Source organism: Neopsephotus bourkii, unplaced genomic scaffold (genome assembly GCF_033783945.1).
Source record: "Neopsephotus bourkii isolate Nb327-2 ecotype Australia unplaced genomic scaffold, CSIRO-AGI_Nbou_v1 NB_1468, whole genome shotgun sequence".
Lineage (NCBI taxonomy): Eukaryota > Metazoa > Chordata > Aves > Psittaciformes > Psittacidae > Neopsephotus > Neopsephotus bourkii.
This window is the reverse complement of record NW_026901945.1, coordinates 541137-673461: the sequence shown is the minus strand read 5'-3', so window position 1 is coordinate 673461 and position 132325 is coordinate 541137. Positions and strand designations below refer to the sequence as shown.

At 54.7% G+C, this 132325-nt stretch overlaps 10 protein-coding genes across 19 annotated transcripts; 1 reads left to right on the top strand and 9 right to left on the bottom strand.

Moving 5' to 3' along the window:
* Nucleotides 1-14998: 14998 nt before the first annotated feature.
* LOC133220665 (regulator of cell cycle RGCC-like) lies at nt 14999-17804 on the bottom strand. The gene is made up of 5 exons (XM_061368927.1): nt 17717-17804; nt 17332-17487; nt 16764-16844; nt 16227-16289; nt 14999-15186 (listed from the first exon to the last, which is right to left on the bottom strand). Exons 2-5 carry the CDS (start codon nt 17483-17485, stop codon nt 15179-15181), a joined length of 306 nt encoding a protein of 101 aa, XP_061224911.1. The 5' UTR covers nt 17486-17487; nt 17717-17804; the 3' UTR covers nt 14999-15178.
* Nucleotides 17805-19842: 2038 nt separating this feature from the next.
* Nucleotides 19843-33567, bottom strand: ARHGAP36 (Rho GTPase activating protein 36). 4 transcript variants are annotated; one of them, XM_061368974.1, is made up of 12 exons: nt 32374-33567; nt 30070-30225; nt 27711-27773; nt 26410-26654; nt 25608-25803; nt 25081-25136; nt 24487-24637; nt 23208-23356; nt 22616-22786; nt 21667-21764; nt 21204-21352; nt 20532-20671 (listed from the first exon to the last, which is right to left on the bottom strand). In XM_061368974.1, the coding sequence occupies exons 2-11, from the start codon at nt 30182-30184 to the stop codon at nt 21244-21246; spliced, it is 1353 nt and encodes a 450-aa protein (XP_061224958.1). In that variant the 5' UTR covers nt 30185-30225; nt 32374-33567; the 3' UTR covers nt 20532-20671; nt 21204-21243. The 4 variants fall into 4 exon arrangements, with proteins under 4 accessions (XP_061224957.1, XP_061224960.1, XP_061224959.1 ...); XM_061368973.1 differs by lacking the exon at nt 21204-21352 and having other exon boundaries at nt 19843-20671; XM_061368976.1 differs by lacking the exon at nt 21204-21352 and having other exon boundaries at nt 19843-20671; nt 25608-25653.
* A 1570-nt stretch (nt 33568-35137) lies between these two features.
* ENOX2 (ecto-NOX disulfide-thiol exchanger 2) lies at nt 35138-53110 on the bottom strand. Of its 2 annotated transcripts, none has more exons than XM_061368968.1 (14): nt 53008-53110; nt 52273-52404; nt 51184-51339; nt 49549-49755; nt 47878-48111; nt 46851-47063; nt 45230-45336; nt 42843-42957; nt 41640-41821; nt 40719-40826; nt 39809-39865; nt 38491-38599; nt 37660-37745; nt 35138-35732 (listed from the first exon to the last, which is right to left on the bottom strand). In XM_061368968.1, exons 2-14 carry the CDS (start codon nt 52367-52369, stop codon nt 35601-35603), a joined length of 1803 nt encoding a protein of 600 aa, XP_061224952.1. In that variant the 5' UTR covers nt 52370-52404; nt 53008-53110; the 3' UTR covers nt 35138-35600. The 2 variants fall into 2 exon arrangements, with proteins under 2 accessions (XP_061224952.1, XP_061224951.1); XM_061368967.1 differs by having other exon boundaries at nt 52273-52401.
* Nucleotides 53111-62108: 8998 nt separating this feature from the next.
* GPR119 (G protein-coupled receptor 119) lies at nt 62109-64468 on the bottom strand. Its single transcript, XM_061368969.1, has one exon. The coding sequence runs from the start codon at nt 64244-64246 to the stop codon at nt 62699-62701; it is 1548 nt and encodes a 515-aa protein (XP_061224953.1). The 5' UTR covers nt 64247-64468; the 3' UTR covers nt 62109-62698.
* A 1950-nt stretch (nt 64469-66418) lies between these two features.
* On the bottom strand, nt 66419-75863 carry SLC25A14 (solute carrier family 25 member 14). Its single transcript, XM_061368988.1, has 9 exons — nt 75727-75863; nt 75499-75646; nt 74849-74943; nt 71929-72014; nt 71558-71653; nt 69964-70088; nt 68769-68904; nt 68321-68401; nt 66419-67663 (listed from the first exon to the last, which is right to left on the bottom strand). Exons 1-9 carry the CDS (start codon nt 75788-75790, stop codon nt 67622-67624), a joined length of 873 nt encoding a protein of 290 aa, XP_061224972.1. The 5' UTR covers nt 75791-75863; the 3' UTR covers nt 66419-67621.
* Nucleotides 75864-76440: 577 nt separating this feature from the next.
* Nucleotides 76441-78997, bottom strand: RBMX2 (RNA binding motif protein X-linked 2). The gene is made up of 5 exons (XM_061368941.1): nt 78845-78997; nt 78702-78753; nt 78503-78632; nt 78168-78348; nt 76441-77301 (listed from the first exon to the last, which is right to left on the bottom strand). The coding sequence occupies exons 1-5, from the start codon at nt 78978-78980 to the stop codon at nt 76877-76879; spliced, it is 924 nt and encodes a 307-aa protein (XP_061224925.1). The 5' UTR covers nt 78981-78997; the 3' UTR covers nt 76441-76876.
* A 215-nt stretch (nt 78998-79212) lies between these two features.
* Nucleotides 79213-81824, bottom strand: RAB33A (RAB33A, member RAS oncogene family). Its single transcript, XM_061368989.1, has 2 exons — nt 81519-81824; nt 79213-79733 (listed from the first exon to the last, which is right to left on the bottom strand). The coding sequence occupies exons 1-2, from the start codon at nt 81738-81740 to the stop codon at nt 79278-79280; spliced, it is 678 nt and encodes a 225-aa protein (XP_061224973.1). The 5' UTR covers nt 81741-81824; the 3' UTR covers nt 79213-79277.
* Nucleotides 81825-82244: 420 nt separating this feature from the next.
* MARS2 (methionyl-tRNA synthetase 2, mitochondrial) lies at nt 82245-85508 on the bottom strand. Its single transcript, XM_061368985.1, has 3 exons — nt 85286-85508; nt 84800-85134; nt 82245-83488 (listed from the first exon to the last, which is right to left on the bottom strand). Exons 1-3 carry the CDS (start codon nt 85488-85490, stop codon nt 82310-82312), a joined length of 1719 nt encoding a protein of 572 aa, XP_061224969.1. The 5' UTR covers nt 85491-85508; the 3' UTR covers nt 82245-82309.
* Nucleotides 85509-85551: 43 nt separating this feature from the next.
* Nucleotides 85552-103868, top strand: AIFM1 (apoptosis inducing factor mitochondria associated 1). 4 transcript variants are annotated; one of them, XM_061368963.1, is made up of 18 exons: nt 85552-85701; nt 88238-88365; nt 90333-90426; nt 91353-91382; nt 92466-92578; nt 92704-92834; nt 93513-93603; nt 94315-94399; nt 94987-95063; nt 96245-96353; nt 97025-97132; nt 98927-99015; nt 99096-99236; nt 99767-99909; nt 100345-100458; nt 101647-101771; nt 102294-102490; nt 103631-103868. In XM_061368963.1, the coding sequence occupies exons 1-18, from the start codon at nt 85623-85625 to the stop codon at nt 103700-103702; spliced, it is 1926 nt and encodes a 641-aa protein (XP_061224947.1). In that variant the 5' UTR covers nt 85552-85622; the 3' UTR covers nt 103703-103868. The 4 variants fall into 4 exon arrangements, with proteins under 4 accessions (XP_061224947.1, XP_061224946.1, XP_061224950.1 ...); XM_061368962.1 differs by lacking the exon at nt 88238-88365 and adding an exon at nt 87218-87360; XM_061368966.1 differs by lacking the exon at nt 100345-100458.
* Nucleotides 103869-108072: 4204 nt separating this feature from the next.
* BCORL1 (BCL6 corepressor like 1) lies at nt 108073-130732 on the bottom strand. Of its 3 annotated transcripts, none has more exons than XM_061368942.1 (14): nt 130555-130732; nt 123494-123631; nt 120990-121080; nt 118155-120743; nt 117698-117911; nt 117454-117534; nt 116858-117310; nt 114760-114989; nt 114458-114664; nt 114208-114374; nt 113889-114034; nt 112943-113020; nt 109862-110015; nt 108073-108775 (listed from the first exon to the last, which is right to left on the bottom strand). In XM_061368942.1, the coding sequence occupies exons 2-14, from the start codon at nt 123577-123579 to the stop codon at nt 108499-108501; spliced, it is 4773 nt and encodes a 1590-aa protein (XP_061224926.1). In that variant the 5' UTR covers nt 123580-123631; nt 130555-130732; the 3' UTR covers nt 108073-108498. The 3 variants fall into 3 exon arrangements, with proteins under 3 accessions (XP_061224926.1, XP_061224927.1, XP_061224928.1); XM_061368943.1 differs by having other exon boundaries at nt 117698-117863; nt 130555-130730; XM_061368944.1 differs by lacking the exons at nt 123494-123631; nt 130555-130732 and adding an exon at nt 121681-121782.
* Nucleotides 130733-132325: the final 1593 nt, after the last annotated feature.

Genomic DNA, 132325 nt, shown 5'->3' with positions numbered 1-132325 from the left:
ACAGGCTGTCCAGGGCAGTGCTGGAGTTGTCGTTCCTGGAAGAGTTCACATGCTGTGTAGACCAGGCCCTGAGTGCCATGGGTCAGTGGTGACCTTGGCACTGCTGGGGAACACTGGGACTTGATGATCTGAAAGGTCTTCTCCAACCTGGTTGACTCTGACTGCCTGCAGCAGCCCTGGTGTGCCCAGTGGTCACTGACACTATGGTGCCACCATCACAAAGCCTCGCTGGTCACTGTGGAGATGCCACAGTGGTTCTGTGGTGGAACCAGTCACGGGCTTTGTGACACGGTGTTGAGCGTGGGGTAGATGAGGAGCAGAGCCCTGGAGTACCTCAGTGCAGAGGAGCAGCCTCCCTCAGGAGGCAGCAATCCCCTGGAAGCCCCCGGCAGTTCAGCGTCCCAGGACGTGGAAGATGCCCGTGGGTAAAGAGGCGAACGCCCGTTCCCAGCCCGCTGAGGGCAGGCCCAGCGAGCAGAGAAGGCGGCAGGTGAGGGCCGGGGGCAGGAGGGAGAGGCCGGTGGTGGGACGGGGCCGCTCGGAGCTGCCTCGGTGACAGCGCCAGGCTTGCCCGCACTGCACGGGCCGCTGTGCCAAGGCAGCCGCCTCCATCACACACCTTTTCCTCCTCCTCCTGCCCGCAGGTGGCCCACAGGCAGCCCGAGGAAGCACCGCAGGGCAGCCGGAGCCAGGCCTCATCCCGCCATGGGATCACGCTGCCACGGGTGCCCTACCCAGAGCGGTTTCGGCCTGTCGTCAGCCAGCAGGCACAGGTAGGGAGCCCCAGGGAGACGGGGCCAAACGTCTTCCCGACCCCGGGAGATGCTGACGGGCGGGCGGGAGGTGCAGGAGGGAGCAAGCTGAGCCCCCCGTGCGTGCCCCGCAGGCTGCCCGGGCATGCCGGGGGTGCTCTGGGCAGTGACCGTGGGCTGCGGGTGGCCAGCCCTCTCCCGAGCCGGCTCTGGGAGCAGGTGGCAGCTGCCTGCGGGGCTGAGCCCTGCCCTGGGGCTGGCAGGGGAGCCCAACTGCCTGAGCTCAGCCAGCTGGGACACGGGCACAGGGGACACCGTCACACAGCCTCTGCTCGCCTTCTTTTGCAGATGGGCAGCCTGGGGCACCGAGTGGTGCTGCCCAGCACCAGGGGGTCGAGGCAGGAGCAGACCCTCCATCTGTCACCATCGGTGACAATGGCACCCCAGCCGCCACCTCGCTCAGAGAGAGCAGTCGGCAGCTCCTGCAGGCAGCCACCTGTAACAGCAGCAGCCTCTGCAGCTTCTGGCCGTGGGAGCATCTCTTCTGTTGGCAGCACAAGCAGCGACCAACGGCAGCTTCTCAAAACTGCTGCCCAGCTGCGCCGCGTCCCCAGTTACGGCAGCAGAGATGCACGGCCAGAGACCTGTCAGCCTCCTCGACGCAGGTCCTCAGCCTCTGCTCCCGCAGCTAAGAGCTCAGGCAGCACGAGCACAGTGCAGCACAGGTACAGCACTGCGAGCCAGGGACCCCGGCAGCAGCCAGTGGCACGGCAGGACCCAGCACACAGCAGGGCTACAGGGACACAAGCAAGAGCAGCCACTGTCCGTGCAGCCAACAGCAAGGCCCCAGCCACTCAGCACACACTCAGGAGCGCTGGGCGAGTGGCAGAGCACCTGCCAGCAGCAGGCAGCAAGGACAGCCACAAGAGCAAGTTGCCGGTGCTGCACCAGAAGGTGTTTCCTCAGCGTCTGCCCCCGCAGCCCCACATCAAGACTTCAGAGCAGCCAAAGAGCAGTGGCCTGCCCAGAGCTCCTGAGAAGAACCGAGCACCTCACCCTCCTATTGCACCGGCACGAGGTTCCCATCACTCTGGCAAGCAGAAGGCAGCAGCACAGGGACAGAGACAGGCACCTGCCCTGCAGACCACCAAAGCAAAGGATGCAGCTTTGGAGGCCACAGCCATGAGCAAAGAGAGGAAGTCTCTGGCTCTAAATGTGGCTGCAGGCCCAGAAACCAAGAAGAGGCTGGTAAAACAGAAGGGCACAACCAAAGGCCTGCATTTGGCAATTGCAAAGCCTCAGGAAGCGCACAATGGAACCGTTGCCTCCCCAGCAGTGATTGAAGGGGAAGATGCAGCTTCACACAGAGACATCCCTGAGGCAGAGGATGGGACACCGCACCTTGCCCCAGCACCAGACAAAGAAGGAGATGCCACCGCTTCTCCCCCAGCCCAGGTCTCACAGCACCTGATAACAAAGGCACCTGTGGCTGGCACCTTTGATCCTGAGCTGCAGGAGGCAGGTGCCCCCGTAAGGCTGACTGTGGCAGGGAGATTCGTAGTGCTCCCCATGACTGAGCCCCTGAAGGAGGAGGTGAGTGCTAAGGACAGGATGGGACAACACAGGGGCTTGAGTCTCCCTCTGCCTGGGTCCAGCCACTGCGCTGCAGCACACTCATCTCCTGCATCCCGATTGTGTGATTACAGGAGGAAGTGGGGACTGAGAAGAAGGAGGAGAAGGACCAAGAATGGGAAGGGGAGAGAACAAAAGAGCTATCCCAGTTGGAGAACGTCTTCGACTGCAATATCTGGGTCACAGCCATGATCCAGGAAGAGGATGTTTTCACCACGCAGGACATCAGAGTCAACCCATTGGTGCCAGAGCTGCCCCAGGCCCCCAACATGGCTTCCCAGGAGGGGTCCATCTGCCCCAGCAGCGTTGGCATAGATGCGGCAGAAGAGGCAGCCGGAGACCAGGAGAGCGCGTCTCCTGCCCGGGCCAGTCCCACAGACACCGAGCTGGCCGCTCTTATCCCGGCAGGAGCTGTTGAGGAGGAGCAGCACCGCACATCTTCTGCTCCTGTGTTGGAAGACCATCAAGAAGAGGCCACCAATGCCATTGTCTTCCCAGGAGAAGACATGGGTGAAGTGGCAGCTTCACACAGAGACATCCCTGAGGCAGAGGCTGAGACACCACACCTTGCCCCAGGACCAGACAAAGGAGGTGCCGCCGCTTCTCCCCCAGCTATGATATCAGAGCGCCCGATAAACCAGCCTCATGTGCCTGGCACCAGGAATCCTGAGGTGCAGGAGGCAGGTGCCTCTGTACAGCTGACCGTGGCAGGAAGATTGGTGGTGCTCCCTATGACCGAGAACCTGAAGGAGGAGGTGAGTGCTAAGGACAGGATGGGACAGCACAGGGGCTTGAGTCTCCCTCTGCCTGGGTCCAGCCACTGTGCTGCAGCACACTTATATCCTGCATCCCGATTGTGTGATTACAGGAGGAAGTGGGGACTGAGGAAGAGAAGGAGGAGAAGGACCAAGAATGGGAAGGGGAGAGAACAAAAGAGCTATCCCAGTTGGAGGATGTCTTCGACTGCAACATTGACATCAAAGCCCTGGTCCGGGAAGAGGATGCTTTCACCATGCAGGACATCAGGGTCGACCCACTGGTGCCAGAGCTGCCCCAGGCCCCCAACATGGGGTCCCAGGAGGGGTCCATCTGCCCCAGCAGCGTTGACATAGATGCGGCAGAAGAGGCAGCCGGAGACCAGGAGAGCGCGTCTCCTGCCCGGGCCAGTCCCACGGACACCGAGCTGGCCGCTCTTATCCCGGCAGGAGCTGTTGAGGAGGAGCAGCACCGCACATCTTCTGCTCCTGTGTTGGAAGACCATCAAGAAGAAGCCACCAATGCCATTGTCTTCTCTGGAGCAGACAAGGGTGAAGTGGCAGCTTCACACAGAGACATCCCTGAGGCAGAGGCTGAGACACCGCACCTTGCCCCAGGACCAGACAAAGAAGGAGATGCCGCCGCTTCTCCCCCAGCCCAGGTCTCACAGCACCTGATAACCAAGGCACCTGTGGCTGGCACATTCGATACTGAGGTGCGGGACGCAAGTGCCTCTGTAGGGCTGAGCGTGGCAGGGAGATTCGTAGTGCTCCCCATGACCGAGCCCCTGAAGGAGGAGGTGAGTGCTAAGGACAGGATGGGACAGCACAGGGGGATGAGTCTCCCTCTGCCTGGGTCCAGCCACTGTGCTGCAGCACACTCATCTCCTGCATCCCGATTGTGTGATTACAGGAGGAAGTGGGGACTGCGGAAGAGAAGGAGGAGAAGGACCAAGAATGGGAAGGGGAGAGAACAAAAGAGCTATCCCAGTTGGAGAACGTCTTAGACTGCAACATTGGTGTCAAAGCCTTTGTCCAGGAAGAGGACGTTTTCACCATGCAGGACATCAGAGTCAACCCATTGGTGCCAGACCTCTTCCAGGCACCCAACATGGGGTCCCAGGAGGGGTCCATCTGCCCCAGCAACGTGGGCATGCATGAGGCAGGAAAGGCAGCCAGACACCTGCAGAGTGTGTCACCTGCCAGTGTTCAGGACACCAAGGATGAGCCAGGTACATCCCTGAGTCAAGTGGCACCAAGGCTATGCCGGCAGCAGCGTGCACACGAGTTCGGCCCTACCCCGGCCTTCCCTCCCTGGACGAGGGCTGAAAGCCTCCAGTGGAAAGTCCCTGGGGGAAGCCCTTGGTGGTGGGTGGCAGCGGGAGCTTGCCTGGTGCCCGCCCAGCCCCACGCCTACAGCTCTCCTTTCCCCACAGGCATCGCCACCCTCCCGGACAGAGGAGCAGTGCAACAGCGACGACCGTCTCGCTTCAGAAGGGCGCTGAAGGCTCTGCGCAGGGCTTTCCGCGGCTCCTGCGTCAGCCCCAAAGTGGAGGAGTAGAGCCCCACTGCCACCTCCAGACCCCAGGGAGCTGCACTGAGGACGTCGTCCTGCAGCCTGCGCGCGCTGTGGACACTTCCTCAGGCCAATAAACCAGATCTTTATCCCCACAGTGCTCACCTCTGCCTACTCATGCTGTGGCTGTGAAGGCAGAGAGAGAATGCATCCATAGAAGGCCCTACAAGTCGGAAAGGGAAGTCATGGGCAGGGGCCTGGAGCAGCTTCTCTTGACTGACTGCTGTGTCAGTCACCCGCAGAACTGGGCGAGAGAAGCTTCCACAAGTGCAGGAACTGGGGCCAATGAACTGGGGCATGTGTGAGCCCCTGGGGCACTCTCTCCACACCAAACACCCCCATTGGCAGACTGGTGGTCTCTCCCTTTCTCTGCCACCCCACCACCCCACTTTCTCTCTCTCTCTCTTTTGAAAGTTGCTAAGTCACACCAGGCCCACCTCAGAGCTCAGGTGGAGTCTTAACTGTGAGAGGGTGAACACTTACAGAGTATTTGTTCCATTAAAGTTGGTGTTTGTGTAGGGACCTCGGGTGCTGCCTCAGCTGAATCCACACAGAGGGGCTTTTGAGGGAGATTCACATTAAGTCATTAAGCACACGCTCTTCCCTGTGAGGGTGCTGAGGCACTGGCAGAGAGTGCCCAGAGAAGCTGTGGCTGCCCCATCCCTGGCAGTGCTCAAGGCCAGGTTGGACACAGGGGCTTGGAGCAAGCTGCTCTAGTGGAAGGTGTCCCTGCCCGTGGCAGGGCTTGGGACTGGATGACCTTTAAGGTCCCTTCAACCCAAATCATTCCATGGTTCTGTGAAATAGCACCAGTGTCACTACAATGAGTCCGAAAATAGGAGTTACGGTGTTTTCACACCCCTTCACAGCATCCAAACCTTGGCCTTGAATCAAAAGCACTACACAAACACAGGCAACGTGACAGTGACGGGTGGACAGTATCGCAGGAGTCCAAAGCACCCAGTGCGGGAGCTTCTCCTGCCAAGCAGGTGCCCAGGGTTACCTGGGCCAGCAGGGTGCCTGGTGGGTCTCACACATCAGGCTCCCCAGGAGCCCTCATCTGCTGCATCGAGGAGATGGGTGGACTTCCACACTCAAGGGACTCATGTAGAACAAGATCTTCCAAACCTGGTGCTCCCAGTCTTCCAGACACAACTGCACATGAAACTGTGCTGCGTAACCAAGAGGTTGTTGTTATTCCAGAGGGAGTAATTACAGCACGATGCAAGGTGCACGTAACTATCCCAACCCACAGCAGCAGCTCCGCACTTGGCCACTCGGACCTGAATCCAAACTCGCGGATTGCCAACCGTATCTTGGGCTGCATCAAAAGCAGTGTGACCAGCAGGTCGAAGGAGGTGATCCTGCCCCTTTATTCTGCTCTCGTGAGACCTCACTTGGAGTACTGTGTACAGTTCTGGTGTCCTCAACATAAAAAAAGACATGGATCTGTTGGAACAAGTCCAGAGGAGGGCCACGAGAATGATCAGGGGACTGGAGCACCTCCCGTATGAAGATTGGCTGAGAAAGTTGGGGCTGTTCAGCCTGGAGAAGAGAAGGCTGCGTGGAGACCTCATAGCAGCCTTCCAGTATCTGAAGGGGGCATACAGGGATGCTGGGGATGGACTCTTCATTAGGGACTGTAGTGGTAGGACAGGGGGTAATGGGTTAAAACTTAAACAGGGGAAGTTTAGATTGGATATAAGGAGGAAATTCTTTCCTGTTAGGGTGGTAAGGCACTGGAATGGGTTGCCCAGGGAGGTTGTGAATGCTCCATCCCTGGCAGTGTTCAAGGCCAGGTTGGACGAGGCCTTGGGTGATATGGTTTAGAGCGAGGTGTCCCTGCCCATGGCAGGGGGCTTGGAACTTGGTGATCTTAAGGTCCTTTCCAACCCTAACTATTCTATGATTCTATAAACCTGCTGGATGAGTCCAAGACCAGAGGACAGGAATGTCAAACCCAGCTGCACACCCAGCCCGCGGCACCAGCTGCTGGTGCGACTCCAGCTACCCCAGAACACCCAAACCACTTGTGGCATCGTGGGGAGGAACTCCACCCCTGCAAACCTGCTCAAGGTGAGCAATTTCAGGCGGCAGAGCTTTGGAATTTTAGGCCCACAGTGATTTTCTAACTTCTCTCTGGTAGCTGAAGTCAGGAGCTATGAGTCCGCAGGGAGAGTAAAGGGAATTTGCTGTTGTGGTTTCAAGCGCATGCAGCGCATGGGGGGTTTGTAGGTGCTGGTTCAATACAGTTCCATTATAAACCACTTTGGGTTGGGTGCTGCTCCCAGAGTTCTCCAGCTTCTGGAGAACACCTGATAGTGACAACGCCACAAATGCTTGGCCAAACCAAAACCAAATCCAATCTCAACAGGCATTTTGGTGCAGCCAAGGCCATACACCACAGGCCTTCCCCATCTCCAAGCAGAGGGTGGGGGATGTCCCAGAGAGGAGCAGCTCAGCCAGCATCTGAGGCTCCAGCTCAGTGACGCTTCAGCCGCTGCGCCCCAAAGAATCACAAACAATTCCCTATTTAGCACAACCATCGTTCCAGCAGCATGACAAACAAAAACACCCCTGTTCTCTAGCTCTTCTGGGAACAAAGGCGGTCGGAGGCGCAGCAGTGTCTGCCAGGCACGCGTCCCAGTGCTTCCAGTCCTGCCCCAAGACTGCCCCAGCCCCACAGCCACCCCCAAAGCCCCAGGACCAGCTCTCCAGCCCCTCTATGGCCACCAGGAACCCAGGACAGGCCCACCACCACCACACGGACAATCCTGAGGGGTGCCTGTCACAGACACCTGCCCTGCACAAGTATCAGAACCTAAATCATTCCTTTCATTCCAGCTGCAAAAAAAAAAAAAAAAGGGTTATTACCCTTAAGATTAACAAAGGCCTTAAAACTTAGACAAACTCTGCTCACAACAGGCAGATGTTAGTAATACACTGGGCACTGGGAACACAGCGGACACTGTGAACACTGTGCGAAAAAATGCCCAAGATCTGGCTGCCCTATTTCTTGCCTCATCTGTTCCCAGCGGCTCCTTAAGATGGGAACATGCCTCAAGCACCCAAAGGAACTGAATGAGGCCCAGCACTGCCCAACTGTGCTCCAGACGAGGTGGGTGGAGGGAGGAGGTACTGTGTCCCTGTACTCCCCATACCACCTTGTACTCCCCCACATCCCCTTGGGCCCCTTGTACCCCCCATGTCCCGCGGGCCCGCCGCTCCCGGATCCCGGACCCCAGCCCCTGCACGGAGTGTTCCCCCGGGCCCAGAGGCCTCCCCGACCGCGGGGCAAGCGTTCCAGTACCTTGTTCCGAGGCTCGGCGGCCCCTGCCTTCACTCCGCTGCTGCTGGGAGCTGCTGGAAGGGGAAGAGCGGTTGGATCACGGGGACAACTACCTTGGGGGGGGTGGGGGGGGCAGCTCCAGTGCCTAAAGGGGCTGCAGGAAACCTGGAGAGAGGCTTGGGACAGGCCAAGGGGAATGGCTTGAACCTGCCCGAGGGGAGACTGAGCTGAGCTCTTACGCACAAGCTCTTCCCTGTGAGGGTGCTGAGGCGCTGGCACAGGGTGCCCAGAGAAGCTGTGGCTGCCCCATCCCTGGCAGTGTTCAAGGCCAGGTTGGACACAGGGGCTTGGAGCAAGCTGCTCTAGGGGAAGGGGTCCCTGCCCGTGGCAGGGGTTGGAGCTGGAGGAGCTTTAAGGTCCCTTCCAACCCAAAGAGAGGTGGGGTTCCCAGGAATGTGTCCCTAGAACTCTCCAGCAAAAGGCTGCACCCAGTGCCCTGGCACTCTCCCTTGTCCCACCAGACAGTGACACAGGGCTGCCTGTGTGAGCTGGGGAGGAAGCAGAGCCATGATGCCTCAGTTTCTCCTCTGGCTCCCATCAGATGGCTCCCGTTTTCAGGATGTGGGAAGAGGCGCCTTCATTTAACCGTAACAACGACCCCAGAAGACAGCTCCAGCGTTACACCATGCAGGAGAAGATCCTTTCGAAGAGGAAGGCCCTGCCACAAGTCCTAATGAGGGGATCCCTGGCTTCACATGACCTTGTCTGTGATTGCAGCTTGGCTGCGGTTGCACAGGGTGTGCTAAGAACAGAGCACCAGCTCCTCTGGTCTCCAGACACAGGAGATCCTGCCTTGCCCTTAGCACTTCCCACATCCAGCTCCTGCAAGCGCCCCACCATTTGTCCACTGAATAAACTGATTTATTTCCTCCTGGAAAATCAACAGTTATTTTCTCATTGGCGTCCCATGCAAAAGGCCTGGAAGAACAGAAACAACCTGGAAGGGGAGGTCCAGACTCGGAACCCTTGGCAGAAGCCGGACTTTCTGTAAAGCCATGGCATGTGGGAGGGAGGAGCAGGGCTGCAAAGAGAGGGCTGGAGAGGGCTCTGCTCTGCTCCACCGCTGTGCTGCTCATCCCAACAGCGAGCGGCATTGCTGTCAGGGCTGGGCTGCTCCATGGGGAGCTTCAAGAGGAGAAACGCGTACCTGGAGGTTCTTGCAGACGCTCCTCAGGCACAGCTGCAATGAGCAGGAGTGCAGCCCCCAGCGCTGATTTCCTGCCCATTGTCTCTACACCACTTGTCCAGGATCTTCATCCAAATTAAAAAAACCCGATGAAGGCTGCATGTGAGCACCAGAGCCATCACGTGAGGGCGGGACAGCCCCAGGGCCGCCTGCGTGTCCCCAGCTGCTGGGAAGCCGCTTGCTTCAGGCAAACAGGAAGCCCTGAAATAGCCAAAGCTGGAAACGTGTGGCCGGGGGGAGCGGAGCATCCAGCATCCCACCTCCTCCTCTGCAGTCCCTGGTCTGCTGTTGGCATTGTTCTGAGACGCGCCCACTGCCCTTTCCCAGATCCATGTGACCAAGCACATGACCCCATGTGCTGACCCAGAGGGAGCAGAAGGACCCAGATCCTCGTCCATGCTGATCATGCAGAGAGTCACCAGGAAGGACGGGATGCTCCAGACCACATTGACTGCAGGGAGGATGCCGATGCTTCATCCACCTGATATTTGTACCCAGTGGTTACCAGTGGTATCTCCCCAGCATTGTCCTTCCAAGCACTGACAGCCAGCACGCAGCGGGAGCCACACGTAGCAAGGAACACACTCCATAGGAACAAATATCCCAACAAAATGGGAAAAGAGTTGAGCTTTAAGACCTGATCATGGCCTGTAGTGATAGGACAGGCAGGAGACTGGGACTCATGGGACACAGGGATTAAGGGAGCAGGCAGCTGGTGTCAAGCTGCCTGAAGCAGAAAGGTATTTCAGGTCCAGAGATCATTGCGTGAATGCCTTGGTAGCTTCTGGTGCCGCAAATCGGGGCTGATTACATCGAGGAGGGTTATTTGCAGGCTTAGCCCCCGGCATTCCTGCAGAGGAATGGTGCCGCAGGCCTGACCCTCCTGGTATTAGATGAATTAGTTACTATTGAGGTTAATGCCAGCTCAGGCAGCCGGGAGACTAGCCCTGCTCCACTCTGCTCCTCGCTTCTCCCCCAAGCTCCCTCTGGCCTGGGCCATAAAAAACTTTTGGCTGGGACGGAGATGGGGCTCCTGCTGCACAGTCCAGCGCTGCCCAGTACCACCACTGGTGGAGACCGTAGGAGGGCAGCTCCTGAAAAACAGAGGGCAAGACGGCAGGAGAAAGCCATGAGAGACAGGATAAGCTTTCCCCAACAGCATCCCGTGCCCAGCCATGCTCTGCTGCTGAGTGAAACACCACCGAACAGGAGGCGCATGAGGCTTGAGTATTGCTGGTCCCAGGGGACAGCCAAGCAGCAGGCTCCTGTGCCGGCTCCTGTCGAGCAGAGCAGAACAATCCCAGGAAGTGACTGGGGTGAGGGGACAGGATGCAGCGCTGGCTGCCACCCAGCATTGTCTTTCTGGATACCTGGGGAATGAAGTCAGAGCCCACCTCGCTGTGGAGGAGCCTGGAGCAGGGAGCAGCAGCCAGGGAAAGGAAACACAAGCCCCCTGATCACAGGCATCCAGCTCAGTCTCCACCTGAGTGGAGCCCTCAGCGAGGACCTGGAGGAGCTTTTCCCCCACAGGGAAGAGCTTCTGCCTAAGAGCTCATCTCAGTCTTGCCTCTGGCAGGTTAAAGCCGTTCCCCTTGGCCTGTCCATACAGGCCCTTGTCCAAAGCCCCTCTTCAGGTTTCTTGCAGCCCCTTTAGCACTGGGAGCTGCTTGCAGGAGGGCCTGCAAACACAGGGAGGCAGAGGCAACATCTGCCCAGAGGTGATCCCTGTGTGGGGGCTATCAGAGCGGTTTCTGGCTGCACTCCATGCAGTAAGGGAGGGAGGTGCCTGGTTGCTACCCCTGTGTGGTTACAAGCCACCTCCATGCCCCAGCCTGGTCATTTGGGTCCCAGGACAGCAGGAGGTCTCCTCGGCACCCTGGCATTTCAGCTGCGAGGAGGGTGATGGGAGCCACTGCTGGAACAGCACCTACTCCACAAAGCAAAGCACCAGCACGACCCTGGGCAGCTGGGTTTGCAGCTGGGCTAGGAGGGAAGGTGCAAGCAGGAGGCACGAGAGGTTGCTGCGCTTTGGTTAAGCCACTTCCGTGCCCAGCGAGCACTGCTCTGCTGCTCGGGAGGAGAGGTCCCGGCAGGCTGCAGACCTCAGCGTGGTGAACGCATGGCTTGGGGTGGTGGCAGCTCTGCTGGTGGCCCTGTGCAGGTGCTGTGCCCCTGCTCCAGCCCAGCAAGGGCTGGGTTCCTCCTCCGCTGACCATGGTAGCACTGGGGCTGAATCCCAGCCTGCTCCCCAGCCAGCCCGGACCAGCCACTCGCACCTGATGCTCCAGTGTTCCCCAGGAGCACAGCTCAGAGACTGACCGTTCCCAGGTCCTCCAGCTCCCAGTACCCCCAGAGGGTGGGTTCCCACCCTGGCAGGTCCAAATCATCCTCAAGACTCTGTAGAGCCCCACACAAAGTGCGTTCTGACCCTGCTGCTCCTTGGCCCTGGCCCAGCCTCCTCCAAGCTGCTGCTGAAAGAGGGGCCCAGGGGAGGAACTGACGTGCTGCAGACGTGCTTGCTCGTGATTAGTTTTGCGGTCTCTCCACTGCACGTGCCCTCAGGGGCCACCCAGCCCCTTCCCACTGACCACCTCCAGCAGTCTCAGCTCTCCCTGCTCGTGGGCTTCCAGCCACCCCATTACTGTGGTTGGGATACAGTGGTCCTCCTGGGCTGCACAACAGCCCTTGGATAACTGTACCCCGGGGCTGGTGGATGCTGCAGCCCCCATCTGAGTGCCCCAAGTGCTCTGTGCAACCATGAGCACAAGTCCATCCCAGTGGGGCTAGGCTGAGCATCACCACTGCTGCTGCTGTCGGTGCCAGACAGTGCTGGTCTCAGGTCCCGTGTCACCCACACATAGCACCAGCACTATGGGGTGCCTGTTGCCAGCCCAACTGTGCTCCCAAGGAGCTGCCGGCAGCTCCACCACAGGGTACCAAGAGTGCTGGAGAGGATCCTGCACAACATAGTCAGTTCAGCAGCACCCACCCAGCCTGCCCATGGTGAGGAAACCAGGGTGAAGCCCAAACCCTTCTCTTGGCAACCCTCACAACAAACAACCCCTCTGAGCGGCACCGGGTGCTGTTCTGCTGCAGGGGTGTATCAGCCACAGTGGATCTGGGGCTCTACCGTGTCGATACTGCACCTCTCAGCCACATTCCTGCGCTGGGGCGATGGAAAGGGACAACGTGTGGTCCCCCAGCCCAGCACTGAGCATCACCATGACCCAGTGGAGGCAGCAGCGAGGGGTGGACTGGGACTGGCCTGTTAAAAACCTCCTTCCCACAGTGCTGGCGAGGCTTTTGTGATGCCCTGAGGCAGAACGGGACCATGGCGGAATAAACACGCGTCAGAGCAGAGCGTGAGGGCAAACCGCCTGCACCAGTGACTCAGAGGGGAAATAGATCCTGGTGACATGGCGGTGGCTGCCACCACCCATGTGCATGGCAGGGACCGTCCCCACGGCTCCTGCTGCCCTCACCCCCGTGCTGTGGGCTGAGTCTCCCCGGGGGGTGGCGTGCCAGCCCCCATGGCACACCTGAGCATCATGGGCAGATCTCGGAGCATCCCCACCACCCCATGTCCCACCATCCTGCTCTCACCCCCATGTTCTGGCTGCTCAATAGGACCGGGGTTTCTGTCTGGGAGGCAGATTAGAGGCCGCATTATGCAGCGTGGGGAGAGAGACAGTGGAAAGTGTCCGCAAGCGTGACCTGCCCTGCACCTGGCTCCTGCCCTCGCTCTCACCTCCTGACTGTGTGGGATCAGTGCGTGCTCAGCAGATCCCTGATGCAGCACTAAGCCCCAGGCTGGCAGGTGAGGTGACCAATACCTTCCTGATCAGCATGCCAGGAGCCAAGGGGTGAGGGAAGACACTAAAACCGTCTCATTTCCTGCTCAGGCGGTTGCAACAGAGCGATGCGTGGCCCTGCTCCACACAGACATCACAGGGAAGGAAGGGATGAGCAGAGCACCACGTTCCTCCTCTCTCTGAGCTCCTCCCAGTCATCTCAGTGCTCAAGGGGAAGCTTTTAGAGGGGGGAACCTGGAGAGAGCATCCCTCAGAACCACCCCCCTCAGCTGCCCCTGGGTCCGTCTCATGCCTGGGCATTCTCAGCATCTCCTGCCTGCCCCAGAGCCACCCAACTGCAGGGGCACCCAGGATCCAGCCAGGCAAGGGGCTGCAGACCCCCCTCCCCTGGGGACTTGCTCCTGGGGCTGCTTTGAGGGGCAGTAACCAGAGGAAGCATCACCAGGGCACATCCATCAGGAACTGGGACCCTTGGAGCAGCATCACCCACCACAGCCTTTCCCAGCACTCTGGGAACAAACCCACAGCCCGGCTCTGCATGAGGGAGCCCTGTTTGCCTCTTGTTTCTGTAGGTGAACCAAGAAATACTCCCTGTAATGCATCTTTAGGGTAAAGTAGGTGGCTTTTGAGCATCAGCGGGAGCAGAGCAGGTCCCACAGCACCACAAGCACAGGTCCCCAGGGCCAGCAGAGCAAGAGGAGCAGGCAGTGGCTCATCTGCCCTAGCACATGGAGGTAAAAGGGATGGACTGCCCTCCTCTTGCACCTCCACACAGTCCAGGAGCCAAAGCCATGTGATGGGACATCTGAGGAGCTGTCAAGGCTACTTGTCCACCTTACAGCTCCTGATGAGCCTCCAGTGCAAGGCTCCAGCCCTCCCCTCCTGCCCTGCATCCGGGTCCAGGCTGGCTGGGTCCATCCCCATTACAGCAGCCAAGCTTCCTGAGAGCTCCTGGGGCTGCTCCAGGGAAGCACAGGCTCGGGTTTACCCACAGCAAAAGACTGGACACACACAGAAACAAGCAGACGCTTCCAAACCCTTCATACAAACACATCCCCTGTACAGCCACAGCCTTTTTACACTATTTACAGCAGCAGCCGGGGCACGGGCAAGGGCCGGGCTTGAGGCTACTTGTGCAAAGCAAAGGGCCAGCACTGGCTGTTAGTGCCTGTGAGACATCCACCACGGGAAAAGGCTTCTCTGACCCGGGAGGGAACACCAAATTCTTGCTGACGCATTGCACGCTCATCTTCCTCAGAACCAGCCAGGGTTCTCCTCTGGCTTAAACAGTGGCACAGACCCCCCTGACCCCCCAGGTCACAAGAGATGGGCAAAGCCTGCAGTGCTGCATCCAGCTTTGGGGGAACAGTAAGAGAGCGATGTGGAGCCGCTGAGCGAGTCCAGAGGAGGCCATGGAGCTGCTGCGAGGGCTGGAGCAGCTCTGCTCTGGAGCCAGGCTGAGAGAGCTGGGCTGGGGCAGCCTGGAGAAGAGAAGGCTCCTGAAGGGGAGACCTTAGAGCAGCTCCAGTGCCTGTAAGGGGCTGCAGGGAACCTGGAGAGGGGCTTGGGACAAGGGCCTGTAGGGACAGGCCAAGGGGAATGGCTTGAACCTGCCCGAGGGGAGACTGAGCTGAGCTCTTAGGGAGGAAGCTCTTCCCTGTGAGGGTGCTGAGGTGCTGGCACAGGGTGCCCAGAGAAGCTGTGGCTGCCCCATCCCTGGCAGTGCTCAAGGCCAGGTTGGACACAGGGGCTCGGAGCAAGCTGCTCCAGTGGAAGGGGTCCCTGCCCGTGGCAGGGGTTGGAGCTGGAGGAGCTTTAAGGTCCCTCCCAACACTCAGTCTGGAATCCTCTGTGATCCTCCACCAAGAGCTCTCCTCATTTCTTCTTTCCAGAATGGAGGCTAAAGGCACGGTAGCTCTCCTCATTTCTTCACTGGCAGAGTCCTGAAGCAGTGGAGCAGGGTCCCCATAGCTGGGGCAGTCTGTGGTGGCTGGCACAGGGGGTCACCCTGCAGGCAGTGGGGCAGTAGGGGCGCAGAAGCAGAGGGTGTATCAGGAATACACGGGGCTCATCTGCTGCAGGTTCTCGTCTCCAAAGTCACCACCGAAACCACATCTCACATCTCTGCATGACAGTGAAGGGGGGAGAACATTGGTGAGATGGCTCTTGGGGGCAGGAGACTGCTGGTGCTCTGCACCCCTCCAGGCAGCACCAGCAGCAGGATTTGAGCAGAGACCTGCTGGGGAGCTCCTGCTCTCCTAGGAGGGCTCAGCGCCAGCAGCAGCAACACCTCCCACCTGCCACAACCCTATCTTGGGCACTGGGGAAAGGAACAGATTCTGGGAACTGCAACTTGTGGGGCCTGCCTAGAGGGAAATGCTTCATTTGGTTTAAACACAATTCCCTGCTCGGGCTGTCATCCAGGGACCCTCTGGGGAGGGAGCATCGCCTCTGCCTCACCTTCGCCAGCAAGGAAGCTACCGGGGACCAGACCCCCATGGCAGGGCAGAGCTGCTGGGGATGCCAGTGCAGCATCACCACCTGCCCCAGCAGAAGACCAGGGCCTGGCTATGGGCTGGGATTCCCCCTCTACCACCACAGACACCCTCGGGAGCAGTTCCTGCTCCGCACATACATAAGTTTCACTTCCACAGGCACATGTCAAGTGGTGCTTATCGAGTCCAAATCCTCCCTTTTCCTCCCTCCAGATGGGATATTTCCACAGAGCTGACTTTTTGCAGGCTGGGGAATGCCACAAGGGGAAAGCAGTTTTCCATCTGTTCACCGTCCCCCATAACAAAGAGAGCCCTCCATGCAGCAGTCAGAGAGATGCTGCAGGCAGGCCAGAGCCACAGGGCCTGCAAACCTCCCGAAGGTGCCAACAGCTCTGCAGATTGTGCTGTTTGGCACCTTTCTGCAGTGGAATTCCTGCCCCAGCTGAAAGCACTTGGAGAGGGATGGGGGGACATCCAGGTAAGCCCCCAACAAAAGAAAGGACAGAAGGATCCCACCTGCAGCCAGACCCAGGCTCTAACCCTGCAGCCAGAGCCTCGCTGGCAGCAGTGCTGGGCTAGGCTCTGCCATGCTGGAGGTGATGAAGAAGCCCCACCCCAGTGTCCTCCCAGCTGGCTCAGGGAACAGCAGGATCAGAGCTGTGTTTGTACCTTCCAGCACTTTATCCAGGTCTGCAATGAACTCCTCCAGCTCCTGCGTGTCACCAAGCTTTGCTGGTGGAGAGAAACAGAGTCAGGTCTCTCCCGTTCCCCAACATGAGAAAGATCCCTGCCCTGTGCTTCCAAGCACAACTGCTGCAGCTGCCTGCTGTGCCTGTGCCAGTCAAGAGCAGTCTGAGGGCAGTGGGAGGGGGTTTGGGAGCTCCATCCACAACAGGGACCTGAACTGCACAGTTCAGTACTAGCCCAGCCACACACCCCCAGGCAGCTCCAGCATCACCCGTTCTGTGACAGGATGCTCCTGTGTGCACACACCTCAGAGCTGAGAATGCTGTTGAAGGCAGCATGGGCAGGAGAACCCCAGGACTAACTCTGCCTGGAGACATAGCATTTCCTGCCCCAAAGCATACCCAGCAGGGCTCCACCAGCACCCCTCCTGGGGCCAGCCCATGGCTGTGGAGCTGAGACAAATGTGAGGGGGAATACCCAGCAAACAGCCCTTCCTTTGGACAGCCTGCTCAGCCTCACCTTTGGAGGGGTAAGCACTGGCCGGGGTGTTAAGGTCCTCCTCACTGCAGTTGAGGCTGCTTCCTGGGGACGTGCTGGTACCTGCAGTTGTGAAGTGTCAGTCACCATCCATGGCCACAGGCACCTTAGAATAAAGCTTCAGGGGCAGGGACTGGTCAAGTGCATGGCACCTGGCCCTGGTCCACCCTCACTCTTGGACCATCTGCTCTTCCCCTGCTATGAGGAATACTTGGGAAAAGGGAACTGAACTGCTCTGCCAGGTCCAACAGCACCAGAGGTTGCCTGAGCAGCCACGGGGACTCCTCAGGGTTATTATAATGAAGCAGCTTCCTCTGAGTTTCGGGTTATCTCAACCCTTGTGCCATTCTGCAGCAGCCAATGCAGCAAATGTTGGCAGCCCCTGGGTCAGGAAACCATGCCCACGATGGGCTGGGTGAGCAACTCAGAGGCAGGACCAGCAGGAAGCTTGGTAGTTTGCCATGGAGGTTTGCCCCAGAGCTCCCAAAGCTGCCCCATCCAGAGGGACACCATCCCCTCCAGGACTCCTCATTACCCAGCCGCGACTCACTCTGCAGCTCATCGATGCCGCTGTCGTACACCCTGGTCCCTGCTTTCCTCTTCAGCTCCTCCAGATGCTGCTCGTACTGACGCGTGGGGCCCCTGTCAAAGTCCTCCATCACCTCATCAAACTCCCGCAGCAGGTCACGGAGCTCGTCGGCCATCGCTGGGGACCAGAGGTCAGTCTGAGGCAGCACCAGCACACGGCGGCCCGGGGATGCTGAGCTCGGCTGCCCCGGTACCGGCGGGATCCCGCGGGGAAGACCCGATGGGGGCCCCGCTCGCACGTGGCGGGGAACAGGACACGGCCAGAAGCCGCAGCCGGAGCCCCGCGCTCCATCCGCTCCCGGGATGGGGGGTGGGGGGATGGAACGGGACGACGGCGCAGCACTCACCGTCGGGCGCGCTCCGGTCCGGGCGGCGGCAGCGCGAGTTCCGCCGGTCGAGGCCGTTTTAGTCCCGGGGCCGCCCCGGGTGCTGGGCGGAGCGTCCCGGAGCCCCCTCCCTGCGCACCGCAGCGTTGCCACCTATCCCCTTCCAGCGTGGGTCCGGGTGCGGCGTCTCCCCTGTCCTCCACGGCAGGACCAGGGATGACATATCCCCCCCCCCCCCCCGCCCCGAACTCACCTCGTCCCCACCTCCGAGGGTCCCGGGTGTCACACGGGGCCTGAGGACCTTGGTCCCGAGGAGCTGGGCGGCCTAAACCCAGCTACAGGGGTCCTCCCGAGGCGGGCAGCTGCCGGCAGCCTCCCTCTGTCCCAGCCCTGCCTCCGCCCATTCCTTGCCTCCATCCCACCCCCGCTCCCTCCTTAGTGCTGCTGGTCCCCCGCACGGTGGGATCCTGGGCCAGGCTGGCTTCTCCCTCAGCTGGAAATGTCCTTGAGATCTTTACGATTCCTGCCAGGTGCCCTTTTCCTTCCCTGCATCATCAGCCACCAGGATGTGAAGTCCTGTAGGATGTTTCCCCCTTGTCTTTGCTCTCCTTTAACCAAGCTCCACAGAACACACCATGTGTTCAAGGCCAGGCTGGACGGGGCTTGGAGCAAGATGCTCTAGTGGAAGGTGACCCTGCCCATGCTACAGGGCTGGAACTGGTTGACCTTTAAGGTCCCTTCAACCCAAACCAGGCTGGGACTGTATGAAATACTGATGCACACCCAGCAGTGCCAGCCCAGGATGCTTTTGAAGGAGAAAAAAGCCTGTATCCTTCTCAGGAAGTCATTCCTGGGTTCTGCCGTCACTTCTCAGTGCTGGGCTGCCCTCACGTGGAGCTCATAGCAGTATCCCCATTGGTAGCCAGGGCAGTTTCTAAGCCTTGTGATGTGTACAAAGATCCCACGGGGATTGTTGTATTCCCTATAGTAAGAATGACCACGTGCTTCCCCACAAGCCCTCTTTTGCCCATCACCTCTCATCTTCTCCATGTGAATGCATGAAAAAGGGAGTCTCTGCCACCTTCTAAGTACTGGAACATGGGGATAAGGTGCACCCTGAGCCTGCTTTTCCCCATCCTATGCAGGGAAGGCTGCCCACACCACCTGCTTTTTTCTTGGGTTCCAAATTCTTGGTGGACCTTGGTAACAGCTCAGAGAGATCCACCACGGAGGGCACAACTCATCCTCCTCAGCACATGACTGGTAACGGCCTGAGGCTGCCAGGACTGCCAGGAGGTGTCACTGCACCGCATGGGAACGGCACCACCACCGCTGGCAGTGGGCCGAGGAGCAGGCACCCTGACACGCCAGAGGCTGCCTGGGAGGAATGTGGATGGTCCCCAGAGGTGCAGCTCTTGCAGGTGGTGTAATCCTGTAGTATGTCTGTACAGGGCAGTGTGGACATGGTGCTGTTACACAGCTGGTGCTCGAGTGTGCTGGTGACCTCAAAACCTTCAGCAGGCTCATGGTACCCCGAGTTTATCTGCTCCTGCAGACCCAACAGCACCACACAGCTCCAGAGCTTATCACTGCTTGCGAGGCTCTCAGCAGTTATCTCTCAGCACATGCTCCTCTGCTGTTCTCTAGGAGCTGCTTCTCCACCTGCCCCAACTGTACCCACCCACAGGGAAGGGACCTTTGCAAACAACTCACCCCTGAGCAGTGCTGCTGCCGTGCCCCGAGAGAGGGACCACCCATCAGCAGATGCTGCTGAGGCTATGGTGGGACTCATCCTCCTCCTCTCAGGAGAGTAGCACATGAATACTTCCACACCCACCACCAACCTTCTTGATGTTACAAATGTGGCCAAAGCCATCAGGCTTCTCCAGGCATTGATCCTCCTCCCACCACAACCCTCACCATCATCCTACCTGCCTGCCGTCTCTTCAGCTGCATTTCTTTGGAGGCAAGATCTCAACTGTGAACATGACACTTTCCAACCCAAACCACTCCATGACTCTGTGATTCTGCCAGATCAGCTACAAACGTACATTTGCACATAACCAGCCATGAATTCCAATGCCTGAGAAGTAGGAACAAACCAAACCAGCCATTTCACAGCCAAAGGTCATGAAATGACACCATAATGTGTAAAATACATCAGAAGGTCTAACCTACTGAATATGAATTCAAGCAAAATTGAAGTTTGTAGTCCTCAGAGTATACAGTGCTCTCTTGCTACGCCAGCCATGCATTTTGGGATTGATACAGTGTTTTACAGTCTCTAACATTAGCAATTTTAAACAGGGCTAAAACAAAGAAGAAAGCTGTAATTCATTCTGAACAGAGCAGGCTGGGGTATCTTTGCACCAGGGTTGCTGTTCCTGTAGCTCTATGGGAATTCCTCCAGCTCCAGGAGAGCTTTGTCTCCACACAACAGCACAGGTAAGTGATATCCCAAACCCCCACCTGCATTTTCCATCCTCACTGCCCTGCTAACATTCCCCATTCACTCAGTGTCAGGACAGCATCCTCCCTGTCTTCACAGCGGGGCTCAGCCCCAAGCTATTGCTCCCCCATCTCTATAAGTCACTAGCCTGACCAGTGCCTGGAACTACCCCAGATAGGATCAGTTTTGGACCTCTATGTCACATCCCCCAGTCTGTCGGACACCAGCCTGCTGCTCTCCAGCCTGCATGCCATTGGGTTGTCCACTGGTGGCAGAGGGGCTCCAGCAGGCATTCATGCTCCTGTCACAGCCCCACTCCTCTGACGTGCGGAAGGGTTGCCCAGCTGCTCAGTCCTGTCCGCAGTGCAGAGGGGCTGGCCCAGCACCGCTAGATGCCAACATCCAGGTTTAGGAATGAGGTGCTGCTGTACAGCTCCGATGAGAGTGAGCTGTTCTCCAGGGTGCAGGTCCACCCTGGCAGCAGGGATGGAGCATGCTCCTCTCTTGAATCCTCACTCTCTGTGCTCCTAAAAGTGAAGAGAGAGATGTGCTATTTGCAGACTGCTTCCATTGCCAGTTTCACACCCACACAGCCTCTAGCAGTGACCCCAAAGATTTGCCATCTCCTCGGACAGTCCCAAAAGGGATGTGAGGATAGACAAGCAGCAGGAACATAAGGTAACCTTACAACTCTTAAGGTCTGTGCTCTGGGAAACCACTTTGTACAGGACAGCCCATGTCAGCTGAAGGAGTCACCATTCCTACAAGGAGACTCAAGACTGCTAAGCTGCCCTGCTTTACACCGAAGGGGAGCAAAACACCTCCTCTATTACAGACCATGATCATGGGCTCAGATCATGGGACATGAGACCCTTTTACTTTACCTTCTTTACTCACAGGGAAGGGCATGAGCTCAAAGTATGAGCCTCTCTGGGACTTCCCTATCTCACAGCCAAAAAGCAGAGGTACAGACCTAGCTGGCAGTCACACACAGACCCATGCTCACAAGACAGGCAGAAAGTGTATAGAAGTGCAGACAGCACCAAGGGTGAGGAAAACCTGGAGAAGGCAGCTGATGGAGCCAATAATGGAGCAAACATCAGTGCGTGGTCCTGAGAGGCTGGAGCAGTGGAGGCCCACGAAGATGTGTGCAGTGGGGGAGCGCTGGTGCAGAGTAGGTTTGGGTAAAGGAGGGAGCATAGGACAGACTGGGCAGGAAAAAAGGAGAATAAGAAGCTCCAAGGGATGGAAAAGCTGGGATGTGAGGGTGCTGAGGCGCTGGCACAGGGTGCCCAGAGAAGCTGTGGCTGCCCCATCCCTGGCAGTGTTCAAGGCCAGGTTGGACACAGGGGCTTGGAGCAAGCTGCTCCAGTGGAAGGTGTCCCTGCCCGTGGCAGGGCTTGGAGCTGGAGGAGATCTAAGGCCCCTCCAGCCCAAGGCAGGCTGTGGTTCTGTGGTTCTGTGTCAGCGGCGGGTGCCAGCACAGCAGGGTTTGTGCCCCTGCAGCTGGGCAGGGACTCACGGCGCAGCACGGAGTCTCCGGCGCAGCAGGTACTCGATGATGTCGGGGTCTGTCTGGAAGAGCCTCCTGAGGATGTGTTGCTGCATTTCAGGGGACACCTGGCCGGGACACACGGACATGCTCACGGCACCTCCTCCTCTGCGGGGCAGTGAGGGCAGCGAGGGGATGCCAGGTCCATCCCTGCCCACAGACACCCCGTGCTGGGGTGACTTCCCACACACCACCCAGGCCTGAGCTTTCCCCACACCAGTCCTGCTCCTTTGGCTCCCTGCAGACCTGACCATTGCTACAAAGCTTTTCTGGGAGCTGAAACGTCATGGTCACACAGACCTGCAGGGAGTGGACATTTCTGGTACTTCTTGGGCGTTTCCCGGGTCCTTTCCTAAAACCAGGGCCAGGAGGAATGCTCCATGTATGCTCCTGCTAAGCCAGGCGGCTGTGATGGGGCTTCCAGAGAGCTGCACAGCCCCCATGGGGCTGTCCCCAAGGAGAGCAGCCACTTCAGCTACATGACTACCTGGTGCCCACCTGCACTGCATCCCATGGGGACAGCTTCCCTCTTCCTGGGTCTCCCATTTCTTCCTCTTATTTCCCCCCTTCATTGGGACTTGGAGGGGGGGGGGGGGAGCGGGTATCAGTTCAGAGGAGCTGCTCCTGCACTTGCTGTTTCCCAGTTGTTCCCTGCCCCAAATGAGCTTGGTCAGATGTCACTGGGGTGGAAAGTGACAGAGAGGAGGGATCTGTTCATGGCATGACCCTCAGCTCTGCCTTTACAATGCAGTAACAAGCCATCCCAAATTAATATTTACAGCTGCCATGAGGAATGAATCCTGTTTTCACAAGCCAACTGGAGCAGGGCAGTGAATCTATCCTTCCTTCTGCTGCTATTAGAATTGTTCAGAGGGGAGGGACAGGTCTAGAGAAACTGCCCTGAGCAAGCCACACGTACCATGAACAGGGTCTGGTGATGCTCAATCAGCCTCTGCAGTACCAGTATGATGGCAGCGCTGTCCTCATAGTTCACAGCAGCAGCGTCTTTCTCTCCAGGCCTCTCTTTCTGCAGGACGTTGGGACCAAAGATCGTGGCCAAGTTTGAAACTGTCATTTTATTCCCAGGAATCTGGCAGGCAGCCATGAAAGGAAATCACACATTAGAGATGCACCAGCGGGAGATGTCCCGGGATAGCCTCACCCCCCTGCTCAGGAACATGAGCTGCTGCGTGAGGCTAGGGTGTTAATACGGGTCCAGTTTTGGTCCTCCCTAAACTTGTGGCAGAGCCAGCCTGAAGGGACACGCACATCCCCTCCTTGCATCAGAGCCTCCATCCTCACCTCCCTCACTTCCACAACCGCCACCGAAAGGCAACACCCACGGTTCGTGTTATCACCTTATTATCATCTATGGGACAAAACCAGCGCCTCTGAGTCACAGCCTTAGGGCTCGCATCGGCAGAGCTACAACCTCCACACGCAACCTGGCGCCCCCAGCCCCGCCCCGCCCCGTCCCGCTCCCGCGCCGCGCCCCCCCCCCGCAGCCTCACCTCGCGTCCGTCGGGGCGGCGGGAGCCCTGGGCGTGCCGCGCCACCCGGGCCAGGAAGCGCAGGAGCCGCCGCAAGGTGTCGCTGTGGCACGGCGGCAGCAGGAACAGCAGCAGCTGCAGCGCCCCCAGCTGGGCCGTGCCCGCCATGGCTGCGCACAGAGCGGAGCCCGTCAGTGCCGCCCTGCAGGGACACGCGGGTGCCGCCGCCTGCCTCCCACCCGGGCAGGGATGGGTCCCGCCGCAAGCGCTGCGGTTGGTACTGCACAGCCCCGCAGCCGCTGACTGCCCCAGGGCAGAGGGGTGCGTGTAACCCCGCTGTCAGCAAACAACGCCAAAGCACGGAGTGCAGCATCCGCCCGTGCCCGAGCCAGCAGCACATCGCTAACCCAGCGGCTCTCAAGTGGTTTTGGTAAAGGAGGGTAAGGAAGGATGTGGGAGCCAAACAGAAACTGGGCAAGGAGATGGAACAAAAACCCTCTACAGGCCAGAAAACCTTAACAAGAGATCAGGCTCATTCCATAATGCAAATTCCATGTTTAGGACCCCAAGCAAAAGACATCAAAGGAAAGCCGTCACAGCCACTTCCAGCCAGGATGCAGTACTGTTCTGCTTTTCATCCCCATCTTCCTGACCTCCCTAAGGATATCCCATGCTGAGATATGCCCAGTCTCATGTCATACTTATCCTGAAGAACCTCCATGCTGTGTGCCCACAACCAGCAGACACGTGCGCAGTCCCATGCCTTTGCTCTGGGGTGATTTCAGCAAGAATAAGGTCAGTTGACACTCCTGCTTCACAGTGCAGGTGTGCTCTGTGCTCAGAAAACAGCTCGAGGGCAGAAGATTGCTTTGTACCTTCCACTCCATCCCTGCACACCCTTGTTCCCACCATCATGTGCCCTGCCTTGCCCCTGCCATGGCACAGCCTGGTGACAAGCTCACCAGTGTGTAGCTGCTCATTTCTGATGTGGAAGCAGGGATTCAAGGATTTGGAGACCCAAACCTGAGCAGAGAAGGATGGCAAAAGGAGAACAAAGAGGTGGTGAAGGAGACCAAGGAAGAGCAATTCTGGAAACTGTGGAGACTGCCCAGAAACGCAGTCACCCAGAATCTGGAGGCCAAGGATTTGTCAAGACACCTTTCCGCAATACAAACTGAGTTGTGCTGGGAGCTGGCAGTGGGCCAGGGAATTGCTCAGGAAGAAACTTCCCTTTTTCCCCCCTTACAAAAGCAGCAGTGGAGGACGGGCTGGGCAGAGGCTCTGCACTGTGAGTACTCACAGGCTGTGCTGAGGAAGGCTGAGTAGAGCTCTCTGGGAATCAGGGGATCCGGCATGTCCCGAAGAAACTCTTTGAGCAGAGCAGCCACATCGTGAACACTGTGATGCTCATCCAGGAACACGTCCAGTCCTCGGTCAAACTCCTCCCTCAGCTTAAAGATGGGAGAAATGAGAATAAAGCGAAGTCAGTTCTTCCTCCTTATATAAGCCATGCTGTCAGGATCTGTTCCTGTTCAGAGCTACTGCAGTGTCAAGGGATGTAGGGACAGGCCAAGGGGAATGGCTTGAACCTGCCCGAGGGGAGACTGAGCTGAGCTCTTAGGCAGAAGCTCTTCCCTGTGAGGGTGCTGAGGCGCTGGCACAGGGTGCCCAGAGAAGCTGTGGCTGCCCCGTCCCTGGCAGTGCTCAAGGCCAGGTTGGACACAGGGGCTTGGAGCAAGCTGCTCCAGTGGGAGGTGTCCCTGTCTGTGGCAGGGGTTGGAGCTGGACGAGCTTTAATCTGCCTCTCCCATTCTGGGATTCATTCCCCACCCGCACAAGCATCCATCCCTTGGATGCTGCACAGCCATGGAGAGTGCCGTAAATGTCTCTTTACCTGCTGAACTCTTTTCTTAGAGCTCCCGACTCGGAAGATGCCCACAGTGTGGAGACCTGGGAGACAGAGAAGTGAGTGCTCTGCATCCCCAGTGCCCTCCACTACCCTGAGCAGTCCTGGGAGCACCTCAGCATCATGATGTGGTTCTCCTGCGCTGTCCATGAGGGGTTGCATCCATCCCACTCCCAGCAGAGGGGGTAAGAAGAAGGGATTTGGAGACATAAGATTTTCTGGGGTTGTCTGTGGGTCAGGAAGGAGGCCTCATCTCTATTCACTGTGAGCTACTGGATTTGCAGGGGGAGTTAAAGCCAGAGTACCTGGATCTTAACACCAAGAGATGTGTCACTGATACACCTTCTCAGCCCAGATGCTACACCATCCAAAGGACTCTTCCCAGGTTTTGGGAGCATTCTCTGCCCCAGGAACCAACTCCCTCCTCCCATCCTGGGGAACAGCCAGGGCAGGAATCCCCAGCCCCCCATGCAGAATGGGGTCTTATGAGCCCACTGTGGGACCCAAGTACTTACCGTGCATCTCAGTGTGTTTGCAGCATCTGTCCACGATCCGTGGGACCTGCCAGCTGATGGGGTTGAGGCTCAACATCTTCTTCTTGCCCAGGCTCCTCTGTGGACCCAGCTCATGTGGGTGTGACAACTGCAGAGCCTCCAGCAGCTTGGAGGTGTTGTCACTCAGGTCAGTGATGGAGTCCACAGACATCGCGCCCTGTGATGGAGCAGAGGTGGCTCCATCACTCTGCAGCCTTGGAAGTTTGTGGGAAAGGGAGGCATCACCTCCAAACGGACACGGGTCTGCAGAGCCTCTCGGGGTGTCAAGAGAAGATTGCTTCATGTGCACTGCTGCTAGCGCAAGGTGGTTCTGAACACAGCCTTGCTACTGCAGCAGACCCTATGCCATATGCAGACATGAGGAGAGAGGAAACCTGTATTGGGACAGGCTGAGAGAGCTGGGCTGGGGCAGCCTGGAGAAGAGAAGGCTCCTGAAGGGGAGACCTTAGAGCAGCTCCAGTGCCTAAAGGGGCTGCAGGGAACCTGGAGAGAGGCTTTGGATCTCCTCCTATCCCTATCTCCCTCTGGAGAAGGTTTTGGCTGGCTGGCCATGGCCTTCTGGTGACATTGGCTCCATAAGAGCCAGTGAAGTGTCCCACCCTTCACAGCCCACCTCTGGGGGGAGCTGGGGCACCCCATGTCCCTGAAGGCAGACAAGACCAGCATGCAGCACCACATCCATTAAGACCAGGCCCTGACCGACACTGGCTGCGGAGCTGAGCGCCCCCGGCCCAGCACCACCACCACCCAGTTCACAGCGTACCCTCCGCTGGCGCCAGGACTCGGTGCTGGGCAGAGCAGGGGGAAGCGGCTCCTCAGGGAGGGCCCCACAGGGCACCAGGCTCCTGCCCATCCTCTGGAGCCTCTGGGCCTGGAATGTCCTCACGGTCGCCTCCACCTCCAGGCAGAGCCGGCGGCTGCTCCTCACCGCCTCCTGCAGCTGCCGGTGCGCTCGGTCATTGGCGATGACCTGGGAGAGCGGGATGCCGAAGGTCTGAGGGGAGCAGTCTAGGGCAGAACACGGGAGCAACAGGGAAGTGTCACCAGCAGGAAAGAAGAGTGGGAGTCCAGCACCAGGGCTGTGTGTGCCTGGGGAGCAGAATGGGCCGACAGAGCGAATACCAGGATACTGTGAAGGTGGGAGAGTCGAAAGGACAGCAAGTAAAACCAGTTCCATACAGGATAAGATCTGTAGCATGAACCCAGGATGAGAGCCCTGAATCAGTGCCCTTGTCCCCTCCTGCTCCCTGCTCCTCCTCAAGCTCCCCACGAGCACCCGGAAGAATATCCCCAGGGCACGGTGTGGTGGGAGCAGGCAGGAGCTGAGCAGGAGGGCACAGAGAGGGAGGCAGGGAGGAAGAGGAAGGTGACCCAGGAAAACTGGCCTCCATCCACAGGCTTGCTGCAACCTGTGCCCAGTTTTCCGGAGCTTTTCTTCCTTCAACTGGTTACAGCCTCATAGTGTCTGTGGGGTGGAAGCTTTATGAATTACCAGAAGTATTTGATGCAAAAGGTTCTCTACAAGTTCTAACCTCCAGTTCCAATGTAAGAACCTCGGCTACATCTGTCCCAGAACTGTTTCGCTCTTAACAGCATTGTCCCCTAATGACTTTTCCAGAGGACTTTGTGCTGGTGTGAGGAAAACCAGTGAACTGCTCAGAAGCACCCTGCTCTAGTGGAAGGGGTCCCTGTCCATGGCAGGGGTGGAGCTGGAGGAGCTTTAAGGCCCCTTCAACCCAACCCAGTTCAAGATTCCCAACTGGCTGTGCACTTCAGTTCTCCCCAGGTTTGTGGCTAACATCCACAGTAAAACAGACCCTGAAGCAGCGAGACCAGGGGTAAAATGAGTAGACAGAAATAGTGATGTGTGCACAGCTTTACAGCTCATGCACACACATCCCTTACAGATGCTCTTATGATTCTACACGTATCATTACACCCCTTCTGGAGAGCAGCCAACACGGGACATAGCTCCTTGCTGAATGTGGGCATCTCCCATCAAAAATCACCAACTCCACTTGCGAGCAGGGACCAGGCATGGGGCAGAGGGGGGCTGCTGCTCACCCTTCTTCTCCTTTGAGAAGCTCTCCAGCTTCTGGCGGATGGATTTGATGCCTTTAGGTCTGACTGTGAGGAGAAAAGAAAGTAAAGGTTCTGCATCATTAGGCTGGTTTAGTACCATCTCCCCTTACACCCATTTGCCTTCCGCCCTCTCGCCCCCTCACATGGCCACAGGCACCTCCCATGGTGGATGGATGGTGTGGGGCTGCTGTGGCCGTGGCTCAGAGGATGCCTGAAGCACTCCATTGCCATGGCCCAGAGGATGCTGTTTCAGCCACCTGCAGGAAACAGCCTCAGAGATTGGCACCATCCTCCCTGAGTGAAAGGAAGTGCCAGGAGCCTACAGCGAGGGGCCCAGATGGGTGCTCACATGTTGAAGAGCAGCAGGAAAACTTCAGCTGCCCAAAGGCTGCAGCTTAAACCTGTTCTGGCCACCTTTCAATTCTGTATGCACCTTGTACACGACTCGGTATTGATGATGATGTTCTAGCAACCACCTAATGACCCTAGAGGATGCCCTAATTCATCCTCTGAGGCCTGGTCTCCACACTGGAAAAAGGAATCCAGCCCTGGAAAAGCTTTTAGGAATGTCTGACAGAGCACAAGGACAGTTAGACAAAACATCCCACCAGAAACCCATCTGGCCCTGGGGAGGCAAGTGCTGCTTCTCAGCATTCCCATGTTGCACATCCAGGGGCAGCAGCCAGCAGCAGTGAACTGAAAACTTATTCACAGCCTCCTTTAAACCTTTCCAGGGCACATTGCCCTGTTCTGGCTTGTGCTCCTTATTCCTGTGGAATTCTCTTCTAGAAGCAGCCTGTGTAGTTGTTTGGGTTATGGTGTAAGATCTAGAGGCAAGCTATAGCAGTTGGTATGAGCAGCATGTGCATGTCACTACATCAGTCATTCTGCAGCACCATTTGTGTTGTTTCATTCAAATGACCAGACACAGCAGGAAGACAAAGAACAGCCCAGAGCTAAGTGAAGGCTGCCCAAAGTCTGGTTCACACTGGGGGGCACACACTGGGGGACACACACTCATCCTCAAGCACCCTGGAGACACAAGCATTATAAGAGGTGCTTAATGCCTTTTCGTTAAGTGCTAATGCAACTGGGCAATGGCTGTTTGTGAAAGGCAGCAGGAATTTTGTGTGGGCAGATGTTGGGGGCAAGCACACACAGACCATGCAGCCCTAATTCAGGTGCTTCCAAACATGAATTTCCCTTTACAATGCTGGGATAGGAAACTGATGCTCCAGGTGCAATAGTTCCACACCTAATCCTCAGCCTCTCACGCTGACTCGCAGCCAAGGAGAACAATGAGCAGGTAGAAACCTAAAGGCTGTGAAGATGGAGAAAGGGAAGGAGGGATTCCCCGACAGCAACTGCTTCCTTCAGGAACCAGGTGAGCACAAAGAGCAATGTGCAAAACACACACAAGGACGAGGTGAGGACTCTGCAATCCCTGTGCTTATCCCACAGGAAGAAGAGCCCATTGGACAACATGCAGCACACTTAACACAAGGAAGGGAATGCTGGGGGTTTTGCACTGGAGAGGCTGCTGCTGCAGGCTATTGCTGAGAATGGGACCTCACAGCTCAGAATGAGCAGGATGTTTGTGGTCTGAGTCCCCAGGGACTCGAAGGCAGAGTGGTCACTGGTGCTGCAGCTCTGGAGCAACTGAGAGCTCTGGGAATGAGAGAGGAGCATCTCCTGCCCTACTGGGATGGCAAAACACAGCCTGGGGCAGAGGAGGCGTTTCAAGGTGTTCTGTCCACTCTTGAGTAAGGAGTGAGTCTGGGAAGGAGTCAGTTATTCCCCCACTCACTGTCCTTGCCTGGTTAATGTGTAGATGGCAGCTACAGGAACCCAGATCGTGCCTCTGTGTCTATGTAGGCCAGCTCAGAGGAGCTCAGTCCCTCTGGAGCTTCTATATTTATCTGCCCATTAATTTCAGTAGCACGTCTTTAGCCTTGCATAAACCCCATTCCAGCATCAGGACTTTGTGCTGGACGTCAATCCAAGAAGCAAAGCTTATCCCATCTCAGTGGCATTAAGACAGTCCCAGTGGAAGACCTTGCCAAAGCATTCTGCATCTGGTTTGGATTAGGGGATCAGAGGCAGACAACAGGCAAGGTCACATTCTCACACTCCTATGGACACACAAACCCTCCTCAAAAGGCTGATGAGGTCTTTAACGCTCAAACCAAAGCAGGGGAAAAAACATAAAATGGACCAAAATGTGACACAAAAGCCTTTCCATAAACAACATCTCGTTAGGAAGAGCAGGAATGGGGATGAGCAGCACGAATGGCTCAGAGCTCCCCTCCCTCAGCAGTAGCCATGCTCACCCATTCCCTACCTTTAGCCAGGCTCAGATCTCCCAGAAGCAGCTTCTCCTGCAGCTGGTACAGGGCAATCTCTTGCAGACTGGCTCTCTCCAGCTCTGAAAGGCTGTGCAGGGGCACAGGCTGCATGTCCGTGCTTTGCCCTGGCAGCAGAGCAGGGACGAAGGTCTCTGAAAGGCATAGATAAAGACAGAAGAGTGAGGAGCACAGGGCAGAAACTGGAGGAGCTGGAGCAGGACAGGAGGGGCTGCTGGGAGCGCTGGGGACACAGAGACAGCCCTCAGCTGCTGATGGCTTTTGGGTGTGTGGATGCTATACCCGGAGCTCCCACTCCGCAGAGGTGGGGGTAGGGGTTTCCTCTAAAGGGAGCTTCAGGATTTAAGTCATAAAAAACTACTAAAGCCTAAAAATCAGCTCACATCCCCCAGGGCACACTCATTCCCCTTTCCCCACAAGCTCCTCTCTGCCTTTCCCCTCACCTTACATCAGTTTGTTTCTTAGCTTAACATTTGGCACTGAGCCTCATCTCCTGTAAACGAGACCCTTAGAGCAGCAGCCCCAGCACAGAGCTGGGTGCTGCCCCAGCCCTGCACCCCCAGCACAGAGCTGGGTGCTGCCCCAGCCCTGCACCAGCCTGGGCACCCGCGAACCCACCACGGCCCAGAGGGCAAAGAGCAGCAGTGAAGAGGAGCAGGGGCTGCAGTTACAGCGCGGGCACAGGGAGATGCGGTCAGAGCAGAGGCCTCAGAAGGAGCCTTCCTAGGGATGGCTTCAAGGCAAAAATAAATACCTGGAAATCACCCACCGGGAGCCCATGACCATGACTCAATTAAAACTGGGTCTGTGGGTGCCCATGACTGCCTCACACACTGGACTCGGGGTAACTCATCCCCTTAGAACTGGTGTGACCCTGCTTTCACGGCAGCTATGACAGGCAGCAGACGAAGGACCCACCAGTCTTGACCCAGAGTCTGAAGCTCAGGGGGTACGTTACCAAAGGGTTGGGAATCATGATACCCAGTTACATTTCAGGTGGGGCACAGACCATGCAGGTATTTGTGTCCTGCTTAAAAAGGGACTTTTTCATCATTAAACAGCACCAGGGGCTTTCCTTTAGGCTCCCTAAGTTGCTCTGGTCATCCCTCAGCCTTCTCCCTCCCAGGGCAAGCTCACCCAGCAGCCGTGGGTGCCAGGCACAGCTTTTCCTGATTTTAACCCTGTGGACAGACAGAAATCTGTGGAAGAAGCAGCCCTTTAGGGATGGATTTTATTTATTGTCTCAACAGGGCTACATGGAAGAGGTGGGTCTTTAACTGCTCTAGCCAAGATCCTGGGATATAAGCTGCCCTGGGAGAGCTGGGGGCATAGGTAAAACATTGGCTGTGACAGAGAAAAACATCTCCACTCGCCTGCAATAGCTCCTGTTCCTGCCACACCAGGAGTGAGGGAGAGCAGAAGCACCGCTGAGCAGCAGCCTCAAGGCAGGAAGGGAGCAGCTCGGCCATCAGCAGATGATGCAGTTGGACAGATGAACCCCGGCACAGATACAGGGAAGGGAATTACCTTGCTGCAAGTGACCGTCACAGCTCGGGCAGATCCACAGGCACAGCCCAGCCTGAGATGGGATGGTCAGAGTGAAGTCAGGGAGGATGCCGAGTCAGGGAGGATGTGGCTGCCCTGGGGCAAGGAATAGAAACCCCTATTAGGAGAGGGAGCAGAACAGAGAGAAAGCAGGAAGAAGACAGGGCAGATAAGCTGCTGCTTATCTGCCACTACACAAGCATAAACACTCTGAGAATAGCCCTGTGCCGCTACCTTCTGCTGTCTGATGAACTCACACTTCAACTGCTTACCCCAAAACCCTGCCCTTACTGCTTGCCACAGGTGTGACCACCACCAGCCTGGATGGCAGCTCCGTGGCTGCCCTGCCCCGAGGTGGGTGATGCCCCACGGAGCCCGGGTTGGCAGAATTCGCTCCAGCCTGGGCAGGCACTGGAGCTCCAGCAAGGAGCAGAACCAGAGTATGGCAAATCCCCTTCAGCGGGGGCTGCCGGAGGAACTCACGAACTCGAGACCAGGAATGAACTGCCTCTCACTGTGAGTGTTAACATGGCATTAGCTGTGCTAACACGGCATTGGCAGTGGTAACATGGCACTTCCTTCCTGCAATGACTTTCCCTGCTTATTTTTAGGACTAGGGCTTATTCAAGGAAATCTCATGGGAAAAGCTTAGCTCAGCGGCCCCTTCCATTCCGAAGGAGCTGCAGTTGCTCCCCATTTTCAGCAGCAGTAGGATGGAGCAGAGGGATGAGGTTTACCTTCTGTGCAGGAGCAGCGGCACCCTGGGCTCCTTCTCTGCTTCCAGCGATGGGTTTCCAAGCAGCGGTCCCACAGCCTGCAGGGGAATGCTCCCAGTGCCGGCAGAAGAGGAGCCGGGAGGAGCCACTGCAGCTGAGCCAAGGGGAGGAGAGGGGTGATGAGAATGTGGGTTCCTGCCAAAACAGAGCAAGCCCAAAGCAGTGGGGAGAGAGGGAGGGCAGGGGCAAAGGGAAGGGCCAGCACTTCCCACGCCTGACAGTGTCTGCGCCTTGGCAGGGATCGGTGATTGCTCAGCCCATCTCCTCCATCCCGTGTCTTCCCCAGTCTTCCCTGTCAGCAACCAGGGCACCCAGGAAGCATCTGCTGCTCCGGCAGATGAGACCTGGAAGGGAAATTGGCCAAAGAGGGCCAATGGATGGTTCCCACCTTGGCTGCTCCTTCACAGCTGTCACAGTGACCAAGCCCCTGCTGCAGGCAGGCAGGGCCAGGCAGACACCACCCTCCACATCCACCACAGCTCCAAGGACCACAGGGCCCTGCAAAGCTCCAGCACTGACAAGCTCACAGCTAGATGGGCTGTGCATGTGGGCTACAGCCCCCAGAGAGCCCTGCATGTACAACAACCTGCTTCCCTCAATACAAGCATGGGAACCCTGGCGCAGGCTGCTCCAGAGCTCTCATTTTCCCTGTGTACCCATCCTCGTCACCAAGTATGAGCTGGTGTGGCTGTGCTGCACAAGGTGTCAACCCCCAACACTGCCACCTGCAGCAAACTCCAGCTGCTCGGAAGGAAGGGGGGGATCATGGAGCTCCAGTTCGCTGCCTGTTGAGTAGAAGAGGCTGGAGAGGAAGCAGGGAGCGTTCTGCAGCTGTTTGCTGGCCTGAGATTTATGAATCCTTTTGGAGTTTACTACAAGGACAGTGGAGCTCCATGCTGACACAGAAATAAGGATGGAGCACCGCCCTCCCCATGGCCAGCAATGCAAGCTCGGTGAGAAAAAGCAAGCAGCAGGACCAAGATTTGCCTATAAAAACGTTTATTTCTCAAAAATACAAGCTCCCCGCAGTGACACAACCACTGAGCATGTTGCTTTAGATGGGCTTTCACCTGCCTCCCACAGAGCAAGCCTTGGGTGCCACAGCAGGGACAACGAGATGGGTTCCCTTCACCCATTCCCGCTGCCTATACCTGGAGCCCTCACCTGCAGCTCCAGCTCCAGGAGGTGTCTGCTGCTATCCCAGAGCTCTCTCTGGAGACAGAGGAGGTTTGGTACCTGCAGCAGCATCCCATTTGCCTCCTCCCCATCCAGGGTGCCCATCCGCAGCACAGACTTCTCCTGGTGGCCAAGGGCACATGAAACGTCAGGAAAACCCCGTCCCTCCCATGGGCCTGGGTGGAGAAAGCCTGGAGACAGGAAGCAGCAGGACCCAGGCCCCGTTCAGCCTCACTTGCTCTTACAGCATGGAGCCATCACTCCTCAGGTCCCAGCTCCTGCTTCCCCACCAAACAACTGCCTGGTCCACATGAAATGGCAGAACCAGCTCCCACAGGACAGCTCTTGCTGGCCAAGGTGGCCTGATCAAATCCCATGTCCTCCCTGCATCCAACATGCTGGAGGACTGGAACCCAACGAGCCCGTCTGCTGCACTGCTTCCACACTGCAGGGTAAATCCAGCCGCTGCGCCCGGCTCATCCAGCTGATGCCCTCTGGCTGCAGCATCAAGGACAAGCCCTTGCTCCTGTGTGCTCTGCCCACTGGCTCTAACAGTCCTATTTTCTCAAGTTCCCTCCCTGATTTTCCTCGGGAGATCCGTGCTGAACACACAGCGCCCTGTCCTCTGACACCTGAAGGGATGGGGGCAGTGGTGACAGGTTCCAGCACAGCACAGCACAGCAGGCATGTCTCCTCCATGACAACCCCACCAGGTCCCACCTACAACAGGCAGGAGGCTCTGCATGTCAAACCAACAGTAATGAGAACATGGTTGAAGGAGCCACCGAGGTTAAGTCGGCCTATGTCCTGTCGAAACTACTTCCATATGGAGAAAAGATGGGTCACGGTCACGGAACAGTTCTGAGGGGAGCAGAAGGCCCACCATGCACAGCTGACCCATTTCTCAGGGAGCTCTGCTGCCTCCCTGGGGTCTGGGCTAAAGAGGTGAAGAGGAAGCCTCCCACCCTGGCACAGCTCTCACTTATCCACTACTGACTTGTCAGGTAGGCAGGGATGAAGTTCAGCAAGAACTCCAAGGGCAATGAAGAGAGACTTCAGGGCCTTGGGACAACTGGTTAAAGGGATCAGGAACACAAGCAATATTCTCCTCTGTCAGGGAACAGTGAGGGGAGAAATGGGAAGGGCCAGTGTATCAACACCTAGCTCCAAGCCTGGTGTCACCAGCAGAATCTGGGGTCTTTTGGTTATGGGTCAGTCAAACCAGCAGCAGACCTGCTGTCTCTAAGGGGGAAAAGGCTCTTCATGCAGGAGTTACCAAGGCTGAGAGATCTGAAGGGGGAAAGGGATAAATCCAGGGTGGCTGGAGGTGACCCTGGGGCAGCACGCCAGTGTTTGAGGGATGGGTGCCAGTGGGGTCTGTATTTACAGACTGGCTCTGCAATGAACAGACCACCAGTGGCACAGCCAGAATCACACCCAGCTGCTGCACACATTGCCTCCACCTCAGCATACCCATTAAACCATCAGCAGGGAAAACGGTGTGAAAAAGAAGCAGCTGTTTGGCTTAGAGAACTTGAAGCCACCTAAATCTGTTTAAACATACCTCAGGTTTTAATCATAGAAATGTCTAAAAAAATGCCTTTTTTTGTCTCCTTTGGTGGTTCTAGAAACCAGAAAATGCCTCTTTGCTGTTGCTTCAGGACAGTCTATGGCTGTTCCTACCAGTAAAAAGAAGGTACAGGATGAGAAATTTGGGTACACAGAACACATACAACATTGGCAAAACAGAACAGTCACCACGTTGTGCTTCGGAACATCAGGCATGAGCTTCTTTCACCAAATATATTGAACAGCACTTTCCTGTGAACAAATAACTGATCAAAGAGGCTACAGAACTTGAAGGTTCTTCCAGTGCTGCTCTGGACTTAGAGCTTCACTTCCACTTCCCAGCACCTGAGCCCCCATGGGCGTGCAGGAGTCAGCATGAACAGAGGTCAGAGACATCCCTTGGCACATGTCTCCCACTGTTGGATGCATCACTAAGTCAAAGCTCAAGTCATTTTCAAGCCATCAAAGCCACAAAACTTCCACCTTTTCTCCAGGCTGGCTCCAACCCCGCTCAGCTCCTGCCTGAACGTGTTCTGGAGTCGAGTCATGAGAACTTCCACTTCTGCAGTGCTGATCTGTGAAACCAGAAGGAAAATGGCACTAAGAATGAACATGCTTTTGGTTTTGGAAGCCCTGCAATGACTGGTGGTGACATTCAAGCTCAAACATTGCTACAGGATTTTCCTAGACATCCTGTCCAAATCCTCATGCGGATAATCAAATGGGGATAAGCGTGACAGCTGTGCTGTGGTCAGGGTGAGATGGCTGCAGATGTAACGCACACTAGAAATAAGGGTAAATTTGCTCCATCCCTGGCAGTGTTCAAGGCCAGGCTGGACAAAGCCTTGAGTGGCATGGTTTAGTGGGAGGTGTTCCTGCCCATGGCAGGGGGGGTGGAACTGGATGACCTTAAGGTCCTTTCCAACCCTAACTATTCTATGATTCTATAACAGGACTATCCTAATTCTTTCCACTGCGAAATGCAAGGTAAAGGACTAAAAATTCCCAAGTATTTAGGTAACCGAAGAGTGAGCACTTTTATCACTGCTTCGAGAACAGAGCTCTCAGTGACTGGGTACAGAAACCAGGGACATGGGAATTGCACTTTCTGAACAGAGACCTGAGCAGGCAGCAGACCAGGGTCAGCAGACAGTGAACCAGGCCGAGGCCACTGCAGAGGGCCAAGGATGCATCTTTCACAGGGCTCCTTCTGCTAAGCTCATTGTAGAAACCTCCCGTGGGCCTTTTCTAAGCGGTAGGTTCCCAAGAGGAAGTGCCACAAGTCAGATGAAGGGTTTGAGGGCATTTCTTTAGCAGCCCCAAATTAAACCAAGAGCAGCTCTTTGCCTCAGGACAACTTCTGAACTAGGAGAAGATGAACTATGAACTATGTCTCTGAAGGGCTGGAGGGAAACGGGAAGCACAGGCCAGCTTCCCCAGGACAGGGAAATGAGACAGCAAGCTAGAAACAAAGCAGCTGAAGACATTCCAAGCACAAGAGGTGATTCCCATGCTGGGAACTTTAAGGAAAACAACTGAAAAACAGTATATTAGAGGAACAAGGTGCAATTTCCTCAAGCATTCAAAAGCCTTTGCCCTGTTTACTTTGAAAAGGAGCCTGAAGCCAGTGATGCACAGAAATACTGCAGGGAACAGCAGCTTTGTGTTGTGCTAGGCAAAATCCATGAGCTTGTTACAGCCCTTCTCAACTCCTGCACCCAGGAGCTGATCTCTCCACTTAGCACAGAGCCCCACGAGCAGGGACTCAGTTCAGTGCTTCCACTTCTGTAGTGTAAGGCCCTTGCACAGCACCCTCCTAAAAACAACTGCACTGACAGCATCAGAACAGTCAGCCAAGGCCCAGTGAAAGGCTACAGGAGCAGAAATAGGGAAAAAACATTGCTCAGAGACACAAAACCAATATGACTGCTCAGTTTAAAGAGGATATACACAAACAGTGGCATGGCAGATGTTATAATAAACATTATGCAAAGCCGGGTTATTTGCTCTTTTCCTTAGAGGTCATAAGGCTAAGGGAACAAAGGCAGCAAACTTACACAGAATAAACAGAAAGACATTTTGGACAGAGATTTTAAAGATGGAATCCACTGCTGCAAAATGCAGCTACCATCAACGGGCTTTCCTCTGAGCAGGGACATCTGCAGTGAGAACACCATCTTCAGCTCCGCACTGAGGTTAACGCTAAGCTGCGTGAGGGCTAAACCAGAAGCTGGGGTGCTATGAGCAACCTGCTCCAGTGGAAGGTGTCCCTGCCCACAGCAAAGAGTGGACTAGATCTTCAGAAGTCCTTCCCAACCCGAACCCTTCTGGGGTTCTAAGTTCACCCCCTCCCCTGTCCTCTGGTAACAAGGTACTGCCATTAGCAGACACCAGTTCTCACTAAGCCTGCAGCGCTCGCAGGGAGGGAAACTCTTTCCCAGCCACAGGGACTGGACACACTGCCCAGGCTGGCTGGGGAGCTGGAAGTGTCAGCACACGCACCTTGCTGTCCAGGCGCTGCAGGTAGGAGCAGATGTACTCAATGCTTGCTCCAAACGGGTGCACGTGAAGAAATGTTGAAATTATTCCTGGGGAAAGGAACACCACAAATGTCATTCTCATGGCATCCTCCCCCTCTGCCTGCTCTAGAGAGAGCCCTCCTGCAGTCCTGACTCAGGTCTGGGGCAACACCAACACAGGGATGTGGAGCTGCTGGAGTGAGCCCAAAGGAGGCCACATTGATGCTGCGAGGGCTGAAGCAGCTCTGCTCTGGAGCCAGGCTGAGAGAGCTGGGCTGGGGCAGCCTGGAGAAGAGAAGGCTCCTGAAGGGGAGACCTTAGAGCAGCTCCAGTGCCTAAAGGGGCTGCAGGGAACCTGGAGAGGAGCTTTGGACAAGGGCCTGTAGGGACAGGCCAAGGGGAATGGCTTGAACTTGCTAAAGGGAAGACTGAGATGAGACCTTAGGCAGAAGCTCTTCCCTGTGGAGGTGGTGAGACAGACCCTCATCTGTAAGTTACTGCCTTTGGTGACAACTCCCAGAAGAGCAACCTGCACTCCAGTCCTGACCTGAGCTGTCACTCCACACAAGCAATGACTACATACTTTACACCTGTGTGGGTTTGACTGAAAGGTGCACAGCACAGGATTGCCACGGGAGGAATGCACAAGGTGAAATCCTGACCCACCAAAGCTCGAGGCTTTCTTTGCTTCCAGGACTCCCACCTCCCCTGGCATAACCACAGGAACAAGGGGTGGCCAGATGGAGCTGCAAGGCCACCTTGAAGTAAGTCCCATCCCGTTCAGGCCTCCAGCATCACCACCAACAGAACTTACCAACCAACAGGACTTCGCGTTCAGATTTCACAGGGCTGTTGCTCAATGTCTTCTCCACTGGACAGTCCTTCTCCTGGCTGCACACGCAAACCCTGGATGCACTGCTCTCCTGCAAGGAACCCCAGGGCCCGTTCCACACTCAGCAGGCACTTACATGTTAACCAGCAGCCTGGTCAGCCACAACAGAGCCTGTGTTCTTGTTCCCGTTTGAGTCACTGTATTCACCACAGTGCCGTATGGACTGCTTATTTTGCCAAATGCTTCCAGCAGAGCACAGCTATGGTCATGCTGCTCTGCCTGAACTGCCTGAATCAAGCTAAGTAAGAGTAAAAGCCCATGAAGTTAAGCAAGACGCCACAACACACACGATCAGCCCTGTTTGCTGGTAGTGTCTCCTCTAGAAGGGCCCTATTTTAAACAGTAAAAGAAAAACAGGCTAGAAAGCAAGCCCTGCAGTGACCAGGGCAGAGCAGATGTTTATTTTTCAGATGCCTGAGCCGAAGCAATATGACTGAGATCAAGCGCCCAGTGGCTGCCAAGGGTTCAGGATCAGACTGTCCTGGACTCCAGTTTGTGGTACTGAGCTGAAAGGGAATTTCACATCATTTATTATCCAACAAACCAACAAACACAGTCTGGCAGCGATGCAAAGCCCTGGCAAACACTCTTTTATTCCGTTAGGAATAAAAGAAGCAGGACTCCCTTTTATACCTAAGCTTGATTCAGAATTCCAGTGGTCTGCGAGCTACAGAGACAGCTATAATTGGAAACAGCCTCCAGTTACTAGCAAAACACTGAGCTTGGGCCAGTAACAAAGGCAGAATTAAACAGTCCCTTGAGTTTGCTTTGCTTCTTATGCCAGTGCAATTCTCAACTGCACAGGACTGAAGCTGTGCAACCCTGGCCTGAGCAGGCTGTAATCTGCTTCTACAGGAGAAAGAGAAGGTCTGTGCTGTGGAAATGGAGCTGTCTTCAGGCTGGCACAGGGGCTGCAGAGTGTCACACTGGAAATACCTGCTCTCACTTCGAGATCCAAAAGGTGTTCTTGCAGGCTAGTTGAAATAACAGTGCAATTATCTTGCACACCGAACCCCATTTCTACACCACAGTGCTGCAAATACCTGCTGCACTTTCAGTCAGAAGCTGCCAGCATTGAGTAATTCAACTATTTCAACTTGTACATAAACAGTCTGTGTGCACAACACACACTTCACAACAAACCAAAATTCAGAACATTGCTCATTTCACAATGAGGTGCCACGAGTTCCTCAGTAAGGTATTCTGACCCAAGTACCAGAAAAGAAACTCTCAGACTTACATTCCCTTGACCATCAATTGCATCTCTCTCCTTGTCCTCTTCATCTGCGATGCTTTGCTACACAGAAGTAAAGAAAAGAAAACATTACTGATGATAGTCTTTGGTATCAGACACTGAAGCTCCTGCACCGAAGATCTCTGGGATACAAAGCCAATTTTAGTTACTAGAAAGACATTTACCTTCCCTAACTCATGGTACAAAAAGCAGGGGCTAAAGTCTGAAAATCTGGGGCAAGACCTAGCATTTGTCTCTGTGGTCCTCGGTGAGTAGTACTACATAATGCTTCTTGTCTATCTTGCATAATTGTGCCTGTGTCGTAGAGGACCATGGCAGTTTAGATGCGTGTATAGGTCCACAACCAAAAGACAGAGGGGATCATACCTGAGAAGAAATAGTGTGTATTTATGTTAAGAATAAGCAAGCATAAGAATACTGTAAAGTTCGCAAAAATAAAAAACTTTTCATTCAATAGTGTTTGATGGAGCTCAGATCAAATCATGTCCCTAAAACACACCTAAACATCAATGTTTGATAACTGAGACCTTTTCTTCCAATTTTTTAAAGCTCAGGTTGCAGAAAAGCACATTCCAGCTGAATATCACTGTGTATTATAAAATGGAAGTTGATTTTTATTCATACAGCTGCTCATGTAGATGGTCTCACTGGTGAGACCATCTGATTGCTGATAGCTTCATGCACCAAAGCATGAATGGTACTGGTGTAAATGTAAAGCAACACTACTGACATACATCCTCCAAAGCGGCAGGGCATTTTTTCAGCTCCTAAGACTGGGCAAGGCATCCTCTATGAGAGTGTTGAAGGACAGAAGCCCCTCACTGCACTCATGATGGACCATGGAATCCCAGGACTGCATTTCCTACGGAGAAAGGAGCACAGGGATGGTTCCTACCTGCTCCTTCAGGTTTTCCAATAATGTCTCTATTTTCAGTTTGTCTTCTCTCACTTTTTCTAACTCAGCTTCTCTCTTCTTGTATTCATCTTGTATTTTCAAAAGATGCTGGAAAAGAGAAACTCTGTTCTTAAGTTGCCTTTCACCTCCTGCTATTTAAAGAATATAAAATGAATAAGGGCTTTTCTGTGAAGACCAGGTAGATAATACTCAGAACAACTAACAGATTAAGTATATACCTAGAAGAAACCTTTTCTACAACATACTTTAGAAACATCTTTGCTTATTAGCATCCAAAAAAGCACAACTTTGTGAACATAAGGCAGTAATTCCATCAAACTCTCACTGTCCCTGAACTACAGCATATGTTGTGTACTGGACTGTGCCCTGACCCATGTAAAAGCTCCCCCAGCCTGGGTCATTCTAGGGCCAGCAGTCAGCACATGGAGAGAGCAGCACAGAAACAAGTGACACAGAAAAGTCACCTCAGAGCCTTCCTAGATCTCTGGCCCCATGTGAATACAGACGTGTCTGGCAGTTTAAGGAAATAATCTAAAACAGCTACTAGATAAGGAGATGGGAACCACATTACTATGCTGGTAACCAGGACCTTATAGAGTTACAGAATGGGTAAGCACAGACTCGGCACCCCACAACTCAGATGCTGGTCAAGCAAAGAGAACACAAGGAATCCACAATCCATGATTGTCTCCATGTGACTTACGAGTTCATACACAATCACTGTTCTCAATGTTTGGTTGTTGGGGGTTTTTAGCAACACTAGGTATGACAAAGTTGCTCCCCATTTGCCCGTTTTGATCTCACTGGAAACCAAAATGCCTTTTGCTTGTGTTTCTAGTCCACATCACAGCCCCTCTGTCTTTGGAGCAAGGTCACAGCTATAGAACAGTCCTGGCCCACCTTCTGCATCCCCTGCAGAGCCTGCTGGAGAAGCTTCATCTGCTGCTCCTTGGTGGTGTCCTCATCCCTGCTGGCTTTGCCCTGCTCCTGCTTCAGCAGCTCCACCTCATTGCGGTAGGCATCCAGCTGCCAGCGCAGGCTGTCATTCTCTTCTTTCAGGGCTTCTACCTGTGACACCAGCGCTGGACAACAGGCAGGTGAGATCAGAGGTCAAATAAGTGGGGGTAGGAAGTCCTTGGGTGCTCAGCCAGCACCCCTGTAGCTCCCAGTACCCAGCTACAAGCCCAAAGTACCAAAATTAATTTCTCCCAGCCACTGTTTGTGGTATCTCTTTACAAAAGAAGCTCCTCAGGACAAAGAGTACCTCTCAGCACTGATGCAGTATTGAAGTTAGAAGAAAAACAGCAGCCAAAGAACATATTGGGGTGAAATAACCATGCTGGACACACAGGTTTTCTAACCACTAAAGCTGAAAGACACTGGGACAGCCTCCACTGGCATCTTCAGTTAAAAAACTGTCTCCATCGAGTCATGGCATCAAACACCTGCATCAGTCTGGTGTCCTCAGAGGGCTTGATAAACTCAGGAATGGGATTATAGAACATTATGGCTACAAAGACATCTTCAGCAGGTATCAAAACACACCCATGACATGAAGGGCAAAGCCTGACATCCCATAGCCTTGCTACTGACCTCTGGGACTTGGACCAGAGCACATGCAGGTACCTTTGCTTGAGACTCACATACTGTACTCAGGAGACAGGGAAGATCCTGCATGGGAAGAGGGTGGGTTTGATCTTACTGTTCTCACTCATTCTCTCTGGCAGGGAATGTGTGGTGGACACCAATCTGCCCAGCTGCACATCTCAAAAGGGCAGCAAGCAAAACTCAATAGATAAAAAATGTTTTTCCCCATCAGAAAACCAAGGGGGGAAATTAATTAACTTCCTAAAATGGATCTGGACAAAAGAAGGCAGTTTCCAGGGTGAGCTTCTGCTCTTTATGGATGTGAAAAGCTGACAGATCACAGGGGGGAACGACAAGTGCTGGCTACAGAGCAAGTCAGAGAGAAAATGACTCCAGGACACTGATTTTGCTCCGCCTGTGATAACTGTGGGGTACAAAACACTCAGAAAGGGGCTCCTGGGAGAAACCACTGAAGAGACAAGTACTTAGTTTATGAGCTTTAAAAAGTGATTTTACCCGATTCTTCTGTTTCTTTCATCTCTGATGGATCTTCTATTTCTTCATCAGACATTTCCATTTCCTCCTCTCTTCGAATACCCATTAGCTCATCATTATGAATATTACGGATTTCCTAGGATTCAGAGAGCAGAGGGGGTTTAAGTACAGATTACAGGGAAGAGGCTGGTTGGAGAAAAAGTTGCTGATAATCTAAGTCTGCAAAATGTAACTCCACAAAGCAAAAAAGAGGAAATGATTAAAGAAATTGGCACAGACTATTAGCTCAAGGATGACATCTTGCAAGAGCCAGTCAGTGCTACCAGTATCACTGACTCTCCATCTCCCTTCCTCTGTGCCAAGGCAGGCAGCTAGCCTTGCCCACAGGGCAGTTTCCCAGTGAACCCTCTCCTGACATCTGCTGTGCCCGATGTCCACACGCCTGTTCTACACTCACTCAACCCTCCAACAGAAACCATTCCCTGATCCTATGATTCTCAGGAGCTAACAGCACAGCCTGAGCTGCGCATACACCAGACTAAAACCACTATAGCTGCACGCACACCAGGGGGTTTGACCACAGGTCCATCACTTGGCACTGCTACTATCTGCAGCCCCCCAGCCCAGTGAGCTCTTCTGCACGACACTGATCTCCCTTGAGCCCAGACACCTCTCAGGGTTACCTCTCAAGGATGAGAGATCCTTAACCCAGCATCTGATATCTGTAACAAGGCAACTGACATTTTACATTACACCCAGAAGTGTATTATGTGTTAGCAATATCTTTTTATATATTATATATATGCACACAGAGCTATAGCGTAGTTATTGAAGTGTAGTTAGTGTTTGACCACTGTCCAACCCCTCTTTAATTATCAATTATTGCTTAATCACTATTCAACTGCCATTTAATTATCTTTCAATCATCAATTAACTATCATTTGATCATTTAATTATCAATAAAACCTTTTCAGTTAACCCCACAATGGTTAATCGTCAGTAACCAACCAATCATCAATAATCAACCCTCACTTGAGCAAGGCCCTTCCTAAGCAAGGGAATACACTGGCTGGTGGTTCACCAGGTCCAAGCTTCCACAGCTTCTTACCGCACTGCCTGCAGCTACAGGACTTGCCAGCACTGCCTGAGAAAAGCACCTGCAGTCACCATCAAGAGAAATAATTCCCTGGCCTTGCCTAACACCTCCCCAGCACATGCCCACACCCTGAGTCAGGCTTGCCTCCGATGTGGTGACCCACTAGAATGCATTATGCCAGAAGATGAACCAAGGAGATGCATCCTGTGGGTCCACCTTCCTTTAAGAGAAGACCCTAAGCTGGGGGAGGCCAGCAGGCTGAGCCCAGCAGCAAGTACTCCTGGAAGAGGCCTCACCAGTGGTCTCACAGCCTCTTCCCATTGGGAGAACTTACCTTGGAACAAAAGACAGCTCCAAATGGAGAGCGTGCTCCCACCCCAGTCATAGTAACCAATCTCAGCAAGCAGGAAAGAGCAGGAGCACACTAGGGCTCAGAGGCATAATCTGACTGAATAATACATGACTTCTCAGGTATAAAGCACAATGCTTGCTCCTCCTTTAGCTACTACAAAAGGTCTTGACTCAGTGGGATTTGGAAAGGAAGTCCCAGAAGGGCAGTTTCACAGGGAGACTGCAGCTGGAAACTTCCCAGGAAAACAGTCACTGATGTGAAATAATCTTACAGGTGAAAGACAACTTCTGGCTTTGCTGAGATGGACTTGTTTTCCTGGTTTGGAATAGGGACCTTGATACCTGGGGGAAAAAAGCACAGAACCAAAGGAGGGAAGGGATGCCAGCCAGAGGGACCTGGCCAGGCTAGAGGACTGGGGCCATGTAACCTCATGAGGTTTTTCAACAAGGCCAAATGCAGGTATCCATACAGGCTGGGGGATGAAGGATCACCACCTTTAAATCCTTTATTCCACTAGCAGTGTCACTGCTTGGGATAAATGCATAAACACGGGAACATTCTCCCTCAAGTTTTCCTCCCTGTCCAGCTGCAATTATTTCCACCTCCCACATCTGTCAATAAAAATGTTATAAAACATATCTGATGATGCTCAGGGTTTGTGAGGTTTCTCTTGTTTTCTGCTTACATCTCTCTAGAAATCCCTCTTGCTTTAACATTAAAACCAGCAGCAAACAGATCAATAATTACTAATGATTGATTGTACGTACAGATGTCAATGTATTGCTACCAGTAACATAAATACCAAGAGAAAATTTATTACCTGTAACCCAAGAGTCGACTGAGCAATTCCCATCTTACAGTGTGAATGTTATCCACGCGAACACTGTGCAAACTTAACATCAATATCCTGACAAGAAAGAGACTGTGCTGAAGGATCTAACACAAGAAAAGATTACCAACCTCTGCTTGTTTGCACCACACGCTGATGTTCTTACGCTGAGCTTTCGTGAAATGGTCCCAAGCCTTTTGTTTGGAGGCAGAATGGTACACGGCCACTATCTGCTCGACTGTAGTATCAAATCAGCAGTCAAATCAGGCCAGAATATCATCCAGAGAGGGCGAACAAGAGGAGTAAAGGAGTAAAAAAGTGGAATCAGGTAGGTGGTTTGGCTAACCTCTTATAACACTGTACTGTGCTGAAGCTATGCTCAGGGAAGGGACTCTGGGCCTGGAAAGAAAAGTGTGGACTTCACCAGAGTAAGGATCTACTGAGAAAAGAGGCTGCTGTCAGTGGAAAGCAGGCAGGAGCTCAATGCACTGGAAAACACTGCTCAGCACTGCCTGCGAGTGTAACAGTGTTCCTGAGTAGCCCTGGCTCTCTACAACAGGAGGTTCAATACGACTGAAAGCTGGGGCGTTAAGTGGTCTCCTGCCCAGCGGGTGCAGCCCCACAGAGCAGCACTACAGCCTGAGCACCACATCCCACCTGTACCCACTACAGAAAAGGGATTCTGGCACCAGCCACCGACCTTTGCTCCTAAGGTTTATTCCTTTTATTTCCCTAGAAAACGTGCAGCAGGTTTTGGCAATCCAAAGTACCTCTCCTTGGATGACAGCTCACCCAACAGCAGAGAGCACATCCAAATCTACTCAACTTATGTATTTTTATGCTTGTGATGTTATAGCAGGTGTAATTCTTACAACACAAAATCAGCTTTTTGCTGCTTAGCTAAAACTAAGAGTGGCTGAGCTATCAGGGTGAGCTTTACAGCTCACAGTGTCATGCTGCTGTCTACTGCTACTTACTCTGCAGTGCTTACTGTGCTTCCCTCTGGACCATGTGCCCATGTTTCTTACCATGAACAGGATTCAAGAGTTTTCAAGTAAGTGTCAAACAAGTAACAGTCAGAATTACTGAGTAGAAAACCAGAAGTTGACTGCTCACAATCTAGCCCAGGGGCTCAAGGAGACTTAGTACAATGGGAAGAAGGTGCTCTAGAAGGTAACAAGTGAAAAAACTATTCAGACTTACTAAGGAAAGGATGCGTGAGAGGCAATGAACGGTTTGAGGAACTGTTATAAATCCCATCTTGGAACTAAATATAGCCATGCCTCTTCAGGGTTTAGTAAGTACTGGGATTTGGAAGACTCAGGTTGGAAATGCTGTTCTGCCACAGGCTTTCAGTTGCACCTGAGAACAGGGTTTTGGGAACACTCTGCTGCATCCTACCTTTGGTGAATAAATCCTGCACACTTCGCTGAGGCACCAGATTACCAGGGACTTACCTTATCTGTGCACTGAAGTGAAGTTGAAAAGATGACAGAACTACTAACAGACTATAATTAGAAGAGGAAAAAAATTAAGAATTCATTCTCTCCTCCCCCCACATGTGGACTTCAACAAAAAGAATCACAAGAGAGTTTTGCCAAATTACTGATACATGCTGATAAATTAACTGTAGCTGCACAGAGTGATGCTGCATCTCTTCTGGAGCCCTTTAGTGTGGTCTCTCCAGACTCTAGAGATTAAGCATCTTCTCTACAACAGACAACCAAGAGTCAGTGTGGAAACACTACTCACACTGCACCAGAATCCCTGAGAGAGCAAGTTTGAATTTCTCTTTAGCTTCTTCCATCTCTTTCTCATGAGCTGCTTTCTCGTTCACCAGCCTGCGAACGTGGCTGTTGGCTGACTGGATCATGGAGTAGAAGTTGTTGGCAGTCCTCCTGTTCACTTCGCCACGCTCTATCCAGGTCAGCAAGGTCTGGATGGCTTCCAAGAACTTTGTGTCATCTGCAGCAAAGAGGGACACCTTTACACCATGGGACAAGGGCACCTGGGCAGCTTTCAGATCTTTTCACTGCCAGCACTGCTGAACTGCTTTTCCAAAGATCAGCTTACTCCACGTGGATAACCACAATTCTTTAGAGCACAGCAGATTTAGATTAGACATTAGGCAGAAGCTCTTCCCTGTGAGGGTGCTGAGGCGCTGGCACAGGGTGCCCAGAGAAGCTGTGGCTGCCCCATCCCTGGCAGTGTTCAAGGCCAGGTTGGACACAGGGGCTTGGAACAAGCTGCTCCAGTGGAAGGTGTCCCTGCCTGTGGCAGGGGTTGGAACTGAAGGAATTTTAAATTCCTTTCTCACCCAAACCATTCTGTGATTTTACAATTATATAAGACTATACAAAGGAAGGCAAGGCTAGGATCAAGCTGATGGAGAAACCATTTGTTGAGGTGAAACAAGAGGAGGACCAACTGCTAGAAACCTACTGGAAAATTTCATGTGTCTATTCAGATGTACTCTTTCATGAAAAAAAAAATACCCTCCAGTTCCAAAATAACCAGGCCACACACGGCTCTTAGGCTTCAAAGGTCTTGGGGCTTACATTAGCCCTTGTAACATGAACAAAAGTGGTTTGGAAGAAACTGATACACTCAAGTAAGGGTTGTTTGGAAAGACAATTCTGAAACAGAGAGATGGCGAGGAGCACCGAGGGCTCCATCTGCCCACGCTCATTTCAGTTCAGCAAGACAGCCACTGGAGAACACAAACCTGTCCCAGCACCTGCACAAAGGGGTGGCCATGGCCACAGAGCCACTCACTCACCTTTCAGTTTCTCGGCGACAATGCTGCACTCATGGTCAGAGTAATGCACAACGGGCGGTGGGGAGGGCGGGCGGAAGCGCTCCTCTTCCAGTCGCCTGCGATGCCGCTCCTCGCGTGCCAGCATCCGCTGCTTGCACTCCCACTCATACAGGTCATCCCGGGCCTGAGCAAAGTCCACGTGCAGGCGCCCAGTGTCCTTCTTGTCCGTGCTGGAGCCCAGCCTGATGCGATAGCCTGGCAGTGGTGACAACAGGGTTCACGTAGGATCAGTGACTTAGGCTCCAACCACCCATCAGCACCCATCTCCCATTCCTAGAGAGCCAGAAAGCCCTCACCACAGGAGCTTCCTGAAGAGTTTAGTGCACAGGGAGCGATGCTGGAAAAGGAAACTCTGGGATTTGCCTGTGCTTTGCATGTGCAAGGCAACACCTTATGTGGGCCCACTCCTCTCCACACTAGCAGGTACTTGGACTTGAACAGCAGCTGCTTAATGGCAGGTAAGCTTTTAGGCTAAGACTAGACCTCTTGGGACTAAGCCCAGATCTTCACACGGAGAAGGCAGAACTGCCTTAGATTCTTCCACACTTTCACAAACCCCTGAAGTTGGAGGTGGGAAGGGGAGACTGAGAGATAAGACACAGCAAAGAGGGCCAGCATGGTCTGCAGGACTCCTGTTCTGGGGTTTCACATCAGACACGCCAGAAGAATCTGCTCTGTAGTTAAGAAAAGGACACATGGGATCTATGGAAGAAAATCTGAGCTCCAGAGACACTTTGGACAAAGAACAAACCCAAAAACAACAGTTGCGTGTGGAGGACACTGATGACTGTGCATATGACCATGGCTTTCTGCAGAAGGAACTATAAGCAGAGGCTAAAGAGGCTGTATTAAGTACATAGAAGCTGTAATCACAGACGCACAACTCTTACTAACAGGGTACTGCAAGTCTAACTCAATTCAACAGTCTCTGGAACAAGATGCAACACTTACAGCCAGCTCAGACAGGCTACAGGGAAGTTTACAGTATTTTAAGTAGCAAAGAGCATTCCCCTGTCTTATCTTGACAATCTCATCTCTCTGGAAAGAGCGTGGCTTTGGAGACATAACCTGGGTTTGTTAATACACTGAAGGAATCCATTTGGAAGGGATTTCAGCACGGGAACAAAGTACTGCTGTATTTTTCTAGCATGGTGAAGGGTGAGGTGGGGAGCATGGGCTGCTCAGGTCTGATGCGATCAGCACAGCAGATGTGACCAGCACAGCAGATGCAGGCTTGGCTGGAAAGGCAAAATCTGCTGCCACAGTCTGTGAACACCAACCACGAGGTCTCTCCCTTCATGAAACAAACCCCAGGCAAAATGAGCCCATGTGTTTCAGGGAAAATAATACTGTCTTAGCATTAGCTGGACATTTATCCAGCAAAGATGGAGATGGCCTCAGACTGTACCCAGTATTTTGCAAGGGTTTGCAGTGCCCAAGGTAAGAAAGCATTGCCAGCTTTCCTATTAGCAGCTCCTTTCATGTGTTTAAGCAGACATGCAAGAGCAGCAGAAAAGAGGTGAACTGACACATTAGACAAACCTTGCAACTGCAACACAGCCTGTCATGAGAAAGAGATCACATTGCTGTCCCAGAACTGTAACCTGCCATCCAGGACAGAAATGCACCTACCAGAGAGATAAAGAGCCTTGTCCACCATGAACTCCTCAGCAAAGCGGATGTGGCAGAAGTTCTTCTTGCTCTTCCGAATGGCGATGACTTCCCCGCACTGCTCAAACACTTCCATGATGATCTGCTCAGTGCTGTTCTCTGGCAGCCCTCCAACAAACACCGTCTTACACCCTGGGGGCCTCTCCCTTGTTGCTGGAGGGGGAAGATCTGAGGAGAGCAAGAGACAGAAAGCAGAGCAGGTTAGCTTTGGGGTTGTCAGCACACGTTCCTTTCCCATAGCCATCTCCCCAGGTATGGTTGAGCCACAACTGCACCTTCCTGACTTCCTTCAAACACACACCCAGCTCCACTGCACACAACCTTAGCAAGCAGATCTATAGTACTGCTGAGGTGCTGCATGACGATAAGTACCTTTACCAGCATGCTTCCAAACAAAGAGCTCAGGAGACTGCAGCTCTCCAAACATTCTCCCTGGCACAAGGAAAGGCTCCCTGAGCTCCAGTCATAGAATACGAGCAGCACCAGGACCTCAAAACTTCATCATGGGAGGTGCTATGAAAGCACAGCTTAAAGGACTGTCCTAACAGAAAGAATACATAGAAAATGTAGACAGAGGATCCTAAAGGACAAAGTATTAATGTTAAGGAAAGGTCATGAACCAAATTGAGACTAAAAAAGATATTATGAAAGGAAGAGATGAAGGAAATGGGTACAGCCAAGAGGTGCAGCAGGAATTAATGATGGCATTTTTTACTCTTATGGTTAAAATGAACCACAGAACATAAAAGCAGGCTGACAGTTAAGTCGAGTTTGCCAGAAGCAGCCTGCCAAGTACACTCACCCACCTGCATTGCTGCAGCACACGTAAGAAAATGCACGAGACTGCAGACTTGGAAAAGTGGTTTTCCAGCACCAAACCCATTCCCATGCTCAGATGCGCACCTGGCAAGTACAGGACCCCCCCCACCCCAGCTCAGCACATGAACTGGCTTGTCAGCTGTTTCCAGGACAGTGAGACAGGTCTGCTTCTGGGGATGGTGAACAAAGAGCTAAATCATCAGGCTGGGCACTAATGGAGCTTTATTTAAATTACTGGGCCCGGGAGCCCAGACTCCCAGTGCTGGGAGCCCATCAGGCTCGGGTGCCATCTGCTGGCACGTGGTCAGGAACTAGACACAGACACGGCTACCTCTCACAGCTTCTCTGTGTAAGGAAGATGTCTTAGCTCCCATGGAGAGCACTGCTGCTAAAAAAAAAACAACTGTCAAGTCCTTGGTTTCTATTGGCAATGTCAACAAGCCTGTCCTGAGCTGGCACAGCCCCACAGATTCCTGCAGAGCCACAGCTGGGCTGTGCAAGTCCTGCAGGGAGAAACCTGTCCTACACCTGCCTTCCATGGTTTGGAACCTCTGCCTCCTCTATACTTGAGAATTTATTGTTACTGCTTGCTGGGGTGGGACAAGAACAGGCTTTTCCTATTACTCCATCAGCTGCCTGCCAGCACCTACTCACAGCCACTCACCCTGAGCAGCTATGTCCAAGCAGTGTCACAGCTGTTCTCTCACACACATTTTTTAATGTATATACACATATTCCTATCTAGACAGACAGAAACAGGACAAAACAGACAATTACGTGGGTTAGGTGGGAAGAGAGTGCAGCTTTTGCAGTGAATGATCTCCTTCACAGCAGGCATGTCTGGAGGGATGGGAGGTGGCACTATCCCCAAGCCTGGCATCATCGGGTTGATGGGAGGGATTCCAGTCATCATCCCAAGAGCAGGATCAAAATCTAAATGAGGGACAGAATAAGGGAGTCAGGTTGTGGTTTGGACTCATGCAGCAACTGTTTTCCTCAGACAGCAATTAGAGAAGTCTCCCCAGCGAAAATGATCTGAATAAACAATCCAGAGGGAGCATCAAAACATAAGAACTTTAGATTTGTGCCCTTAAAACACTTTTTTAGCAGTATTTCCTTGCTGATTGCCTCAGCCAAATAAATTTTCTCTGTTCAAATAAACTATTTCCTTTTCCACTCCACAAACACCATCTCCTACTGCCAAAACCTTCCCCGGGAAGGTTTATCCACATAAAGAAATCCAGAAACAGTGTAAAACCTAACCCAGCTCAGTTTCATTAAGTGATTCAGCAGCGTGGACAGCTTGTGACATGGGGTTAAGGCATCACCTGGCAAGCCAGAGAAGTGTACCAGCTCCAGCAGATAAGAACATGCAGTAATTCTGGGTAAAATACACAGAAGCATTTAAGGAAACACCTCACTGATTTCCTTAACCTGCTTGACTTGTTTCTAGGCTTCAGTCAGCCCTCTGACTACATCTAAATAGTATTTCACCTTGATTTTGCTCTTACATTTGCCTCCAATGCCATATAAAACTAAACACAGCTGTCAGAGGAGGGTATTTTATTTGTTCATCAGTTGCAAACCCTGGGGAAGCAATACCTGTGGGCAGCCGCAGGGGAAGCAGTGCACCTGGATGTCTTGTGGAGGTGGCTCATGAGTCTGAGAACGTCAGGAGCTGAGCTGTAATGACAGCCACTACCAGCAGGGCCCACTGGTGCTGTGAGGGGGAGATCTTAGCAAGAGCTGCTAGCTGCCTATTCACGGGGTTAGTCCATGGTAGGAATTTACCTAATAACTGAAATAGGCTCTTCCCAAAGCCATGTCTGAAAGGAGAGGCGGGCGCAGCCTGGGTGAGCCTTGTACCTGGCAGCAGGGGCTGTCCTGTCATCCCTAGCGGAGCCATCCCCAGGTTGTTCATTGCAGTGGCCCAGGCGGTCGGGTCTGACATTGGCAATCCCATCGGAATGTCGAGGTTTAGATTTCTGCCACCATCTGCTGAGAGCAGGGAAAGTGATTAAGAGCTTAGTGCATTCTTAACTCCTCTGCAGGGCAAATGCTGCCCAGCCAGGCTCTGCACTAGCAGCATCCAAAACCAGATTTGAACCTGACAAATAGGAAAGAGCTAAATGAAAGAATAAACCAAAACCAGTGCTGTCCCTCTTGAGCAGAGGACATTGTACAGAGGCAGTGTCTATGAAAACACTCCCAAGTGCGTCTGCATTACAGTTTATCCATTAGAATCAACAGCTCTAAGGGGCTTTAAAGGAACACTGATTAAAGGCAAGGGGTGTGCTTTGATTCCTCACAAGAGATTTCTGACCAAAGGACAAACATTCAGCACAAACTGTAACAATTGCACTGGATTTGCAGCGAGGGCAGTCTGTTCCAGCACAGAGAACTCCCACTGCCATCTGAAGGTGTTTCTCGTCAATGCTGGAAAGGGAGATGAAGCAGAGGTAGCAGCAGCACCAGTGCTACCTGCTCAGAATCTGGCAGAGTGATCTGGCAACCCAGGTGGAGCCACAGACATTACACAGACGTGTGGCTGCTCAATCTCGGCTGCCATGGCCACCTCCCCATTCCCACTCCCCTGCTCACCTGCAGGGACGTTTGCTCTCTTCCTCTTCTTGCCCAGATCACTTCCATTCTCAGCTGAGCTTTCCAACCCCAGTGGTGGCACAGCGCTGCTGAGCTGCAGAGCCTTGCTGCTGTGCTGCAGAGCCTTGCTGCTGCTGGCAGCATCAAAGGACAGAGGGTTTAAGCCTGAAAGAGAAAAATACACTCAGACGCTTTTTTTTTTACATGCATTTCCGATGCTTCAGGATCACAGTAAGGAGAGAAGTGCCAGTCCCAGGCACAAGCAGCCCTGCAGGTCCCGGGGGAGCTGTACTTCCCTTTTACTGTCCCCAACTATACCTCATCTAATGTCACACTGACACCACTTCAAAACACTGCTCACAACAATTAATCCAACAGTCCTACACAAGTCAAACTGTTCACCAGCATAAACCTGGGTGCATCTCCCCTGCACTGTGCAGGATGTCAGGTCTGGAAACTCAGAAGGCAGATGATTTTCCTAGTTCTTCCAGGAATACGTTTTTCATAGTTACTTAACATTTCCACCTCATTTATCACCAGTTGGGAAGTCACCTGGAATTATTTACTAACAAAACCCAAGGCACATCTTGGATGATCTTCAAAGACATACGGTGCTATTGCAGTTTTAATTCAAGGAGTTTGGCAGGCAGCTGTCTCCCACAGGAGAGTGTTTCTAAGGGGAAATAAAACTGGTATTATAGAAGCCCAACTGTAAGGCCCAACAAAACCAGAGCAAAACCTGTCCACTGCACCCATCACAACTTTAGGTCTTCTCACACTCAGTTACACAGGGCTCAAGAGGTTTTGATGAACAATTCACAAAACTGGGCAAGACTGAGGGTCTCCAAGGGGTATAATGAAACAGAGCGAAGGCAAATGCATCCTTAAACAACCAACCACTGCATAGAGTAAGAAAAGCCAATCATGCAAACTTGGACCAAAGAGGAATCAAGAAAAATCATCCTGTAGCTTCCTGTATATTTCCTAATTCAAGGAATTCCATCCACTGCAGACAAATTCTGCACTAAACTTACCGCCCTTAACTGAGCACTGAGTTCATTATTCCACCTGATGCCATGCTTGGCACTCGCAGGGATGTGAGACTGAAGGGACATGAAAATATCCAGTTGGATTTATCTTTCTGTCTGCAAATTCCCTCTGAACAATCAATGGAAAAAACACAAGCCAAATCCTCTATGAAGCAATAAACCCACGTACATCTCTGCTAAGGTATGCCTGTATTCTGGGCGGAACAGCAGAATTACAGAGGACCAAAGGCAACATCTCAGTGCACTGATAGCCCAGGGTATTTGTCCCAAACCTTCCTCCAGGCACTGCAGCATTGGGATTTCTATTCCAGTGGATTCCACTTCCAAGAACTTGTACGGCTGTAAATAGACAAGGGAGTGGACACAGGGAGCCTGAAGGGCCTCCTCCCTCAGCCACTGAAAGGGGAGAATGCAAGAAGCCGCCAAAAAAGAAGTTGCATTCTGTTGGCAACAACAATAGTCATGCCCGGCTCTGGAAGATGCCCACAGTGCTGCTGCCACAACACCCCAAAGGCAGAATGTCACCGAGGTCATGAGGACCAGGGGAACAAATCTCCAGTGCTGCAGGTTAAAAATAGACAGCCCACAGCACAGGAACAGGACAACTGAAAAGGAGCTGCTATAAGATTTACCTCTGTTGTTATCCAGCTGATGGGACAGGCAACATGAAACTTGGGAGTGTGTTTTCCTGTGCTTGGGTGTGGGGAAGGATGCAGCTGTGCAGGGATACAGCCAGACATTCGTGCTGCCAGGCTGAAATGGACAGACACCCTGCTCCAGTTGTAGGTGACACACATATAGCTGCCTGGTGTTAACCAACACACTTCAGTGCAGCTTGCTACAGACCAGATGTGTGTCCTGCTTCCAGCATGCAGATCAATGAGAAGAGACCCAGAACAGGTCAAGTCACATAAGACCTTTTCCACAGTTGTTTTCCAGCAGCTTGTCCCAGCATGTACTGTTGCAGGCGGTCATTCCAGGCCCCCCAGGTGGGGGACTAACATCATAGGAACTGCCTAAAGGTGACAGTAACATAAGTACAAGTTTTGTGGAATGGGTTTTGGCGAAAGTCAGGTGAAGTCCAGCATAAGACCAACAAGGACTTCCAGGAGCCCAAGATCAACTTCTACAGCCACTTTGCCTTGTTTTGCTCCAGACTGTGTGAGCAGAGAAAGCCAGGAGCTGCTGCTGGTCACTGAATCAGGTTTTCTACCTTACAATTGGTACATGCCATGATAGCAGCCACCTTCAGACCCAACTGCCTCTTCTACCATTTCAGCAAACTGCCATTCAGCTGCAGCTCCAACCGCATCCTGCTGGATACAAAGAACATGCACAGAAGAAAGCTGAAGCTGCAGAAAAGCATCTCTCCTGGGCACAGAGCAGGATAAAAGCAAACAGAATCATCCAGTGCGACTCTGAGGCATCAGCACAAGCCCTTTCCCTTCATGCTAACCTTAGCAAAGCATCCTTGGCTGTACTGGGCTGGTCAGCACAGGAGGGAAGGGTCCAGCACAGGAGCAAGCCTCAAGGTTTTACCAAGGTTTACTGAGGCTCTGCAGAGCTGGCCAGGAAAGGCAGAAAGCAGCAGATTTCTGTTCGCAGTGAAGTGCTATGTGGAACGTAAGCAGAGAGGACAAAAATTAGGGGTTTCAGTGTGTGATCAATGTCAGCATTTCTAGAGCAATACATGGAGGAGCACTGGCATGTCCTTTACCTCCAAGCACACTCAGTGTGTATCTCTAGAGATTTTCTGAAGAGTGAATTTTGAGGAGCCCAACATCAGGCACTGCCATAATGCAGGGACTGAAATATTTTAAAATCAATTTAAAGAGATAAAATCTGTTTGTACTGGAAAATTCCTCTCTAGCAAAACAGATCAGGAGGAACAAGTAAGGCTGCTTGAAGACGAGCACAAGATGACTGTCAGCGAGTCCTCTCACATGGCAGCATGTTGGTCTTCACCTCTGGAAGTAGATGCTGAGTTTTTCTGATGGCAGGACAGGCAGCAGCTTCCCGCTGTCCTAAAGAGCACTGCCACCACCTAGCCCTGCCTGGCCCCGGTGGACATCGATCCTGGGCTGTGCTGCTGCTATATACAGCTCCAGCTTTCACAGCACACGTTTAGAAAGGGCCTTGAGAGAGACAGGGAAGATCAAAATGTTCCAGGCATAAATCAAAGGAAGTATCTGCCCTCACCGGGTCCCATGCCAGACCCTGGGCAGGACTTTTCCAACTACTAGGTCCTGCTAACAGAGCTTGGCCATTTGTCTTCATGACCAGTGAAAGCGACATCAGAAATGGTCAATATGAGGTGGAAAGCACTGGTTAACAGGTCAACCCTTCACCAGGCGTTGACAACACTCACCGAGCAGCGCGCCCGTGGCCATACAGGACAACAGCTCCCCACAGGGATGGGTGAATCCCACAGGACCTTTGCAGACCTTCCCTGCTGGGTTTACTAATGTTGAACCAGACGAAAGCAGGAGCTCTGAGCACAAACCTCGTGCTGCTATGTAGGATGCAGAGAACCTCACCCTGAAGACACCGCACACTGACAGCAACCTCCCACCGCTGCCACTCATGCTCCAGTGGCTTTCTTGACCTTCAGCTAGTAAGAACCAGATATACAAACCTCTGCCTTGCAACTCAAAGAAAAAGCTTAGTAACAGGTACTCTGACACTGTTACATACCCAAAAGCATTTTAACGGTACACTTAAAAAGCCAGTGAAGACTGTACCCATCAAACTGCTCTTACCCACCATCACGAGGAACTTCAGAAATGGGCTGACGCAGGCTTTACTATAAATATGGATTTACCTTTGCCAACACTGGTAAATATACAACATAAGTATTACTCAGCCTGAACAGAGGTCCCTTTTCTGCATAGAATAAAGTGGATCCCAGAATACAATCTGCCACCTGATGACACAGCACTTGTTGTGCTACAAAAATGCATATTAGAAGAAAGCAAAGCACATGATCTGCAGCAATCAGAAAACACAGAGAAAAGAAAACAAGGAAGGGAAAGGAGATGCCAAGGCTCTGAAGTTACATTTTGACACCAAGCATTTGCCTTCCCCGATTCATTGCCAGGTTCAAAACCTGCTGTTGGACTTGTGAACTCTTTCCTTAAGTGCCATAGCTAGAGCTCTATAATCATCAGTTTGATCCCAAAGCTGGCTAGGCACACTGGGGAGGACAGCACACTTCCGAAAGTTACTTCTGTCCACTCCATACACTTCTGTGTGCTACCAGCACTGACCAGACACTGAGGGAAGCATGCTGTCAGGACATGCACACAAAGCACAACTTCACCTGCGAACTGCACGAGAAACATGGCAAGATGCTGGTCATATTCCAGGATTTCCGCCAGTTCTGCTGCTCCCAGCTTCCTTATCTATGGAAAGGATGGAGCCCAATGTTGAGCTCCCACACAAGCCTCCAAGCGCAGAGTGGAGCTCAGGTCCTAATGAGAGATGAACTGACCCTGCACTTCCCTGGGCACCGAGAGCACAGGTTGGGACTGGAGCTGGCACACGGAAGCTCCATGTGTCACCATCAGTCTCCAGGGCCTGGCACCAGGAACGAATTCTGGGCTGGGGGGGAGGTGGAAAGCAGGTGGAGGAGTGCTGGGCATCTGTCTCACCCTGGAAGGGGTTTCACACAGCAGCACTTTCAAGTGCCAGCATGCAGTTAAATAAACCCTGTTTGCATGCCTGAGATTAGCTGCGCTACACAGGGTAATGTTCTGGTAATCCTCAGTGGCAAGAGGCACACTGCTCATCCCCTTTGGATCAGGAAGCTTGAACTCAAGAAATATTAATGTCAGACAAGTTAATTGTTCCAGCAATGCACTTAGACACAGTCCCTTTCTTCCTGGGCCCTAAAACCAAATACACAGCCACAGCAGCAAAACCATAGAGAGTTACCAAATTGCCTAACTGTGCCCTTTACTTCCTGTTGTAACCCAAAACAAAGGGAAACATTCTTTACCAGTATGCATATGCACATATGCATGCTATGTGTGCTGCTCACACTTAGGTGCATGTGCACAGCCCCCACACCAAGGCACCATGGAGTGCTTTTGGAATGCTCTGTCAAACCACCTTCCCTCTTGACACAGCATCTAGGAATTCCTTTGTGGTAGCACGGGGATTTCTGGGGAGCAAGTAGCTCATCCTCCATCCCCTGGGTGCAGAGGGGACGTGCCTGGCCCTGGACAGCTCTGCCCTTCAATCCTCCGCGTCCTGCCAGCTCTACTCCCAGCACATCCTAGGGCAACACCCACCACTTCCTAACAAATGCTCAAAAGCTCACCTTTTCAGAAATACATTTTGAAAGGTGAGGAGCAAAAAGCTGTCAGGCAAAGTGAGGCAGCAGGCAAGCCTAACTGCACACACCTACTGCAGGGGGATAGGAGAAATGAAAAAGAGAGGAAAAAAGAGGGAAGTCCCAAAGAGAACTCCAGCAGAGGCAGCAATCAGGATCATTGGAAAAGTCCTGGACCAGGGGGTGAGTGCTGTGCCCAGCCAAGAGCCTCAGAGGGGCAGCACTAGCACAAGGACCTGGATGGGATCAGAGCAGCGGGATGCAGCATGACACTGGAGGAATGTCTGTAGAAAAGTTGGGGATTAGGGCAGAAATCTCACACCATCTTCGGAAGGTGCACAGAATGCCTCTCCAGCAACACCTTATCTCTGAAATTATCGGGAGATAGAACTTCACCCCTTCTAGGGGCTCGAGTCACCCGTACCAAAAACATGACCTTAAACTAAGAAACCTGACCCTGTGGCAGCTCCGGCAGAGCTTTCAACAGCTTGAGACAGAGGGCTTCTTAATGAGACGTTATCAAATCCATCCACAAAACACCGAGAGACAAAAGCCAACCAGTCAGCTTCCAGAGTGGGAATGACGTGAGAGGCTGGAGTGAGAAGGATGCAAGTCTGCTAGACAAACTCCTGCCCAGGCTGCCCCAGCACTTACCATTGTCTCACCACTCCACTGCCACGTTCTGCAGGCTGGAAAAACTGTCTAATGATTATTGTAGCTATGCAAGTGAAGTACAGGGGAGCTAGAAAGTGTGCAGATTAACGGGTAACCTATACAAGGACTAACATACCTGGCACTGAAAATAAAAGCGCTTCTATGCAGCAAGATGTGAATCTACATTGGTGTTAACAGCTGGACTTTGCACACAGCCAAAATGAGGGCAAAATAATTGAGACAGTACGTGACACATAAAGAAGCCCGAGAGTAACGCTTAAGGAAGCAAACAAATGCATGCATGCGCATACATATGGATGCAAAAGATATTTATGGAGCAGGGCTGTGGGAGAGCTACAGCCCATCGGTATCTGTGGTTACCGGTACAAGCATGCCGGAACCTGACAGTGCTTCCTACGTACAGTCTGGCTGTCGTGACTGGATCCAGCATAAGCTGAGCTGGGCATGGCTGAGCCTGCCACTGCTCTGAGAACCCAGCCAGCTACACCCAACCATTAACACCGTGACAGCTACACCCAGCTGGTGAGAAGCTGCTCCCACTTTCCCCCCTTCCTTTGCAACCCAACCCTCCCGCAGCACCAGAAGTGCCCCGTGTGGCAGTCCGTCAGCTCAGCAATCACTTCTTTAAGCACATCTCATTTCGCCGACCCCTCAAACCTACCACCCGGTGACGGTTTGATCACCAGCAAAAAGCAGCCTAGAGACTCTGCCACCCCAACTTAAACCCCTCGGAGCAGCCCCCCCGCCTGCTGAGAGACATCGGAGCTCTCGAGGTGTCACCACCAGCAGCGGTCCCCGGAGCTCTCGGGACCCCAGTGACGGCGACGGCCGGCGAGAGCCGCACCGAGCCGCCTGCACCGGCCGGAAGCCAACCCTCGGCCGCCTCGGACATGAGGGGCGCAGGTTCGGCCCAGCAGCACCCACGGAAGCGGAGCGCACAGCAGGCCCGAGCGCTCCAGGCCCACACCACCGCCTCCCCCGGTGAGCAGCACCGGGCCGCGGGCGCAGCAGGCCCAGGCAGCCGCTCCCCGTGGAGGTCTCCCGGGGCGGGGCTGAGCCCTGCCGCCCGGACACCGAGACCTCTCAGCCCGGCTCACCCAGCCCTAGCCCCGCACTCACCGCCCGGGCCAGCGCCAGGTCCCGCTCCCGGTCCCGCTGCCGACCCGCACCCAGCACCTCCCCGTCCCCCCTCCGCAAACATCCGCACCGGCCCCTCCGCGCGCGCCCCCGCCACGGCCGCCTATTGGCTGTGAGGCCGCTCAGAGCCGGGGCGCTGCGCGCAGGGCACACTGGGACGGTGGCGGAGTGCGCCTGTGCGGCTGCTGGAGGGGGAGCCTCCCGTTAACAGAAACAGAGGCGGTGGCAGTGGGGTTTATGGGGCTGGAGCACAGCGGCGGCAGCTCTGCCTCTCTCCTGGGGCAGGACCGACCCATGCCTCCTGCCCCGTTAGCCCGATGCACCCACCCGCGCCCACAGCATCCCAGACTCTGGGGTTTGGTTGGGTTGAAGGGACCTTGAATGTCTCCAGCTCCAACCCCTGCCACGGGCAGGGACCCCTTCCACTGGAGCAGCTTGCTCCAGGCCCCTGTGTCCAACCTGGCCTTGAGCACTGCCAGGGATGGGGCAGCCACAGCTTCTCTGGGCACCCTGTGCCAGCGCCTCAGCACCCTCGCAGGGAAGAGCTTCAGCCTAAGAGCTCAGCTCAGTCTCCCCTCGGGCAGGTTCAAGCCATTCCCCTTGGCCTGGCCCTACAGGCCCTTGTCCAATGGTCCCTCTGCTCCCAGCGTGACCTGGAGGTATCTCCAGGAATGGAGCGCCCCCTGCAGCACAGCGCTGGGAGAGAGGAGGCACAGATCAGCTGCCTCCGCTGCGGGGGGATGCTCTGCCTCCGCCGTGCCGTGCCCCCACCAGCAGCAGAGCCCAGCAGCAGCGGCTCCTTCCCCCCAGCCGCTACCCCGTGTCTCTGGCACTGAGGGCGCTGAGGAGCCGTGTCCCCGCTGCGGGTGCAGCAGCCGTGGTCGCTGCAGGCTGCACGGCCGCGGCTCCGGCTCTGCCGTCCTGCCTGGTTCCATGCCCGGGCCCAAGCGCTGCTCCGGCCCTGCTCCGCGCTGCGGGCAGCACAGGGCCGCAGAGGCAGCAGCGGGTGAGCTGGGGAAGCAGCAAGAGACCACGAGTAAGCTGTCTTCATTCCCACAGGACACCCACGGCCGGCGGCTGCGGGGGCTGCTCCGGCGGTACCGGTGAGGGTGGGCGGGCGGCTTTGCACAGCAACAGCCGGCAGAGCTCAGGCTCCATGAGAACAGGCAGCAAACACCCTGCAGGCAGATGATGGGGCGGTCCCAGCACTGATTCAGGCTGGATCCACCTACGAGATACCAACCCACCCGCAGCGCCAGGACTGCAACACAGACACCTTCCCTCCGTGTTGCACAGCTTAGGAACAGCATCAGCCGTGTGATGGGCAGCCTCAGGCCTTTCCCATGGAAGGTGAACGCCACAGATCACCTTGTCGTTGGGTTTTTTTAATGGCACTTTTATTTTTGCTGCTCACTCTAGGGTGGGGAGGCCTCAGGACCAAGGCAGCTTCTGGATGAGGAGTGGATATAGCCTTGAACAGTCGTGTCCACCAGTGGGACAGATGGCAGAGGTGAAAAAAACTGCTCTTGCGAGCACAGCACCCTCATTTCAGATCAGGGAACATGCTGAGCTAAGAAACCTCTTCGGACAGAAATTTTCATGCTGTATGGATTAAACAGACATGATTTAATGAGAATCAATGAAATCTGGTTATAGTCTCTGCCAGGGCAAACAAGCTGGCCAGCACTGCAGCATGGCAAGGCACGTGGAAACACTCTCATGGGATGAGTCGGTGCATAGGGACCCTTGCAGTCCCAAATCCAGCCCACAGCCCTGGTGGGATAGAACAACGCTCTGCCTGGGGCTTCCCAGGCTTGGAGGCAGCTGTTCCTCCTGCTCCTTCAGCCAGTTACTCATTAACTTCCTTAAGAGCCCAGGCCAAACAGCAGTGGCACAGCCCATGCTGCCCTGCTCACCATGCCAGCTTCCATGTGGATACCGCTGCTGCTGGGGAACAGCAGGAGCCTCCTCGGGGTCTCAGTGCCACGGCAGAGCCCAGACTCGCACCCCTCACCCTGCAGGGGACAGGGCTGGGGAATGGCCCAGGCTGCAGCTGTAGGATCCCGAGTTTGGTTTAGGATGGGCAGCGACTGGTAGTGCTTGTGGTCCAGGACAGACTTGACACGAGCACACCTCCCAGACTCTGCTACCAGAGAGCTGGTGCTGCAGGCAGAGGGCAGGGCAGGAGGAGCCAGTTCTGGGCAGCAATGGGCGAAGGATGTTGGCTTGCAGAATGAGTGCTGAGGGCTTGGACCTGGGAGACACCAGGCTGCTCTTGCTGAGCTCTCCAGGCAAAACCCAACATGTGCAATGCCTGGGGCTGATGCCGACCAGGCCCTGTTGTGGCAGGCTGGAATTTGGCCACGCCAATGTGGAATTAGCATCCAGATTGGTCCCACCCTGGTCTGTGACTTCCTCCAGAGCCAGCAGGCCCCAAGTTCATGGTCACAGTGCAGAAGATGAGCTGGAAAGCTGGTGACAGCTGCTCCTTACCATGTCAGTGCTGGATCTGCAGGCAGGACACAGTGGGGACAGAGTTGGTGCCTCTGCTGGAGAATCGGCGGCGGTTGCCCGAGTGAAGGAGGATCCTCTTCACAGCCCCAGCCAGCTGGGAGAGCTGCAGCCGCACGTCCCTCTGCCAGAAAGAGTAGAGCAGCGGGTTGAGGAGGGAGTTGCCCAGCCCCAGCAGCCAGAGGTAGTTCTCGATGACCCTGGTGGGGAAGCACTCGGAGCAGACAGTCTGCACGATGCTGGCAACAAAGAAGGGCAGCCAGGACAGCGTGAAGCACCCGATGAGCACAGCCACAGTGCGCATGGCCTTCATGTCGCTGGTGGTGCGGGCCGGGGGGCAGGCAGTGCCCGCCAGCCCTGCCTGCTCCACCTCCTGAATGTGCTGCACGTGTACGGAGGCGATTTTCAGCATGTCGCAGTAGAGATAAATAAAGAGGAAGAGTGCTGGGAAGAAGCCGACGCAGAAGACGGTGAGCATGTAGGTGGGGTGGAAGACCCCAAAGATGGAGCACTTCTCATGGTGGGCGACCTTCTGAAAGCCTGGGGTGAGGACCGGGAGGAAGCCGATGATGGCAGCCACCAGCCAGAGCCCCGCCAGATGCACCCCGACCCGCAGGCCTGTCATCAGCTGGAAGTAGTGGAAAGGCTTCCTGATGGCCAGGTGCCTATCACATGCGATCAGGGTCAGGGATAGGATAGAGGCAGCAGAAGAGGATGTCACAAAAGACATTCTCAGGACGCAGAAGATCTGGGGAGGATAAAAGGGCTGGGAAAACTCATCCATGACCAGCCCTGTGACCGTGAAGCCAACCATGGCATCCGCAACGGCGAGATTGAGGACAAAATAGAGCCCCTTGGAGCCTCTTTTCTGGATGAGGCAGAGGAGAGCGATGACCACCAGCGCATTGGCAGTGATGATGAGCGAGGCCAGCACAGCGAGGATGGCTCCGAAGGCTGAGCCAGCCATGGCTGTCCCCACGGGGCACAGCCCCACGATGGTGTGTCCCCAACACGGTTCTAGGGCATCCCTCACCGTGGACTTCCAAGAGCAGCTCCTCAGTCCGGCGGTGCTGCAGCAGCCAGTGGTGTCTCTGAGCTGGAGCGGAGCTCTGCTGAGCCCCTGCCTGCGGAAGGGACTGGAGCACTCCCAGCACCTGCTGTGCCCACAGAGGTCCCTCCCTCCAGCCACGTTTCCAGACAACCCTGGAGCAGGAGGTGAGCTGTGAGCACCTGGACAGGAAGCTGCCACGATGGCACAGGGGGTGGTGCCTGTGCCCCTGCCAAGCACCAAGAACCTGAGCAGAGATGGTGCTGGCATCAGGGAACAAGCAGAGGGATGTCCCAGCACCCAGCCCCACTGGTCCATGTGGGTCACACAGCTCACGGGGTCCCTGCCAGAGCCAGGGAAGCCTCTTCCTGCAGGGATCAAGAGAACACCACTGATCCCTTGGTGCAGCAGCTGTAAAGGTGATGTGGTTGTAGAGGGGAAAAGAACCGACGAGATGTCAGCTAAAGCACACGTAAAGTTGTCCATGAGCCTGGGAACATGGCATGTCTTCAGCAGGTGCAGCTGGGACACTACAGTGCATTTGGTAAGCCCATAACAAAGAACCTACCATAACCTGCAGAGCAGGAACCTGCCATAACCTGCAAAGGGGCCTCCTAACAAGCAGAAGTCAGGAGCTGGTGTCCTCTGCTCACTTATGGATCCACGTAAAAGTAACAGGCTTCCCACCCAAACCAAGTATCCCTCTCCCAAAGTATGTGAACTCCATATCATCCTTCAGACCCTCTGGGGATGCTTGGGGTGACTGCAGGCTCTGGGACACAGATAATCTCCAGAGAGAGACTTCACCCATCACGGACCTCACCCCAAGAGCACCATAATAATAGACCACTTTGGAATGGAATACACAGACTTGCTACTAACAGTACAAAAATAAAATTATATATTCTGTTTCATGGTTTGGGTTGGGAGGGACTTTAAAGATCATCTAATTCTAACCCCTGCAATGGCAGGGACACCTCACACACTCTTTACTAATTACAAGTGTATTTCCCTTACCAATAGTAACTTGTAACAAAGAGATTCATGGAAATAAAGCTTCTGTGTCCTTGTGTATAGAGTCCTATGAACCCAGTGCACGTCCCTCACATTCCCAGAGTGGGTGACCCACACAGGCCAGGACTGAGACTGCTGCATCCCTTTAAACCAAGTGCAAGAAGTCACTTCTCCTGTCTCATGAGCCGGAAAATAATGGAGCTGCCAGGAAACAGGCAGGTTCAAACCTTCCTCTGTCAAACAGTAACCAGAGGCTGGGGAGAGGCTGGGATCAAGGCACAGGGCAGGACCTGGCACTGTGATGGGGAGATGCTGCAGAAACACGAACTGTGGCCACTGTGGATGGAGCTGCAGAGCAGGGAACACCCTGGGTCTGCTCTGCAGGTGGGTACGGGAAGGGCTTTGGTGGCCTCACACCCCCAAACCTCCTCTTGTATTTGCCCAGGGAGACGTCAGGGATGAGTCCAGAGGAGGCCATGCGGATGCTGCGAGGGCTGGAGCAGCTCTGCTCTGGAGAAGAGAAGGCTCCTGAAGGGGAGACCTTAGAGCAGCTCCAGTGCCTAAAGGGGCTGCAGGAAACCTGGAGAGGGGCTTGGGACAAGGGCCTGTAGGGACAGGCCAAGGGGAATGGCTTGAACCTGCCCGAGGGGAGACTGAGATGAGCTCTTAGGCAGAAGCTCTTCCCTGTGAGGGTGCTGAGGCGCTGGCACAGGGTGCCCAGAGAAGCTGTGGCTGCCCCATCCCTGGCAGTGTTCAAGGCCAGGTTGGACACAGGGGCTTGGAGCAAGCTGCTCCAGTGGAAGGGGTCCCTGCCCGTGGCAGGGGGCCAGGACTGGATGATCTTCAACCCAAACCCCAGAGTCTGGAATTCTGTGACTATAATGTCCTGAGGCAAAGAACCTCCTTAGAAAATGCCAGACCTCAACAGCTCTGCCCCTCGGAGCAAGGTTACCAGCCATGTAGGGGCTGGGATGTTGGTTTTCAAACCACTCAGCAGTACACTGAGCTACCAATGGAGAATCCTTGGGAGGACTCAGCTTTTCCTCCCTGCTGGCAGCCAAGGTGGGACGCTTTTGGGATGAAGGGCTCTCTGACCACCCTCCGGGAGTGCCTGGCAAAGGGCGAGGTGCGCCCACACCTGCAGGGATCACCACCACCACCCGTGTACCTCCGTTACTACTGACAGAGTGAGGCAGAGGAACATGGGGCAGCATTTATGACAGCCAGTGCTATCACAGCTCTGATAAGGGCCATCTCCAGGGGCTGGGACCACTCAGGGAAGGCAGGACATCTCCAAAGCCATCCTGAGGAGCTGATCCAATGGGAGGAAGAAGAGGGGAAGTAAGAGCCTCTCACCAGCACCCTGCAGTTGAGAAATGCAAACAGCAAAGTGGCCGTGGGGACACACCTGAGGCTGCTATGAGGAGCCTCTGAGCAATGCCTGAGAAACATGCCCAGGACACCAACTGCACATGCTTAAGAGCTGTTGGGGGATTAGTCCAACAATCAACAGCAACATCCCATGGGAATGATGCACAGAAGACATGGCCCCAGGACTGAAGGTACAGGAACAGAAAAGAACACCCAAACAATGTCATGAACTGCAGTTAAAATCCATCTCCAAATAGACTCATATTCATCCACCACATCAGTATTGATTTACTTGGTCATGTTTAGAAACCTTCTCCATGAGGGAGGCCAGGCGAGGAGTATGGACCTTGTCCACTCCAAATCCACTGCTCCCCATTTTTGACAGCTTGCAAATGCAGTTTAACTGTGAGGAGAGTCCTCACAGCCTGCTGAGCCATAGCCCTGGGGTATCACCTCTGTTCAGAGCATGACTCAAGTCCAGGAGCTTCTTGGAGTGCCCTTCCTCATGCACTCGCTGGCCCAAGGCAGCGACACCTTCACAGCACAGTTCTCATTGTCCAGGCTGGCTTTGTCTGAACGTCCCTTGTGCAGTTTGCATGGAGGAAATTCACCACGGACCTTCATCCGACCTGAAGCCACCCCACAATGAGGACAGGGAGTAGGACCACAAGAGCTGTTGGCTTTCACAACCGTACACATTAAATAAGAGACCAAAATATCTTGCTTGATGTTCTGCTCAGCACTAGCAACATTAGAGCCACCATCTTAAAGTAGTGGGACGTCTGAATTCAGCTTGAAATCACATTTAACCTGCTTTAAAAATGATAAAAGCAAACCCAATGTAAGCAGTAAGAGACTGAGGTTTTGCAACTTGGTTTCATCACTAACAATTACTTTGGTTCAGAACATTTCTATTGTAATGAACCCTCAAGACTGCTTTTACATACAGCAATTTGGAGAAGAAAGACCCATGGAGTGTGCTGAACATTAGGAATAGCTGCTGCTCCCTCCCGGGTTGGCTGGAGCAGGCGCTGTGGGTCCCTGCAGCAAAACCCACCCAAACACAGGCTCAGCCACCAGTCAGTAAATAATTTAATGAGGTTCCAGGTGAGACACACGCCAGCACCCGCCCAGCCCAGCCTCCACCATGGCCGAGCAGCACACACGAGCCAAACCACCCCCCCCAGCAGCATCCAAAGGCCATGGGAGCACCCAGATCTTCACAGAAGATACCGCTCAAGCCCGCTCAGACACCCTTCACACTTGCCCTGACACAAAAACTCACACAGCACCCGCCTCCAGCCTCCCAGGTACTCCTCAGCCACAGCATGCTCCAGGGACTGTGCACTTGGGGAGGGGAGGGCCCAGACCCACAATTACCAACACAGCAAGACACGGGATGGTGAGATGAAGGAAGGCTGCAGCAAAGCTCTGCTGCGTGTCCTGGAGAGGACTCGGGGGGGGTGAAGCCAGCTGTCAGAATGGAAGCCGCTTCAGCTGCTCGTATGTGATAAAAAACTGAAGGGAATGTCAAGGAATTCAGGCAGATGCACAAGGCAGCAGCCCCAGAGCCTCCTGGCATGACCAGGCTTATGGCAGAGCATCAGCACAGCGTGGAGCTGTGGAGCTGAGGAATAGGAGCTACTGGGAGAGAAAACTGACCCAGAAGCAAACTGGGCCAGGCTTGCCCAACCATGGAGAAAGGGATGGGGCTCTAGCCCCAGGTTTCCTTAAATGACACATACAATTTCAAAGGGCAAGAAGAGCTCATGCTGGTTCTGCAGCACCCATCTGGGAGCAGCAGAACGTTCCCAAGCTTTTCTCAAGAACAGAAGCTGATCCAGCAGCCACAGCATCTTCAGGAGCTCAGGCAAAGGGAGTCCTGAGCTGCACACTCATGAACACCCAGTCCAGAGGGAACCACTGTGCTGCTGCCCTCAAGTCCCTGCACTGGCCACAGCATCCGCAGTCACACCAGGGGCACTCTGGCATTTGAACCAGCAGCAGCCACCTCACAGCTTACATCTGTCAAAGGGGACAGGGAAGCCACCCTGGGATGCTACAAGGAAGACAACAAAGTGCCCCATTGGGGTGTTTGCTCTACATTCCCCTTGACAGCTCAGTTCTTCTCTCCCTGTCCACACCACAACCTCCCAGCAGCACGCTGAAGGATACAATGATGTTCCAGGGACCAAGCCGAAGCCAGTTGGGCCAGAAACCTTTGTAGAGTGCAAAGAAGCCCTCACTCTTCCATGTCTAGGAGGAGAAAAGAGACAGATGAGTTATGAAACACACCAGATCCATGCTCTGCCCATCTCCCTAATGCCACGTGGCATACAATGGGCCCTTACAAATGCTGCAGTAAGCAGACAACAGTGGGGATACTGTTGTGTCAGCATATGAACCTAACCAAACCACATCACTGACAGAGTTCTGTCCCAGGAGGTTGGGAGTAGGCTCAAAAGACCTCAGGGAGGTGACTCTGGGCCTGGTTTGTCCAAAGCGCTCACTACTGAGCACGTCCTGTCCCTGCCCAATCTAACTGCTGCCACCAGCGTGTGTGGCACTGGGAGCTGCCCAGGCTCCTGAGGACAGGATCTGCCCACCTCGGGCACCTCCGTACCTTCACCAGCCCATCCAGGGTGCCCTTATAGAGCTCTGTGTTGCCCACAATCGCCCGCTGGTTCATCATCCGCGTCCGCACAACGTCCACGGGGTTGGAGGCAATGGCACCAGCCAGCCCACAGGTGAAACTGGAACTGTAGACACAGCAGAACAGAGACAGGAACAGCTCCAAGCACACTGCTCTTGGCTCATGCAGGACAGCAGCACAGGAGAACAACTTTCATTGCATTTTATGACAGGCACTTTGCAATAGACATTGGCTGCACTACCTGTTCCCACCCAGGAAGCAGGCAGAGAACCTCAGGAGCCCAGAGAGACACTCCAGGGGAAGGGAAATGCTCAGCTTTGTCTTATGTAGACCCTTGTCAGAGCCCATTGCTGGTCTCCAGAGGGTAGACTGCAGCCCAGCAAGTGCCTCCGGGTGCCATCAAGGCAACACAGACCTGAAGGCGGCCTCTCAGCAGCACACATCCTGCTCACCACAGCAAACACTTCTTCAGGGTGGGGAAGGAAGGCCAAAGGCAGCAGCAAGAGGGAGCATGCAGCTGCAAGTCCCCTCCCTCTACATACGGTGCAGTGCTCATTACCTTCAGCCCATAGGAGGCAAACCTGACAGGAGCACTGCAGCACCTCAACTAAAGCGTCTGCCAGAAGAACAGGAAAATGTAGGTGGAACAAAGCCTCCGGGAGGTCTCTAACCCATCCCCTGCTCAGAGCAGGCTGACTTCAAACCTGGCTCAAGCTCAGGGCCTCATCAGCTTTGCAAGTCTCTCTTTACCTCATTGCTTTTAGAGCAACGCCTGCAAGCTGACAGCCCCGGTTCAGGTGAGGACCTCAGGCTAAAGCAGTTGTTTCAGGTGACTGATACACACAGTCACACATCTGCAGCTCCTGCCTTGCTCATACCAGGGCACACACATGGAGCAACAGCGTTTGTGGCTGACATCAGTGAGCTGACATCACCCTGACATTCCATGATTTCTGCCTGGCTCCTTCTCCAGGGAGGTTTCCCTGGGAATACCTGCTAATACTGAGCTGCTCCAGTCAACACAGCCGATCCCTCTGAAGCACCAAGCCTGCTCTCTGCAGCTCAGAGCACCGGCTCTAGGAACAGGTCTCAGCCCTAATCCCACCTTGCTCCTCTGCTTCCCACACCCCTGTCAAGCCTGAAGAGTGAAGCAGGAAATACTCACACGAAGTGGGCAAAGATGGTGTCACCCATCAGGCCCGACAGGATTAAGTGCTTCTTGGTGATGTCGTAGACTGGCAGCTCCACGCCAACCACAATGGCAGCTCTCTGAGCTGTTGGGACAACACCCTGCAGAGCACAAGCACCAGTACAGACAGAGCTGGAGGCTGCAGCTACTCTAACAAATCCCCCTTTCCTCTCAGGGACCTTTTGCTGCCCTGCCTCGCAGCTGGAGCTCTGAGGTCAAGCTTGCCATCTCCCAGCTTTACTCCAGAGCTCAGGGGGACTCCTTGCCTCTAGCTGCGTTACTGCAGGCAGATGAACTACTCGCTGCTGCCCTCCTCCCAGCCATGAGCATGCAGGAATCAGGCTAAAATCCACTCATCTTCCCCACCGAACAGCACCCACCCATTTTAACACCAGGAAACATCCTGCACCCCAAGGGGAGCAACTCTTTAAGGAGACAGGTGGGGCTCCAGCTCCTCCTTGCTACAGAACAGCTTTGTGAAAGCTTCTGACTTAGGAGATTTTCATGTATGAAGAGTTGCTGCCAGCAGGGCATTGATCTGGAACTGGCAAGACAATTACTGCAACAACTACAAGGCTTAGGCAAGAGGAACCAGCCACCTTCTATCTGAGAGCCAGCCCAGCAGCCCCTCACCAGGAACGAGATGTGCAAATGTCTATGAGCTTGCAGAACATGGAGAACATGGTGCCAGTGTGGAGTTGGGCCATTTCACAGGGACTAATGCCATCCAAGTAACCCAGAGACCCATGAGAAAGCTCCTGGTCACTGGGACTGGAGGAACCCTCCCTTGTGGCTGAGCTGTGTATGAGCCAGCGGGACAGGCACCTTTCTCACCACACAAACCCAAAGCTGCTGCAAGAAGTAAAAGTACTTCTCAGGTGTCTGGCTCCTGCTGTGCTAATGCAGTGCCTGACAGTCTCCTCCTGGGCTCCTGCCTAACCCAGCCCTGGCACAGCCAGCTCAAAACTCCCCACATGGTGATGCCAGAGCTTTTGAGCACAAACATCTCTGCCTCAGCGTGAGAGGAGACTGGAGAGAGGAGACAGTGGTTGTCCCACACCAGAGAGCAGCATGACTAGCTTGATCACTGGAATCCACCTCAAGACTGATCTGTCTCTGCACCGTGTCCTGTCTGCAGCAAACATCAGCAACATCGAGGGTCTCAGATTTTTTCCAGTCTCTCTTCCCCTCTCTGGTGTCTGTGTCTAGAGAGGAGAAATAATCTCAAAGTAAATACTGAGTCAACCCTGGCAGCTGACTGATTCCTCCTCCCCTTCCCACACAGGTACCTTCTGTAAAGGACTTCAGGGACAGTAAGAGGGAGAAATTTGACTGCTGCCTGTACCTGAAACTTCACAGACACATTTCAGCCCTGGAAACCAGGTCTGCCTGGCCCAGCACTGAAGCTGCTGTGGCACAGGCCCCATCCCCACCACAGCTCTGCTTCTGCTTGTAACTCTGCTACTCCCCTTGGTTCATAGTTCTCCTTGACAGCTGCACCCAAGAGTAGTGAGCTGAGGAAGCTGCTAGTTCTGATACTAGTGGAGGGGGTTCCACAGCCAGCACTCACCCTCCAGAGGCCTCGGGTACCCTCCTGCTGGTAGATGTCAATGAAGCTGCCAATCATGCCCCCCTGGAATAAACTGCCTTGAGCCTGCATTCGGATCTGAAAGAAACATGAGATACACCAGCTCAGTGATGGGAAGAACAGCTCGGAGCAGACACCACTCCCCACATGTGCCCTCCCTGCAGGGCACGGGAACAGCAACAGCCTCCACCTCATCACCATTCTTAAGTCTGTTTATTGCTTCTGCCCCCATCAATAAGGCCCCAGATAAGCAGAGCTGCTGCCAGCAGACAGCACCTCCCTGCACCGGAGAGCAGCACCTTCCACATGTCAAACCAGAACCCAGCAGGAGTTCTCTCCAGACACGTTCCTACCTTTAGCACATCTGTCGGGTTGGCAAGCGCAGAGGAGATCACCCCTGAAACCACCCCACAGATGACATTGATCAGCAACGTTTCATCTGCAACCAAGAAAAGAAAGTCAGATCCTGAAGAGCTGAAGGGAAGGTGCATGGATTGCATTGAGCAAGCAAGAAACTGGGAACAGCAGAGGAGCTCAGCTCACAAATCACACGGTAAAGGTGCACAAGCAGAGGCTGGCCAGTGCCACCAGCTCACAGCAGATCTGTCCCCACGCCTGGCAGAGTTGGAAAGAGCAGCTGGAACACTCAGCAACACGCTCAGGGAGAAGCGGGTCTTACTGGTGGATCCAGCTCATCAGACAAAGAACAGTCTGAGGGACATGGACGTTTTGGACAATTATCTGAGATGCAGCGATGGCATCATGATGGATTCAAGCCAAGGCAGAGGGAGACAGAGAGGGGCAGCCCAATGCTTCTCAAGGCAACCTGATGCCAATTGGTTTATCTGGGGCCCTAGTTGGCCACGCTCAGACTATGCAGTCACCTCAAGAGAACCGAGAGCAGGCACCCAGGCAGAGAGTTAGAAGTGATTAGTTCCAGGGGGAACAATCCAAGACTTCCAGGCCCAGTATTAGGGTGTTGGTTATGTTGAGAAAAGGCACAACCCTTTGCTGGTACTGACCACTGCACTTCCCAGAGGAGACCAGGCCACTGTCTGCCCCAGGCCTGCAGGGAGACAAACATTCAGAGAAGGGTACTCACAGGTGGAGCCCTGCCACAGGCAGCGAGGAGGCACATGGTGCTGCACAGGCACAGCACCATGCACAGGGGAGGCAGCAGTGCAGAGCAGTGGGCTCCTGGTCCTCACTGTGCTGCCGACCGGCCCGAGCACCCCTTCCTGGGCTGGAATGGTGTGACAGGGGAATTACAGACCAGTCAGTCTCACCCCTGTGCCTGGCAAAATCTTGGAGCAGATTCTCCTGGAAGGCATGCTAAGGCACATGAAAAACAACAAGGTGCTTGCTGACAGCCAGCATGGCTTCACTAAGGGGAAATCCTGCCTGACCAATTTGGTGGCCTTCTATGATGGGGCTATGGAACTGATACACAGCGGTAGAGCAGTTGGTGTCATCTACCTGGACTTGTGTAAAGCGTTCGACACTGTCCCACATGACATCCTTGTCTCTAAATTGGATAGACATCTATTTGATGGATGGACCACTCAGTGGATAAAGAACTGGCTGGAGGGACGCGCACAAAGAGTTGTGGTCAATGGCTCAATGTCCGGCTGGAGACCAGTTACGAGTGGTGTCCCTCAGGGATTGGTGTTGGGACCGGTCTTGTTCAACACCTTTGTTGGTGACATGGACAGTGGGATTGATGCACCCTCAGCAAGTTTGCCGATGACACCAAGCTGTGTGGTTGGGTTGATGCGCTGGAGGGAAGGAATGCCATCCAGAGGGACCTTGACACGCTTGTGAGGTGGCCTGATGCCAACCTCATGAAGTTTAACCATGCCAAGTGCAAGGTCCTACACCTGGGTCGGAGCAATCCCAGGCACAGCTACAGTGGGCAGAGAAGAGATTCAGAGCAGCCCTGCAGAGAAGGACTTGGGGGTGCTGGTTGATGAGAAAATGAACATGAGCCGGCTTCAGTGTGCGCTTGCAGCCCAGAAAGCAACCGTATCCTGGGCTGCATCAAAAGCAGTGTGACCAGCAGGTCAAAGGAGGTGATCCTGCCCCTCTGCTCTGCTCTCGTGAGACCTCACTTGGAGTATTGTGTGCAGTTCTGGTGTCCTCAACATAAAAAAAGACATGGAACTGTTGGAACAAGTCCAGAGGAGGCCACGAGAATGATCAGGGGACTGGAGCACCTCCCATATGAAGATAGGCTGAGAAAGTTGGGGCTGTTCAGCCTGGAGAAGAGAAGGCTGCGTGGAGACCTCAGAGCAGCCTTCCAGTATCTGAAGGGGGCCTATAGGGATGCTGGGGATGGACTCTTCATTAGGGACTGTAGTGATAGGACAAGGGGTAATGGGTTAAAACTTAAACAGGGGAAGTTTAGATTGGATATAAGGAAGACATTATTTACTGTTAGGGTGGTGAGGCACTGGAATGGGTTGCCCATTCAAGGCCAGGCTGGACAGAGCCTTGGGTGCCATGGTTTAGTGGGAGGTGTTCCTGCCCATGGCAGGGGCATTGGAACTGGATGATCTTAAGGTCCTTTCCAACCCTAACTATTCTATGATTCTATGAGAGCATTCACCCATGTCACACCAGGGATTAAAAGTGCACATGCACATCGTGATGCTCCTTCAGTGAACATGTACCAGGCTCCTGCTGCTCTGCTCTTGGTGGGAGCCAACACCCCATTCCCAGAGGTGAACAGGTCAGGAGCATTGGCTGTATCCCAGCTGGAGCCATGGCTACAGAGCCGGACAGTACAACTTCTGTCTGGATGTGCCACATTCAGGCACATGGGCTCAAAGGCTCCAGCAGGAAAATCGCAGGGACTGGCTGCTGGAGCTTTCAACCCACGTAACAACCTGATGTACAGATGGCTGTATGCCTTCCCCGAAACTAAACCTAAAAGAGATGAGCCTGGGACCATAATACCTTTGGGTTTGGCTTTGCAAAGCAGGGGCAAGGAAAGAGCTGGGGGGAAGGGGAGGGGGCAGGGAGGGGGCTGGCTGGGGCTGCAGGCAGCACCAAGCACACCCCGATTCCTGCCTGTGTGGAAGCCCATCCTGGCTATTACCCCACAAACACAACCACAGCACACAGTGACAACACAGTAGCAACAATTCTGTTCCTGTGGGAACCATAGCTAGGAAGGGCAGAGAAAGGAATGAGGAAAACTCGACTGCACAGAGAGTACAAGACCTCGCAGGGCACCCTGGTGAGGCCGAAGGTGCCACGCTCACCCACACCAACCTTCCATGCGATCCACAAAGAGCCGCTTCAAGCTCTGGTAGATGCCGATCTTTATGGTGCCGTAGGATGCCTGTCTTAGCAGGGCAGGGGCGATCCTGGGGGCACAGACAACACACTGAGCCCTGCCATGGGCTGGTTCTCCCTGCGGGCCCAGCACGGAGCACTCCCCATCACCACCAAGGGGCACAGCCTAGGCCAGGCACAGCCTTGCCCCGGGTCAAACACCACCCCCCCCCAAGCAGCGCAGCAGGCCAGGGAACACAGGATAACTCTGGCTGGCCTGGAAGCACCTCAGATGCCTCCCTCCTCCCACACCTACAGCACGGGAGCCCAGCACCCACGGGAGCCTTGGCCTTGGCCTACAATTCCCTATTCTGTATCTCGGGGATACCGGGAGTCTCCAGGATGCACAGCAGCACCGCTGCATGGCCTTGGGATGGGCAGCGGGGACCCAAACCGGGATGAAAGGGGATTCCCGAAGTGGGATGGGGGGGCCGGGGCAGGCGGGGGTCCCGGAGCGGGAGAGGCAGAACAGGCACAGGGTTGGGCCGGGATGGACCCGGACCGGGCGGGATTCCCGGGTCCGGAAGGACGTTCCCCGGGCGGGTGCGGGCTTCCCGGTCCGGCGGCTCCTGCTCCCCGGTGCTTACCCTGAGTAGAGAGCGCGGCCGCCCTCCTCCCGGCAGATGCGGAAGAGGGCGTGGAACATGCCGCGGTACCGGACCTCGCGGAACCGCGCATCGGCGCTCTGGCCCTGCACCTGCAGGCGCGTCTTGGTGAGGTCCACAGGGAACGTGCCTGCGGGGACAGCGCCTGTCAGCGGCCGCCGCCCCCCCGCCCGCCCGCTCCGGCCCTCCCCGGCCCGGCCCCCGCCTCACCGAACTCGGCCACGATAGAGGCGAGCCCGCCGTACACGAAGGGTTTCCAGCTCAGCGCGGACATGGCATGGCGGAGCGCGGCGGCGCGGGCGGAGCGCGGGGCCACCGGATCCGGAAGCGCGGGCGGCGCTAAGCTCCATCCGCTCCGCTCCGCTCCGCTCCCCCGGCGCGCAGCCATGCGGTGGGAGCGGTTATTTCTGGTACCAACGAATTGCGGGTACAAACCCCCCCGCTGCGAAGCCAGGCTGAGAGAGCTGGGCTGGGGCAGCCTGGAGAAGGCTCCTGAAGGGGAGACCTTAGAGCAGCTCCAGTGCCTAAAGGGGCTGCAGGGAACCTGGAGAGGGGCTTGGGACAAGGGCCTGTAGGGACAGGCCAAGGGGAATGGCTTGAACCTGCCCGAGGGGAGACTGAGCTGAGCTCTTAGGCAGAAGCTCTTCCCTGTGAGGGTGCTGAGGCGCTGGCACAGGGTGCCCAGAGAAGCTGTGGCTGCCCCATCCCTGGCAGTGCTCAAGGCCAGGTTGGACACAGGGGCTTGGAGCAAGCTGCTCCAGTGGAAGGGGTCCCTACCTGTGGCAGGGGTTGGAACTGGAGGAGCTTTAAGGTCCCTTTAACCCAAAGCACACTGATTTTATGCACATCCCCCCATCACTGCACACCATGTCAGCATCTCCCACCCATGACACCAGGAAACAAATGCTGTTTCAAGGTGACCGCTGAGTTAACAGGTAGCATTTTAATAAAAGTCATTTAAACCAAAATGCAAACCAACAGTAAACAGCTCCACTGCAGCAGTGCAGCCCTGGGGATGCAGCACAGGATCCAGGCATGGTGCTGGGCAATGCTGGACCCAGTCCTGGCATATGAGGCCAACAAGGTACCAGCCAGTCTCTACCAGCAGTGCACAAGGGGGACACCCCTATGGACCCAGGTATTTTGGGAATGGGAGGATGATGCTGCTCCCAGTGACCACCTCCACAACGCAGTGCAGCATCCTGATGAGAGTCTATGGCTGCAGGAAGGGCCAGAGACAGCAACTAAGGAATGTCCTGGTCCACACCAGTGGTGAGGAGAGCCCTGGCCAGGAGGGAACAGGGACCCAAGTAGAAGTGGATGGAGGTCCCTGGGGAGGCTCCAAGCAGGTTCTGGGGTGTCAGCAGCGGCTGGAGCCCCTGGTGGAGCTGCGCTCCCGGTGCCAGAGCTCCCGGGGGCTGCGCTCCCGGGCCCGGCCACCCTCGGGACACTCTCCTCGGCGGCTGCTGAAACACTCACCCCTCCTGCCGGCCTCCTCCCGCCTGCCTTCCCACAACCCGCCTTGGCCCCGCTGCTCCTGGCAGCTCCTCTCCCCTCTCCTCTCCAGGGGCCTCTGGTGCCTCCGCTCCTCCTCTTCCCGCTGTGTCCTGCTTGCAGGCTTCCTCTCGGAGCCCCTCCCGGGCTGCTGGCTCCCGCTGGCGTAGCGCTCGTAGGCCGGGTCCTCCTTCTCCTTCTTAATCTTGATCCTGGGAGGTGCCTCCTCCACGGACACCGCTCTCTTCCCAGGCTGGGAGCTCACCTGCGGCCGCTCCTCTCTACTCCTCTCTGCAATACACGGTTTGTGTCTGGGATGGACAGTCCCACAGGCACCACCCTGACTCTTCAGCTCCCTCCCATTTAAGCTCTCCCCCTCCAAGCTATACATTCCACTTCCAACCTTAATGCTTCTCTCCTCCAGCCTCAGCCATCCTAATTCCTTCTTTAGTGCTCACCAGGTTGTGTCCTTGCTGTAATCACAGGTGCATGCTGCCCAATAGTCATTAGCAAGCCACATTAAGCAGCTCCTTCTACAAGTCCCTGCTTCTGGCACCCTGCTTGCCCCAGCTAGGGTAACTTTTCCAAGATCTCTGCTGCATGGATCAAAAATAAACCCAACAGCTGCTAAAAATCCATCACTGCAGCTGCATAGGCTGGTCCTTCACATTTGTCCAAGTCACTGTGGATGTACTCTACATCTCACAACAAATCCTGATGCAGCCCCTAAGAACAGGAGGTATTCAGGCGCTCAGTTGGATTTACCTTGTGCTGCATTTTTAGGTGCACTTGGGGCTAGAAAGAACCTTCAAAGTCCACCCAGTCCACAATCCCCCTGCCTTTGACTTCAGCTTCTAGCCACAGAAGCTTCTCCAGATCTGCTGCTTTATGTTCTGTTCAATTTGGTTGTCTCACACAGGCCACAATGGCCATCCCATACACCTGCAGCACTCCAGTCATACAGCAACAGCATCCAGATGTGAAGTGGTGCTCTTCCTAAGCCTTCCCTCTCCATGCTTCCCAAAGCACAGCTCCCCCCTGCTCTTTTTAAGAGTCCACCCACCCTCGGTGCTTCCCTGAGGAAAGAGCCCTCTCAAGGCCAAGGGCTCTGTGCAGAGGCTCTCACTGGGGGTCAGGGCTGCAGGAGCAAACCTCACCTTTTGGCTTTTTTACAGGCACATCATCATCTTCTGACAGGGAATCAGAGGATGTATGAGGTGGCGTTTTAACTCCACAACCCTTTGCATGGAGGGTTTTTGTAACATCGTCCAAGTCATCAGAGTCCTGGGGAGGCCGATAGTTGGCCACATGGTCCACTCGAATTGTCCTTCCTTTGATCTACAAGGGGAGTCCTGCTGTTAGCGAGGGCACAGCCCAGCTCCCCACATGCTGTGGGTGGCCAGGGCTTCTGGCTGATGTGAGGCAGCATTATAGGAGCCACATGAGGGTGACAGACAGACAGACAGACCTGCCTCCCAGGCTGCTCCCTCACCTTGATCCCATTGAAGTTATCAACAGCTAGTATGGTGCTCCTCTGGTCCTCATAGCACAGAAAGCAGAAACCTTTGGACTTTCCGGTCTTCTTGTCCCTCACCAGGTTGATGTTGACGACCTCCCCGTACCTGCAACACACTCCTGAGCACCCGAGGCAGCGGCAGGGGCGCGGCGGGCCTGGGGGCTGCGGCACTTACTGCGAGAACACGCAGATGACATCGCCCTCTGTCAGCTCGTAGTGCAGCCCGCCTGCGGGGAGAGACAGGCAAGGAGGAACGGGGCACGGGCACTGCGTAGGCGCTGCCCCGGACCCCCCAGCCCCGGCCCTCCCCGGCCGTACCGATGAAGATCCAGGCGCTGTCCTTGTACTCCGCGTGCCACGAGACCGCCTCCTGCACGCCCAGCTCCGCCTCCCGCGCGTTTAGCTCGTTGATCAGCTTCACCTTCGTCAGGGGGCTGGAGGCGGGGGGGCACATTCAGCTCCAGCACGGGGACCGGGACGGGGACCGGGACCGGGCCGCGCACCTTTCCCCCCCCCCTTCCTCCGCGCCCCGCACACCTACTTCATGGCAGCGGCGCCGCACACTGCGCATGCGCGCAGAGCCGAGCCGGAGCCGAGCGCAGCTGAACCAGGCCCGAGCGAAGCCGAGCACAGCCGAGCCGGGCCCGAGCGCTGCCGAGCCGCGCAAAGCAAGACCCAGAGCTGTCTGGAGCCTCAGAGACTTTATTGGGATGAAAGGGGACCGGGGCCGGGGCCGTGCCGCCGGTCCCGCTCAGCACGGGCAGGAGGTTTTACTGCTGGTGGTGTGCGCTGGCTCCAGCCTGCGGGCCTGGCCCGACCAGCCCTCCAGGTCCCGGCAGGGCGGCGAGCGCTGCGCCTTCAGCCGGCAGGCCAGGCACATGAAGATCGCATCCACGTTCTGGCTCTCCTTAGGGTCCTTGGCCGAGGTCTCAAACAAAAGCATATTGTGAGCATCGGCGAATTTGAGGGCCATGCTGGATGGCACTTGGATCAGGTCTTTCAAGTCACACTTGTTGCCAACGAGCACCCTAGGGACAGTGGGGGACACCGCATGCCCGTTGCACTCCTCAATCCATGTCTTGAGGTTGGTGAAGGAGGACATCTTCGTGACATCGTAAACAAAGACGACAGCATGCACGTTGCGGTAGTAGTGCTCCACCATGCTCTTCCGAAACCTCTCCTGGCCAGCTGTGTCCCACACTTGCACCTGGGAAGCAAAGCAGAAGAGAAGGAAGGCTGCAGGAGCACTGCGTGTCGCCCTCAGGCAGGCTGCTCACCAGGCTCCCTGCAGGAAGATGTGGGATTGCTTGCCACCAGCCCTTCCAACCACAGCACCTCAGCCTGAGGAAGTGCAGGCAATGAGTCTTGCAGGGAGAGGCAGTTTCTTACTACATGAACCAGGATCAGTGGATGAGTTACACAAGCTTTTGTCCTACACTGGCAGTGCCCAAGGCTGTATGTGACAGGGAACATGCTTACGTAATTCCACCAAGCAAGCACAGCTCATGTAAGAGAGAGATCCCTCAGCACTTCCATTTACAAGGTCCTGTAGGGACAGGCCAAGGGGAATGGCTTGAACCTGCCAGAGGGGAGACTGAGCTGAGCTCTTAGGCAGAAGCTCTTCCCTGTGAGGGTGCTGAGGCGCTGGCACAGGGTGCCCAGAGAAGCTGTGGCTGCCCCATCCCTGGCAGTGTTCAAGGCTGGGTTGGACACAGGGGCTTGGAGTAAGCTGCTCCAGTGGAAGGTGTCCCTGCCCATGACAGGGGTTGGAGCTGGAAGAGCTTTAAGGTCCGTCCCAGCCCAAACCAGTCTGGGATTCTATGATTCAGGAAGCACTGCTCCCTGCCTCTCAGCCTTTCCCCGATACACCTGGCCATCGTCCCCGCCACAGAAAAATTGCACAAAGTACTTCTCACCTCACAAACATTCTTGTGCCAAATCAGGACATTCTTCCACCTAACCTTACGCCATTAAAGAGAACCCCAACAATTACACTGAGGTCTGTACAGAGGAGTTAGGGCAAAGATGAGGATGGGGAACCACCTTTTGTGTGAGACCAGCAGGACGGCATGAGCTCTGCATGGCTAAGAGGAGAGATGGTCATGCTGCTGTCTAGAGGAACCTCAACAGCCTGGAGAAATGCACTAACAGCACCCTCAAGAAGTTCAACAGAGGAGTGCCAAGTCCTGTCCTGGGGAAGAACAACTCCAGGCCCCAGGACATGCTGGGGAGCACCCAGCTTGGAAGTGGCATTGCAGGACAGGACTTGGGGGTCCTGCTGGACACCAGGTTGGACGTGAGCCAGCAGCGTGCCTGAGCAATGAAGGCAGTGAGTGGTACCCTTGGCTGAACTACACAAAGCATCAACAGCAGGTGAAGGATGCGCCTCCAGGTTGGATGAGGCTTGGAGCAATCTGGTCTAGTGGAAGGTGTACCTGCCCGTGGCTGGAGCTGGATGAACTTTAAGGCCCCTGCCAACCAAACCAGGCTGGGATTCCATGAATTCAGCCTATTCTAATGCTGCTGAGATGACACCCTCCCTGTGCTCGCCAAGAGCCGCCTTCAGCATTAATACCGCAGCTGCGGAGCCCACTGCACCCAGCTCCTGCATGCTCCTGGCCTGGCAGCCCACAGCCATCTGCTCCTGAAACCACACTGGTTTCTGCACAGCTCATCCTCGGCCCCATCTCTCCCGTGGCAGAACTCCTCTCAGGGCACTCTGGGGCCGGAGGGCAAGACGGCCGCGGTGCACCCTGAGCCATCGTCTTGAGCTGCCAGCTCAAGCAAACCCCACAGGCAGTGACAAGGCAACAGAGATGGGCTCGGAAAGCATCTCTGCAGCACGGGGAGGAGAAACCATCCCTGCTCCACTCCCTCGAGCTTGGCTGGGGATGGAAAAGGTTCAGAACCTAGGACAGGGACCAGGACAAGGGATAGGGCAAGTGATGGGGAAGGGGACGGGGTAGGGACCGGCCGGCGCTGCCCTGCCCACCTTGATGCGCTCCCCCTCGATCTCCACCGTCTTCTCGCGGAAGTCCACACCGATGGTGGCCTCGGTCTGCCCGGGGAAGGTGCCCCCGCAGAACCGGAAGGTCAGGCACGTCTTGCCCACGTTCGAGTCTCCGATCACAATGATCTTGAAGATGCGGGTCTGCACGTACGGCTCCAGAGAGGAGTCGGGGCCCGGCGGCCGCCCGCCGACCCCCGCCGCCATCCCGCGCCTCCGCTTCACCGTCTCATGGGGCCGCGCCGCCCTACGCACCGGCTGCGGAACAGCTCGGCCCCACGCACTGGCACGGCACGGTGCCGCCCCGCCCCGCCCCACGCAGCGGCTACGGCAAAGCACGACCCCACGCACCGGCTACGGCACCGGCAAGGCCCCTCCCCTCCCCGCGTACCGGGCACGGCACAGCACGGCACCGCCCCCCACACCATGTACGGCACATCGCCGTCCCGCCCCCTCGTACCGTGTATGGCAGGGCTCCACCCCCCATGCCATATCTGGCACACCACAACCCCGCCAGGCCCGGGGCCGGGCCGCGCCGCGCCGGTGTTCGCTCCCGGGCGGCCCTCCTCTAGCCCTGAGCTGCTCACACTACCGATCACCCGCCCTCCCGTGGCGGGCAGAGGCCTGAGCCGGCCGCCTGGGCAGCGCAGCACAGCCCTGGTTTCCCCTCACCCGCTTCATACCCCTCCAAGAGATGGGAGGAACGTGCTCTTAAGGAAGACAACGTTCTCCAGAATTCCCGGAGGCTTTTATTTGCAGGAGCTCTGTGCCAGGGACTACGGCCTCTCGGTTTCTCTCTGATGCTCCCTTGACTTCTCTAGTCTGTGAAATAAGACACCAGTATCGGGTCCAAGCTGCCTCCCCTCAAAGGGACATGGCTTCCCACTGTAGCGAGGTAGAAACGTCAAACTGGAGAGAGCTCTCTCTTGTGGCTCAACAGCCAGCCTGGACAGCAGCTTGTCCGCAGTGTGTGGGATCACAGGCTGCAGCAGAGTCCCAAAGATGCGCAGGCATTCCAGAGTGACGTGGATGATGGTGTCAAGCCAGAGCTGCTCAGCAGGGTCTTTCCGGTCAAGTTTCCACGGCCTGTGCCTCTGGAAGAAACTGTTGGTCTGCCTTACACACAGGGTGATACATTCTAAAGCCTTGTAGATCTGGAAACTCTCAAAGTAACCAGCCACCTGCAGAGGCAGAGAAGCCACGGATGTCAGGAGCGCATAGTCTTCAGCAGAAACTCTACCTGTGCCTGTTGCCTCCCTGGAATCCGAGACCTTTGGAAAACAAGACTCTGAGAAACAAGGGTAGGTGTTGCTGGGGTTAATGCTGAGGGCTGTGGACCGATTCAGAAGCCCCCCAAGTGCATCTGCCAGTTCTGAGTTCACCACCTTAAGTACCTTCTCATGGTAGTAGTCACAGTCCCGCTCAGGCACGCCCTGCCTTAGCAGGAAGTACCGAAACCCATCCACAGTGTACTGTTCCATACAGGAGAATGGGTCAACCACGTTGCCCAGGCTTTTGGACATCTTCTGCCCGCGGACAGTCCAGTGGGAGTGCACAAGGATCTGCTCAGGGGGCTGCAGCCCCACTGCCATCAGCAGAGCTGGCCAGTAAACAGCGTGGAACTTGAGAATGTCCTTGCCCACAATGTGGTGTGCCGCTGGCCACCACTCCCCATGTGCTGTGGGGTAGCCCACCACGCTCAGGTAGTTCACCAGGGCATCTACCCACACGTAAATAGTTTGTGTTGGGTCACCAGGGACAGGGATACCCCACTGCAGCCGGCTGCTCTCCCGAGAGACCGACAAGTCCGGCAAGTCCTCTTCCAACCAGCGCAGCACGCGCTGGTAGAAAGGGTCGGGGGAGATGGCGTGTGGGTTCTCCCGGAGCCACTTCCACAGAGGATCCCGGAACGCTGACAGCCTGAACATGTAATTCTCCTCTTTGGTCCAGTGCACCTGGGAAGGCAGGAGCAGAAAGAATGACAGTGGAAACGTGCCACAAACAGCTTCCCAATTTGCAGGCAGCGTTCTCAGCAAGCGGCTGTCCCACGTTCCCTCTGCCTTCGGGTGTGCTCCCCAGTACACGTGAACCCCCAGCAGCTTTCTATGACCAGCAAGAACCTGCTCTCCCCAGACACCCCCTGAGGCCTCAGGCACTTGGGATGGCTCAGCAGCAACTTTTGAAGGTGCTCATGCCCCCAGGGAAGGAATACCTGCATACCTTCCTGCCTGCCAGGAAGGTATTCTGCTTTCATTAGGCAAGAATTACAAGCATAGTTATGCAATAAAAATCATGAGAAGGCAACATAACATAGTTAATTACTGCTCAGGAACACCCCTGGCACATGCTTTGCCCTTCTCTTGAGCGCTACTTTCCTCTTTTCCCCCAGTTTAAGCATTTGTGCATCTCAGCTGCTAACTTTGTTAGCCTCTCATCGTGTTACAGAACTGACCACTCCTCTCACACCACCCTGCAAGACCTTCTCTCCCCCATCCACACTGTTTCTCTTGGACAGTTTGCCAGGCAGCTAAGGCAGGTAACGGTTCTCAATTTGCCTCTGAAGCCTGCTGACTCTATTTTAGATATAAAGAATGACTTATTGGGCTGAAAACTTATCCCTTTCATAACTACATTAGGTGCTACACACCCCTTTCTGTGTGAACCAATACTCCTGTGCCCCGGTCTCGTACAAATATCACAGGAGCATAACCTCTGCCTACCTCTGAAACACAATTATCTGCAACTGCTGGATTAAAACATGTAAGTCCTGACACCCCAGAAAATGCAGTGGCAGAGACTCTAGGTAAGGCACCACACTCCTGGCTGCATCACTGCGCAATCATCAGGCCAGAGCACAGGCCTGTAGTGTTACAATGGTTTACGGAGGGCTGAAACCCACATAACAACACTGACACAAGCTGTCTAGAAGCCAAATGGCAAAGCAGGTGTGACCCCCCCCCCGAACACCTTCACCCTTCTGCACAGCAAACTTCTCCCATCACCACCTTCAAGCCCCGTGTCCAGGCCAGCAGACTGCAGAGCCAGCCCCAGCTGAATCCTTCCCATGGCTGAAATGTGGGGTCTTGGCAGTGCTTCCCTGCTCACCACACACCACTACAGACACAGAGGAGATGTTCCGCGAGATACGGGCAAGCCTCGGCTGATGCGAAGCACAAAAGGCCGCAGGAAGCATTAAACACCCCCAGATTTGGCCACAGCAAAGCACCACGGACACAGCGTCCGTGGGCGCGGGACGGCGCCGGTACCTGGTGGCCGCTCTCCAGCGACACCTTGCAGGGGCGCCCCTGCGCGTCCCTGCTCTCGGCCAGCTGGCTCTCGGGCAGGAAGCACTCCTCGGGGGTGCAGTACCAGCCCTCGTAGGACCCTTTGTAGAGGGCGCCGCCGTCCCGGAGGGCTCCCCAAAAGCGCTGCACAGCTCGCTGGTGCCGGGGCTGGCTGGTGCGGGTGAAGTCGGTGAAGGAGACGCCGGCCTGGGCCAAGGCCTGGCGGAAGAGGCCCGAGACGCGCTCGCAGAGCTCCAGGGGTGATGTTCCTGCGGCGGCCGCAGCCTGCTGGATCTTCAGCCCGTGCTCGTCGGTCCCTGCAACGGCAGTGAGCGGGGTGCTGCAGAGCGGGAGCGGGAGCAACCACCCCTCACGGGCCTGGGGACACGGGGAAAGGGAATAGCCCCGTGGGAGGCGGGTCAGTCCCGGGCACGGGGCAGCCGCGGCGCCCGGCGGGCGCACACTCACCCGTGGAGAGGCGGCTCGGGCCGGCGCCGCGGAGGCCGCGGTGTCGATGCAGTGCGTCGGCGAGCAGTGCGGAGTAGAGGTGCCCGATGTGCGGCGGCCCGTTAACGTAGAAGATGGGAGTGGAGAGCAGGAGGCGGCGGCCGGGCCCGGTGCAGGCGGCGCGGCGGGGCGGCCGCGGGAGGCAGCGGCAGGGCGGGCGCAGCATGGCGGCGCCACCAACGAGACGGCGGTGCAGAGGGGCCACTCGGAAGGGCCGGCGGAGGCGCGGCGGAGGCCGCCAATAGCGAGTGGGCGGCGGCGCAGGCGCGCGGTGAGCAGGCGCGGGGCCGCCGGAGACATGTTCCGCTGCGGCGCGGGCGGGTTGGTGCGGGCTCTGCGGCCCCTCAGTCCCGCGCCACGGGGCCGCGCCGCCGCAGGTGAGCTGGGACCGGGAGGGCTTGGGGGGGCCTTGCCCGGGGCGCGGCCTTCGCGGGGGTTCCGTGAGCGGCGTAGGCGGGAGGCCCTGCCGCTGGCTTCCGCCTCCACGCGGGTCGGGGCTTCCCTTCTGGTGGTGGCGCTGCCCACTCGGCACGGAGCTCCCTCCCGCTCTGCCGGGGACAGCACGCGGTAGAACCCCGGTTTCTAGCTCTGCAGCTCGCCCGGGGGGCTCTGGGCGCCCGTTACCCGGGCAGAGGGCACCCGGGCACCGCTAATGTGGAACGGGCTCCTCAGCAGCGCCGTTGGCGGCGGGGCCTGGCTTTGGTTGAGGCAGCGGCGGATGCGGTGCGGGTGCACCAGGAGCGGGAAGGGAAACCTTGAGCCCGGTGGAGTTGTTCGAGCGCCTGCGGTTTCGCTTGAGGGTTACAGCGCAGAGCTGTGCGTTTGGGCTAGGAGCTGGCGGCAGAGCAGGAGGAAGGTGTTTTCTGCATGAGGCAGAAGCACGTTCTGCAGAAGAGCCCAGCCACTTAGGCCAGCTTCAGCTGCTGTGCAGCACAGTGCTCCCAGCAATCCCCGTGATGGCTCCGCTTAAAGATCTCACTGGGACAGGCGAGCCTGAACTGAGTTACAGTGAAATCCAAAGCCAGAGCTGTGCAGGCACACTCTGTGTCTTGAGTGCCGGTGGCTGCCTTCACCTGAATGTGCAAGCATTGCTCCTTCTTTTCATTTGGAAGGCCCTTTTCTCAGCAGAAGCCCCTCTCTGCTGGAGGTTCATCTCAGGGGAATGAGCTGTGCTGGCAAAGGAATTTTTTTGCTGGGATAACTGTAGCTGCGGCTTATTCTGGCAAGGTTATGTTCATCTCTGCTTGCGTGTGGTGGAGCAAGCAAACAGGAGAAGCTCGGGTGAGATACAAGGCAGAAGCTCTTCCCTGTGAGGGTGCTGAGGCGCTGGCACAGGGTGCCCAGAGAAGCTGTGGCTGCCCCATCCCTGGCAGTGCTCAAGGCCAGGTTGGACAGGGCTTGGGCAGACATGATCTGGTATGAGGCGCTCCTGCCTATGGTAGGTGGTTGGAACTGGATTGTCTTAAGGCTCTTTCCAACCCGAACCATTCTATGGTTCTGTATGATGCTAAGTACATCTTGAGTCGGGGGCTTAGAGGAGCGTGAGAGCAGCAAACGTGCAGTACCTGGGTATCTCTGATGTCTTCTCTCAGTAATGTGTAGCCTGAAGGCTTCTTCAGCAGGAGATACTCCTAGCTTCCTAGTATATGTTCCTGCTATTAATTTGCTCAGTGACTCTTTGATCTTGCAGGTGGTTTTGGTGTCCACAGCTGCCTGGAGCCCTTTGTTGTGGCAGGGAATAACTGAGTGCAGTCACTCAGATGTGGTGCTGGGCTTTTTAAAGCAGCACCTTGTTTGCTTTGGTTTCAGAAATGCCTTGGTCTCTCAGTTTCAACCCATGCCCTTGTATTGATGGTCTGTTTGTGTTTTTCTCTAATGAACTGTGTTCCTCAGGCAAGTTGCTGCAGCGCTGGAGCGCTCCGGTGGAGCGGCAGCGGAGCATGCATGGGGCTGGCTCCAGCGTGCCTGGTGGCAACGGCGCTAGTTCGGGTTTTGCCCTTATTGTGGGCTTGTCAACATTAGGAGCGGGTGCCTATGTAAGTAGAAAGGTAGTTCATGGAAAGAAGCTGCCATACATCTCTCCTGTCAACCGTTTGCTCTATTTCAGATACCTTTACTTAGCTTTTTATTTCTGCTGCTATATCTTCCTTCAGAAAACATCAAGGGGAGCTAACTAAGCTGGCTGGAGATTAACTTCTGATGAGAATTGGTTTTTAACTGTAATTTCAGTTACCTTTTAGATTTCTTTGCTATGAAGGCACTCATTTATTTTTTTTTTTTTTAGTTTTTTAACATACTGTGACAAACCAAAGCTCTCCCTGTTGTATGTGCTCTTAGCCTGTAGTTCAGGGTGAGTTGGATGGTAGATGTTTTTAATACCAAAGTAAACCATTCTTTGTGAAATCTCAATTCAGAACATCAGTGTTCAGTTTGTGAAAGTGCACCCAATCAACCCGAAATTGGTGGCCATACACTTCTGTCCTGATCAAAAGATTCAGAAAGGTAAAACTTTGCTTGGAGAGTAAATAGCATTCCTAGGCAGCTGAAGCCTACCAGCCTTACCAAGGGGTGGATGGTCCAAAATTCATGTCATACAAATCTTTGTTTCAAAATTCCTTCTTGTAGAGGATCATATTTGGTAAAAGTCCTGAGTCCTTGTTTCTTCTAATGAAACTCTTCACATGCAGAAGGCTTCTGGGAAATAAAACAATTCACAGCACTGCACTGCACACAGGAAAGGTCTTTTCCTGTTCCTTTTCAGTCTTCCTTGCTGTGCCTTGCTGCCCTGTTTGAGAAACAAGATAACTGAAATTACAAACCACATTCTGCTCTTCCCAAGTTCTGTTTAACCAAGAATCCTTAATACTCAGCTCTTTCCTTCTCTTCTCTCTTGTTGCCTGTCTTCGCCTACAGTTTTGCAATGTCATCATCTAAGATGCCCTTCTAGATCACTGACGTCTTCAGGTGTTCCTGGCAAAGCTGGCAGCAACCTTTTGTTATACTTAATTGTAGGAGGAACAGTCACTGGGACAGGAGCTTATGTAAGACACTGAAATAAATGTGATTTAATGGGGTGAGAGGGGGGAGGGAGGGAGGGAGGGCACCTTTCTGTGTGGCATTCCAACTTAGTCTTTTACTGTGTGCTCTGTGGCTTCAGATATTTCATTTCAAGGGACACTGTCAAGTAACTTAAGTTTACAAACCCGATAGTCTCAAAATTGTAGTTCTTAGTAGGAGAAATTGCCTTAGAATTAGCTTTTCCCTATCGAATAAATCTAAACCCCAAACCTGCTGCCTTTGATTTGTAACCATCAGAAAGGCACAAATTAACACATCTATTCTGATACCAGTAATGTTGGCTTACAAAAAAGGAAACAATCACCTAAATATGAGCATGATCGAGGAAAGGAAACAAAGCTTGTCCAATTGGGTGATGTCTTCAGAGCAGAGCACAGAACTATTGCTCTGTTAACAGCGCATAGCTGTGTTTCTGGCAAGAAGGAGCTTGGCATTGTCCCTTTGAAAACAGGTATCCTGAAGACCTGATGTGACATTTTGCATGGGTACAACAGTCAGGTTTTTCAAAGGGGTCAGACTTCATTTTCTGTGTGCTGCCCTTCACCTCGCTGAGAACTTCATGGTTCTGCTTGCAGAGGCAGAGGTAGTTTTGTTAACGTTGAATTTTATCTGCTGAAGCAAAAGGCTTTAAGATATCTTTATTCTACCAACACCAAGTTCCTGTTTTCTGATGTTTTTTGACCATGTTTCCATTCCATGGATATGCTTTTGTCTGCCTGATCTTTTTCATGCCTGGCATTAGATTACTCATCCTGTTTGAGACTCTTTGGTGTGGTATAGAACACCTAATTGTGGAGATGGGTAAGATGCAAAATGTCTGGGGAGTCAAAGATTCCAGTTCCCCAAAGGAATTAACTTTTGCTCAAATGCAGTTTGGATGTCAGGACCCTGGCTTAGCAAGCACTAAGTCAGTGGCATCAGCTGCAGCATTACCAGTCATGCCTTCACATTTAGGAGGCTTTTATTGCTGCTGGAAATGTCCCAGTTTTGATGTTCTGTCACAGTTCAGAATACAGTAAGTGGATAGGTGGTTGTGTTTCAGACTGTCTTGATAAGGTATTTTTCTCTTTTATGAACACTGTAAAATGAAAGTTAACATCCTGCACTTATGCATTATTAGCAAGGCTAGGTTTTGCCTTAAAATTGTTTGCTTCCTTCTAATTTGTTAACTGTGGGGGCAAATATGGTTTGACCTGCTTACAGCAGTCTCATTGTCCTTTGCTTTTCTAGATTAGCAGTGTTTTTTGGAAGTCAGCAAGAAAAGGACATTCCTTCCTTGTCTGTGCCACTAAACTGTGTCCCCAGGCATGCAGGGGATGCTCACACTGTGTCCTGGTTCAGCAGACACGCAGGCAGCAGGTCAGCAGACCTGGGAAGCATTTCCAGCCAGAGGGCGTTGCCTAGAGCAGCCACGCTCTGTGTCTGAAGGGCACTGCCAACCTCGGTGATGTTACTGCTGTAACAGCTGGCCTAAAGAAAGCCAGTGAGGTTGTTTGCTTGTTCTGCCTAGCTGCTTTTGAAGCTGGGGACTGCTTTTTGCCTTGAATTTATCTTCTTGTTGTGCCATGGCCTGGCTTGCAAACAGCCTTGGAGTTGGTTTGACTGCATTGCCATTGTGGTATCTGGTCCCTTTTGAAACAGGTCTGCAGCAAGGTCAATTGCTTATGGAAAACAACCATACAATTGAGATTCATCACACCATACGTAGAGCAAATTGTCTGCTGAGCACATTCCTCTCGCAGCTATATGCACGTACTTTTATGGGCACTCCTTTCAGTGAGGTGTATTTTGGTCTATGTGCTTTAATAAGCAGCAGATGCCTTTTCTGAGCAAGCAGGATGGACAAAAGCCTGTCAGGGAGGGGGGGAAGCAGCATGGTGCTTTGTTGCTCTAAGGTGCATAAGGTAAATATCTCCTTGTCTGTCTCCAGGTATATAAAACATTGCGAGAAAACAAAGAGCGATTCACCAGCCGGGTGACAACGATAACTACGCGGTCTCAGGAAAAGGAATCGTCTCCTCCTGGTGGGTACGAGCCTGATGGTTCTGGGTTGGGGTCTGTTTGCCATAAGCTGCTAACTTGAGACCTCTAAAACAAATGGAACAGATCCCTTCTGAAAACACAGATTAATGTAAGCTGCATGCTTATGCCTTTGCAGCATTGTAATTCTCAGTGTACACTGCTGTTTGTGATTCCTGTGTTTTCCCAGCGCAGAAGATGGTGCTAGCTTTCCATGGCCTTGAAGAAGGCTTTGCTTTACAGTTAATCATGAGGTTGTCTCTCAGGGCTCCTTCCTGCTGTTTGTGCCTTCTGTGATAAAAGGAGGAAAGAGTTATCCCTGCTTTTGGCTTCTGCCTTTATGCAGCCTGGCAAAGACACTGTGATTCCACAGGGATAATGTGGTCTGCCAGCACAAAGTCCTCTGTGCTGTGCTACATTCCTGTCCCATGTAAAGTGGGCTGGGCATGTGAGAAGCAGCCTGCTTGAGCTGCATGTAGAGGGAGGAATTGGGGCAATTATGATGCTTTGCAGGCTTTATGTGGAGCACAGGTTGCTCATGGAAGTTCTCTGTTAATTTATGAGATCTGTCTGAACCACTGAGCCAGAGGATTGTATATTTAGTAATAACAGTGGCTTTAGGCCATAGAAGAGAGAGTTGGTATGTCACTTTACTAGGAAACCCACACAAAGAATATCCTGCAGACAGGACAGAAAACTGATTGCTTTGGTTTGAAGGATGGAACATTTTTATTAGGGTTGAGGCTGGGGGACAGACACAGCCTAGATGCTGAAGCAGAGGTCTTGGTAAGTCTATGTTTGTGGAGGCTCTGTCCCTTTGTAGTGGAGAGCTGGTGAATCCTGTGGCCTCCTTGGATCAGCCCTGACCTGCAGCTTCTTCCCTGCAGTGTCCCTGTGGTTTGCTGAACTGAGCTGCTGTATTCTCTTTCAGATACAGATGCTGCTGCTCAGGGCAGAGCAGGTGAGTCTCGATGGTAATATTTAACTAACTTTTATTCCTGCATACGGTTTAACTGTGTGTTGCTTAGAGAGAGGACCTGCATGTGGGAGGAAACACATCCTGGTAGGAACTCAAAACCTGGTCTCCTTTCAGAATTCACATGGTGTTTTAGGGAACTTTCCTTTCTTACAGACTGTTCCCTGAATGGCCAGTGCAGAGTTTTGTTCTTGCTTACAGTTGGTTTGTGGTTAAGAAAGACATGCAGCTGGATCAGACACTTTTCAGCTGCGGTTTTCCAAAGAACTTAAAAAGTTGTTTTCTGGTTTGAATACCACTCAGGCCATGTCTCCTTTCCTGGTGTTTTGACTCATTTTTGAGCTTTGTCCCTCTTGCTATCTCAACAAGGCACCATGTACCCTTGGCTCTCTAGCATATTGTTTGGCCAGAATAGAGGTCAAGCATGTTTTTGCTGTCCTGGATCTACTGTACAGATAATGTCCTGATCTTATATGAAGCTTCTGAAATTGTGTATTGAATGCTGGAAATTCGCAAAGACTTTGTGGGTCTTTGACTTTGCAACCACTTCTCCCCGCTCTGCACATTAAAGCAGCATTCTTAAACTGATCCATTCATAACAGGAAGCTCTCCGAGAATCTGCTGAACAAGTAGCACAGGTTCACAGTAAGGCTTCAAACCTGTTAACAGGCTCTCCAAATAGTGATGTTTCAAGCTGTTACATAGATCATTCTTGTTCTCAGCATCCTAAACCAGAGAAAAATAGATCTATAAGAGAGGAGCTAAAGCCCTGCAGTGAAAGCTGTGCTACAAGACTGTTCCAAAACTCTGTGACTGCCGCTGAACTGTGCAGATCTGGCTTCGAAAAGGTAGTTTGTTGAAAGCTGACATTTTGATTTGTGCAGGGATCCAGCTTTGAAGCAGCAGCATGGTTCTTGGGAAGTATTTGGAGTGGGGGTTATTTGAGGGGCAATTTGCCAAAGGAAGGCTGTATGGGAGAAGCATCTGGTGGCATACTGTTCTTTAGGACTGGGCTGTGCAGTTTTCCCTGCTGAACTTGCAGTAAGCTGTCCAATCTGTCACCTGCAGCTCCTGGGGCTCAGCCTGAGGTCCCATCTCACGTTCCTTTCCTGCTGATTGGTGGAGGAACTGCTGCCTTTGCTGCTGCCAGATCCATTCGGGCTCGTGACCCTGGTGCCCGGGTAAGAGATGTCCAGAGCAGACTTGTGTGGATGACTGAATACTGTGCTTGCTTCAGAGCTTCTGTTGTGTGTTTTGCCATTTGCCTGGCCTCTGTACAACTGCTGTGTTTAATGACCAATTAAAGGTGCTGATTGTGTCCGAAGACCCTGCCCTGCCCTATATGCGCCCTCCTCTCTCCAAAGAACTGTGGTTTTCAGATGATCCCAATGTGACAGAGACTCTGCGATTCAGACAGTGGAATGGCAAGGAGAGGAGGTATGTGTCACTGATGGGTAGCAAGGATGAGGGAGAGGGCTTAAGGAAAAGCTGACGATGATCAAGCTGGTTTTGTGAGAGAGCCATGATGGGCCCTGAAGTGCTGCGTGGACAAATCACTGGGTAGATTTCTCTGTCTGCTTTCTACAGTGTCACGAGGCTGATCAAAGTGGGGACAGGGCACTGCGTCCTGTGTGCAGAGTGTGTGTGTTATTTTGCACTGGAGTAGCTGGCTGACTACCTTGAAGAGCCCTTGAGATGCCATGTGGCTTCCCAGTGATGCTGAGATGTTACAGACAAGTCAGGAGCAGACTGAAAGGTGCAGCCAGTGCTGCTGCACATGAGAGTTAGCTCAGAACTTAGCACTTCTTGAATCTTGCTGGGATTCCCTGAGACACACACGACCCCTGGCAGGAATCCTGTGAAATAAGTTAATACAGTGAGGCTGTAGGCTCACAGTTCAGAGCAGAGCTCCAGGGACCCTGGACTGCATTTGGTTTTTGTAATAAAGCCTTACTGATGAAACCCTTGAACTCCAACAATGTGAAGACCCTAATTCTTAAAAGTAGATAAAAAAGAATTCTGGTGCTTGTTATAGGTGCTCAGAGGTGTGTTGGTATTATTGGTAATTGCTGGTATCGCAAAGTGGAACCCATTTGATAATGGAGCTTGTTTCAGTATCTATTTCCAGCCGCCATCGTTCTATGTACCTGTCCGTGACCTGCTTTATGTAGAGAATGGTGGAGTAGCAGTTCTCTGTGGCAAGAAGGTGGGTACAACACGAGTTGCTGTTCCAGCATCATTTAGCTCTTCCCAAGCAGAGCCTCTGCTTGAAGCTAAACAAGTGCAGGTGGTGGTGTGGAGGGTTGGCTGAGGAGGAGAAGGTGTACAAGTTTGAGGGAGGTTTACATGATGAAGCAGAGACTGTGCTAATCTTAAGGACATGGTTTGAAAGCAGGATAAGCTATGAGGAGGAGTAGTGGGCTGAGGGAAGATGAGGAAGAGGGAAGGATAAGTCTAAGTTTTGAGCATGGGACAATATGTAGAGCTTAGAGCAGGGTGTAACAAAATGTGAGCTAGGCTATATATCAGTCAGGGGTGAGGTAAGGAGAGCAGAGTGATCAGAGCATTGGGTTATAATGTGGGCAAGGACTTTGTGCAAAAGCAGCAGGAAGGTGGAAGAGTTCATGGTGAGGCTTCTAATATGTTTGTGCCCTCAGTTTTTTATATCTCACTAAAATAAGGCTTCAGTGAGTCCTTTTACTGATACCTCAGGTGTCCAAGTCCATTTCTTAGAGCCTGGGAAGATCAGCTTGATCTGTGATGGCTGTCAAAGAATTCCTACTTCTTGTCTTCTTCCTTCCCTCCTCCCCCTTGCCCTAAACCTAAAGGTTTGAGAATGTAACTTCCAAGTTTGCTTTTCTAATCAATAGTCTGTGCAGTTTAACTCCCTACAGTGCCCAGGTGTTTAATTTTGCAGGTTGTACATATGGATGTTAGAGGCAACACAGTGAAACTCAGTGATGGTACCCAGATATCCTATGACAAATGTCTAATTGCTACTGGTAAGTTGTTGGGGGTTTTTCACTTTTTATTCTATGTCTTGTACCAGGCTTTTTAGTTCAGTGACATTTATCTGACAAGGAAATTTCTGCAGTATGTCAAACACTTGGCAGAGCAGTAATGTGAAGGACAGTCATAGACAGCCATGCTTTGGGTGTTTCACCTGCCTCACAAAAGCCAGCTTCTCCGGGATGTTCGCAGCTTTGCCCTGTGAAAAGCAGCAGGAAAGGAGGAAAAGGTGACTTCGTAGCAGCTCAGTAAAAGAACTGCTGTACAGGCCAGCTTCAGGTCCTGCCTATGGTCTTGTGTGGTTCAAGTGGCACTGGCTGTCTCCAGTTAGTGGAGCAAGGTGTACAGCATCCCATCTTTTTCTGTGGGTGACTGCTGGGTCACCTGCTGCCCACCCAGAAGGTCTTTCATGTTAAAATCCCAGATGGCAACAGGGAACAGAGCATGTTGTAGCAGTCTGGGGAACAGAGCATGCTGTAGCAGTTTGGAAAGCACTGTCATGATTAAAGGTAGCTCTGCATTGTCTGGATAGCCAGTGACCTGGCCATGATGTCATTAGTCTCTTTCTCCTTGCCCTCAGGTGGTTCCCCAAGGAATCTTCCTGCCATTGAAAGAGCAGGAAAAGATGTACAGCAAAGGCTGACGCTGTTCCGAAAGGTAAAATCCAGCAGCTGCTGTCCTGGGGTGTTGAAACAACAGAGCCATGGATGCTCCTGCTCAGGGTCCGGGACAGCTGTGCCTTGGCTGCTGCTTCCTTGGCCTGGTAGCCAGGAGTCTGTTTGCTAGTTATTTCTTTTCCCAAGGCAGCTAAACGGGTAGAGTCTACCAGAGCACTCCCCTGCTTGCCTCAGGCCTGAGAGCTGCAATGATGATTGTTGGTTTTTTTTGTCTGGTTGCTGGGTTTTGGTTTTTTTGGTTTTTTAGTTTCCCTCGTGTATGGCTTTGCACCTTGCAGGCCTTTTAAAACCACGAGCAATGTACGCTCTGCAGGGCAGTCTGGCCTGTGAGCAGCGAGTGCCTTCAGGACTGTAGGGAGACATGGGAAGCTGGCTCAGTGCTCAGCCTGCCACCCGTCAGGAGTAAGTGCATGCCACGATCCTGCAGCACGGAGGCAAGAGGTTGGCCTTTGGCCTAGGACATGACAGAGGCTGCTCTCGTGCTCTGCAGTTGAGCTAAGTGTGAAGCTGAGCATGTGTCTTAGCTCTTGAACTGAGTTAGATGGTTTTCCAGTGAGCTGATAAACCGATATCCCTGCCTGCTTTGTGGTATTTCTTCACCTTCATCCCATGCCCTGGGACAAAGTGAATAAAAGACATGGAATTTAGTCATGGTTTTTGCTGTAGAGTTGGTTTTAGCTGACAAACTCTGCTTTTCTTGAAAACATGGTACTGGGGACAGGTATGCAACCTTCTCCTTGGTCTAGTTCAGGGAATGAATTGGGAATAAGCCATCTGAGAACTTTCTTCTCTCTGCTGGACTTACCCTAAGGTCTGATCTGCTCAGCGTGGGAAGGGAAAGATGTATGACGTGAGCTGTGGCATCCTTGTAGTACTGTTTGTGCTGTAGTACATTTGCATCTAGAAATTTAATTGTAATTGCTGTTGGAAGTTAGGGGAAAATGCAGGAATCTGAGGTTACCTGGAGAGGGAAAAAGTAGCACAAACATTAGGAAGCCAGAGAGGTTTTTTTCATGTGCAATAAACAAAGAGGATGAAGGAGAAGCACATCTCCCTTTCTAATTTGGGGAGAGAGTTGCTCTTATTACAGAAGGAGAAATTGGAGAAAAACATCTTCTGTGGCCATTCCTGTTTGAGGATATTTGAAATGTCTTCTTTCAGATTGAGGACTACAAAAAGCTGGAAAAGATTTCAAGAGAGGTCAAGTCCATCACAATCATTGGTGGTGGCTTTCTTGGCAGTGAGCTGGCCTGTGCGCTGGGAAGAAGAGGTAAGTGTGCTGCTGTGGGCAGTGTGGCTTCAGCTGGCACCTTGACAGAAGTGACAGACACTGCATGTAAGCAGCCTAATGTTGTAAACTCCTTCATTCTCCAGCTGCTGATTTTTTGCACAGACTTGTGGTCTGCTTGAAACAACCCTGTTGCACATGTGTGGTGTTGGCTGTATGGCCTGACCTAGATTTCCATTTTCTCTCCCATTAGCTGTCAAGCAGCCCCTGGCCACAAAGAGTTTTGTCAGTCGGGCTCCCTATAAGCTCTGCACATGCTGCAAAGTCATTCCACCCTGTAAAAAGCTATATTTGTTCTCTCAATGCTAAAAGCCACCTTAAAACTGGCATTTCAGAGAGGCCATGAGCAACTGGATTCTCACTGTCAAGTGTGTGCAGCTTTGAGTAGTGTCTTTATGGCAATTTTCTGATATGGAAAGTTTTCTCCAGCACAATATGCATTTGGCTTAGAAATCTGCTGTCTGTTACCCTGGAGTTTGCAGGTGTATGGGAAACAGTGGTCAGTCACTTTCTGACTACTGTGGGAAATCTGGGAGCCAGAACTCCCCATTTCAGAAACTTCCGTCAAGCTCTTTGCATAAACAAGTCAAGTACTGAAGTGTGTACTGCTGCTCTTTAGCCATAGGTTGTAAAGCTCTTTGCATTCCTTTCAGCACGAAGCAGAGGCCTGGAGGTGATTCAGGTGTTTCCAGAGAACGGCAACATGGGCAAAGTCTTGCCAGAATATCTGAGCAACTGGACCACAGAGAAAGTCAGAAGAGGTGAAGCTGTACTTCAGGGTTCCTCCTCAGAGGGTGGCAGAGCTGTGGTGTTTAGGCCAGTGGGTGTTGTTTAGCTGTTCTCTGTGAGATACAGCTCTGCTTGTCTGCTGGTACAGCCTCAGGAAGACCAGGTCCCTGAGGTGGCTCAGCTGCAGAACAGAACAAGCTGCAGTTCAGGCAGCTTGGGTAATGCAGAGCTCCCATGAATCTCTGGCCTCTTAGATGTTCCTTTGGGAACACCAAGCACACGTGTGCTGATGCTGGTGAGGTTTTCCCTCTGGCTGTTCCTGCACAGAATGATCCCTACTACATACTGGCAAGTTACTTTAACAGCTTCTGTGATCTGGAACCAAAGTTGTCTTACAATAGAATAGAATCATAGAATCATAGAATAGTCAGGGTTGGAAAGGACCTTAAGATCATCAAATTCCAACCCCCCTGCCATGGGCAGGGACTCCTCACACTAAACCATATCACCCAAGGCCTCATCCAACCTGGCCTTGAACACTGCCAGGGATGGAGCATTCACAACCTCCCTGGACAACCCATTCCAGTGCCTCACCACCCTAACAGGAAAGAATTTCCTCCTTATATCCAACCTAAACTTCCCCTGTTTAAGTTTTAACCCATTACCCCCTGTCCTACCACTACAGTCCCTAATGAAGAGTCCATCCCCAGCATCCCTATATGCCCCCTTCAGATACTGGAAGGCTGCTATGAGGTCTCCATGCAGCCTTCTCTTCTCCAGGCTGAACAGCCCCAGCTTTCTCAGCCAATCTTCATATGGGAGGTGCTCCAGTCCCCTGATCATTCTCATGGCCTCCTCTGGACTTGTTCCAACAGATCCATGTCCTTTTTATGTTGAGGACACCAGAACTGCACACAATACTCTAAGTGAGGTCTCACGAGAGCAGAGCAGAGGGGCAGGATCACCTCCTTCGACCTGCTGGACAAGCTCCTTTTGATGCAGCCCAGGATACAGTTGGCTTTCTGGGCTGCAAGTGCACACTGAAGCCGGCTCATGTTCATTTTGTCATTGACCAGCACCCCCAAGTCCTTCTCTGCAGGGCTGCTCTGAATCTCTTCTCTGCCCAACCTGTAGCTGTGCCTGGGATTGCTCCCACCCAGGTGTAGGACCTTGCACTTGGCATGGTTAAATAACTGCCTTGTTCTGAGTTGCTCTAGCCTCGAATCATTCCACTTCATACAGCCTAGTGCAGTCATCTTAGAGTCACTTTGAGAGCAGGGTTGTGTAGCCTCATGCATGCAGCTTTGTAAGGCCAGCTGCTCTGGTGTTAGCTCAGAACGCCTCTGAGATCTGAGATACCTTTTCCCCATTTGCTATATGAAATGCAGAAAATATTCCTGTACATTGGTAAGTGGAGTGGAGATAAAGGGAGAAGGGATGTAGCTGGGCTGTGGATTGCAGGCCCCTGTAACCCACAGGTCTGAATTACTTTGTGGAAGCTGCCTTGTCAGACCCATTGGTCTGGCTTGTGGCAGAGCAATAGGTAATTGAATGTCCTTAGTGCCTGAAAGGCTATCTTTGGGAGTTCTTTGGGGTGTCACTTTATTGTATGATGCATGTACTTTTGATTGCTATTTAAGTAGCTCTTTCAAACTTTTCAGCTGGCTTGCTTTCTCATCATGCTTTGCTCCAAACAGGAGTGGCAAAGGCCACTCTTGGTGGCTAGCCGAGCCCCTGCTCTGCCTGTGTTTTCACCAAGGACCTTCCTTCAGCTGAAACCAGTGTGCCCCTGAGTGAGCAGTCACATTCCCTGTGTTTCCTTCCAGAGGGTGTTAATGTCATGCCCAACGCCGTGGTCAAGTCTGTCTCTGTCTCTGGAGGGCGGCTGGTGATTAAACTGAAAGACGGACGAAAGGTAAATTTAAAAGCAGGGAGAGGTCCACGTTTGCAGGAGCACTGAGAGAACTGAGATTCTAATTCCGAATCCCCAAACAGGTGGAGACAGATCACATTGTGGCTGCAGTAGGCCTGGAGCCTAATGTGGAGCTGGCCAAGTCAGCTGGGCTGGAGGTGGACTCTGACTTCGGGGGGTTCAGGGTGAATGCAGAGCTGCAGGCACGCTCCAATATCTGGGTGGTGAGTATGTGAAGAGGAGATTTATCTGCTGGTCCTGCTGATGCGCTTGGACCACACAGAGTTATGGGGGTTGATGCATCCAGGTTAGGTGAATGGGGCAAAAAAATCACAAGTATTGAGACCACTTGTACCACAGACCCTGCTGGCAGCCATGGAGGCTGTGCACCACAGCATGCTTTGTGCTGTGGGAACAACAGTGCGAGTGTTCTAAGTTATGCTGTGTAAGAGGAGTTGGGGTAACCTAAAGATACCGTAGGTTATTCTACTGTGTAAGAGGGGTGGGAGTTAAGACTTCTTCTGGGAAAATGTACCTGATAAAGTCCTTATTTTTCAAAAGATTGATGAAAAATGCTGAAAAACCAGGACTTGTGTGGCTTGGGTAGTGGGATACAGCAGAAGTGGTGGTTGGGGTTTGTTAGAGATTCCTGGTTCATATTTCCACTTTGTTCTCTTCCAGTGCCATTTTTGGTTGTGATTAGTTTAAGCTTTCAATGTCAATGTTCAGCCCTCACTGAATGATTCTTTTTAAGGCAGGGGATGCTGCCTGCTTCTATGATATCAAACTAGGTAGGAGGCGTGTAGAGCACCATGATCATGCTGTTGTGAGTGGAAGACTGGCTGGAGAAAACATGACAGGAGCTGCAAAGCCCTATTGGCATCAATCCATGTTCTGGTAATGTGATTTCTTCTTTTTGTATTTCTTACTTGGTCTCATTGAGGAGCTGTGACAAGATACACCTTGTAAAGGTTTCTGCTTCTTGAGTGCAGCAAAGCTACTTCAGCAAATACAGTACAGCTGATTGTTCCCAGAAGCACAGGGAATGGGAAGGGATTGAACATTGCTGCTCTGTCCTGACCTCTCCAGAATTGTTTTCCTTCCTGCAGATCCCCATTTCTCCCAGCAGCCATAAAGAGCAGCCTCTTCCTGCAGAGCAGGCTGATTTGCAGGTTGAACTTAGTAGCAGCTTTTCTGTTAAAATGATCTCCAGTTCCTCATCACAGTCTGTTGGTGTTGGCTGTTTTGCACCACTGCTGATTACCTGAACTGATGCTTCAGTAGTGATGCGCAGCTGCATCCAGGAGTGTTTGTGTGTTTATTGTTTTCCAGGGGTATGGAGAAAATAGGCTGTTCTGCTGTATGTTTTGCAACACACATTCTTTTTAAAACAAACAAAAAACCACATACAAAAAGACTCCCAGAGCTGAAGATCAGAAATGTAAGGTTAGCAGGAGTTTAAATATGGGGAAAAGTTTTACTTTACTTGGAGAAATCTCCTCAAAAATAGTTATTTATGACTTGCCATCATTTACCTGAACACTTGGTTTCAGAGTCTTGCAGGGACTCTGGAGGAGTTCCCCACTTCTCTTTGAGCCACAGCCACCACAGAAGCATTCATTTCAGCTGGGTGGTTTTCTTCAGGACCCTTGCCCATGACACAGATGTAGGTGATGGGGGATCGTGAGTTGCACTAGTGTGTTCTGTTGGCAGGGGTTACCCTCGGGGCTTACCAGCCCCCACCAAGTGACACTTCCTTCTCCTGGGCTCAAAACATGGCATGTGGCAGGAGCTCCTCGTACATCTGTTCAGGATTCTTTTTGAGTTCTGACTTACCCACTGCTGGGAGCCAGGTCTGGTTAGTTGGCACGTTACTGGGATTCCTTTCTGTAAGCCCAGTCTGTGCTGGAGGACTCTGGCCAGGAAGTTCATGATGCACGTGTAAGGGACCCGTGTTGTTTTGTGTAATGCATCTATTTCCTCGGCATAGTTGGGAACACTTTTGACACTTCTACAGTAAGTGTACTTACTGGGCCCCAAACCAGAGCTGCTTTGACTCCTGCAAGCAGCCCAGTGCATATTCAGCAGGTGCCCAGTTCAAGGAGGAGTGACAGCCACATGTTCTTGTTAATCTTCTCAGAATGCTCTCTCTGAAATACACACTCAGTAATTGCCTGTACTGCAAAATCTGGGGCTTGTAACTCAGCATGGCCAGAAGCTGGATCAGATGATCTTACTAGGACCTGGAGGAACACTTGCTTCTGCCCCAGCTCCATGTTACAGTGGTACTATGCAATCAACACAGAGGTTTTAGCAAGTACCTATGAGCTGCATCCCAGTGCCCACAGTTGAGTACTGAGGTCAGATGTCTGACTTCCTAAAGGGCAAAGATCTATGCAGCTCCTGGAAGCCACCCCTTAAGTATTTGAGGTTCTTGTTTGTTGAATCAGAAAGTGATGGTCTCAGACTTGCTGTATCTTCACTGCTTGTGCCACCTTAGCGTATGCAGATGAGATAGTGTCAGTTAGCCTGCACATGCCCACCCTCCCGCCCTAAGGCTTTGGGGCTGGATGGATTTGCCTTGTGTTTGTCTCGCTAATGCTTCAAATGCTTTTTCCCGTCCTTCATTCCTAGGAGTGATCTGGGCCCTAATGTGGGGTACGAAGCCATTGGCCTTGTTGACAGTAGTTTGCCAACAGTAGGAGTCTTTGCTAAAGCAACAGCAAAAGACACACCGAAAAGTGCAACAGAGCAGTCAGGTAGGGCTGTAGTTGTGCTTGGGAGCTGTTGGCGGTGGGTGGAAGGTTTTGGGTCTCTGCGGTGGCCACAGATTCAGGCTGATCATACTGTGGAGCACTAAGAGACATCAATCTGTTTCTTTTCTAGACCAAGCTTTAAAGGCTGGTTTTGATATTAAAATGTCTCCAAGAAGACACTTACCATCTCAGTTACCAACTTTTTTTCTCAGGGAAGCTTAGTTTCCTCTATCTCCATAAAGTAATCAGGTTTTGGACAAAAGATTGTGTGGATCTAAGCATCTTTATTTTGCATATGCTGCCCAAAAAGATTCCATTTAGTGAAAGAAGTTGGGAATTGTCAGGGTTGTGCTTCAGGTTAGGATTGCTTCATTCTCCTGTTACTGAAACCTAACTTTTGCTGTATGCACCTCAAAGGAGAATGCCTCGGGCTGTTACAGAACCTCAGTTTGCTTTCACAATCGCAGCAAAAAGCTGCAGCTTTTTTCCACACTGGATGTTTGCTATCTCGTATCTTTGTGTTAGGAACTGGCATTCGATCAGAGAGTGAGACAGAAGCAGAAGCCTCAGAAGTTCACGTTTCTCCAAGCTCTTCACCAGCGCCTCAAGTTCCAAAGCAAGGAGAAGACTATGGCAAAGGTGTCATTTTCTACCTCAGGGATAAAGTTGTGGTTGGAATCGTATTGTGGAACATCTTCAACAGGATGCCTATTGCTCGAAAGGTCAGTACAGGACCAGTGTGCTGAACAGGGAGGCTTGCTTAGGTCAGGGATTTTCATGCAGAACAATCAACCTACCAATCGAAAATTAGGATGAATAAATGCAGATGCTGTGTCTGGAACGATGCTGTGCAACATCCAATGGTAGCCCTGCCTCAGGTGAATTATGGGAGATGTCCTTGTGCTTTTCTGCATGTTTGTTCAAAAGTCTTACAAAAAAAACCACACAAGTCAGGTTTATGCTTCAAGCCTTGCCTTTGCAGGGCTGAAATTTCAGGCCTGTAGTAAGTACAGGCAAGAATCACAATGGACTGAGCAGGAGCATGAAATGTCCTATATTTGTGCCACTTTTTCTGATGTACAATCGTCTAAAACAATCTTAAACTCATCCTAGATACCCTGCCATAAAAAGTCAGGTTAGGAGCAGCCTTGAGTAGGTGCTTAGCCTGTCTCCATCCCCCACAGTCAGTCTCCATCCACCAAGGTAAGATTAGCTATACTTGGGTCACTTGTTAACATCTGGAGAATTTCAGTAGTTTGTGAGAGTTTCTGTATCATCTCCAGGTGATCTGTCCCAAAATGAGCTATTCTTAGTGGTGGAAGTTTCTGTTGGTACCTATCAGAAGCTTTGAGGATGCACTTTAAACCTATTAGTACTTCCTTCCCCATGAAAGAGATCCTTTCCTTCCTTCTTGTAGCAGCCATTCCTCTAAATCAGAGGGCCAAGTGTGTACCTTGCCCTCTCATCTCATCTGAAAGGTAGGTTTGCAAGTTTAAGCCACTTACATGGGCTCCTCTAAGTCATGCAAACAGCCAAGCTGGCTCATTTTCTCAGAGCTGAGGTGAATCACTTGTTGAAGGTACCTGTTCTTCAGATCTGTAAAGGGAAACCTAGGCATCAGAAAGAAATCCTACAGGAGAAGTGAGATGGTTTCAAGTCCAGCCTGTAGGCAGATAATAATGTGTTTAAGACTCCCATATAAATTTGGCTGTAGTAAGTACTGTTGTGTTGTGGACTGCCGAAGTTGTCATCAGCAGAGCTTCAGAGATCTAAGGAATTTGTTGTGTTGATGGGTGACAGGTACAGCCTTGCAGCACTGGTACTTGAATGTGGGGGTTTTAATGTGTTCTTCCTTCCATCAGATCATCAAAGATGGGGAGGAGCACGATGATCTCAATGAAGTAGCAAAGCTTTTCAACATCCACGAAGACTAAACTCTGGAACAGAAACACCACAATAGGTGCGAGTAGGGCAGGGGGGCCACTGTCTGCGTGCACCCCTTCACCACAGACGCTCTCCTCTGAGTACATGAGAATATTTCCAGTCACCTACAGTTCTGATCTTTGCACCAATAAAGTCAGACTGTTCTAACTTAAATAACTTTGTCCTGTAGCTGTGCATTGCTGGCTTTGAAAGGGGGAAGTATGCTGCATGCTGTTGCCAGGTTTTCCCTCATGTCGGTAACAGAGAAGCCTGTGGAGCAAGCTCTTTCCTTGCAGCACTTGCCAGCTGCTGAGCTTGCAGTCCTGCTGGCTCCTGGCAGCACATGTTGGCCAAGTAGGAAAAGTGCATCCTGATGGTATGAAACAGTGTGTGATGCAGTGGCTCCCAAGTCAGCTGGCTTTTGAAGCCTGGTGCGTACTGCAGCCCAGTGACTGTAATGAGAGGGATGTAGAAGGGATGTGAGAATAAGGAGCAAGGCTTGGAGTTGCTAAGCCCAGAGATAAGGAACTAAACTATGGGAGCAATGGAGGAGGTGCACTTTTGTGTGTTTGGAAAGCACAGGCTGAACTGGGTGGGAACAGGCAGACATGGGAGGTGCTGAACCCAGAGGTATAATGATGGCAGGAGCAGGTTATCAGCACTCCAGCCTCCATGTAGGAACTTGCGATCTGTCATCTTGGCTGTGCACACCAGTCCAGCAGGTGCTGTGGCAGGTCGCGTTCTACCTGCCAGCCCCTGCCCCTGCTCCTGCCAGCACAGGGCTCTGGGAGGTGTGGGCTTGGGTCCCAAACCAGTGTGACAACACAGGAGCAGACACTGTCTGCCACCATCGGTGAAAATGGCACCCCAGCCACCACTTCAGTCAGAGAGAGCTGTCAGCAAGTGCTGCAGGCTGCTACCTGTGGCAGGGAGCCAGGGACCCCACCAGCAGCCAGTGGCACGGCAGGACCCAGCACACAGCAGGGCTGCAGGGACACAAGCAAGAGCAGCCACTGTCCGTGCAGCCAACAGCAAGGCCCCAGCCACTCAGCACACACTCAGGAGCGCTGGGCGAGTGGCAGAGCACCTGCCAGCAGCAGGCAGCAAGGACAGCCACAAGAGCAAGTTGCCGGTGCTGCACCAGAAGGTGTTTCCTCAGCGTCTGCCCCCACAGCCCCACATCAAGACTTCAGAGCAGCCAAAAAGCAGAGGCCAGCCCAGAGCTCCTGAGAAGCACCGAGCACCTCACCCTCCTATTGCACCGGCACGAGGTTCCCGTCGCTCTGGCAAGCAGAAGGCAGCAGCACAGGGACAGAGACAGGCACCTGCCCTGCAGACCACCAAAGCAAAGGATGCAGCTTTGGAGGCCACAGCCATGAGCAAAAAGAGGAAACCACTTGTGCAGCCTGTGGTTGTCGTCAAGAGAACCAACCAGCAGCAAGTGGAACACCAGGATGTGGCCCAAAGTGTGGATGTGGCGATGGCAGCATCGTCCCATGCACATTCTGAGCACATTGAGACTCCTGTGGCTGAAGGCCCTGAGGCACAGCCCAGCAAACCCCGCCTTGTCCCATCAGCAAGTGAGCCTGGAAAAGATGTAGTGTCTCCCATGTCAGGAGACCATCAAGAACAGGACAGGAGAGCCATTGTCTCCTCAGAAGCACACAAGGTGAAAGTGGCAGCTTCATTGCCCGACATCCCCGTGGAAGACGCTGGAACACCCCATCTTGCTCCTGGAGCAGACGATGAAGGAGAAGCAGCAGCTCCTCTCCTGGTACAGGACTCTCAGCACCAGGTGAGCACCACGCATGTGGCCGGCACCAGGGATCCTGAGGTGCTGGAAGCAGCCCCAAATCCCAAAGCGCGTGTGCCAGGGACATTGCTGGTGCTCCCTGTGTCATCCCGCTGACATTCCCTCCCTCCCCTGCCTGTGCTCTTGCTCTCCCTTCCCGCACCCCTCCTCTGGAGCAAAGGCACTGAAGGAGAGCAGCCCGTGAGGGAACTCCCCAGTGAGCAGCCCCCAGCAGCAGCCCCAGAGCCCATGTGACGGGCCAATGCACCACCCAGCCCTGGCGCTGGTTATAGGGCAGCAGGGGAGAAGGCAGCCCATGGCACAGCACCCACACAGCTACGTGCAGCCCTGAGAGAGACAGGGCTGGGGAGAGCTGTCAGCTCCTGATGTTCTGCTGTGTGTTTACAGGAGGAGCCAGCGGCCTTCCCTGAGGAGGAGAAAGAACTCATTGAGGACAGTGAAAACTTGCTGTCCCCAGTGGTTATTATCATCATACATAATAACTTGGTCAACCCATCAGAGCCAGAGCTTTTCCAGGCCCCCCGCATGGGTGCCCAGGACGAGTCCATCTCCCCCAGAGGCAGGGGCATGGATGCGGCAGGAGAGGCAGCCGGAGACCTGCAGTGCTTATCTCCTGCCGCAGCCGGTCCCACAGACACTGAGTCAGTAGCTCCTGCCCTGTCTGGAGCTGCTCAGGAAGAGCAGCACCGCGCACCTCTCGCTGCTGTGGCACAAGAGCAGGAGGCACCGGCATCAGCTTCCACTGGCTTTTTCGAGCAGGGGGCAAAAGCAGAGGCACGGAGAAAGTCATTTGCCCTGCTCAGCCCCACTGCCTCTGAGTTGGTTCTACACAGAAAAGCAGGAGCTCAGGAAGAGCCCAGCATGGATGAGCAGCAGACAACAGCTCAGGCCCAGAGAGAGGCACCTGCCTCACAGAGAGTCACAGTAACCAACAGAGCTATGCAGGTCTTATTCAGGCACAAGGCGAGGAGAGCACCAAACAAGCATCAGGGAGAGGCCAGCACAGCCATTGCCTCCCCGCCACTGCAGGAGGATGAACTGGCAATGTCACCTGCCAGTGTTCAGGACACCAAGGATGAGCCAGGTACATCCCTGAGTCAAGTGGCACCAAGGCTATGCCGGCAGCAGCGTGCACACGAGTTCGGCCCTACCCCGGCCTCCCCTCCCTGGACGAGGGCTGAAAGCCTCCAGTGGAAAGTCCCTGGGGGAAGCCCTTGGTGGTGGGTGGCAGCGGGAGCTTGCCTGGTGCCCGCCCAGCCCCACGCCTACAGCTCTCCTTTCCCCACAGGCATCGCCACCCTCCCGGACAGAGGAGCAGTGCAACAGCGACGACCGTCTCGCTTCAGAAGGGCGCTGAAGGCTCTGCGCAGGGCTTTCCGCGGCTCCTGCGTCAGCCCCAAAGTGGAGGAGTAGAGCCCCACTGCCACCTCCAGACCCCAGGGAGCTGCACTGAGGACGTCGTCCTGCAGCCTGCGCGCGCTGTGGACACTTCCTCAGGCCAATAAACCAGATCTTTATCCCCACAGTGCTCACCTCTGCCTGGTCCCTCTCAGGAGAAAGCCGGGTGCAGGCAGGGTCCACCCAATTATGGCTCTTTCCACGCTGCTTTTGCCCTGCCACTGCCTGTGGCTGCTCTGGGCTGGCAGCATTCCCATGCTCCTTCACTGCCCCATTAGCTCACACCGTTCTGCAGGGAAAGCTGCCTGCAGCAGGCATGGGACAGGGGAAAAGGAAGAAAAAGCAGGAGCCGGTGTCCTGATGCAGGTTTTTTTTTTCTGTACATCAGTGTTTTTGACAACACAGCCTGTTGCTGTTTATAATAAAACAGAAATCAGAAAGAGCAACCAGAGTACACACCCAAAGGCAAAAAAACCCTTGGCTTACACAAGGTGCTGCCAGGCCCTCAGGAGGGAAGGCTGGCAGCTGGATTCCAAGGGGAAAGAAGGGGTAACACCTGCCCTGGCCAGGAACAAACACAACACAAAGGAAAAATGAGCCAGCAGAAAAAACCCACCCAGTGCTCCCACTGCGGAGCAGGGGAGAGCCAGAGAAAGCAAGATTGTCTCGTCCTCAGTCCTGTTAGCACCTGTACAATAAAACTGTACCATCTCCTGGGAGCAGCACGGCGCCTTGCTCGCTCTCTCCCGGAGCACTGCTCGTGGTGACACTGGAGGGGAGCAGGGAGCGGGCTGAGGCTGAGCAGGCACCGCAGCAGGCGCTGAGGGGGCTTCTGCAGTGGCCAGAGCCCCCATGGCAAGAAGCTGTCGGGGAGTGTGGGTGTGATGGCTGCCAGGGAGCGGGAGCGGGAGCGGGAGCAGCAGCACAAAACAAATGAGATGGAGGAAGGAGCCTGGTGAGAGAATGGAGCAGCGGGGCTGGCTCCAAAGCTAAGGGCAGTGACTGTTCCCAGGCTCTCAGCCAAGGATCAAGGAGCCCGTCCTTGGAGGGCCATGACCCCCTGGGCCTGCAGCTCAGGGCATGGCTGGTCCGGGGGAGCGCTGGCCTCAGACAGGGGCTGGAGGAAGCCCTCACCCCTAGCTCGGAGCTCACTATCACAGTGATACAGACTCAGCAGAAAACAAAGGAAACATTTACAAATTAAATACTAATTAAATAAATACTATGGAAGACGTTGGGAGGGGGAGGTCAAACAGAGAGGCCCAGTTCCACGGGGTCAGGCAGGGCACCCCCCACCTCTTGTGTTGGAGGAGCCAGAGCTCTTGCTGCCCCAAGAGCTGGGGCTCACGTGGCCCCGCGGAGAGGGCTTCATTGCCCACCACAGCTGCATGGGCTGAGAGCTGCAACCGCTGCTGCTCGTGACGAAGGGATCCGGGCAAGTCCTTGGAGGCAAGGGTCCTGTCTCCCCAGTTGGAGGAGACCCCCGAGGAGAGAAGGACTGGCTGGCCAAAGACCCAGGTCCCTGCTGCTGGCGCTGAGAGGGCCGCTTCCCGTTGGTCCTTATTGCCTCGTGATGCAGGGAGCGAGCTGTTTCCGTCAGCTGCTCCAGGCCTGGTACTCCACCACCGACCCCAGGAGCTGCAGTAGCTCGGGCTCATAGTGCACCAGCTCCACTGTCTCTGCAAAGCCCTGCACTGGCTCGGGGCTCTCCTGCACCTCCTCCTGCACCAGCACCTGACTGAGAGAGACCTGCCGCTGGAACTCAGCCTTGGGCAGTGTGGCGATCTCAAAGTGGGGGAAGCGGGCCTGGAATATGCGGGAGGACAGCTTCAGCCGCTTGAGCACGTCGGAGAAGAGGAACCAGTTGCAGGGCCTGGAGGATGGCAAGAGGATGGCAGGTTAGGGCCACTGGGGTCTGCGGGAATGCTGCTCACTGCACCCCTGCCCACCTGCAGCACGCTGACCCTCCCCTCCGCACACCCGGCTTTGAGTGCTGCTTTGCAGGTCACACCTCACAGAGCCATATAACCACAGAGGCAGCCGGGTTGGGAAAAACCTCTAAGATCATCAGGTCCAACCATTGCCCAGCACTGCCAGAGCCACGACCATCCCATGCCACTGAGGGCCTCGTCTACACCGTGTGTGGCCACTTCCAGGGACGGTGACTCCAGCACTGCCCTGGGCAGCCTGTTCCGGTGCCTGAGCACCCTCTGGGGGAAGATGTTTTTCTCTCAGCACATCCACACCTGCAGGAGTGCCCACCCAAGTGAGTCTCCTCCCGCCAGGCTCCTCCACAGACACTGGGGAGCTCATCAGTCCCAGTCAGCCGTCCACCTCAGCCTGAAGCTCGCTCCTGCCCTCATCTGGATAAATCCTGGTATGAGGTCTTCGCTAACTGCAAGAGGCCAAGGTGACCTCCTCAGAGGTGGACCTCTCAGAATTCGCCTAACAAATTCCATCTTACCCGACATCTGGCACTTGCTTCTCTGACTTGGGGCTTATAAAGTGTGATTTCTACCTTCACATTTTTCTGAGCAAAGAGTCTATGCAATACTTCATTTTGAGAAGTCTCATGACAGGGAGCTGTCATGCCACAACTGGGTTTCTGCCCCAGCAGCAGCAATTTTCTCCTCCTGGGGAAGCTGCAATAGCTTCATCCCTCCGTGTTTCTACCTGCAAAACAGGTCCTCCTTTGGAGGGATGCTTTGATATCTACAGGACACAAGTGTGCTCTATCAGGCCTGTCTCCTTAGCATGCAGTCAGCTTGGGCTCCCAAAGCTTCTCAGGCAGGTGTGAATTTTCCATATGTAAGTAACTCAAGTCATCCCCACCTGGAAGATAGCCTAAGGCTTCCTTGTATTGCCACTATCTTCTCAAGCTCAAGGGCTCTGTTCTGTGAGCTCTGACTTCACCCAGCATTCATGTCACCCACATGCTCTGCTCCAGGAAGATACTCACCCCCGAGAGACCGACACTTGGAGGTTATAGCTGGGAAGCAGTGGCTTGTCTGAGAACTCAAAGAGGAAGTTGTCTCCATCTTGGTCTTCTTCCTCCTGGTCTGAACTTCCCGGAGGGTTGAGCAGAAGATCACATCCGATGCTATCCTTCCCCTCTGCAACAAGCAAAACAGACATTAGCATCTCTCCCAGTTTCACATCAGCCAGTGCTCATCACTCCCTAGGGAACAGCTCTGCACAGCTGCACCGACTACCACCACTGTCCCATGTCCACAACATCCCAGCAGCTCTAAGAGCAAAGTCCCAGGGGCTCCTCTAGAGCGGTGTGTCAGCAGCGGTGCCTAAATACACACAGCAAGGCTGTGCCACCAAACCATGCACAAACCTAGAGAACATGACTTCAGAGACTCGGCCCCACAGATTCCTGGCTTAAAGCTGGCTGTCCCAGGAGGCATGTGGGCTCCAGCAGGATTTGCTTCATAGGAGATGGAAAACTGCACACTTGATCCATAAACCATTTGAAGGCAGTTAAATCTACTATTCATCAATCTGAAAAGCATCTGTCGAAAAATAGCTTGCTGCCTGGATTTTATTAAGAGGTATGAATAGTCATGGGTTTGCAGAGTGGTTTTGTCCTGCTGAGATAATACAGGATAACTCCAAAAACTTCCCACTAAATAGAGGTTAGGTTCTACACAGAGAAGGCAGACCAAATGTGCTGGTAATAACCAGCAAATAACCTGATCATGCCATAGTTCAACACCACGCATGGGAAAGCTCCACACCCCACACTCTATGAACGAATGCAGCCCTCAGAAAGAATGTCATTTTACTCAGAAACAGGAAACAGGCTCCAACAGGGTCCCAGGAAAAAAAAAAAATATAATTATTTCTTAGTCTGCCCAGGAGAAAAAAAAAAAATCCCTCTGAAACAGGAAAAAAAAAAAGGTGCTTGAATTGTCAAAGCTTCCTGTAGACCAGGCCAAAACTAAGTGACAGGAATCTCGGTGCAATGTCACTGCTGGCAAAGCTCAGAGGCCATCCCTGAAAAGCCTCACATCTCTTGAGCACCCCAGGAACAAAGATAAATGCAAAGACAACAGTGTGGTTCAGTGTCCACCCTGAACACCCCCCTCACTCAGTCCTCTCTCTCAGAAGGCTGGGACAAGAACAGGGACACCCTGTACCACTGCCAGGAGCAGGGAGACAATCAGGCACAACAATGCTAGTCCCAGGTGTAGAACAAAACCCTGGAGCAGGGCTTGGTGTCGAGCTAAAGCATCACCAAGTGCAAGACACTGATGACTTTACCACACACAGACCTCAGAGATCCCACACCCTGACTTCCCTCATGAGCTCTTGGCCCCCAGAGATTTGCAGATCTAAAGGAACATGTAGACAACATTCCTGCCTCAAAGAATAGCAACGGATTGGAGCTGCAGCCTGGGAGTTCTCCACATGAAGGGACATGCAATGCTCTCTGCTTCCTCTGGTGGAAAGGGATCCAGCCCCCAAGAAACACCAAGAGGTGACAGTTTGCTTACTGAAAAGTAAACTTTCTTTTTGCTTCCAGGGGTGAAGGACAGAAATGTGGGAAGACAAGATACAAGACAAGACTCCTCAACGCAAGCCAAGGGATATGGAAATGAAAGAACTGAAAGAAGCAGCTAATTTGAACTTGCTCTTCCAAGATCCACCCGTTTCACTTCAGGCATCAGGGTATACAAAAACCAAGATGGCACACTTCTAAATCACTTGCATGCAGCAGTGGGTCTCCTAAAGGGTATGCAGTCTCTGCAATCCCATGCTAGGATCTTCAAGAGGAAAAGGCACTGGTAAGTGGGAGATAAGCAGATGCTAGAACTCAAGCACGTAAACTCTCTGGGTAACCAAGAACTCAGCATGTTGCGGTAACCAAAGGGAGCTCAACTCTCCTGCCCACAAAACCACACACAATTGTCCTTCCTTGTTTATCAGAGAAATTCAAGTGGGAATCAGTGATCAATCAAAAAGGGTAGTATCTTTACTTCTAAAATACTCCAGTCACAGAACAGCTGTTTTATCTTATGGTGAAGAGGCTTCCTCTGAAAGGACTGAGACAGCTTCGAGAATGAGAAATTCAGAGGAAGGAGGCTGCAGTTTGAACTGCTTCCTTGGCACACCTGAGGTGCAAAAGCCCACGAACAAAAGTAGTACAGAATTCCTTCTGTTCTGAAAGGAAGAGACATGATGTCCTCCAAGAAGAAGCAAGGACACCCTTCCACAGGTACCTGATTTTTCTGCATTTCTAGAAGGATGTTGGAAATGACACAGGTGAGCAGCTAAAACCAAGAGCCTTTTAGCTTGCAGTGTAAATAACCCAAGTCTTTACAAAGGGCCTGAGAGCGCTGACCTACTGCCTCTGAAGTGGTTAGGAGGGACTCTGCAGTCTGCCACAGCCCCACAGCTACATCCAGAACATCTTCATTCATGAGCCCTGGGGGAACTGGAGGAACACCATCAGAGATCTGTGGACCTTGTCCCTGTGTTGTTCTGAGAGAACTCCTAAGCTGGTAACCACAACTTTCAGGAAGTGACAGCAGGAGGCACAGGTCCTGCCTTCCCTGGGAAATGCCTGGCACTGTAAGCAGAGGACCTGGCCCGGCCAAACGCCACCCCTCCAGAGCAGAGCAGAGGGAACCTGGAAGAAGTTCAAGACTTCTAACACCTCAAAGGAATAAGTATGTCCACAAGTGTGCTTTGGATTTATCTTTTATGACTGGTTAGCAGGGGAGCAACAAGAAGTGCTACAAGAATAACATGTTCTGGGATCGATACCCAGAGACCCTTAGGAATCACCAGCAGCACCTGAGTCCAGTCTTGCACACCATGCTCAGCCCACAGGAGGGAGCCACACACGCAGCTTCCCAGAGAAAAAGTCCCTTTCAGGAGCAACTCCCAACCTGTAACATTATGGCAAGATCTCTGTCAAGGCTGTGAGCTGGGAGGGACACACACATACTCAAGTGAATGAGGGGTTGCTACCTGGCATTACATCTCTCTGCTCTGCTGCTGTACATGAAATGACACAGACTGAACTCACCTAGTACAGAGCTACTGTAGAAGTCCCACGCTGTGCGAGGATCCCCATCCGTGCGCCCCTGAAGATCCAAAAGGTAATCTAGAGAAGATTGAGAGGGTTAATGCTTATCTACTGGACAAAGCATAGACTGGCATGCACATCCAATGATCCTGGGTTACACCCTTCACCTCTCCTGCTTTTCCCTAGTCTCCAGTTAGGGATTAGGGCAAAAGCTGAACCACAACTTGCAGGAGGAATACCCTGACTCAGAAGAGGACAATGTGGCCCTAGCCTGAGAACACAAAATAGAAGCTGAAAAGGAAAAACAACTGACAACACCCAATGTGTTGGAAAGAAAGGTTCTTAGGGTGGCCTTGAGTTCAAAATGACATCTCCAGCACCTGCACATGTAGTTAAGCCTGAAGGAGCTCAGACAGACAGCTGGAAACAAAATTTTTCCTGGCTGTTGTGTAGAAGCCAACACTTGTCTCGCCTCTATGCAATGAGAGCAGCAAGCAGGTAGGCCTCACTCTCTGCCACAGGGATCCCAAGTGGTCCCTTCTGACAAGGGATGGCAGGCAGCACTTGGGCAGAGGTGCCTGAGTAGAAGGCACTGTTACTTGGCAGCAAAACCCTGTTACTTAGGTTATGCAATAGAACCAGGAACTGTGGAACAGTGTCTCCAAGCCTCATGCACAGCACTGTCTTTAGTTGTGTGACCACAGAATTGCCATCTCCTTGCGCACTGAAGACTGAAAGTGACTTTTACCTGATTTGGAAAATGGTACACAATCCTGTAATTAAAGCCTGGGTGGCAAAGACACAAACACACATGACAGGACAGAGCTCAAATCACTCAGTCACTTGCTGCTCAAGCGCTTCTAAACCCTCTGACACCCACAACTGGTCCCATGTGCTGCCACACGGGAAGGGTGGAAGCACTGCCACCACTGGGCTTGGCACCTACCGCAGAGGAAGCGCTTCATCACCTCGCTGGTGGCAAGCTTCACAGCTGTCTGCCCAGAATAAGTGGCCAGAGTGGGATCAGCACCATAGGAGAGTAGAAGCCACATGGTTTCCAGGTTGTCATTTGCTACTGCATCGTGGACAGGCCTGCAAGGACAGAAGCACTGATAGGAAAACAGAAAGGCAGAGTTTGCAAAGCAAATGCTGTTTTGGGTTAACACGAATGTAGTGATGACCAACAGCTCATCCTGAAAACACGACCTGCTCCCTGCCTTGACTTCCCCAGGGCTTCCCCAGGTGCTCCCCTCTCAGTGCCTTGCCTGGTGCCATCCTGCGCGCTGCAGTTCACGTTGGCGCCGTGCTCAAGCAGGATGTGGAGGATGTCAATCCAGCCTCGCGCGCAGGCTTCGTGCAGCGCTGTGTAGCCAGCATTGTCACGATGGTTCACGTCGCTGCTCTTCTTCTGCAGGCAATACAGCACCACGTCCTACAGGAGCAAGAGTGTTGCGGGCCTGGTTACACATGAACCCAGCCAGGGCAGCACTGGGGACAGAGGGCACCAGAACTCACCTTGTAGCCCAGGCGAGCTGCTCGCTGCAGAAGGGTCTCCCCTGCGTTTTTGTTCACGATCAGCCGCCGAGCCCCAGGAGGAATGCTCTGGACTGGGGGCAGTTCCGGGGAGCTCCCTGGGCTGACCCGGCGGGACTTGCAAAGTGTCCACAACTCCTGGGACTTCTTCAGAGAGTGGATTTTTGGCTGATTCCAAGAGCCTTTCCCCTAGAAAAGAAAGGAATGCGACTCCTTGGCTTACTGACAGAGTCCCTTCTCTCTCTTCTCCCCATGTGTGCTCCCCTCATCAGTGCAAGCCATACCTTCCCCTCATCACAGATCCCTGCCAGGTGTTTAGTTTTACATTTGCGTTTTCCTGATGGTTTCTCCAGTTCTTCTTGGGCAGGAGAGCTGTCAGAGTGCTCCAGGAAGAAGCCATTCCGAAAGTCTGGGCATCCTTGAGATTTTCGGGGTGATGGGGAAAGCCTGCTCCTCAGCCGTAGCTCTGTGCCTTTACCCTTTACAGACTCCTTCTGCTTCTGGTACCTAAACTCTAGAGGAGAAATAGAAATGAGGAGCTTCTGGAGGTGCAGCACCAAAGGCTGCCAGGCAGAACAAACTGCTGATCTTGGATGGCTGCACATCCAGAGGCCCAGACCCATGGCAGAGGCACTGCACTAAGTGGAAGTAGAGTGAACACAGAGGTTCTCCCCAGCAGGGCTGGACTCCGCATGGACACAAGACACCCAATGGCAGATGGTCTCCTGGTCTCAAAAAGGTCAAGCCTGCCTAGAGCTGGGGCTCACACACAACTGACCACAGCTTAGGTCTGACTGGGAACCCAGTATGAAACTATCCAGCAGATCGCTGCAGCCTGTACCCGAAGATGATGTAGGGTCTTCAGCTAGCACAGGACACAGCACTCTGCAAACACATGGGCTGGACCCGTCCCTCCTCTGGCTGCCAGCCCACTCACAGTGCCCAGGTCCTCATCTCCAAAGCCAGTGGCGGCTTTAGGCCACAACTTCTGAATCCAAAATACAGAAGCTTACCCATCTGAGGGGCAAGCAAGCAGTCCCTGAGGAAACTGGCTTCTGGACAGAAGACAGACACTCAAGATGTGTGGTAAAGCTGCTGGCAAAAACTGTCCCCAGTGCTGCTGCACTCAAACCTCCTTCTCAGGCTCTGTTTGGAACAGATGCCAGCAGAGGCCAGTCTGAGAGCACCCATGAATTGCAAAGATGCCAGGAAGCCCATCAGAAACTTTACTCCTGGTCTCACAGGGGCACCCAGACACAACATACTGCAGCAACAGCGTAGAACCATGCCGGAGCAGAAGCAGAGATTGAGCCATCAGCTGGTAGGAGTGCAGCAGCCATCTATATGACTTCTCACAGCACCTCAGAGTATCTCAGCATCTCCTGAGGACTGTCAGTGTGACCACTGGTGTGGCAGAAGGCAGCAGGTTCGTACCCACTACTGCACCCCAAAGAGACAGACCCAAGCCTATGGAGAGCTGGCAGAACTGCTTCCCCCAAGCCCGTGGCTCAGGCACACTCTCCTGCAATCCTGGCAGAAGTTACCTGTGGGACCCCTGGACACAGCTACAAGCTACCAGCCGTCAGCACACCCTGAGACACCGTGTGCTGCTGGATGAGCCCCAGCCTTACGTCCTACAGCCTCAAACCTGCTCCTGCCTCAAATTCTCATCCGGACGGAGAGGAGGGACTGCAAAGACTGCTAAACCTCAGGAAAACGCAGGTCACAGGCTTGATGTGACTGCATGGGCTGGGCAGTGCTGGTAGAGTAGCGAGCAGGATGCTGGCAGGGGCACTGCATCCTCCTCCCAGCAAAGCTGAAGACACGAACCACAGCGGGGGCGAGCTGGGGGGTGTCTCTGTCAGCTGCAGACACTCCAGCTTTGTTAATCCTCTTGCCCTTGTGCTCCCTGGTGCAAGCTTGCAAGTTGCCTTAATAAAGGGACACAGAGCATAAAGATGCCCAGTTAAATTGTAGTGGCTCCACTCTCCTATAGCCAGTTGAACACTGCCCCCAGGGGCCTGTGCTTGTCCAGAAATACTCCTCTGCACTACCTCATCTGATTCTCATTTTCCCACACCCTCTGTCTTTATCTGAGGGTAAGACCAGTATCTAATTAGTCACATAAGGCTGCTCTTTCCTACTCCAAAGTTTCCTGTGAATATTTTGGAAAGAAGAGCGGGTCAGTTGAAGCTTGCTGCCCATGCTGTGGACATCAAGCCACTAATAACAACGGAGTTTCATCATTACAGAAATACACCAAAGCACCAAAAACACCAAAAAAAAATCTCACACACAATAAAAAACACCCCAAACCCCAACCGAATGAGAAATCCCCATTTGTCCCCAGCCTGGTACCAGAAACCCCTCTCCAGATTGTACCTGCTTTGGATTTCCGCCTCCTGTGGGGGTAGCCCACCCGCTCCTCCTCTCGCTCCGTCAAATATTCCCCCGTCTGGTACTTCCGACTTTTCTGTCGTTTCCTTTTCTTCCTTTTGACGTGGCTGTCATCATCCTCCTCCTCCTCCTCGTTGGGCTCCCACAGCTGCCTGGGGGATTCCACTCTCCATGGCAGGTCCCGGGTCCTCCTTGTGTGACAGCTGCTCCTCCCGGACACAGACCTGTCCCTGTCCCTGCGGCTGCGGTAGCCGGCTGTCCTGTGGGACTTTCGCAGCTTGCGACGTTTCAAAGTTGTCTCCTCCTCCTCTTCCTCTTCCTCCTCCTCTTCCTCCTCCTCCTCTTCGTCTTCCTGACCCTCCTCCAGCAACGGTAGAATCTCCTGACCAGTCACATCACACTCTCCCGTCACAGCAGCAGAAGAGCCGGCATTGCTTCCTGCAAAACATGGGGGATTTCTAGCTGACAAAGAAGCCAAGAGCAACCCTGCAAGGCAGGACAAAAGACAGAGCCAAGACCAGGTGAAAAGGGAAACACAGTCCACACAAGCCTCTCACCCGGGTCCCCTGGCACTGACTCACCCGACTGGCTGCGCGTCCGGCTGCTCAGCACCACTGGAATGAAATCCCGAAAGCTGTTCTTGGGTTTCTTCTCAAGGTAACCTGTGAGGAAAACACAAGCCTTGAGGAAACAGGCCACACACACATCTGCTGACCTGGCAAGGGCGGTCCAGCACCGCACTGTAGCTCTGGTTTGGATCCCAACCCACTGCAGGAAGCCGCTGCAGCCTGACCCCGCAAGGACACGGTGCCGTGCCCCGAGTACCTTCCTCACGGCTGTCTCCACACTGCACCGGTGATGGCAGCTCCGGCTTCGCTGGCCTCCGCCGCTTGCGCTTTACCCTGAAGCTGTTGTGGTCCTTCCCTGACCCCAGGCAGGGCTGGGCTTCTTGCCTGCCGAGTTCATGTGGATTGTCGTGGTGTTTTCGCCACTGTGTGTGGAGGACACAGACTGAAGCTTGAGCTGCTGACTGACCGAGCTGGAGCAGCAAAGGAGAAGGGACAAAATGCTGTCCCCTCCACTCATCTCCAGCATCTTTGACACCCCAGATCCATTTTTGCTCTAGATAACCTGCACTGATCCACTGCCACATAACTCCAAGGAGCATGGGTGGAAAGCGCTGTGCACTCAACTAGCCCTCCCCCGTGAGAGCTCCCTCCTTGTCCCAAACCCCACCTGCCAACCTCTGCCATAACCCAGCAGCCCCGGCCCATCCACGCACCTTCCGGCCATGCACGCTCCAGCTCCCTGACTTCCCAGGGGACTCCTCGCTCTCCTGGCCTTGGCACTTTAGTCTCTTGTGGGCCTGCCTGGTGTCCCCATCATGCTGCCGCTTGGACTTGCAGCGCACGCTGCCCTCTTGCTTGATTTGGCCTGCTCCTTTGAGTTTGACCTCGGCAAAGGCCTGGGGAGCAGTCCCAGCTCGCAGGCAAGTCACAGGGGTGAATGACAGGTCACACTCCACTCGCTCCTTCTTGACCCTGCATAGATCCACCTGACGCACACACTGGGGGGGCTCTGCAGCGGGGGGCTCCTGGGAGCCTTCGCAGCCCAGCTCCTTGCACTGACTCTCTGCGGGCACAGAAGGCACCTCTGAACTCACTCGCAGGCTCTGCTGCTCCGCTGTCGGCACCTCATGCGATAAATACGCTGCTAACACTTGGGCTTTAGGTTTTCCATCCAACTGCTTGAGGCTACAGCTCCCTTGGGGGGGAGCCTCAGTCTCTACGTTCTGTACGCTGCCCTCCTTACTGGAGTCAGGCTTCGGTGGATCACTCTCCTGACTCTTCTGAGGGTTGTCGAGCTTCCCCTTCTCCCCTTTCATATCCAAAGCACTGGTCTGAGGAGATGGACCTGCATCCAACAAGACTGGGTTAACTGGCTGCTCGTAGAGCTTGGGCAAGGACCGGCAGCTCTTGCTCTTGGCTGCAGCTTCCCGTTCCTGAGGTGGGAGCCTGGGCAGTCCCTCCGGCAGGCTTTGGGCGGCTGCACTGGACTCTGTGGGCTGCACGCTCGGGAACGTTGGGAGCTCACCTGCACCGGCTGGCTTGCAAGAGCTATTCTGGCCTGGGGGCAGCTGCCCGGCTGTGGAGATGCCAATGGAAAGCAGAGGGGTTTGATGATAAGGAGACACGCCAAGGGGCAGAAGCTGAGGATTGGAAGGTTTTCCATTCATGGGGCATCGCGGGTACACACTTCCCTGGCCAGGATTCCAATTGGAGATGTCCTTGGACTGACACAGAGGAGCTCCCGGAGTAACTCTGCCGTGAAGAACTCTCCTGGCAGGCTCCTGCTGTCCTTCTGCGCTGGTCTGGTTGGCTTTCTTTCCACAGGGAGCCCCAGCACTGCGAGGTTCTCCCTGATCAATGACGGAAATAGGCTCCTGCTTGGGAAGGTGGCGCGGGTCCCTGCTGAAGCTCACAGCGGGGTCCTTGCTGAGCAGCAGTGAGGCAGGCACCGGGCTGGCAACGCCAACATAGGTGCCTGGAATGGCGCTGATGAGTGCAGTGTTCTTCACCCAGGAGCCCTGCTCACCGTTGCGCAAGAACTCGGGGAAGATGACTAAAGGAGGGGTGGTTCCCAGACACGAGGTGACGCTGCTGCCCGTGCTCTGGGCCGCACGCTGGGACTTGGACAGGACCGTGGTGAGAAGGGCTTTGCCACTGGTGTGCACAGGGGTGAGGATGGGCATAGGAGGTGTTTTGCGTTGGCTGGGTGGAGGCAGCTTCTGACGATTGGACTTGGAGGAGAGATCGAGAGGCATCTCACTGCACTCTGGAGACGAGACCATCTCACGCTCCAGCTGCGGAGGGGACTTGAGAGGAGAGAGCGATGTGGCAGCCCCCGGTGCGGGCGGCTCGGGAGCTGTTGGGGCTCTGGTGTGTGCACCAGTGCCAGAAGATGGAGCAGTGCTCACGCACGGGGCTGCCGCTGAGGGCTGGCTGGACGAGGGCGAAGGGCCGGTGGTGGACGAGGGAGCGCCCTCGGAAGCAGCCTGGGCACCACTTCCTCCTGAGGGCAATGGGCAGCTCAGCTGATTCACCTCCACAGACACCACTTTTGCATCTGAAGCCAAGGGTCTGGTGACAGAGAATGTGTAGGGGTAGGAGCGCAGCTCTGGGGAAGCGATAATGCCTGGCAGGCAGCGATCGTGTAGGTAGGAAGGCAGGACAGGGAGGGTGAGCGTGGAGGAGACCCCCAAGGTGGCTGGAAGCGTGGCCACGCTAAGCGGCTGCCCACAGCTGGGTGGTGGGATGTACACCAGTGACTGGCTTGGGCTCAGAACTGCCCCAGCCTGAAAGGACAGGGGCAGCTTTTGCATAGCAGGGGCCTGAGATGTGGGAAAGCACACTCTGTTCAAAGTAAAAGTTGTAGGAGTGGAGGCAGAGGTGCTGCAGCTGGAGACAACCACAGGAAATGTCCCTTCCGCCAGCACACCTGCCTCTTGTGCTCCATTGCTTGGGGTGATTTTCTCCTTTCCAGAAGGCTCACTCTCTGGCACCACGGAGCAGGCTGGAGCAGCATCAGCCTGCTTGGTGCTCTGAGGATCTGCAGGTGTCCAGGCAGCATCAGCACCACTACCCTCCTGCTCTGCAGCCTTCGGGATTGCAGGCTCCTGCCCTCTGCCATTCCCCTGGCTTGCCAGAGGGCCCAGGGCATCATCTTTTACAGTCTTTTCCACTCCCTCTGGGTTTGGGGTGGGATCAGGTGGCTGCTCTTCCAGTTTGGGCCCAAGCTTTTCCTCCACCTTGCCATCAGCGTCCAGGCCCTGGGCACTGCTGCCACCACCACTGACTGCTGTGAGCTCCACCTGCAACAAGAAGGGAGAAGGTGTCCGTAGGGCTGTGCAAGTGAATCCTAGTGAAGCAGGCAGGACCTTCTCCCTAACCCCCACCTGGACACAAAGGCAGAAGTGGCAAACAGCTTTGTTTGCTTCCCCTTGCTGCACCCCTCTCAAGGGGGAGGCCATGGGACCCGTTAGAGTAGATGCTCTTTCTTGGCCTGTTCCATCAGGGAAAGGCCTTCTCAGCCCCACACAAGCACACAAAGAGCTCACCTCGGAAAAGCTGGTGCTGACACAAAACTCCTGAGACCTCAAGTGCTGGGAGCTGCTCGTTTTCGACTCCTCATCAGAAAGGGGGGCTCTCCTGGCCAAGGAACAAGACAGAGGATTACAAAATACCCTCCCAGCACCCCAGCAAGGGACAGCAGCAGAGCTGGCAGCCTGAGGAAGCGCGGCTGCTCCATGTAGCTCCTCCTCACCACACAACACACAGCAGGTACCAGCCACTACAGATCAAGGGGCTGAGGAGTACTGCTGTGTCCTCCCGCTCCCGGAGCTCCCGGCTCTCCCTATGGCTCCTGCAGCCTGGACAAGCCTTTCTCCATGGCCCAGCAGCTCTGCACATCTCCCTCAGCCACAGCATTTTGCCCCTCCGGCCCTCCTCAATACGCTGCCTCCCAGCCTGAGCCCACACTCGCTCCTCAGTCTCCGCTTCCCCTTCTGCTCCACCACGTTCCCAGTCCCATGCTCCCGAGCCCCATCCTGCTTGTCTCTTCTACAGGCAGCTCCTCATTGCCGCCCCCAGCTTCTGACCCTTTCTCTTTGGAAAGCTGTTCCTGAGTGGAAAGAGTGGATCCGGGTTCAGGGATGTGAACCCCACTGAAGCAGGGCACATTGAGGACACAGCTCAGGATCCGTGGGGACAGGGGATGGGGCGCCCCATGCCTGCCCCAGCAGTATTTACCCAGCGGCCGTTCGCTGCTCTTTCAGGGTCATTCAGACAAGCTGCTGAGGCCGGGGCAGAACCGCCCGAGTTCAGCTCCTGCTGAGGACACGACCCGGACCCGGTCCCGGCCCTGCCCGGCTCTCCCAGCAGAGTACCGCACACAGGTGCGACCCGGGGCTGCCGCAACCCCGCACCGGGCCCCGCAGCACGGCTCCCGCAGAGCCCTCGAGCCCGGTCACGGTCAGACGGCGCCAGCCGGAGCGCTGCCGTTAGCCCGGGCGGGTCCGGCCGCCGCGGGGATGGGAATGCCCGGGCCCGGCCGCCTCAGCGCAGCCGGCGGCGCTCGGGGAGCTGCGCTCTTGGCCGCGGCAGACGCCGGGGCCCAGCCTTAATCCGGGACAGGGGCGACCCCGCCGGAGTGAGAGGGGCCTGGGGGGAAGAGGAGGACGCGGGGCGCGGGGGCGCGCACTCAGCCCACGGTCGTAGCCCGGTTCCGGAGCAGCGGAGCCGGCCGAGGGGGCCCGGGGCCGGGGCCGAGCGCACACAGGCGGGCACCGCGGCGGCGGGACGCCAGGGGGCGCCCGAGCGCAGCTGCTGCCCGCGGCTCTACCGGCGAACGGCAGGAGCTGGACAGCGGGGCCCGGCCCGGCACGGACTGGAACCGGCACGGCACGGGAACGACCCGGCCCCGGGCACAGCCCCGGCACGGACCGGAACGGGCACGGCACGGCCTCAGGCACAGTCCCGGCACGGACCGGAACGGGCACGGCCCCGGGCACAGCACCGGCACAGCCCCGAACGGACCGGAACGGGCACGGCACGGCCCTGGGCACAGCCCCGGCACGGACCGGAACGGGCACGGCACGGCCCTGGGCACAGCCCCGACACGGACCGGAACGGGCACGGCACGGCCCTGGGCACAGCCCCGGCACGGACCGGAACGGGCACGGCACGGCCCCGGCACGGGCACGGACACGCCCCAGGCACAGCGCTGGGCACTGCCCCACCTCCTCCTGTCGTCCGCTACCTCCAAGGCCGCCGGGGCCGGACCTGCCCGGCCAGCACTGGCCCCAGGCCCTGTCAGAGACTGGTCCAGTCCCTGCCGGGGATCCTCCACAGCCACCCGGTGCCAGCCGAGGGAGAGCGCCCGGCCGCAGCCAGCCCGGTTGTGCTCCCTTGCTTGCGCAGACACCCCAAACTTTCATGTTTATTGCAAACTAGGAGTAGCTGCGAGTGGCTCAGGAGAGGCAGAGGAGGGCAGCACCGTTGCCAGCTCTTATCTGCGGGACACACGGCGGGCCAGGCGCTGCTGAGGGCTGCAGATGATCTCTGCAGGGCTGAGCTCGCCCTGTGCCACGGCTCCTCTGGCCGGCCCTCGCAGCACTCACCTCCAGAGTCCCCAGCGCCCGCAGGGAGCAGTGGCAGGCACACGCTGCCTCTGAGCCCATAAAGCTTTCCTGGCTCTGGCAAACGCACTGAACACGTGAAATAGCCCCAAGGAAGCCCCAAACTGACCCCCCCCCCCCGGCAGTTCAGAGCACAGGTGTGGTGAAGCCAATAGCACATGCAGGCTCATCCTGCAGCCACACAGCAGAGGCAATACAGCTACACACTCTGCTTGTGGGCCCTCTCCAATGGAGCACAATCGGTCTGGGACCATTACATGCCATCTGATCACAGCCCCATCCCCTCCCTGTGCTCTTGCACACCCCCATCTGTGTTACACCCCAGGAAGCACAGGCTGAGCCAGCACCAGCTCCCTTCCTACAGCCTCCCCAGTTCAAGGCACTTTTCCCTTCTTCCTTCCCACTACGCTGCCGACGCACCTCACCTCTCCTCGTTGAGGCCACACATGCGAATCCGCTCTGTGCTGGTCCAGTTGTGCACCCCACTATAGAGAGGTGCTGTAGAGATCATGACAGCTGCTCGTCACCGACCGGGGCTGCTGGGGCTCGAGAAGCCGCTCTGCCTACAAAAGAAAGCCAGAGGGTTGGGAACTCTCCCAGGGATGCTCCTGTTCAACCGCGCTTCAGAGAGCAGCATCCCCAGCTGCGCTGCTGGGCAGACTGGTGCAGTGCCCGAGATGCTACACTTCTGTCTGCAAGAGGGCTAGAAGCAACCAGCAGAGCCCTGGGCAGCATCCGCAGCCCACTGCCAAAAAGCCTCTGGCTACCCTGAGAGTTTCACACCGATGTCTCCACACACACGCGCATCCCTCACCAAGACTCCTCCGCCTTTCTTCTCCCTCCAGAGGAACACCCAGCACTGGGGAACAAGCCACAAGTCAGACTTTTACCCAAGAAGAGGGTCTGTTAAAATGCTGCCGTGCCCCAAGGCCCCATACGACTTTCACAAGCCAGCACATGGCAGGTTCAAGGAGGAAAAACCTCACATAAGGAGGCAACTGGGGGACCCTGGATGGGAGCAGAGGCTTGCCAGCAGTGCCCTGAGACAGTGCTGACAAGGGGTTACCCCCTCCCTCGGTCAGGAAGGTGCTGCTATTCAGCAGAGTTACGGATGGAAAACATGAGGAAATCCAGGGATTTGCGAGCATCCAAGCCGCACCGTCGGCTGGGTGGAGCTTTTGAGGGAGCGCTGCAGCCAATCCTGCTGCGCTGGGTGTTCCAGCACTAAGGCAGCTTTGCTGCTCCACTCCTGTCAGGGAAAAAGCAGCGGAGGAAGAGAGGATCCTCTGCGCTAACAAGTGGACCCGGTTGAACCGAGCGGCGCTGACTGCAAACGGCAGAGGGATGCTCTCGGAGCACCTGAAGGTAAAGCAGGCACAGAGGCACGGCACTGCTCAGTGCAGCAAGCGAGAGTGGGAAGAAGCTGAAAGTGACACGTGATCCCAAATCTCCATCGGCTGCCTGTTCCCTGACAAACTCCTGGCGACGTGAGCTCTGAACGGGACAAGAAGCAGCTTGCACCGTCCGTTTATGCCGAAACGAGCCCCGCAGGGAGCTACCGGCCAGCAGCTCGAGGGGTCCAGCCGTGGAACCGCATGCAGCCACTGCCGGGTGCCCTCACCTCAGCCCAAACGTGCCTGTGGGGATCCTCAGGCAGGAAGAAGTGCCGGGCACGTAGGAAAAAACGGGGTGAGGCAGCCTGCTTGCAGAAAAGCAGCGACAGAGCCATCCGTACGTATGAGGGCACAAGTGAGCAAACAGAGCACGGCAACCAGAGGTCAGGAGAAGCGGGGGAAACCTGCTAAAGGACATGGGTTTGGAAGCAATGCTCTGCAGTGAAGGGGGAGCCGGGCGGACGGTGAGATAGAGAGCAGGGTCATACCCGAAGAGAATGCGAGGTGGCTTGGAGCAGGAAGGGGAGGAGTCTTGCAATGCTTGGAGAGAAATGCAACATAAAGGAAATAGGGGAACAAACAATCTGCGGGGATTTCACCATCTTAGGCTAAACTGAAAGAAAGGGAGGAGAAAGGTCCTGCCCCCCAGCATAGTGACAGGACAGATGTTTCGGGGGAAACCAAAAGGGACCTTCTGTGCAATGGGGAAGGGGACACATACGGCTGCGCCATGTGGAAAGGGAGTTGGAGACGAGGGGAAGCCTTGAACAGACCAGGCGTGACCCGAGAATAGGTCTGGCAAGGGAAAAGTGATAAGAGGGTGGTACGAGAAGCTGGGAGAAGCAGCATGTTTGGAGTACTTGAGTAAAAGCTGGTCAACAGAGAAGGCATGATGGCCATGAGAAGGGAGCCGGGAGGACACAGCAACAGAGATAGACACCGTTTCATGAATTCTTGGCCTCTGTCCGCTATGGACTACGTGGGACATGTGCCAAAGACAGGCATTTCACAGGGAACGAGGAACAGAGGAGAAAAAGAATCAAGATTTCAACTACGTGAAGGAACAAAACAGGGGCAAAACCATAGATGTGGTCTCAAGCACACACCTGCACAAGGACTGAAAGAACAGCATCCTTAAGGAGGTAGGCCAGGAGGTTTATTGAGAAACATGGGATGAGCAGCAGCCTCCCAGTGCAACGCCGAACCAGAAAGAGCAACTGCAGCCTCCCCTGGTCAGAACACGCTTTCTGTCAAGTCGACATGAGGAAACAGAGCACATCTCCTGTCTACACTTGTGCTGCTTGAAGCGACTTTAAACGGATGTAATGAAACGAGTAGGAACCCCTTGGAGAACACAGCTAGAGCTTGGCTTCACATGCCTGTCTATGAGCAGAAGAAGCTGTTGAAGCCCTTCTCTCCCTTCACCCCTTCAATCACGTCACTGAAACTGTGCAGTGTCCTGGTAAACTTGACCAGGGAGTTGATCTCAGTTTAAAACCTTCGTGGGCTCCCCCCTGGCCTGGTTTTAACCCCTACTAGCTCCTAGATCAGGCTCACCAAGAGGGAGAGAGGGCACAGCCTGGCACAGAACCTGCTTAACCCATCACATCTGTCAAAGGAAGTGTACATGAAACCACAGTCTTATTTTGATTTAGCTAAATAGGTGCTCAGCCAATTCTAAGTAACTCTGAAGAAAGCTGGTTTAGAATGAAGTCAGAAGATGAACGCTGCATTTTGGGCTCATGGTGTGATATTAAAGCACCTTCACCCCCCAAAACAAACGGTGCTCCAAGAACTGCAGGCAGAAAGATGCTGAATGTGTCCACCTCCAATAGCAACCCCTCAGAGGGATGTTCAGTGAAACAAATCCCCCCCCGGAATTAAAACCAAGGGGGATTAGTTCATTTGTTCAATGAACATCCCGTGTTCATTAAAACCTCTCATCATTTTGCAAAAGGAGAGGCTGCTCCTTTGCAAACCAGTCTCCTCCAAGCTCCATAAAAAGCAGATGTTGTCCTTGTAGTAAAAGCATGCTTGTACTCAGGTTAGCCATGACTTAGCTACATGTGGAATTGAGTCAAGCAATTACTATCCCTTCTGAAATACCGTTGTGCAGCCAACAGAAGTGAGTTTCCTGAGACAAAGCTCTTCACGCACGGGTATTTTCTAATAGTTATCACCACTCAAATCCCTCTTTCACCAAAATCCCAACAGCATCAAGATAGCCATCGCTTCAGCCCAGGCTGAGGGGGGCAGGACAGGCTGCTGCTGCCTTCACCCACCCACTCCCACATTGCTGAAGACAACCAAGCCCACACAACCTCCGTGCTGACCCCTGCTAAAACCCTGCCCGCACCCTAGCTCTCGGTGATCGGAACTGGAGCTGCCCAAGGCGAGGCTTCCGAAGCAAGTTTTCCATTGCCATGCTGCCCCTTGCTCTCCATCTCCCACCCCAGCATTAACGTAGCAGGAATTGCAAAGTGGATTTTGCAAACTACTCCCCCCCTGCAAATAACAGCAGTCCCTCAGCCGGATCAGCTCCCTGACCGAACTCAACACCCAGCTCCTCAAGCGCTTGCCCCAGCAGCTTCTCTGGGCTGCCTCCAGACTTCCAGCCATAGGTAGCAAGGAGTTGGTTTTCACCAGAGGGTTTGGTGCTGTCACGTTTGCATGACAGATGTCACATCTCTGTTGCCACCTGGTCGAACCCTCGCTCATACTGCTGTGAGCAGGTCAAACAGAGCCATGATCTCCTGCAGCCGTCACCGCCAGGGCACCTGGGGTGAACCCACGGTACAGGAAGGGGCCTTTTCCCTCTTCTTCTTGCGTTTAGGACTACACTGCCTTGACACACACCCCCACCCCCAAGAAGCTTTTCATGTATTTCCCTGCTCTGTACTAAGATGACATAGATTTCAAGCCGCTTACCCTCCTCTCCCCATCCCAGCACTGGCACATGAGTAATGCACCGAGCGGTTGCCACTATTTCAGCTGCACCCTGCCTGGGCAGGCATGAGATGCCAGGTGCTGAAATGCCAGCAGCCAGTCTCCTATAACCCCCCCAGCGCAAGGCTTCCCCCTGCCTGGGCTCCAGGCAGGAATATCACCCCAAGAGCATCAGTAGGAACTCAGTGCAGCTCGACAGAGCTCCAAGGCCTTTATGGACACTGACGGTTAAGTGTGACAGCGGCACAGAGGGAGGAGGAGGATTTCCACCTTAGGGCTTGGAGAAGGAGAAAGCCCAAAGGACCCCATGCAGCAGCAGATGAGGAGGCTGCAGTGGGTCCCCTCCCGCTGTGCAAGTGAAGGCCGGGGAAGGACGGATGCACTTTGACCCTGAAAACACACCCACAGGAGACACCTTTGCCACATTCATGCCCAGACAGCACTGAAGCCTTGAAGCCTGTTGGCTTGGGTTTGGTTTTCCCCCAGATAGCAATGGAATATCAAACGGGGTTTCGCTGCTGGGAGCTCCAAGCAGGACCCGGAGCTCAGAGCGCATCGTTCAGCGCAGTAGCGCAGGGTGGCAGGAGGAACCGGCTGCACCGCCAGGAATGGGCCATCACCCACAGCCCTCCGCTCTCTTTGGCAGCCTTCGTTGCCATTAGTAACACAGGCAAGAAATTATAGTTGGTTTTATGTGTGATTGCTGGGTGCCCATTTAAGTTCCAGAGGTCCAGAGAGAGCGCCAGCACCCAGAGTCGCCCCAGGCGCCTTTTCAGCTCTGAGCATCACCTTGGGAAACCCTTCAGAGCAAAGTGCTGGCAAAAATATTTGAATTAAATAAAAAAAATCTACTAAAACATGGTGAGGGTCCCCTCACAGGACTCACAGTGGGCACAATGCACCGCCAGGGGAAAATCAGACCAAGAAAACCGAAAAAGGGAACGGGTTTATCTATCTTGTATCACGTTACTGCTCCTGCAGGGGTCAACAGCAGTGCCGGTACCAACCAGGAACAACCAGGGTGCCACAAACCCCTGCAGGGCCTGCCCAGGCCACCACCGTGGCCGGTGTCAGCAGGGAGGTGCCGGGTCCAACCCCCACGACCACCCCAGCTCAATTTGGGTCCTCCCAGCTCAGATGGGTCCCCCCAGCAACCCGACCACTGCCAAGCTGAGCCAGGCTTTGCCTCCACGCATTTGCTTAAGCTCATTTAAAGACACAGCAACACCGCGAGTAATTATAGATACTCAGCACGACAAATTGGTAATAAAAAAGAGAAAATCCATCCCCATTTGGAATGAAACAAAGAAAAGTTTGCCACTCATTTGCTAGTCCTTTGGTCACTCATCCCTGCTGCCGGCCAGCAGCACTGAGCACTCCCTCACTCACAACACCGGGGCTGTCCTCACAAAAGGCCACTGCTGTGCATTTAAGGGCTGGAAAAAAGAGCCACTGAGGGAGGACAGTGTAAAAAATGTGTCTGACACGGCACGTGTCACCAGGAATACCGCGACGGGAGAGCAGCCGCCTGTCCCTGGTGCTGGGCCGGCACGCCACAGCCCAGCACTGCCAGGGGCAGCTTCGTTCTGGAGGCCAAACCGTGCCAGAGCCAGTCTTCGGAGCCCACCCAGGGCACAGCTCCAGAGCCAGGCGATGGCAATGAAGTGGTGCCTTGACAGACACCAGCACCCAACCGGTGGGACCCAAAGGCTGGTGATGGCAATGAGGAATGAAACGGGGAAGGGAAGGCTGGTGCAGACATGGTCAAAAAAGACGTGACAAGCAGCAAAGGGCGTGGGGTGATCCTCCCTGACTCGGCTGCTGCTGATGAGGATGCTGGGGAGCAGATGCTCTGCCGGGAGGAGAGACTCTCCATCGCTATGTCAGCCTGGAAGAGCTTCTCAAGGAGCTGTTCTGAGCTGGCAGCACCCGCGCCGGGGGAAGGGAGCGACGCTGCTCGCCGAGAAGCTGCACCGACCCTGCTGAGCACCGACACTCCGTCGAAGGAGTTTTGGTTTCCTCTCCGTTACGGGCGGCAGGAAGCGCCTCCTCCTGCCCGGTCCCGCCGCTGCCCGACCATCACCACGGGCACTACGGGGCCCGATACGGCCGCCGCGGGCTCGGGGGGCGGCGGCGGCGCGGGGCCGACCCGAGCCCTGCCCGAGGCCGCGGGGCTGGTCCCTCCCGAACACCGCGAGGCCGCGGCACAGCCCGCGCCGCTAACGGAGGCCCCCCCCGCCCCGCCCCGCGACACGCCGGACCCCACGGCCGCTCCGGGGGCCAGGCCCCGCGGCACTGCCCCGCGCCGGCCCCCGCAGCCCCCGGTGTCCGCTCCGGCTCAACGGCAGCCCCCGGGGCCGCTCCGCACGGGAGCGCGAGGCCGCCTCTCGCCCAACGGCCCCGGTACCCGCGGCCGGGCCCCACCTCCCCGCGCTGCCGCACCGGGGCAGCCCCGAACATGGAGGTGGCGGCGGCCGCGCTGCCCCCAGGGAGGGCTCTTCCGCCATTGCCCGGCGCCCGCCCGCCCGGCTCCCGGCGCTGCTACCGGGGCGGCTCGGCCCCGGGCAGGGCGGCCGCCGGCGACGGGCTCGGGCCACGCCGCTAAACTCCGCGAGCGCCCGGCGCCGCCGTCCCGCCGCTGTCGACCGCCGCCCCGGGAGCGCTGCGCCCCGGCGGCCGTCCCGCCCCGCCCTGCAGCCCCGGGACCCCCGCGCCGCCCCGGGAGCGGCAGGTGTCGCCGGTGCCGGTGCCGCCGCGCGAGGCAGGGCAGCAGCGCGCCGCGCCGTCGCGGGGCAGAGAGCGGAGCACAACGCCCGTTGCCCGCTGCCCCCGGCCCGGCGCTGTCAGCACCCGCCGTCCCCGCCGCTGTCCCACCGCAGGACGTTGTCCACCCCCCACCATCGCCAACTCCACCCCCCCCCCTCCCGGGCGCCCCCCCCCCCACGGGGGTGTCCCGGGACCGTTTCCATGGAGACCCCGTCCAACCGGGCGGGGAGAGGATGGGTCGGGCCGCCCGCTCCCGTCCACCCCCCGTCACCCCCTCGGCAGTGGGTGCGGGGCCGCAAGGGCCCGGGGTGCCTGGGCAGAGGGGGCCGGGGCGTCCGGTGCGGGGCGGCGCGGCGCGAGGGGGGGTGTCGGGCACGCACCTGCTTCCCGAGCCGGGCGGGCGGCGGGGGGGCGGCGGCGGGCCGAGGCGGGCCCCTGCCCGGCGGCGGCGGGTCGGACACTGGGCGCTGCGAGCGGCGGTTCGGCGGCGGCGGAGACACTGGCAGCGGCAGCCGGAGTGTGAGGGCGAGAGCGAGCCGCGGCCGCGGCGGCTGCCGGGAGCTGTAGTCCGGTGGCCGCTGCCGCCCGCCCGCCCCGCGCCCCGGGGACTGCGGCTCCCGGCGTGCCGCGCGCCAGCCCTGCCCGCGCGGGGGGGCTGCGCGGAGCCGGCCGAGTCCGGAGGGGGAACGGGCAAGGGGGGGGGGGGGACCGACCGGGAGGGGCCGGTAGCACCGGGCGGCACGGGGCGGTACGGCGCGGTGCGGGGGGAGCCCCGCGCACACGCACACAGACCCGACCCCGCGCTGGGGCACCAGCGCCCGCACCGGGAGCGGCGCTCGCTCCGCACCGGGGGGAGGAGGATGGAGAAGGAGGAGGCGGCGGGGCGGGCGCTCGCTCCACGCCCGAGCAGAGCTGGACGGGCAGCACAGGAGGAGAGCGCGGCTCCCGCATCCCCCGGTGCCCGCCGCCGGGTGCGGCAGTGGGGGATGTCCCCGGGCGCAGCCCCCCCCCCCCCCGAGCGGGGCCGGTGGAGCGGGCGCGGAGCCGCCTGCCCGGCCGAGGTGGACGCGGGGCCGGCGATGGCGCTGGGTGTTCCCCCCGCCCCCGGCCCGGTGCTTCGCCGGGCGGGCAGCGCTGCGGGGCAGGGGCGGCCCTGGGCGGGGGGCGAGTCGCCTCCGCCTCGCCATGCGGGGCATCGGGCTGCGCTGCGTGGCGCGGTGCGGTGGATCGAAGTTTTTCACCGGCCCCCGCCGGCGGCACCGGGGCCCTCAGGCCCGGCGACCGCCGCACACACGTACACACAAACATACAGAGCCCCTCCGATGCCCGGCACGGGGCGGCCCCCGCGGTGCCCGGCCGCGCCCTGGCCTGCTCCGTTCCGGTCGCCTTACCGGGCCCGCCCCGCAGCGACCCGGCTGCTGACAGCCTCGTACGGGCCTCGGGACGGGCGTCCCCGCAGCGCCCTGGCGCGGCCGCCCTGCGCGGGCACCGTCCGCCCCGGCCCTGCCACGCTGCCCGGCCCCGGCGCAGGCACCGCCCCGCCGCCCCCTCCCCTGCCCCGGGCAGACCGGCCTCCCCCGGGCCGGCCCCTCGCCCTTGCCTCCCCCCGGGCCGGCCCCCGCTCCGCAGCCCGCCCGCCCCATCCGACGCCTCCGGCCTGGCAGCTCCCGCCCCGGTCCCTGCGCACCGGCTGCCTCCGCCGCCTCTCGCTGCCGCCCACCCCGCGGAGGGTGGGGGTTTCCTCCATTTCCCCGTTTCGGCACAGAACCGGCGGGTGCTGACCCAGTCCTGCCCTCGGGGCTCTGCGGGGGACGCGCAGGAAACACCCGTCCCACCGGGGAACAGCGGGCAGCCGGGTGCCTCAAGGGGCTCAGGCAGGGACCGGCACCGGCAGTGGGTGAGGGCCCGGAGGCCGCGCTGGGGATGCAGGATGGCCGTGGATTTGGCCTGGGGGTCACCAGAATCCGGGGAGGCTGCCGGGGGGTCCGTGCTGCCGGCCCACCCCTCCCCGCCCCCATCATGGTGCTGCCCCGAGGTGTGTCCAGGACCTGCCTTTTTGCTGCGGTGCCTGTCTTCGGTCCCAGATTTGGCCTGTCCAATGGCCACGTCTTGCCTCATCCCAGCATGTGTGACATCTGCAGGGACATGGGG

Bases quoted from the DNA above. Each gene is read 5' to 3' on its own strand.
- BCORL1 (XM_061368942.1), bottom strand. From the start codon at position 123,579: ATGATCTCTACAGCACCTCTCTATAGTGGGGTGCACAACTGGACCAGC. The intron at 121,081-123,493 runs GTGAGGTGCGTC...TTCCTTGGCCAG, and splicing joins TGTGGCCTCAACGAGGAGAG to GAGAGCCCCCCTTTCTGATG. The intron at 114,990-116,857 runs GTACAATCTGGA...TTTCTCCTCTAG, and splicing joins GAGGCGGAAATCCAAAGCAG to AGTTTAGGTACCAGAAGCAG.
- ARHGAP36 (XM_061368973.1), bottom strand. From the start codon at position 30,184: ATGCAGCCTGTGCCCCTGCACAGCCTTTCAGAGCTGGAGAGAGCCAGT. The intron at 27,774-30,069 runs GTAGGGAATGGG...TTCTCCTCACAG, and splicing joins AGATCTGAGCCTGGCTAAAG to TCAGACCTAAAGGCATCAAA. The intron at 26,655-27,710 runs GTGAGCAGCAGC...GTTCTGCCCTAG, and splicing joins CTTCTCAAAGGAGAAGAAGG to ACTGCTCCCCTCAGACCTTC.
- MARS2 (XM_061368985.1), bottom strand. From the start codon at position 85,490: ATGCTGCGCCCGCCCTGCCGCTGCCTCCCGCGGCCGCCCCGCCGCGCC. The intron at 85,135-85,285 runs GTGAGTGTGCGC...CTGCCGTTGCAG, and splicing joins CCCGAGCCGCCTCTCCACGG to GGACCGACGAGCACGGGCTG. The intron at 83,489-84,799 runs GTACCGGCGCCG...CTGCCTTCCCAG, and splicing joins CGCTGGAGAGCGGCCACCAG to GTGCACTGGACCAAAGAGGA.
- ENOX2 (XM_061368968.1), bottom strand. From the start codon at position 52,369: ATGGGATTGCCAATGTCAGACCCGACCGCCTGGGCCACTGCAATGAAC. The intron at 41,822-42,842 runs GTAAAATCACTT...CCTGTTGTCCAG, and splicing joins GAAAGAAACAGAAGAATCGG to CGCTGGTGTCACAGGTAGAA. The intron at 37,746-38,490 runs GTAAGTTCTGTT...TCCTTTCCCCAG, and splicing joins ACGCGAAGTCCTGTTGGTTG to GAATAATTTCAACATTTCTT.
- RBMX2 (XM_061368941.1), bottom strand. From the start codon at position 78,980: ATGTGCCCCCCCGCCTCCAGCCCCCTGACGAAGGTGAAGCTGATCAAC. The intron at 78,349-78,502 runs GTGAGGGAGCAG...CTCCCCTTGTAG, and splicing joins ATAACTTCAATGGGATCAAG to ATCAAAGGAAGGACAATTCG. The intron at 77,302-78,167 runs GTGAGGTTTGCT...CGTGTATTGCAG, and splicing joins GCCTGTAAAAAAGCCAAAAG to AGAGGAGTAGAGAGGAGCGG.
- RAB33A (XM_061368989.1), bottom strand. From the start codon at position 81,740: ATGGCGGCGGGGGTCGGCGGGCGGCCGCCGGGCCCCGACTCCTCTCTG. The intron at 79,734-81,518 runs GTGGGCAGGGCA...TTTGCTTCCCAG, and splicing joins TCGAGGGGGAGCGCATCAAG to GTGCAAGTGTGGGACACAGC.
- GPR119 (XM_061368969.1), bottom strand. From the start codon at position 64,246: ATGGACAACTTTACGTGTGCTTTAGCTGACATCTCGTCGGTTCTTTTC.
- SLC25A14 (XM_061368988.1), bottom strand. From the start codon at position 75,790: ATGTCCGCGCTGAGCTGGAAACCCTTCGTGTACGGCGGGCTCGCCTCT. The intron at 74,944-75,498 runs GTAAGCACCGGG...CTGTGCCCCCAG, and splicing joins GGCCGCGCTCTCTACTCAGG to GATCGCCCCTGCCCTGCTAA. The intron at 70,089-71,557 runs GTGAGTGCTGGC...TGTGCTCTGCAG, and splicing joins GTACCCGAGGCCTCTGGAGG to GGTGTTGTCCCAACAGCTCA.
- LOC133220665 (XM_061368927.1), bottom strand. From the start codon at position 17,485: ATGGCCGACGAGCTCCGTGACCTGCTGCGGGAGTTTGATGAGGTGATG. The intron at 16,845-17,331 runs GTGAGTCGCGGC...TCACAACTGCAG, and splicing joins CGGCATCGATGAGCTGCAGA to GTACCAGCACGTCCCCAGGA. The intron at 16,290-16,763 runs GTGAGGCTGAGC...TCTCTCCACCAG, and splicing joins CAGTGCTTACCCCTCCAAAG to CAAAGCTTGGTGACACGCAG.
- AIFM1 (XM_061368962.1), top strand. From the start codon at position 85,623: ATGTTCCGCTGCGGCGCGGGCGGGTTGGTGCGGGCTCTGCGGCCCCTC. The intron at 93,604-94,314 runs GTGGGTACAACA...TTAATTTTGCAG, and splicing joins CAGTTCTCTGTGGCAAGAAG to GTTGTACATATGGATGTTAG. The intron at 94,400-94,986 runs GTAAGTTGTTGG...CCTTGCCCTCAG, and splicing joins CAAATGTCTAATTGCTACTG to GTGGTTCCCCAAGGAATCTT.